The sequence below is a fragment of the Corvus moneduloides genome, chromosome 1, assembly GCF_009650955.1.
Source record: "Corvus moneduloides isolate bCorMon1 chromosome 1, bCorMon1.pri, whole genome shotgun sequence".
Lineage (NCBI taxonomy): Eukaryota > Metazoa > Chordata > Aves > Passeriformes > Corvidae > Corvus > Corvus moneduloides.
Genome location: NC_045476.1, coordinates 4,892,776 through 5,020,464, shown reverse-complemented (window position 1 = coordinate 5,020,464; position 127,689 = coordinate 4,892,776). Strand labels below are relative to the sequence as shown.

At 43.9% G+C, this 127,689-nt stretch overlaps 4 protein-coding genes and 1 long non-coding RNA gene across 6 annotated transcripts; 3 read left to right on the top strand and 2 right to left on the bottom strand.

Moving 5' to 3' along the window:
* Nucleotides 1-13,714: 13,714 nt before the first annotated feature.
* Nucleotides 13,715-48,448, top strand: WDR48 (WD repeat domain 48). Its single transcript, XM_032098369.1, has 19 exons — nucleotides 13,715-13,819; nucleotides 21,915-22,055; nucleotides 22,370-22,448; nucleotides 22,731-22,813; nucleotides 22,932-23,061; nucleotides 26,598-26,686; nucleotides 27,559-27,660; nucleotides 28,016-28,240; nucleotides 29,596-29,670; nucleotides 30,011-30,113; nucleotides 30,415-30,512; nucleotides 39,423-39,530; nucleotides 39,916-40,012; nucleotides 40,518-40,613; nucleotides 42,677-42,782; nucleotides 44,208-44,295; nucleotides 44,838-44,914; nucleotides 45,628-45,820; nucleotides 46,425-48,448. Exons 1-19 carry the CDS (start codon nucleotides 13,772-13,774, stop codon nucleotides 46,518-46,520), a joined length of 2,034 nt encoding a protein of 677 aa, XP_031954260.1. The 5' UTR covers nucleotides 13,715-13,771; the 3' UTR covers nucleotides 46,521-48,448.
* A 3,149-nt stretch (nucleotides 48,449-51,597) lies between these two features.
* GORASP1 (golgi reassembly stacking protein 1) lies at nucleotides 51,598-61,641 on the bottom strand. The gene is made up of 9 exons (XM_032098381.1): nucleotides 61,494-61,641; nucleotides 59,462-59,542; nucleotides 58,242-58,445; nucleotides 57,511-57,597; nucleotides 57,043-57,173; nucleotides 56,361-56,502; nucleotides 55,715-55,859; nucleotides 55,265-55,420; nucleotides 51,598-53,706 (listed from the first exon to the last, which is right to left on the bottom strand). The coding sequence occupies exons 1-9, from the start codon at nucleotides 61,554-61,556 to the stop codon at nucleotides 53,423-53,425; spliced, it is 1,293 nt and encodes a 430-aa protein (XP_031954272.1). The 5' UTR covers nucleotides 61,557-61,641; the 3' UTR covers nucleotides 51,598-53,422.
* Nucleotides 61,555-87,507, top strand: LOC116443808 (elastase-1-like). The gene is made up of 7 exons (XM_032108421.1): nucleotides 61,555-61,855; nucleotides 83,538-83,641; nucleotides 83,795-83,904; nucleotides 85,107-85,238; nucleotides 85,896-86,032; nucleotides 86,154-86,299; nucleotides 87,297-87,507. Exons 1-7 carry the CDS (start codon nucleotides 61,555-61,557, stop codon nucleotides 87,471-87,473), a joined length of 1,107 nt encoding a protein of 368 aa, XP_031964312.1. The 3' UTR covers nucleotides 87,474-87,507.
* An 8,524-nt stretch (nucleotides 87,508-96,031) lies between these two features.
* CSRNP1 (cysteine and serine rich nuclear protein 1) lies at nucleotides 96,032-111,437 on the bottom strand. Its single transcript, XM_032098356.1, has 5 exons — nucleotides 111,349-111,437; nucleotides 104,282-104,477; nucleotides 101,695-101,954; nucleotides 100,918-101,214; nucleotides 96,032-99,902 (listed from the first exon to the last, which is right to left on the bottom strand). The coding sequence occupies exons 2-5, from the start codon at nucleotides 104,451-104,453 to the stop codon at nucleotides 98,919-98,921; spliced, it is 1,713 nt and encodes a 570-aa protein (XP_031954247.1). The 5' UTR covers nucleotides 104,454-104,477; nucleotides 111,349-111,437; the 3' UTR covers nucleotides 96,032-98,918.
* A 374-nt stretch (nucleotides 111,438-111,811) lies between these two features.
* Nucleotides 111,812-121,016, top strand: LOC116439168. Of its 2 annotated transcripts, none has more exons than XR_004238088.1 (3): nucleotides 111,812-111,903; nucleotides 113,485-113,639; nucleotides 120,641-121,016. It is a non-coding gene; the product is annotated as an uncharacterized LOC116439168 (long non-coding RNA). The 2 variants fall into 2 exon arrangements; XR_004238089.1 differs by having other exon boundaries at nucleotides 113,485-113,664.
* The last annotated feature ends 6,673 nt before the right edge of the window (nucleotides 121,017-127,689 follow it).

The window sequence follows — 127,689 nt, the reverse complement described above, 5'->3', positions numbered from 1 at the left end:
ATAAAGTAAAACCATCTAGAAGCACATTGATTTAGAAAAAGAGTAATGGAAAACAAACACAATAAAGATCAACTACTGAATCTGGATCTACCCTCTGCAATTCAGGTTACAGAAAAGATACTTTTTTCCTTTGCCTTTCCAGCTTGGAAGCGTCAAAATCACATCTCTGTCAGAACCCTGACAATCATCTAATTGTTTCTTACTGAAGATGAAAGTATCAGCAGCCTTGCACCTCAGTTACTGTTCCTCTGTACTTCCTGAAAACAGAATCTAGTTCCACATGTCCCATCTCTAAGGCTCAGCAGCTCCATCCCCTCCACTGTGCAAGGCCAACACTGAATTCAGCTCAAGGCTGTGTCCAGTTGCATTTTCATTTATTCTACTTGAGGCTTAAAACCCTGACAAAGGGGAAGGGTGGCAATGAGATGCACTGAGGTGACTGAAGGCAAATCCCTGTAAGCATTCAGTTACTAATGCCTGAATTTACCACACTACTGTAGATGACAGCAATTTACAGGACATCAGTTCTCATCCACAGAAGATGAAGAAAACTTTGACGCATTACAGGAGGATTTGTCCTTTGTGCCTCATTTCAAAACTGATTACTCCCATTTAATAAACACTTTTGGTCACAGCCAAGTCTTTAAGACAGTCTGCATTTTTGATTGCTGAGGTCCAGGCTGTGCTACTTCTTTTTCTGAGCTCACATGTGGACTATGTTAGAGAATCAATACTCTCTTGTAATTACAGCTCTCTTCTTTAGATGTAGATATATTTATTTAAAAAGAATATGCAAGCAAGAATGATTATGCAATGATTTTGTTGGGATTTATCGAACTCAGGAGGGTTTCTTTTTCCTCCTCTGGGAGTTTCCAAGCATGTTCAGATCGGATCAGGAACCACAACTCAGAGATCAGAATTTACCATGGTAACAAAATGGAAGTATATAACCAAAGAACTCTTACTTAGCCAAACCACACAGACCCATTTCCAATTGAAAGCTCAAAAGATAAATTGAAAATCAAGATGTTATTTTTTTTTCAATTTTTAATAATTCTAAGAAGGTCAATTTTATCTTCAAAGCAGTTTTAAGGACAACAGAGAAACTCAGCATTTAGGGAACTACGACGACTGAAATGAAGCAGAGGAAATGGTTTTAGCAAATACAAACACCATTTTAGTACTAAGGGTTTCAGAGCTGAATTTAAAAAAAAAAGAATCTGACAAAAGCAGTGATCAAGAGCAAAAAGATGCAACACATTCCCTTCAGCAACTGTGACCAGAAGTCATAATAAGAAAAATATTCATGGACATTCATGAGAAGATTTCTTCAGCAGACCCCTACCAGAAACATACCTGTGCTCACATGGAACACCAGACTTCTTCCCCTTTGATAAACTGCCAAGTATTTATAGATTGTGACTCAGGTTAGGAAAAAGGAAGCTAAGAAGATTTGACTGAAAAATTCTTCTGATACAAAGGACTAAAATTATATTAAAAAGACAGAGTGACTACTTGGAATTCCTGAAGCTCAGCTAAACTCAACCACCACTTCATATACTGCTGAATTAGCTGAATGTTCAAGGCAAGACACTGAGGTAAAGTGTTACCCTTAGAAATCATTTCAATTTTTGATGGGACACAGAAGTTTCCCCAGTAACCAATTTGGGAGGGAAGATACAGAACAAGTTTTCTTAGAAGTAGCCTAAGCACGAGACTTTTTCTAGAACCTGACAGAACAAACTTGGGTGTGTAACTACAAGTTAGTGCAAAGAAATTGTATGTCAATACGTACTATGTCAATACGCTGCTGAGACAGATGCAAGGCTACAGTTCAGATCTGTTAATTTCCAGTGCAGCACACGAAAGAAATTTGCATTTAAACTCAATTAAGAGTTGAACAGGTTTTCATATCTCTGGTCCTGTAGTAGAGACCAGTCCATCAATATCAGATACAAATGCCCTGGTACCTTCAGTTACTAAAGTACCGCATTCTACAGGATCAAGGATACATAAACACATCTTAAAATTCAACTTTTTATTTTAAATTAAAGTGGGAATGACTTCATTTTCTCATCTTGAGAGAACTGCATTCAGTGTACAAAGCTAGGCATTGTTTGAGGTTAGTCTTGCTGGCTTAAGGGTACTGTGAAAATGGCACAAAATATTTTTATGTCAAAACCCAAGGAATTCCAGATATACTGATGAAATTTACTGAACAAATGATGTGTAAAGTACTAGAAAGGGATGAACGACGAGTCTTTAAGTAAAATAGGCACTGGGAACTGCTAAAGTACAATTTGCTACTAAAATTTCTTAAGACAAAGGGTTTTCAGACAATTTTCTAGAACTGCCAAAAATGAGTGTATTAATGCAATGTTTCAGAGACATGGATTACAAAATGCTTGCTGGGGTAGTGACTAATCACTAGAGATGATAACTAACAAATTTAGACTTTTAGATTGAAAAACAAAATACCAATTCAAGCCTTATACACAACTCATTGATTTGTCTCCCTTTGTGTGAATTTCAGAACTCTTTTCAGAACCCTAAAAGCACAGAGGTCCTTTTAAATGCAGCGACGTAATAGCCACCAAACTATTGACCGTAACTTATCCAACAATCCACAAAAGTAGAATTGAAACTGATAAAACTGCTTGGTAAAATACTATCAAAGTCAGTAAGGGGCAGTTATGAGAAGTTTCTCAAAATAGGAAGACTAGTAGGAACATAAATATAAAAATGTCCTTATCTGTGTTTCAATCTAGTTTTAGCATGGATTATAACCAATTCTGAGTCCCAAATTACTTCTATCAACACCCTTGTCAAGGGCCACCCACTGATATTTCCTGTGACCACCTGGATCTGGAAAAAATAAAGGGTAAACTAACTGTTAGTTTTGTTTTAGTGTGCATTTAGTATATTCTTTCACATGGGAATAAAGAATAAAGATGTGTTCACCTCTTCACCTGAAATAAGAAAAAAAAAAGAGAAAGCAGCTCACAGCAACACATTATGAAACAGGACAGGAATTCTCTCTTTTCTGTTCTGTACCTTGCCAAAAGCTTCTGCTATCACCTATTCAGTTTCAATAAGCAGAAAAAAAATTTCTGTTTCTGATCACCATTTTCTTCTATTTAACTGCCAGTGATGGTGAACAGATCTAACAGATTTAAGTCCTTAGTAAAATCCAACTTGGACATTTTAGAGGACTACTGCTGTTTCTTAAATACAAGGCCAGCACTTTGTCCCCCACTCTCCACTTCTCACTCATCACCCCATTCCAAGGAAAAGTTTTGTGTTTGGATGGGTTGGATAAATATCTAGCAGTGCAGTTTTTCAGGTTGGGGTTTTTTTTGTTTTTCTGTTTTGGTGGTTTTTTGGGGATTTTTTTTGGTGCTGTTTGATTTGATTTTTTAACACATGCAATAGACAAAGTTATTCACAACATCAATATCATATCATATGCTCATTACTTCCAAAAGCAGAAATATATGCAATGGGCTAGACTGTGCATTACTGAAGCATCCTGGAAAAAAAAATCACTCACCAGCTTTGTTGTGAGAAAAACATTCCAGATTTGTGTTGCTAAAGAAATTTCAGTATGCCAAGTTCAGTGTAACTAAGATTAGGCAGTACTACAGCCAATTTGATGAATACTATGCATAAGGTGATATAACAAAACAGAGCAGTCAGTAATTAATATGATAATAATTAATATGGCAATAATTAATAGTAAATAATATGACAAATATATCAATGTGCAGTAAAATGTTTTACTGACACATGTAAATCATAGGAAGAGCTACATGTTTACAGCAATATAGTGGTTCTACATTAATGACAGATTTTCTTAAGTAGATGCTCCCTGTACCTAAAATAAACCCACATCTAATACTTAAATACATGTGGGCACATATTTTATATATATAGACATGCACATATATACATTCCCAAATATTTTGATCAAATAGACATAGAATTAAATGAAAATAATCAGCAATTGAATTTTCTCATAGTGTACAAATATTCAGCAAAACCAAAATACTTACAATATCCCCTTCAAAATAAAAAAGCCTTCACACAGATTTCTGAAGGTAATGTTGGCCGGCTTTTATCTCCAAGGGGACAGAAAGTCTTGATTTTCTCACCTTCACCTTTCCATTCCCAACAACATCATTTCTCCCTAGCCAGCTCCCACGCAGAAAGTTTTCTCTTGTACTGGGATGCCTGGGGGAGGGATGGAGGGAGGAGCTTGGTTGCTTTTCTGAAAACAGTAAATGAAATTTTGTGCTCTCATTAACAACACTGGAAGAAAGGGAAAAGTGCTTGGGCAATACTTTTGAAGAATAATCACCTAAAAATCAATCAATTATTTTCTTTCTGCTGAAATCATAGCTACATTTATTAAAAGCAAAGATGGATTTTTGTTCATTTGGAAATATATGTGTGACATGGTAAGAAAGCAAAAGGTCTCCTGTTTCACATTTCATTCCAAGCTCTAAACCATGCAGGCATGCATTAAACATTGGCACAAAATTTGCCTTTCATTAAAAGCTTTTGGTTAGAAATTTGAGTATATATTACTATTTTTCATTCCTAATTTCTACATTTAATATTCCCAGGCTCTGATGTATGTTCATTAGATCTCATACAGACAAAATCTGAAATTCAAATATACTATCTATTATAGACAAGATCAGAGCCCAAAATACATTCAGTAGCACACTATGCCATAACTTCCATTAACACATACAAACCTTATTTGAGCAAAATGAAAATCACAGAATTTATCCTCATATCTGAAATTACTTATATTTATTTTTTTTAAAAGTGATGCATACAGCCTGCTAGTAACAGATATTGGACAGTAACACACACACAATCATGGTAAGCCCTAATGCTAAGTACAGCTCTTCCTCTTAATTACATCAACAGAACCCATTACTGTCTAAAATAATTTTTTTCTTTATTAAGTAGAACACAAATCTTTCCTATCATCTTTCCTGATGATAAGAGAGTTACTCTGGGTTTTGCTGGCAGAATTCTACCGAAGCAACTATGCTGTCCTTAAAAGCCAGGCAGCACTAATGCACACAAAGAAACAAACAGTGATTAAACATTTTTCTGGATAGGTACATCTCAAGATGTTTTTAAAAGAAATAAAACTCTAAGTGTTCTGTGGTGCAAGCAGCAACAAGTCATTTTAAGTTCAGTGTAAGTTATTTTGCTAGAAAGCAAGATTATGTTCTCAAGACAAGTTCAATTAAGAGAGCAGAATTTTAAAGATCACTCAACCATCACTCTGTAAAGGCACTGCTACATTTACAATCCTGTACCAGCTAATACCACTAAATGCAATAAAGACCCCTACCTGCATGTATTTATTCTGCTGTATCTTCTCCATCCATTTGTCCCTGTGAAAAATGGGGCACAGGGGATAAACACAGACCGCAACACAGCGAAAAGAATTGCACTCCTTCCGTACACTGTAATATTTAATATCCAAAAAGCAAGAGCTCAGAGAACAAGATTTTTTATCTCCAGCAGTTTAGGACTTGCAGCTAACCACAAAACACTTAGACAAGTTATTTTTCTCGTGCTACAGTGGAAAATTTCCTTTCTCCCATTAGGAAGGCAGTTTCTTACAGTGGGGAGAGGGCAGAAAACCAGCCTCAGAGTAATGACACAGTTTTCCTCCCATTTTCATTCATTATTCCTGTGGAAATAGGAGGAGGAAAATGGAGGAAATAAAAAAGCTGAAGTTTAACAACAAAAAGATAATGTTCATTATATAAATTACTAGAATTAAATTCATTATAGAAATTACTGTTTATTTATTCACCATGCTCTTGACATGGCTCTGTTTCCTCCACTAACTGAAAAGTACAGCACTTTTATTTTTCCTTTTTATTGCCAGAGCACAAGACAAACATTTCTTGTTGGTAGCACTAGCACACCACCATTAGTTTAATGACTAAGAGGGTACAGATGTCAAGAGCTGAAAAAACCAGATTTTTGCATAATTAAATGTACCTTGTAACTGTGCCATAACTCTAAACATTAGTTACTGCTTTAAATTACAGATCAGAAATGCAGTCATTAAAGATATCAAGGCACCTGACAATTCATGCACACTGCATGACCCTCTTATCCTCAGATTCTATCCAGCCGCCTCTTCCACTAGCTTCCACCTACTGAGAAATGCTCTGTGGTACAATCCCAGAAATCTCCTGTTCAGTGGGATAACGGACACACCACCCATGCCTCTGTCTCAGAGGGAGGAGGGTTCATGCAAGGTCTCTCTTCCTATTTTTCCATTTATAGGAATGAGACAGCTATTTCACATATATATAACAAATTCAGCATGATTTACCTCCTTTTCCTGTCTGAGACTTCCCCTCAATAATTCGTTGACCACGGAACCCCTGCTGTGAGACATCTGAAATTAAGATCATCAAAAATCTCCTTTTCACTACATTCCCCTTCAAGATGCATCTGTATTATTAAGATACTATGTCTCAAACTGGCTAAAATTACAAGCAGGACACAAGATCCCAGATGGACACAAGAGGGAATGGAACAAGAATTTCAAACAAATAAGTCATTGTCATCAGTTGATGTATCTGTAAATCTAATCCTGCAATTTGCACACTGACCTCTTCAATAGTCTCTTCATGTATGTTTCATACAAGCACAGAAAGTTTTGAGTAAAGAAGTGTTTTACAGAGACAATAAATACATTTATCAGAAATTTAATGGGAAAAAATCAACATTACTTTACTCAGAGGCTACAAACATCCAGTAACTTTGACCATAACAGTTGGAAAGAAAATTAGTTGAGCCTGAGAAAGATATTTCATATTTTCAAGAAATGGATCCTACAAAACAAGATTATATAATCCATAACTAGATTGTGTCATTCACTGACAAAGAATGCTGTTGCATTTGATATAAAGTATCTTTTTGAGTGTTTTAATTTAGGTCAAGATTCTCACAGAGACAAATCACAACTGTTAATTACAGAGTTTATGGTTATCGTTCACCGTCCATTAGCCAGCACCAACCACAAGTGAGTCTGAGACAAACACGGCGAGGCCAATGATCCTCCATTAGAACCAGCAAATGCAAACCACAGTTCACACTGAAAATCCCACAAAACACAGAAAATTCAGCTGTGCACATAACAGCAAAGAGGTATGAACACAGACACCAAAATACTCTCCTAAAAGCAAAGTCTCAGACCCTGGAGAGCAAGGAATGGAAATCATGTCAGAGGGACCACAGAGAGATTTTGAGTTTTGTTAAAGATAGCTGCACCACAGAAACAGAGGTCATCTCTTTTGGGCATAATAAAAATAAAAACAAATCATAATCATAGCAAAAAGCTGTTATGAACAGAAATCAGCTGTTATTTTTGCTTCCTTAGAAGATGCAATGAAAAAAGTTTTCCAAGCAACTTTAAAATCAGAAAGTTCCATTAATGAGGAGGAGCTGTTTAGATGTTGTAAACCTGCACAAGTGATTGCATGACAGACAGAATTTCTCAACAGAAAATCATAAAGACTTGCAGATGAATGAGACCTTTAATACTGGATGGCTCTTCAAGCTGAAGTTAAAACTAGCCAAATGTAGACCAATAAAATGGCACAAGTATTTAACAGGATGGATAATTTTGTACCAAAAAAACTTGCAAACACCTGTGGCCTTCTCAAATACTCAAAATAATTGCTGTCTGATCACAGTTGACCTTTGATTTTGCATCCCCACCTTGCTTTATGTACAGATGTGCACAAGGAATTCAGAGCAGATTTTCAGAGGGCAATGATTTATTATAACAGATCTGGAGCTGTGCAGCAGTTGCTAACTCTGATGCTAACAGCTCATAAATGATGTTTCTTACAAATTTATGTTAAAAAGGTACTTCACTGCTCAGCAATAAAATTTCATACTCCTTGGTAATTCAAGGATTTGTATTGGAGACACTTGAAATGAAAACTATTTGCAGAGATTTCTGTTTACTGAGGCTGCAACTTCAGAGAATTTGCAATTGTCCTTCCTGTCTGTAACCTAAACTGGCATACAGGGAGTGCAGTGCCCACAATTTGGGAAGCACTATAACCTCTGGAATATCACATTAAGAGTGATCTCTAAGTAATGCACACACATTTATTACAGTGCAAACTCAAATGCATCCTTCGTGGGCTGAACTAATGCAGCTGCTGGCCAGAAGCTTCAAGATTCCCCTTAATTTTGAGGGTGACTAATATCAACTCCTAGATGAGATTCCAGGAATGCCTTATAAAATATCATAACCCTGGAACGAGAACAAAAATAATAAGGGACATCAGGCAAAAAAAAAAAAAAAAAAAAAAGGTAAGAAAATACAGAAATACATCTGCTTTGTTACACTTGGAACACAGATTAACTAAATATTACATATACAGTAAAACCAGAAGCAGCACACAGAGAAAGTAATATAGAAAAATCTCCAAAGGCGTGATTCCAGAAAAAATGAGGGGCTTTGGCAAATTAACTGTGAGATAAACAAAAGGAGCAACTCAATCTCTCTTAGAAAATAATCTAACAGTGTAAAGTACATGCTGTATTTATCAAGACAATAATGTGCATGATTGCCATTTCCCTTTTTTCATGCTGCACAATGAAGTAAGAAATCGACAGACATGAAATTTGGTATTTGGTAAATAGCTAATTGACTTTACAGAACGACAGGAAATAGCTTTTATGGTAAGTTCACATTAAACACATTGTTACACAAAGTAGCTTTCTGCCTAATGACCTAATGCACACTGAAGAAGTCTGAAAATTATCTCAGTGCCTTAAGTTCAAGTTATTCCATCTGTTTCTTCTCAGTGTTCTGAAAAACAGTATTAGTATTTTTTGAAGCATTTTACATTTCTCCAGAGTAAGATGCTAAGAGCAAAATACTGCTGTTACAATCTCTGAAAGATTTGCAGCACTTCTGATGCAGTCTCATTAACACAGTTTATGAAGTCTCACCTCTTATTGCATGGCCCCAAACACAACCATGAAATGAAAATGCAAGAGCCCTAGCAAAGGTTGATGTATTTGGTTTCACACCTATTTCTTACTTTACCTCCCTGAAAGATTAAAGTCTAAACTTCAACATGTCAAGAATGCGACTCATAAAAATCTATGTAAAAGCAAACAGCTTAACAAATTAAAAACAAAGAAACCATAGAATTATAGAACAGTTTGGGTTGGAAGGCACCTTAGAAATCATCTAGTTTCAGTGCTCTCCTATGGGCACGTCATCCAGGGCCCCATCTAACCTGGCCTTGAACACTTCCAGGCTTCCACAGCTCCTCTGAGCAACCTGTGTGAGTGTTTCACCACCTTCACAAGGAAGAATTTATTCCTAGTACCTAATCTAAATTTGCTCTCTTTCAGTCTGAAGCCATTCCCCCTTGTCATCCCTTTTCCTGTCACTACATGTGACAGGAATTTCTGTACTTGTAATTACTCTCTCCATCTTTCTTGTAGGCTCCCCGCTGGCGGGGGAGTGAACGAGTGGCTCTGAGGGGCTTGGCTGTTGGCTGGGGTGAAATCACAACAATTACTCATTTACCAAACAATCCACTCACTGAATCCATCACTCTCCTGTTCAGAGAGAAGGATGCTGTGGGAGACCACGTTAAGGGCTTTACAGAAATGACATCCAGAGCCCTTCCCTTGTCCACTAATGTGGTCACTCCATCACAGAAAGCCACTGGGATGGTCAGGCAGGACTTGTCCTTGGTGAAGCCGTGCTGACTTTCCTGCATCACCTCCCTGCTGTCCGTGTGCCTCAGCACAGCTTCTCAGAGGATCTGTTCTGTGATCTTCCCAGGCACAGCGGGACGGCTGACAGGGTGGGAGCTTCCAGGGGCCTCCTTTGTACCCTCTTTAAAGATGGGCACAAAATGTTTCCTTTTTCCCAGTTAGCTGGGACTTCACCTGCCTGCTAGGACATTTCAAATACCATGGAGAGAGGCCTGGCAACTACATCAGACAAATCCCTCAGGGCTTTGGGGTGCATCTCATCAGGTCCCATAGACTTATGTACATTCAGGTGTCGTGAATCTGATTGTTACTTACACTGGGAAGCATTCGTTACAGCAGTGGGAAGTGTGTGATTTAAGACAAATGTGAAATGTGTTTAATGTTTTGGTTTTTTTTCAAATATAAGGTGAAAGCTTGTTTTGTTCAGTTTAGTCATGTGCTGGCTTCAGGCTAATGGTAATTGTTGAAGTGTTTCAGATGCTGTCATGCACAAAGTATGGAGTTTTATTGGATTCTGCGTTGGAGAAGAATGAGGCAGTGAGAAGTTCTCTCTGTAAATACTGAGCAAAGTGCCTGACTACATTTCAGTATGCATTAGTCCATTAAGAAGTTGATGACTTCTCCTAACACAGTCATTTTCATGCATACACTTAAGTGATTTATTGTCTTGTCTTAGAGGTATTGAAATTCGGGTATTAGTATTGTGTTAGTCTTTGATAAAATGAAATAATTTCATTCTTAAACCCCAGCCATCATATCATTATCCATAATCAGCAATGGATTATTCATTTAATAAAGACAATATTGTCTTTAAGAGCAGTCAGCATCTTTTGCACATTTGATTTGAAATTGACTTTGCTTATAAACAGAGAACCTTTGCTTTTTACATTTCTATGCCATTTAAAAACGTGGTTTCCTCTTTTTTTTTTACGTTATGCATCAAAGAACTTTTAGTGGATTGTGGCTGCTATTAATGTATACAATGCAGTGTTTGTTCAACCTGTCAGATCAACAGGTCATTAATTTAAGGTGAAAAAAAAGTACAGTGATCCCTTTGTATCACAGAACCATTGTGGTCAGAAGAGATCTCTGGAGATTGCCTGGTCCAACAAAGATCACATTTACTGAGGGCTGCTGAAAACATGAGTATCATAACAGGGATCATTTTCTGGTTTCTGTGTGTATGTTTATCAAGCCTGAACTAAAGGCAGTATTAGAGAAAAGAAACATGGTAGGTAAGGTTTTCTTTGTTATGCAGGAAACGTTCCAGCCTTTCATCATGTTTGTGTCATTTCCTAGTAGGAAAGTGGTAAGATGAGCTAGTCTATAATATTAGCTGTTTGCTTTAGGTTTTGGAAGAGAAAGAATATGATGTTTATATGAGTCTAGGGATTATTTTTCAATTTCCACGAAGATCTGATCTTCTTAGGCTAGATTGTGAATTTCTAAGAACACTGCAGTGAGCAAACTGCTGCTGAGCCAAAAAGGAAGTGGTGGAGAACCAAACAAGTCTCAGGAGTGAAGCCAGGATGTTGAGATAAGGAGAGAAGGAAGAATGGAAATGCCCAGAATGTAAGCATTGAGCGAATGAACATCATAATAAGTAAGACCATAAAGATTATATTTTCTTAATAATAGTAACTTCTAGATTGCTGAGGGGTTTCCCAGCTTCCTCTGTGTGCTGCTGCATTCTCTCTCGTGAGGCTTAGCAGTCGCAGAATTAAAATAAAATGTTAAAAGCTATTAGAAATACACTGTAAGAATGATTTGGAGCCTGAGAAGTATGATTTTATCCAGTGGAGAGAAGATGGAAGGAAACACAACAGCACAACAAATAGTTAAGAAGAAATGTGGAACAAACTCATCTTCATGTCCACGGGGAGTGAAACAAGAAGTAACAGGCTGAGACTGCAGCTCAGAAAATTCAGATGAAGCACAAGAGAAACCTTTTTTGGCAGTGAGAACAGTGAAGCAGTAGAATATGTTGGAGATGAAGGTTTTGGAATCACCATCTGTTGCAGCTAGGGACAAAACAGATATCTCCAGGAATTACATCAGTAGAGTTCATGCTGTTTTGGGATAAATTAACTAATTGGTTTTAGGACATCACTTCCAACCCCATTTTTAAAAGACATAATTATACAACTACAAGAAGAAAATGTTTTGCATAAAGAAAGGCCTCTCTAATCCTCCAGGAAAAGCAGTAATAGGTTCTCTACTTGGGATAAGAGCTACATAAATTCAAGAAATAGACATGCATTTTAAGATCACATAATCACTGAAAAAATTCCCAAAGGACATGGTAGATTCTACATAGCTTGAAAACAAAAGCATTGTAGGCTGTATATAATTTATGGGCATGACTCAGATGCAACTGTTTGAAATTACTGTATTTAGGCTGTGCTTTATGGGATGTGAAACTTGGTGATCTAAAAGCCAATTTAAATGTTTTGTATGACTAAAATCTCCTGAGCTATCATATTCTACGTCTGCATAAGCAAGGTATTCACGTAATACAACCCAGTGTTTTAGACTCCATCATGTCCAAAATCTGCTGTAAAAGCCACAAAAATACATTCATAAAACAATGTACAATGAGCCCAGTCCTTGCAGTGGTTCTGTGGAAGTGGTGTGTGTCTGTAACTGCAACTCTTGCTTCTGGGTTAAAGGAGAGAAATTATTATTGCAGCATTAATTTTGTCTTAAATTTTCTTAATCTAACCAGTAAATCCTGGATGGCAGTTCAGATATTAGTAAGAAATTCTTCACTGTGAGGGTGGTGAGGCACTGGCAGTTGCCCAGAGAAGCTGTGGCTGTCCATCCTTAGAAGTGCCAAGGCCAGGTTGGACAGGGCTTGGAGCAACCTGGGACAGTGGAAGGTGTCCCTGCCCGTGGCAGGAGACTGAAACTGAATGAGCTTCAAGGTCTTTTCCAACCCAAACCATTCGATGATTCTGTGAAACACTGCAGTTGAGGAAGGACTTTGGCCAAGGCAGGTCTCATTTCACAACCATACCCTCCATTTGCAATTGCAATGAGGGCACTCTGCATTCTGCACTGCTAGAAAAAGTGATCTGTATCAAAAGAAGCAAAGTTTAAATCAGCAGAATTAATAAATATCCTTATCTTCTACTTAGCCTTGCAGCCAGCATTGAACAATAGGAATACCTGAATGCGTTGTTTCGTCCTTAACCCTTTACATGTTATCTCTCACAGTATTCTTTTTTCACTAATTAACTACTAGCACCTTTACTGTTCTGCCACAAGGAAGTAACCAGTGTAACAAAAACGTGTGCTAACAACAAGAGTTCTGCACACAACTTCATACAGCTCTTCACCCAGAAGATACAGGAGATACAAAAAATCCTGAATTAGAAGGGATCCTCAAGGATTATTAAGTCCAGCTTTTAAGAAAATGCCCCATACGGGGATCAAACCCACAACCTTAGAGTAACCAGCACGACGCTCTAACCAACATCCCTACTTCTTATTTGACAGGAGAGCCGCACTGTCCGTCCCACACAGAGGAACTTCTGGCTACTATTAATGAAGTACAAAACTACTGATAAAAGACCGTCTGATTATTACCGACAGCTGAAACCGCTGATTTTGTTTATTCGAGTGGACCCTTTCTATTTCAACGTAAGCTTTTTGCTGCCACTCGGAACGAAGCTAAGCGGGACGAACACACTGCAGGAGCATCGGGAGCTGGACGGGGACAACGCAGGAGCAGCAGGGCCTGGGAGGGGACAGACCCGACCCGCCCTGAGGCACGGCTCAGGCGAGGCCTCAAGAGGCGGCAACATGGCGGGCGCCGCGTCAGGGCGGGAACGCGGGGCACGCCCCCCTCGGCCACGCCCCCTCGGCCACGCCCCCTCCTGCTGCTCGCGTATAAAAGCCTCGCGCGGGCCGGGTGAGGGGGCTGGTACTTCCGGTCGGACATGACGCCACAGTGTCAACATGCAAGATGGCGGCGCATCACCGGCAGAACACGGCGGGGCGGCGGAAAGTGCAGGTGAGGGCACAGCGGGGCCAGGACGGCTCAAGGGGAGCCCGGAGCTTCGCGGGCCACGCCAGCGGCTGCGGGGTGTCAGGTCTTGGGGGTTTCTACGGCAGCGCTGTCGCCCACTCTCCCACAACAGCGTTGCGGTGAGGGGAGGCGCCGCCGCACGCCCCCAGGGTCTCTCCCCCGCCTCTGCTGGCCGCTGTGGCGGGGGCGAGCGGCCGCCTGAGGCACCGGGGGGGATGAACTGCTGCTCGCTGCCGAACGCGGTCGAGTTCTGCAGCCCGCAGAAGGCAGAGATGAAGCAGCTCAGATCAAAAGCGGCAGAGCACGGGGGGAGGTAAATTGAGACCGAAAGAGCGGTGCCCCCGGATCTGCTTTGGTGTAACGTGAATTCCCAGCAGCGGCAGAGCTGCAGGGTCCTGCCGCCGCTGTCTCGGCTGTGTCCGGTGCCAGAGTAGGTTTAGATTAGATTTTGGGAAGAAGTTCTTTACTGCGAGCGTGGTGAGACGCTGGAGTAGTTTGTCCAGTGAAGCTGTGGGTGCCCCTTCCGTGGAATTTTTCTAGGCCGGGTTGGACGGGGCTCTGAGCAACCTGGTCCAGTGGAAGGTGTCCCTGCCCGTGGCAGGGAGTTGGAACTGGGTGATCTTCAAGGTCCCTTCCAACCCAAACCATTCCATGACTTTGTGATCTGGTTCACATCCTATTTCTGCTTAGTCTGTGTAAAACACTCTGGCCCTTTGCACACACGAGCAAGGACCAGGGTTTTTTCTTCTCAAATTTCTGAAGTATTCCTTCCCTGCTCCAGGCAGCATTTGTTGAAGGAAACCCATGGCACAGGCAGTCAGAATGTCTACAGGGTGTAGACATTCTCAGCACACTTGAGGAAGAATTAAATCCTGTGGTTCAGGCTCACGTATAGCTACGAGTAGATTTTGTAGCCGTGGCGGACACTGAAATTATCGAAGTGTGTATAAAAAGTCAAGGCTCTTTAACAGTAAAAGTCATGAAAATGGTTTTATTTTATGGTCCCCAACACTTTTGTTCTTGTTTGTGATACTGCCAGCCCTTTAAATGTTTTTACAGCTTTCACGATGGAAGAGACTTAATGCTTTATCAATGTGCAAAGCTGCCTAGTGGCAAGTGCAAGTTTGAGCTGTACATATCTAGTGTGATCAAATGACATATTGATTAGGCTTGAAATAGCATTAGGAGCTTTCAAAACAGAGGTGGGTTTGGCTTTTGGACACATCATTTATCACACAGAGGAAATGTACATCTCTTCAGAGCATTTAGTGTTCTCTGTGGTTAAGGGAAGCACTCTCAATTCTATATAAAGAATTCCCTTACCTTGCCAGAAAAAAAACTGGATATGCTTTAAAATACAAAGAATCTAGAGTATAATATCCCTTTGACTTAATTGCCTGTGCTATAGACGAGTTTTTGCAGGTTACACCCCTAAGGAGGGGGATTTTATTATATCTTGATATTTGTTTGATGTACTCCTATTTATGAAGTAGTATTTCCCTGACAACAGCATGCATCAAAGAGCTCATTGTTATCTTTTCTTACTACTACATTTGTTCTCCAGGCATTGCTTAGCTCAAAAGCTTGTTTTTACAGGTGGTTTTGTGCTGGTTTACGATGTTTTGTCTGCTCTTATTGTTCTGTGTGGTATTTTTTCACTTCACATACTAATGACACTGGATGTACATGACACTGATCTGTGTCTCAGCAGTGCATTGTAAGTTTAGATCTAGATTGGTTGTGTTTCCCAGAGAAGCTTCTCATCCCTGGAAGTGGTCAAGACCAATTTGGACAGGGCTAGGAGCAACCTGGGATAGTGGAAGGTGTCCCTGCCTGTGGCAGGGAGTGGAATGAGATGATCTGTAAGGTGCCTTCCAACCCAAACAATTCCATGATGAACATTTATAAAGCTTGGCTAGAAGCTGGATTCTTTTCTTGATTCTTACTATTTCACCTGCTTGGCTAGTGTCAGGAAATGAATTTTAAGTGGCTGTTTTATCCATCAGCTGCTAATGGAATGATAAAACCACTCATGATTTATTTTACTCCCCAATGGCTGAGCATTAGGGTGCTTCTACATAAAGTTTTTGAGATAGAGTTGGAGAAATTTGTTCACAACCTATGAGGCTGGAAGAAGAGGCTTTTACAAAAGACGCCTCTCAAGCATGGAGGAACTTGGTTCCTTACGTGGTAGGAGAGCTGGTTGAAGTTTATGGAAATCAGAACTATTATTAGCTTGGATGCACCTGTTTTACTGGTAAGCAAAGCCATCCAAAATAGTCAGTTTAGGGTGCTTCTGCATATAATTGTAGTTTCTAAGGGTTTAATCAGAGTGGATGTTTTAGGCCTCAAAGTAAATTCCATGCATAGAAAAAGGAAAGAAGTTTAACTCTTTAAATGGGAGTCAGGCATTTGTTAAGCTTAGCCCTGCCTTTTCTGAAGGATGCAGGAGCAAGGCTGTGTGATTTGGGAAGGGAAGGAGGATGCTGAGATGTGTCAGACACTGCTGTTGTCTGTGTGCTGTAGCTTTCAGATGTTGTCCTGGGAATTAAGTCAAGGGGAAGCCACTTTTCAGCAGGTGCCTTGAAGTAGTTGCCCTGGAGGGGTAGCATTGTAGCTGCTCTCCCAAACTTGCTTCGACCAGAATAAATTTACCCCTGCACTCAAAACCTGTTGACAACACATGTGAATTTTGCCATATAAGGATCAGCACCCTTATGATTGCATGAATTTTAAGGACTTTTTGTCTTTAAGTCTTGTACAGAATAAGAAAATCTTATTCTCCATCCCTGGAAGTGTTCAAGGACAGGCTGGATGGAGGCTTGAGCAACCTGGTCTAGTGGAAGGCGTCCCTGCCTGTGGCAGGGGTTGAAATGACATGGTCTTTAAGGTCCTTTCCAACCCAATCCACTATGATCTTTTTGAACTGAATTTTTCATATTTGTGCACTAATACTGCAGCTTACTAGATTTTATCTGTTATTTTTATATTTTTTACTTAATAAATGTAAAAATTATAGTTACAAATATATTTATTTAATATATAATGCTTAAGCAAACAAATAGCCAGTATGTTGATTCCATCATAAAAGGATAAAAATGAGCTTCTTAATGCCTTCCATTACTTTTATTCTAGAGCCTGGAGACCTGGATAAAAATTCAAATAGTCACCTTAATTAAAAGCCATATTTTTAGGGATGCATATGCTCCACCAAGATAGTAAAGCAATTTGTTTTGTTTTACTAGGTGCTTTACCGCTGCATATCTCATTCTTGATGCAATTCAGATCTCATGGAACCCTTCCATGATTTTGAGAAATACCTTTTTTTTTTTTAATTGCTCACTTAGAAACAAGGAATAAGTGTCCTTGGAGCTCAGCTGGTTCCTATTTCCTCCACATGGTTTGGTGGAATGTTTTAAAAGCAGATTTTACCCACTATGAAGATAAAATCTGTTATAAGTCATGTAATGTAGCAAGGGTAACATGAGCCCACATCATCTGATGCACTCATCCATGCAGGAAACACACTGTAAGTCCTGCAAGAAATTCACTTGGCTTTCTGTGCCAAAATGTATTTGTTGGCAGTAGCTTTATCTCTGGAGCTCTTAGGTAGTCATTAAAATGGTTAATCCTGATCCACTTAGTGTACTGAATCCCATAAACTCTTTATAATGAGTGGATGTTTGGGATGTTTGTGCACGGATGCTGTGGAAGATTCTTACTCATTATGGGGGTTTCTAAAAGCTGCAGCAGCATCGATGTGAAAGCCTTTGGTTGGTAGTAAAATCTTACATATCCCACAAACCCTGCCCCTCCCAGACCATGGTGGCAATAAAGCCATGCTGATCTATATCCCAGCCATTATCATGTCTGTGGTTTGCCCCTGGCTCTGTGTGCTCTGATGGAAAGGGCACAGCAGGGATGTGCTCCAGCCTGTCCTGTGTGGAGCAAATGCCACTGAGAACTCAGAGCTCTCACTTCCTGGGGGATCACCCTTTCCAGACAGAATCTGGTACTTTATCTGTAGTGAGAAAATCTGTGTGCTTCAAGAGCAGAGGTGAATTTTATCACAGCAGTTTCTCCTCAACCAAAACTTTACTGCATTTGTATTATTTAGATAAGTTTGTGTACACACATGCTTGAATATGTACTTTGTTTTTGTATTTGTTTCATATACATACTAAATCTACTAATATTTCCTAATTCTATGCTAAGTGACACTCAAAAACCCAACCAACCAAAAAAGCACTTTCTCACCATTTTTCCCCCCAAATAAGAACATAATGGAGAACCACATATGGATGATCAGCAATCTTCTGTTCTTATTAGTGAATGTTTTGATTTTGTGGGCTTGGCTGCGTGTCCACCATTGTTATACAAGTGTCAGCTCTTTTAGTCAAGTTGCTCTTATTGATGTATTTTAAGTACCCCATGCATTTCAACAGCCTTTCAACAGGTTTTGTGGAGCCCTTAATTTTCCCCTCTATGCTAATATTGAATTAATGCATTTAAGTACAAGCCTGGATGCTTCTCATGTTATACCTCCCATTCCAAAGGGTTCCATGTGGTGTGCATCAAATGTCTCATGGGGTTATTTTTAGTTCAGCCATGTGTGCTGTGTGTTTTGTTCTTGTTGTTTTGTTAATATACAAGACATTTATTTCAGCCTCAATGACTGGTTAGCAGGAGTGGACCATTTAACACTTTATTTGGATGAGAAAATACATTTATTAAGTGTTTTAAGGGTAAGCAACTGGCAGTTACTTGGATATCCATAGGTTTCCAAAATGAGCTGGAGAGCACATTTTTTGTTGTAATCCTTTTCAGCTCATACTGTTTTCAGGACAAATGGTTTGCCTTGTCCTTAGCCAACTGCTCAAATTGCAGTGTTCATTTGAAATGTTGGTGTGGTGTCCCATCAACTTGCTGACCATAGAATAATTTTCTCTCATTTTAATTTTCTCTTTGTCCTCATAGTATTAGAAATTTAAAAAATAAAAAATTAAAGAGACCATGCTTAATTTGGATTAGAATTACTTTTATGATTGAAAAATACCTGTCATTGTTTCTTGCCATGGAAGAAGTTATCATTACCTAATAAAATAGATATTTATTTTTCTTCTTACCAATACTACTTCAGTTTTTAAGACAGTTTATCAGTACGAGTATACTATTCCTTCTGTGGACAGTAAATAATACTTTGTAAAATTATAAGTCTGAGGAGAGACTAATGTAACTGGTTGAATTCTGTGACCAGTAGCAGTCACTACTAGGGAATTTTGTGTCAAGCTCTTTTTGTTGTTTTGCCATATTTTTTTTTCCATCAAATATCTCTTGTATTTACTCCCAAGATTTTAATCTTGTTTAATTCAGTTGTTACAGCAAAGTTATTTTCTCAAGTTTCTCACAGGGAGAAAGAAGAATGATGTTGGGTTTCCTGCTCAACTGCTGCTGAGATCCAGCTCAGATCTACCATGGAACAATAACCCTGAAACAATATAACCTCTCTCTTTGTCCCAGTTATTTTAAAATAAAAACAATACTTGCCAAGAGATGTTTGACTAAATTAATGTGGAAGTCATTAAAGAGAATAAAGGGCAAATTAACTTTGAATATTTCAATACTGGTGGTAGTGAGAACTGGTTGTCAGTCTCTCTTATGTCTTTGTGTGAGGGAAAAACAGCATTTGGTTGAGTTGACTTTAATTCCATCAAGATTAATGCAGAAATATGACTCAGTTTCCAAAGTCCTGTGAAAGTTTTAATCATATATGAAAAGTACCTTATTTACTAAAGTAAGCCATCATTTGGGGTTTTTTTTGCATTTTTAAATATTTATGTCTGTGTTTTTCTTTAGCTCTGTTAAATTAGAAAGAGTAACATTGTTGTGTGCAAAAAGCATAAGTGTTACCGTGCTTAGGTGACTAACATAGTTTGACAATCTAACTTAGGAGTGGAATGAAGAGCTCTTAAATTATACCTGAAAATATAACAAATATGGGAGGTGACTGGCAGAGGAGGAACAAATCCAAAAATTGCAGATTTCTCAAAGAATATCCTGCTAGCAGTTGGGAAAACAAGAGGTGAAGGGCTGTGCTGATCTTGAGCCTGATACTGTGTCAGGAGAATATTGTTCTCTATAATAAGTAACATCGCATTTGATCTACTGACCTCTGTGTTTGTGTCTTAGCTGCTCACATTTAGTTTTTTTAACTGAGTGTTTTCATTGGCTTTATTCAAAGAGTTTGACAGCAGCATGAATTTGATGGCCATCCCTTTGCCTTGTGTTTGTATCATGTTAAACTGTGACTTTGACTCTAACATTATTTCGTGCATATATTCTGTGCGGGTCTTTCAGCAATATAGACATGATATGATTAAGCCCAGGTAAGGAGTGGTACATAACATCTTGCTCCCTACATCTCACAAAAAAATAATACCTCAAGTACTTGAAGTGTTTTAACATAACATTTCTGCGTGGTTGATGGTGCCTTCTTTCAGCAGTGTCTCTGGAGCTGTGTGTAGGTGGAAACTTGAGCATGGAGAGCAAGAACGTTATGGATGAGTCTGGAATGGGTGAGAGAAGCTGAAAGTATCAGTAGTGAGGGCATGATCTAAAACTGTGAGGATGAGCTGTGATACTAAAAGGGCTGAGAGTGGCTGAGAGGGTCTTTAAGAGCATTGGGACATAACATTAATGTAGTGAAGGACTTGTGGAATGGTAAATGGAGAATGTTGAGGCAGAAGGATTCAGGAAGCTCTTAATTTTCATCATCCAGTGTTGGTCTGTAGAGCTGCTCCAGCTCTTTCTCAAACAAAGAATAGCACTGGACACGTGTTTTCTGGAAGCATTAGTTCTCTGGCTGTACTGCCAGGGGATGGGATAATTCAGTGGAGGTGTTGCCCACATTCACCAAATGGACCTGTCAGTTCTCATGGTATGGAATCCGAGCTGCTGTAAAATATTTCTTCAGTGATAAGGACCACTCAACATCTTCCTTTGTTGGTTTTATTTTGTGTCACTGAGATCTGATCTGGAAAACGTTTTCTTTATACTACTTTAACACAGTTACTGAAGTGACAAACTGCTTTCAGATCTCTAGCCCAGGAATACTCCTTATAAGCATTCTCAAAACACTGGCACTTGTGTATCCAAATTATTCCTGCTTTGAGCAGATTTGATTATACCAAGCATGAAATTTTACCTTGTTCTGATTATATTTTACAGAATCTGGGAAGATGCATAACTGGCATTTTCCCCTCCTTTTCCTTCAGTGTGAGGGCTTTCCTCATAGTAGTGTGTAAGCCCTGTGTAAATGCAGGGATCAGGAAAATGAGTGCAGTAGCTCTGAAGAAACTGTAGTGTCTTAGAATTGTATTTACTGAATACTAATAATGGAGACTGCTGTGGCCTTTCAGGATCTCTTGAAATTTCCTTTTAGTTTTTCTGAACAAATCCATGAAATAACCTTTACACACAGTACTGTCAAACATGGAGGGAAGAAACTAATGGAATAATTTACCTGAAAGAGCAGTAAGAGTTTGAGTTTCTTATTATTTTGGCAGGTAGGTAGTTCTTTAAAAATTGGTTTAAAAATAATAGTGACACCTGAAATAGCTTGAATTTGTGTCTGCAGTCTTTCAGTGCTTTGTAAGCCATGGTGACCATATCCTCTCCTTTGTGAGGCTGGGAAATACTGGCATCCCAGGTAAAGAAACTGTGGAACCCACTTGGGAAGTGAGACACAGACTCAGTGTGTTGTCTGAGATCACCCAGAATATACACACACAGCAGGGAACTGAGCTGAGGATTCTCTGGGTCTAACTTAGCTTAAGTTGTAATGATTAAAACACTCTTTTGGGCTCCAGTTCTATCACTGCTGAGTCTTCTCTGTGGCTCTTCCCCATTTTTGGGGCCAAATGACTTTGGTGCTGGTAACTCTCAAACTGACAGACAATGCTTGTAAAACTCTTCATATTTTTTTACTCAAGAACCTCACAAAGATGAAATTAGATGTTCAGGTTTTATGACCAGGTCAGTATCTTAATACCATAATTGGATTTGTGCAAATGTGTTTTAGGTCTCCTATGTGATTAGAGATGAAGTGGAGAAGTACAACCGCAACGGGGTAAATGCGCTTCAGCTGGACCCAGCATTAAACAGACTCTTCACGGCAGGCCGGGACTCCATCATAAGGATATGGAGTGTCAATCAGCACAAGGTCAGTCAGGAGGGGGTTCCTGTGTCTAAACCTACTTTTTCCAAATTATCCTGCTGGTAAGCTGCCTCCAGGGCTGTATGTGATGGTTTTTAACAGCTGCCAATTACTGTGATCACAAAATCATTTTGATAATTGCTCATACTGTGGTATCTTACATAACTGTATAGTTCTATCACAAAAAGGTTCTGAAATAGTGATTTCAAACAATTAGGGAACTTTGGATCCATATGCAGATTGAAGATAATATCACGACAGGGTCTGATAGTCACAATCTTCTCCATTGGTGATGAGCTTATTTTTTTCTTAATTTGCAGCAAGACCCTTATATAGCATCTATGGAACATCACACAGATTGGGTAAATGACATTGTGCTCTGCTGCAATGGCAAAACATGTAAGTACTTAAAAGTTTCAGAACTACAGTATTCAGAAACTGTATACAAGTAAATTATCTGCTGCTTTAATTATTTTCCATCTTTTCTTAGCATGTAAAATTAATTTGTGATGTATATTGTAAATTTTTTTAAATTATGTGAGCAGCTGTTTTAATGAAAATTGAAATGTGTATATAAATGATTGTTTTAATCTTTTTGAAAAGCAAATTAGAGTAGTTACGAATATGCCCTAAAGTAATATATAAGCCATTAAAATTTAGTCTTTATTCTTTCCAATTTAGTGATATCTGCTTCTTCAGATACTACTGTTAAAGTGTGGAATGCACATAAGGGATTTTGCATGTCAACACTAAGGACGCATAAGGTGAAAAATATTATCTGTAAATACTGTGTGTGATCACTGCCATTCTTACAATTATTGAGATGTAGACTTCAAAAGGATAACATTGTTGATTCATATTGTTACTTTCATTTTATCGTAGGACTATGTGAAAGCCTTAGCATATGCAAAAGATAAGGAGCTGGTAGCATCTGCTGGGCTGGACAGACAAATATTCCTCTGGGATGTAAATACTCTCACAGCACTGACTGCCTCAAATAACACTGTCACAAGTAGGTACCTGGGCTGGGGAGGCAAATGCAATGCATTTTATTGAGTAGGGCGATCTGTGAGATGAATTTAAAACTGTGGGTGCTGTTTCTATCTGTACATAAAAAATGGGCAAGAAATTTGAAGGTGGGTTTTGTATGCAATCAGTCCATTTGTTGTGTTATGTAATAGCTGGAAATCTAGAGCAGCCAACAGTCATGGCATTTAGAATGGAGGACAAGTCTCTTTGAACTGTTTCTCCTGAACTGTGACATGCTGGTTTCTCTGCAACTTGATAGAGCTTTAACTTGAGAAGCTTTTAGCTTCTCAACCAACCTTTTATATGAATGTTCCTTAGTTTATTTGCTCCTATATTTTTCTATGTATTATAATTTGGGATTTCTTTTTGCTTGTATAGATGCTGAAAAAACAGGCAGTACAGCTCCTTGATACATTTATCCAATCTGTCAGAAGAATAGTTTCTATATAAACTGGACTAAAAACCATACAGAGTAACACAAAGCACTGACTAGATACAAGGATGACATACTGGTGAGATTTAACTCACTGGAGATTAAAAGGCAAGGGCAAACTGTAGATTCTCCTCATCAGGGTTAATTCTCAATGTCACCATCATCTTTTAGAAAGTCACCTCTCCTCCTTCTCTCTCCCAGAACGGCATTACATAAATTGTGAGATCTTTCTTTATACAGCAATTCCAACACTGCCTTTTTCAGAATGGTCAGGGTAGAGCTGGTTAAGTTTCTCTTCTGGGAAGTGTCACTAGCCATGAGGTTCAGTTGGATTTGAGTGAATAGCATAGATCTGGGTCATGGCGTCCTGGTTTGTATTTGCTATTTTACAGTATTTTTTTTTTGAAAAAGAGGGTCTAGTGTGACCACAGTGTACTTTGCTGCTTGGTTAGGTAGGTTGGAAAAATTGTGTTTACAGTGACAGACCTCTTTCATTTTACACTTTGGTAGGTGTTTAAACAATAGCAGATTCTCATACGCATTGGGAAAGAGCAGAACTATCTTGCACACTACCACATCTTAATTTTTTAAATAAGACTAGTTGCTTCATCAGTCATAGGTTAGGAATGACTCAAGGAAAATCTGCAAAACTAAAATTTGGAATTGGCACAACATATTCCTAAGACATTTCAAGAATATGTGATTCTATAAATAAGAGGCAGGCATGTAGTTGTGTTGGTGTGACTTTTTTTACTTACTGTGTTGGGCTGATTTTGAAAGGTGTGATTAATTTTAAAGATTTGGTAGCTTCTAAAACCAAAGGTGCATCTGCTGGGCAGAACTGTCAGTTTTCCATTTGTTGTCTGAAGAACTTTTTAATTCAAGTATAGCCTTGTGCTGACATGTCTGAGTAGCTGTTGGAAGAGAGATGGCTTTAGTGAGCTGTGTTGCACTGCAGAATGGTATTGGAATGGCACATGACTAAAGTGATTTACCTTATCTTTCCCAGAAGTATAAAATCCTTCTATTTCTTTCTTATTTTCACTGAAAGTAGAATTATTTTATAGCCAAACTTTGCTGATAACTGTCAGCTTTGCTGTCTTCTACTTGAACAAAGAGTTTTTGAAGGAAGAACTTATTTGTGAGCTCACAGGAAAACTCAGTAGTGGGATAATAAAAAAACATAAAAACATTTATTGTACGCTGTAACAGTGATACAGAGCTTAAATTATTCAAGTGAATCAGAAATGGGAGATGGGGAGTACTGAGGAGCTGATGCTTGTTTTGAACCCAAGATCAAATGGGAGTGGAGACATTACCTCTAAGGTGACGGGGAGAAATTTGCATTTCTAGGGTAGGAACACAAATATTTCATAAGGGGCAGGAAGAGGAAGCAGAGGTGTTTTTTCTTTCATTTTAGTGCTCCCCAGTAATAGTGTTTCTGTTGGAAAGAACACGGTGTATGTCCTCACAGAACCTGTTTTCCTGAGTCCTTTCAAGCAGTATGGATTTTTTCAGATTACAAATGAAAATTGTTCTTGTGCATTAGTTTCCTATCTGATTACCTGGAAGCAGTGTACACAAGCCAGCATTAAGAGGGAAGCCCATTTTTAAAGAGTGTCTCAGTCAGCAGAGCTATAATTCAAATTAAGTGGAGAGATTTAGCTTTTGAGAGGTAGTCCCTTCCAGAAGAGGATGGAGCTGAGCTTTGCTTTTGTTCTGGCATAAATTTTGCTTCTGTACATTTGAGATTTTCCTATTCCTGCTATCCAGCTTTTGATAACTCTGTATATTATCCTTTCCTAATTTATTATGATTGTTGAACAGTGTGCTAACCTTCAAGAGTTTTCAGTTCTGTGTTTTGCTTTTAGCTGTTCTCTGGGGACAGTGGAAGACTCACTTTATTTTAGCTCCAAATAATAGATTTCATTTGACAGCATTTGGATGCTATAACCAGTGGCTAAGAGGACCCTGAAGTAAAGCTGCATCATTCTTCATAGTCATAGAATATCCTGAATTGTAAGGGACCCTCAAGGATCTTTGAGTTCAATTCCTGACCCTGCATGGGACAATCCCAAAAATCCCACCCTATGCCTGTGAGCGTTGTCCAAACGCTCCTGGGGCACTGGCAGCCTTGGGGCAGTGACTGTTCCCTGGGGAGCCTTTTCAGTACCCAACCACCTTCTGGGGAAAAAAATTCTTCATAATATCCAGCCTAAACCTCCCCTGACACAGGTTCTTCTGCTGTGACAAAATCTGATACTACATTATGATATTAGGTTACAAAGCCTGTGTTGGAAACTCAGCTCCATCATATAAATAAATCATTGTGTGAAGTTTCACGTTTTTGCTGGCCATGCAGTTTGTTGCTATTCTTAGCCTTCTTGGCATACTGATGGTATGGATTTGAGGCTTGATGAAATGCCTGATTGTGCTCTCTAAATAGATGATTTTCATTTGCTGTGTCTGTGCTTTTCCCAGTTGAGGGACTGGTACTTTAATCTCCAAAAGTGGGTTAGGCTGGATGGTGTAGAATTCCTCAGCTCTGATGGTAGGTGTGATGCTAAGGAGCTGCCATATGGTTTTCATAAATGCAGAGGTAGCATCCATACTCATCACATTTCAGTGCTGCAGTGTAACTTCTCTGCATCTCTGCTGAACTAGGAGAGGAGCCTTTAATACAAAATGTAGAATTTTACTGATACTTGGCTTGGAAAAAAATCTCTGCCTTTAAATCCAAATGCTGTGTATTACAAGCTCACAAAGTGTCATACTCCAATAAAATAGTTGACCAAGAGTAGCTTGATGGCCCTGGCACAGAACTGTGGTGCCAAAAGGGTGCCAAGATAGTAATGACCATAAATCTGAGGGGTTATTTTGTTTTTATGCAGTAGTAGATGAAGAATTGGAATGGGGTTTTTCTAGCATTAGTCTGACATTGTCTTTCTTAAAGCAGCTCTATATACAGGGCAGAGAAGCACTATTTTCATGGGTCAAAGGGTATTAAAATACCCATTTTGAGTGAATAAGTATGTTTTTCAAATGACAGCGTTAAAATTGAAAATGTGAATTTTATTTTGAAATAGCTTCTTCCCTGAGTGGGAACAAAGACTCAATCTACAGCCTTGCAATGAATCAAATGGGAACAGTTATTGTATCAGGGTCCACTGAAAAGGTAAGCAAAATTCGGTAAGGTTCATTTCACTTCAGTTTGATTTCAGTACAAAGAGACAATTTGATTCATTTTCAATGTCATGTCTGTAGCAGCTTTTGTGTTTTCAGTACTGAGAGCAGACGCTTCTCTTAAGTGGGAGTGCCAAGTGTAGGATACAAACCCTGCCTCAGGCTGAAGATGTGATGTATCCATAGAGCTTTAATACATAGGGGAGACAATCAGATCATCTTGTGTAACCCTCTTTGTCAGAGATTGTTACATTTCCCCACAAGAGCTCTGATTTTGAGGGCACATGACTCAGATGATTATCAAGACTGAAGCAGTTGCTTCAGGTAGGAGAGAAGGTGCCAGCAATTTGTGAGATCCCTGCAGGAAGTGGGAAATGAAGTGAGCTAATGAAGCTCAAGTGTTCCCAAAAGACAGCCCTTGCTCTTTGTTGTAAAGGAAGGTGAAACAGGCTTAAGTCTCTGTGTTGTTTTCTTTTACCTAATCTAACCTTGGGAGAATTTTATTTCCAAGACAATATAAAAATGAAAATAGGATACACCAGTGAAGCATCTTAGAGGATTCTCAGAATTGCTTTTTTTTGCCTGCATCTGGAAACACTGTCCTGTTTCCAGTCACTTCCACTCTTTAATTTTTTTTAGACAGAAGAAACCAGAACAAATTAAATTAAAATCAAGAGAATCTGATTATTAGAGCTGCATAAGATATAGTTGTGTCTGTCTTGTTCTGACATATATTTTCTGTGATGGATGTCCATGTGTTCAAAATAAGGGTTGATTCATTTGGAAAGGCTTAATTACTGCAGGGGTAGCAAACTGGTGGGAAGAATGGTGTTAATGCCAGTTATCCAATGTCTATTTCCATAGGTTCTAAGAGTGTGGGATCCAAGGACTTGTGCAAAACTAATGAAACTCAAAGGGCACACAGACAATGTCAAAGCTTTGTTGTTGAACAGAGATGGCACCCAGGTATGTGCTTTAACCTGAGACGAAGGCATTTTACAGAGAGCAGAAATATCATTAGTCCATATCAATGTAATTTAATGTCATAGGTTACAGAAGGTAGCTTAACAAGTATTACAGATATTTAGTGGTTAAGGCAGTGAGGCTGGATGGGTGAAAGTTGTTTTTATTACAGATTCATTTAGGTATGGAGTGGGTTGTTTACATAAAATACTGGAAATTGTGACTAGAGTTGTTACCTGTTTAGCACCATCTTAATGGAAAAATATAACCATATGAATTATAAAAGCTTTTTATGGGGAAAAAATATTTTCAAAGACTTAAATGCCTGCTTAATTGAAGTGTGCTCGTTGTTGCTTAGTGTCTTTCAGGCAGCTCTGACGGGACTATTCGCCTGTGGTCCCTTGGGCAGCAGAGATGCATAGCCACATACCGAGTCCACGATGAAGGTGTTTGGGCTCTGCAGGTCAATGAAGCCTTCACTCATGTTTATTCAGGAGGAAGAGACAGGAAGATTTATTGTACAGATCTACGAAATCCTGATATCCGTGTGCTGATCTGTGAAGAAAAGGCACCAGTTCTTAAGGTAATTGAGTTTAATTCAGAGAATTGCAGAGTGTTTGGGTTAGAAGTGATGTCTGAAGCTCATCTGGTTCACTCCCTCTCCCCTGCTCAAGAGCCAGTTGCCTGGAACCACATCAAGATGGCTTTTGAGTATCTCCAAGAATGGAGAATTCACAACCTTGCTGGGCATCCTGTGCCAATGTTCTGTCATCCTCACAGTATAAAAGGGTGTTTGTATGTTGTCTCATGAAACAGTGGCTTGAGGTATAAATTGATTAAAGAATTCACATTGGCTAACAAGTGTTTATTATACCACATCTTCAGCAGATTGGCTTAGTCTCCTAAATTACACCTAAAGTTGAATTGTCTGAAGAAGATGGATGCCTGGCAGCTACTTAAAATATGCAAATTCAAATATTACTGAAATTAAATATGCTTCAGACATGAGAAGTTGGGTTTACCAGGCTTTAGTACAGTTTTAAGAAGCCTGAGCTGGCATTGCCATGGTTTTGTACAAAAATTGGTTTTTCTTAGCAGCAGCATATGTGCACAGGACTGTGTTAGGATCTGTTACATACTCATGGGAACCAGGAGTAAAGTTGATTATAGGTTTTTTTGAATGCCTAAACATGATGTTTGCCTGCACAAGTCTGAATCTTTCAAAGAGACTGTTTTTTGAATTTTTTTGCTGTCTGTAACTTTAGTGACATGACCTTTGGAACCTGCAGGTTTATAAGGAGTGTTCAATTGAAACCAATACCAATAGATATAAACAGCCTGGCTTCCTTGTGAGTGAACTCTAGCTTAGTGTGTTAAGAAAAAATCCTGTATATGTTAATTTAGTTATGGAAAAGTCAGAATATGAGAAATTTCAGTTCAAAATGGAAAATGAAAGCACTGGTCAGCTGTACAGAGGTCAGAAGGGGCCTCTAATCTTGGCTACAGTGATTCATTAATCTGAGAAATGTAATGGCAGACCCAAGTATATAAAGTTCTGCTATTTTTTCCATTAGTACAGAACTTCTCACATTCTCATTTTAACCATATGAATTGTCTGAATACAAAGTAACTGAGAAAATACTGTACTTACCAAACTGTCCATTAGACAAGATTGCATCGTGCTGGAAACAACTTTAACTACTGTGTGTTAATACACATTGCATCTACTATTACCCATGTCTACAATTCATTTGTTGAATATTTGTAATAATTCCTCTTGATTTTCAGAAGTTTCATCTTTTAAACTTTGTATTTCTGCAGTAAACTGAAAGTAGTGCTGTTCCTAAGACAGTTTCAATTATGGGAGCAGATCTTTGCAAGACAATTATCAAAGGGAAAATAAGTCAAGCATGACTAAAAGTTTGTTTCATTATTTAGATGGAACTTGATAGATCGGCTGATCCTCCTCCAGCACTTTGGGTTGCAACAACTAAATCCTCTGTGAATAAATGGGTAAGTGATATATTTCACAGTTTGTGAGTTCAGTTGAGTATGGAACTTGCAGTCTTGGTTTGGGAACTGTTGGGCTGTTGCTTTCAATTTGACTGGGATGTGCTGTGATCTGTAAGCTTTCTTTAAATCGTAAAATACTAATATTGAAATTGATCAAAAGGTATTAAGCTTTGAATTACTTTCATTGCTCTCTATTTATGGTACTTTTAGGAATAAATTATCTTTCTTGAAACTGGATTGTTAACATCGGAATAGCAGCATGAACTGGCAGTTGTTACTCACAGATAAAAGCAGAGTTTATAGCTGATTATGAATGTGACTGTTTTCCTTCTTTCTTTAGACTTTGAAAGGAATCCACAATTTTAGAGCATCAGGAGATTATGATAATGATTGTACCAATCCCATACCACCCCTGTGTACACAGCCTGACCAAGTTATAAAAGGTAAACAACTGTTTTTCAGAAGACCTTGTAAAATCTGTTATCATTAGGACAAGTGATAGAGCTTTAAGATTGACTCCGGTTTTTAAAAACTTGATGCTATGATTTCAAGCAGAACAATGTGGTTATTGTCTATCCAGTGTTGGTTACAGTTAACATTGTGTTTAAACCTTGGTGACATCCAAGCCTTACACAAAAAAACTGAAACCAAAGAACAGCGTATATCATGCTATGCAATTTAATCTAATGTGATATTAGGAAAAAATAATGACAGTACTAACCTTAATTCTTGGTTTTTTGCCAGGGGGTGCTAGTATTATTCAATGCCACATTCTTAATGACAAGAGACACATATTAACCAAAGATACAAATAATAATGTGGCATACTGGGATGTCTTGAAGGTAAGGATGTAATTTCAGATTTTCTACTGTTGGATGATTAATTATTTTGTGCCACTTTTTTAATGTATGTATTTTTAGTGTTGGAGATTTCTTTGGTAGAAAGTCAATCATCTTTCTGTCTCAGGACATCATGGAAAGTTTGCCTTTTGAAAAAGGAGGGGGCATTTCTGAGCTTTTTTGTAGCTGTCCCTGACGTGAGGCTGATACCTGCATTCACCTGAATCCAATCCAGTATTGACATGTTTCTGTTTTGATGGGGCTTTGTTTCAAAGAGGGCTTGTGTCAGCTGGTAAGGCAGGAATGGCAGGAAGGTGAACAGAAGGAAGCCTGGCTCCTGCCTTGTGTTGCCTAGGGAGACTTGGTGTGACGTTTTAAGGTGCTTTACCTAATGATTGGTCAGAGGAGAGGGGAAAGAGTGCAGAAAGGAAGGACTCAAATCCCACACCAGTGGGATTTAGTCTCTGGCAAAAGCCTGTTTAAATTCTAAATATTTTCTTCATCTTGAACTATGCAGTGCACCAGCCAAGATCAATAAGGAGGTAAAGCATGCTCAGGCAACTTACTGAGTTGTTGACTGAAGCAGAAAAGAAATTAGGTTGGAAGATATAGATTTATACTAAAAATTATCTAGATTATTTTTTTGAAAAAGTTAATAGCTTTTCTTTATTTTAGTGTGTATGTAAGTGTGCAGTGTTAGATCTCAGGACCAAAGTCAAATGCTGATGTTAATTTTTACTTTCATTCAGGTTTTTTTTTCTTAGTAAGGCTGTGAGAAAGGTCACTTAATGTGTTTAAATACATTATCACTGTAGAGATGGGATTATTGGCCAGTTCAGAGTGTTGCCTTCCATGTAGGATCCTTGCACTCAGAAGCTGAGACTCTTTATTGAGGATGCTGGAAGAAAAGAGGGAGATTTTCCTACCTGTAGCTGCACCCTTCAGTCTTTGCTTCCTGTAACTTTTCCTGGATTTTGAGGGAATAAATTCCAAGGTTGCAATCCTTAGTGTTTGCTTAAAACAAGTGTTCCAGGTTGACTTGGCAAGTGGATTATAATAATTTGGATTTTAACAGAATTACTTTAGGAGCACTTAAAATAAAATATGAACATTTTATTAAAAATTTTACTGACATTTTTATATGAAATAAAACAGAAATTAAGCATCTGCACAGAAATTCACTTACAGCTGTTCCCATTGCAGTAGTTGAGCTGAATTTGTTGCTTGATGTGCAGCAAATACTGGTGTTTGATGGAGAGTACTGAAATATTGCTACTGATGGGGAGAGGAATGACAGAGGGTATTAGAAGACAGCAGTCTACTCAGTGATAGGGAAAATATTTTCTAGTAATCTGAAGTAATATTTCCAAACCTCTCTGCTGGCTTGATGCCACTACTTCAGAGATAAAAAAAGAAAAAAAAAATTGCTTACCATATAAACTATCGTTCAATTTTTTGAGAAAGATTTAACCTTTGACTTGTATGGTTTTGGACTGCAGTGCTCAGGGAGGGATCATAAGTGTTGTCTCGGTTTTGAAAGACAGGTGTCTGCTAAGGAAGGCAGAGGCCCCCCTTGAAGTGGCAGATATAACCCCTTTTCCCTCCAAGTTATTATATTTTGAAATCAAGAGCCTTTAGGCGAAGATGTGGGAAATAGGAATAACAGTTCTTTACTATATATATATATATGTATATAACCAGTCAAACAAAACAACAACAACTATGGCAGTAACAGCAATCACAAACCCAGTGCCAGCCTTCTCGGCTGTCGGGCCCTTTCCCCTCGGGTGCAGTTCCGCTCGCAGCCGGCAGGGGCGCTGGCGGCTCCCGGTGAGCAGGGCAGGTGCGATGGTTCCCCCGCGGCTGCAGGGGGCGCTCCGGAGCGAGCTCGGGAAACCCGCGGCTCTGGTGCCCTGGGATCCCGGGAAGGGATGGAACAAAGGCTTCACAAACCGCTGGGCAGTTGATCCCGGGCTCTCAGGGACAGCAGGCTGGAACGGCAGGGACGAACGCAAATCCCGGGTGGCAGACGAGATGTATCCAGATGGGAAAAACCCACGGAGGCCCAGGCAGGCAGGGCGAGCAGGGCTACAGCGTAGCGAAAGCTCGAAGCAGCAGCGGAGCAGGGCAGCCACAGCTCGGTCTCCAGCAGGGCAGGGAAAGCGGCTTTTGGGGTCCCGGCGTTGTTTCCAGCAGGAAGAAAGAACGGCCAAAAAAGAAAGAAGCAGCAGCTCCTTTCTCTGCAGCTTCTCTCCCCGGACGCTCAGAGCGAACTGACCCCACACCCAGGTATAGACAAAGGAGTAGCCAGGTCCGCCCCACTCCCCTTTTGTCTTTCTTAAGTACAGCTATTTGTCCCCTAGCAACATGCATATGGGAGAAAATTCCTTTAACAGAGAAAAAACAGACTAAACTAAAACCCCAACATTATCCACCCCGAATTTTTTCCCATACTAACATGTTACATGAAACTTAACTTTTTTAACCATATAAGTCTATGCATTACCCAAATTATATACAAATATACATGCTGGTACTGATACAAGTACAGAGCCATGGGTAGTTCACCCTAAAACAAGGTCCCCTTGAGGTAAGCATCGGGTCTCTCCATCCTTTTGCATCACCCACCAGGTGCAACCTGGTCCCTGAGCAAAAACAACCCCACGGATGGGTTTGTCTTTGCTCAAGGCAGACTTTACCCAAACAGTTTTTCCAAGCATACCTCTCATGTGCACCACTGGAACCTTATCCCCGTCTGTTGTTTGTAGGGGTTCAGATTGGGCAGGGCCTGCTCGGCTGGTGGAACCTCGAGTGTTAACTAACCAGGTGGCTCTTGCTAAATGCATCTCCCAGTTTTTGAAAGTCCCCCCACCCAGTGCCTTCAAGGTGGTTTTAAGCAGTCCATTACACCGCTCAACCTTCCCAGCTGCTGGTGCATGGTAAGGGATGTGGTACACCCACTCTATGCCATGTTCTCTAGCCCAGGTGTTTATAAGGCTGTTCTTGAAATGAGTCCCATTGTCAGACTCGATTCTCTCAGGGGTGCCATGCCTCCAAAGGACTTGCTTTTCCAGGCCCAGGATGGTGTTCCGGGCAGTAGCGTGAGGCACAGGGTAGGTCTCCAGCCACCCAGTGGTGGCTTCTACCATTGTGAGCACATAGCGCTTGCCTTGGCGGGTTTGAGGCAGTGTGATGTAATCAATCTGCCAGGCCTCCCCATACTTGTATTTGGACCATCGCCCGCCATACCACAGAGGCTTCACCCGCTTGGCCTGCTTGATCGCAGCGCATGTCTCACAATCATGGATCACCTGGGAGATACTGTCCATGGTTAGATCCACCCCTCGGTCTCGTGCCCACTTATAGGTGGCATCTCTGCCCTGATGACCTGAGGCATCATGGGCCCATCGAGCTAGGAACAGTTCTCCTTTATGTTGCCAATCCAAGTCTATCTGGGACACCTCTATTTTCGCAGCCTGATCTACCTGTTTGTTGTTACGATGTTCTTCATTAGCCCGGCTCTTGGGGATGTGAGCATCTACATGACGGACCTTCACGGATAGCTTCTCTACCCGAGTGGCAATGTCTTTCCACTCTTCAGCAGCCCAGATTGGTTTTCCTCTGCGCTGCCAGTTTGCCTTATTCCACCTTTCCAGCCAACCCCACAGAGCATTGGCTACCATCCATGAATCAGTGTAGAGGTAGAGCTTTGGCCACTTCTCTCTTTCAGCTATGTCCAGAGCTAATTGGACAGCTTTGAGCTCAGCAAATTGGCTCGATCCACCTTCTCCTTCAGTAGCCTGTGCAACTTGTCGTGTGGGGCTCCATACAGCGGCTTTCCATTTCCGGCTAGCGCCTACAATTCGGCAGGAACCATCGGTGAAGAGGGCGTATTGTCTTTCACTCTCTGGTAGCTCGTTATATGGTGGGGCTTCTTCGGCACGTGTCACCTGCTCCTCTTCTTCTTCAGAAGATAACCCAAAAGTCTCACCTTCCGGCCAGTTCGTAATTATTTCCAAGATCCCAGGGCGACTTGGGTTTCCAATTCGGGCGCGCTGCGTGATGAGGGCAATCCATTTGCTCCAAGTAGCGTCGGTGGCGTGATGCGTGGAGGGAATCTTTCCTTTGAACATCCACCCCAGCACCGGTAGTCGGGGTGCCAGGAGGAGTTGTGCCTCTGTGCCGATTACTTCTGAGGCAGCCTGGACTCCTTCATAAGCTGCCAGGATTTCCTTCTCTGTGGGAGTGTAGTTGGCTTCAGACCCTCTGTAGCTTCGGCTCCAGAATCCCAGTGGTCGGCCCCGAGTCTCACCAGGCACCTTCTGCCAGAGGCTCCAGGATAGACCCTTGTTCCCGGCTGCAGAGTAGAGCACGTTCTTCACCTCTGGTCCTGTCCTGACTGGGCCAAGGGCTACGGCGTGAGCAATTTCCTGTTTGATCTGGGCGAAGGCCTGCTGCTGTTCAGGGCCCCAGTGGAAATCATTCTTCTTGCGGGTAACCAGGTAGAGAGGACTCACGATCTGGCTGTACTCGGGAATGTGCATCCTCCAGAAACCTATAGCACCTAGGAAAGCTTGTGTTTCCTTCTTGTTGGTCGGCGGAGACATTGCTGTGATCTTATTGATGACCTCAATGGGAATCTGACGTCGTCCATCTTGCCACTTTACTCCCAGGAACTGGATCTCTCGGGCAGGTCCCTTGACCTTGCTCTTCTTGATGGCAAAACCAGCTTGCAGGAGAATTTGAATTATTCTCTCTCCTTTCTCAAACACTTCGGTTGCGGTGTTCCCCCACACAATGATGTCATCAATGTACTGCAGATGTTCTGGAGCCTCACCCTTTTCTAGTGCAGTCTGGATCAGTCCATGACAGATGGTGGGACTGTGCTTCCACCCCTGGGGCAGTCGATTCCAGGTGTACTGCACGCCCCTCCAGGTGAAGGCAAACTGAGGCCTGCACTCTGCTGCCAGAGGAATGGAGAAGAATGCATTGGCAATGTCAATAGTGGCGTACCACTTTGCTGCTTTGGACTCCAGCTCGTACTGGAGCTCCAACATGTCTGGCACGGCAGCGCTCAACGGTGGAGTCACTTCATTCAGGGCACGATAGTCCACAGTCAATCTCCATTCCCCGTCAGACTTGCGCACAGGCCAGATGGGGCTGTTGAAGGGTGAGTGGGTCTTGCTGACCACCCCTTGACTCTCCAGCTCGCGGATCATCTTGTGGATGGGGATCACAGCATCTCGATTTGTCCGATACTGCCGGCGGTGCACTGTCGAGGTGGCAATTGGCACTCGTTGCTCTTCCACTTTCAGGAGCCCAACTGCAGAAGGATTCTCAGATAGTCCAGGCAAGGTGTTCAATTGCCTAATGCCCTCTGCCTCCACAGCAGCAATCCCAAATGCCCATCTGAGTCCTTTTGGATCTTTGTAGTAGCCATTCCGGAGGAAGTCTATGCCCAGAATACACGGGGCCTCTGGGCCGGTCACAATCGGATGCTTTTGCCACTCCTTCCCAGTCAGGCTCACCTCAGCTTCCAAAAGGGTCAACTGCTGTGATCCCCCAGTCACCCCAGCGATGGATACAGGTTCTGCCCCCACATGTCCCGATGGCATTAAAGTACACTGTGCCCCAGTATCAACCAATGCATCATATTTTTGTGGCTCTGATGTGCCAGGCCATCGGATCCACACCGTCCAGAAAACTCGGTTCTCCCGTGCCTCTTCCTGGCTAGAGGCAGGGCCCCTCTAGCCCTGGTTATCATTCTTTCCCTGGGTGTACATGCTCGAGGTACCTTCAAGGGGATCCGACATATCATCCTCCCTTCTGTAATGCCTGGCAGCTCGGTCACGGGAGGCTGGGGCTACTTTCACCTTAGCGGAACCCCCTCGGTTAGTGCCTCCCTCCTTGAGTTCACGCACCCGCGCTGCCAGGGCAGAGGTGGGTTTCCCATCCCACCTTCTCATGTCTTCCCCATGCTCACACAGGAAAAACCACAGCTCAGCTCGTGGGGTGTACCCTCTCTCTCTAGCAGGGGGACGACGGGCTCTGACTTGGGGGCCTGTGACTCGCACTGGTGCCACGCTGACCCTCCTCATCTCCTCCCTCATCTCCTCCATCTTCTCCTTCATCTCCTCTTTGAGGTCCTGGACCACAGCAGAGACATGAGCTTTTAGCGGGCCATTGATCATGCTGTCATAATGCCTGAGCCTGTTGGCAACAGAGCCCACTGTTTCTCGGGTATTGTCAGCATCAATCGTTGCAATGAAGGTGGTGTATTGTGATGGCCCTAGCCTTGCCAGGTTCCACATCATCTGTCCTGTGCACCTGACCTTATCGGGGTCATTATCATGCTGTCCATCCTTCCCAAAGAGTACCTCTAATATTGCCACCTCTCTTAGCTGTTGGATCCCTTGCTCGAGTGTCTTCCACTGCATTCTATGATGATACTCCTGCATTCTTTCTTTGTGAATGAACCTTTCTCTCACACTCATTAAGAGCCGCTCCCAAAGAGAGAGAGGCCCTGGCTCCCTCACAAATATCTGGTCCACACCTGGGTCCTGGGTCAACGATCCCAGATACCTTGCCTCACCACTATCCAGTTGCACACTTGTGCCCATAAGGTCCCAAACCCGAAGCAGCCAGGTGGTATAAGGCTCACGCCCCCTTCGCACAATGTCGTTTCGCATAGCACGGAGACTGTCGTGCGACAGGGACTCAGTGATGACTTCTGGCTCTGGCTCTCCTGCTGGTTGTGAGGGCCCTGGTTGCCCATCATCATTAACTGGTCGTACTGATTTGGTCTTATACTTCCTCCTTTGCACAGGGGCGACTGCTGCTGGCTGTGGTTGTCCTTGTGGTTCAGCTGAAGCCTGGATGGTTGTAACATCCGTGGGTTCCGCTGCTGCACCATCGGACTCACCCTCTTTGGGGCAGGGAGAGGGTTTTTCACTAGCTGAGGAGGTGTATTCCCTTAGCAATTGGCATATCTCCTGGCGCACCTGGCCCATCTCCTGGCACATCTCCTTGCGCACCTGGCCCATCTCCTGGCATATCTCCTGGCGCACCTGACCCATCTCCTGGCATATCCCCTGGCGCACCTGACCCATCTCTTGGCACATCTCCTGCATCCCTTTTGCCAGTACCCCCACCCAGTTTGGGTAGTCCATTTCTGAGGTGGACTGTTGGGCAGTATCAGTCTGTGGGGCGGGATCTCTAGTGTCTGGGGCTGTGGCAGGCTCTGGCTCTGGGGTAGGATCTCTAGTGTCTGGGGCCGTGTCAGGCTCTGGGGCAGGATCAGGCTCTGGGGTAGGAACTCTACTCTCTGGGGCCATGTCAGGCTCTGGGGCAGGATCAGGCTCTGGGGTAGGATCTCTAGTCTCTGGGGCTGGTGTCCGGGTAGATATCCAAGCCAATCTCAACTTATCCTTGAATGCTAAATAGAGTAGGCCTATCAGCAGCAGATGGTTAGTATTCAGAGGGAATTTAAACCCTTCGAAAATTGATGGGGTGGGCCCAAAGAACTGGTTGAGGGGTTGGGAGAAAACTTCTCCTGGTGTCATTTCCTCACAGAAGGTACCATTGTTAACATAACCCCAAAAACATGTGCTCAGTGTGTGATAGCTGTTTATCCATGTGCCCACATTCCGGAGGAAGTTAAAAACCCATGAATTCCTCACCTTCTCGACCCATAACGCAAGCTGGATAACAGCAATGGTAGCCTTAGTCAGAGGACCCATATTCAAGTAAGGAGCTGCAAAGGGGAAGAATATAGCCACGGCCACATGCCACCCGAACCAGGGTAAACTAGACCACATAGTGCTGCCTAACAAGGTTCCAATATCCAGCACACAAAATAAAGTTATCGAGGAACTGTTATTCCTTTTTCACCTCTATCTCTTAATGCCCTTAGGCCCCACGTTGGGCGCCAAGATCTGTCTCGGTTTTGAAAGACAGGTGTCTGCTAAGGAAGGCAGAGGCCCCCCTTGAAGTGGCAGATATAACCCCTTTTCCCTCCAAGTTATTATATTTTGAAATCAAGAGCCTTTAGGCGAAGATGTGGGAAATAGGAATAACAGTTCTTTACTATATATATATATGTATATAACCAGTCAAACAAAACAACAACAACTATGGCAGTAACAGCAATCACAAACCCAGTGCCAGCCTTCTCGGCTGTCGGGCCCTTTCCCCTCGGGTGCAGTTCCGCTCGCAGCCGGCAGGGGCGCTGGCGGCTCCCGGTGAGCAGGGCAGGTGCGATGGTTCCCCCGCGGCTGCAGGGGGCGCTCCGGAGCGAGCTCGGGAAACCCGCGGCTCTGGTGCCCTGGGATCCCGGGAAGGGATGGAACAAAGGCTTCACAAACCGCTGGGCAGTTGATCCCGGGCTCTCAGGGACAGCAGGCTGGAACGGCAGGGACGAACGCAAATCCCGGGTGGCAGACGAGATGTATCCAGATGGGAAAAACCCACGGAGGCCCAGGCAGGCAGGGCGAGCAGGGCTACAGCGTAGCGAAAGCTCGAAGCAGCAGCGGAGCAGGGCAGCCACAGCTCGGTCTCCAGCAGGGCAGGGAAAGCGGCTTTTGGGGTCCCGGCGTTGTTTCCAGCAGGAAGAAAGAACGGCCAAAAAAGAAAGAAGCAGCAGCTCCTTTCTCTGCAGCTTCTCTCCCCGGACGCTCAGAGCGAACTGACCCCACACCCAGGTATAGACAAAGGAGTAGCCAGGTCCGCCCCACTCCCCTTTTGTCTTTCTTAAGTACAGCTATTTGTCCCCTAGCAACATGCATATGGGAGAAAATTCCTTTAACAGAGAAAAAACAGACTAAACTAAAACCCCAACAAGTGTATATGAAAATCAAGTAAAAGACTTGAGGTGTTGATATGACTCAGTACTTGTACATTTCTTCTGGTGTACAGGCATGTAAAGTTGAAGACCTTGGGAAAGTAGATTTTGAAGAAGAAATTAAGAAGAGATTTAAAATGGTCTATGTGCCAAACTGGTTCTCAGTGGACTTGAAAACCGGGGTGAGATACCACTCCTAAATCTGTTGTTTTAATGTCATATTTCATATTTTTTCATATATTGTTTGTTCAAAAAGGTTTTAGTTTGTTAACTTTAGAAGAACACCCATTGCTTGTCTGATGGGTTAAATTTGTTTTTAAGTAAACCAGCAAATTTTACCTCTGTTTGTAATAATCTGAATAACAGATTTTTTTAATTAATTTTTTGCTTGTGGTATAGTCCACCAATTCCAATTATGAATTAATACAGTTTGGTAAACAAAATGTGCTGTCATGCATTTAGAAATTTTTTAGTTTGTATTCCCAGATAAGTATGGGAAAAATTAGAAATTTATAGATTTGTTTAATCCAAAACAACTATTAATTCCTCGTGGTCTTTTGCCAACAGATGTTGACAATTACTTTGGATGAAAGTGACTGCTTTGCAGCCTGGGTTTCAGCAAAGGATGCTGGATTTAGCAGTCCAGATGGTTCTGATCCAAAATGTAAGTTTTAACTAATATCAGTGTTTTATTTTAACAAAAAAAGCAGAATAAATTCCAGTATATATGTTTTGAAGCATTCCAGTGCCACGTATGTCAGTATCTGGTTGGATTTTGGGGCTTATTTTCTTAATACTAAATTCTGTAGCAAATTCTCCAAAGACAATATTCCCTTTTTTTCTGAAACACTCATGTTCAGGTTTTACATTTAATTTTGTTTTAAACCTTCAAAGGAGCAAAAGGGAAAAAGTAATTATAACTTATTGTAAAGAATGTTAAAGCACGTGAGTGATCCAACAGCAGGGATTCTAAAATCAGCTTTTCCTGAAAGACTGTAACATGCAGCTCTCAGCTTGTGACAAGCAGATTTCTGTGCCCATAAATAGTTTGCTTTGGGAACAGAACTGCTCAAACTCTTGGGGAATTTTCAGCTGTGGATCAAATGGAGATTATTTTGTTGCCCATGTTTTTTGTGTAACTGAAGTTCTGCCTCACTATGTCTTGACAGTAAACCTTGGAGGGCTTCTGCTGCAAGCACTTCTGGAGTATTGGCCTAGAACACACATCAATCCAGTGGATGAAGAAGAAAATGAGATAAACCATGGTTAATACTTTAATATTTTCCTTTTTTAGTATTTGTCCACACATTGTTTGTTTATGTATCTGTTTCTTAAATAGATAACATGATTTGCTGTCTTACACCTATCTGTCTATGCATTATAGACATAACATTTTTTAGCACTTCTAAATTTGCTTTACACCAGAAAGTGTGTTGTACTTCTGAAAATATCAGCAAAAATCTTAAGTCTGTCGGTAAAAAAAGTGGGTGAATAAATGATTCTGAAGTTACAAAAACTTGATGAAAAACAGTTACTGGCAAACTGAAGCTTGAGTTGGAAAAGAAACTCTAGATAATGACAGTAAAGAACAATAATTCAATTATCTAACATTAGGAAGTATTCTCTTGACATAATTCCAGTTTTCTTCTAGGTATTGTGAACAAAATAAAACAAAAGCTTTATTGTAAAAAATACATTCTATGTAACAATACATTGAGTAGCTCTGTAGAAAACACCTTAGAATGCCTTTTTTAGGTAAGAATGCTGAGTCTGATCAGGCATTGGATGAAAACCACAGCCATGTGAAATGTAGGAAAGTGGCTGAATTTGGCAAAATAAGAGACTGTAACTCCTGAGCTGGAAATCCATTCAACCCAGGTCAGAGTTGACTGAAAAGTCTCATATTTGGTGATTAAGAAATTACTTTCTATAGATAGATGATGCAATTAAGAAAACTGTACGTTCAGCATATCTTGCTGACTTGTGATGAGACTGTGCCAAGAATTAGATGCTTGCTTCTTTCAAAACTGGTCCCCATGGAGGGTTAGAGCACTTGGCAGACTCTTCTGGATTCAGCTGCTGATTCTCAGACTAAGTTTGCAGCTTAGAGCCAGACAAGGTATGAGAAGTGTCACCCACAGGCTTTTGTGGTGTTGGATTATTGATGCTGCACTGCTTATTCCTGTGTAGAGTTGTGGATCGGTGGAATGTTTGGAGTACTCACAACAGAAACAGTTTTAATTGCCCTTCCAAAAGAAAAAAAATTTAGGGAACTGGCACTGAGCAGTGACTTAGGAAGGTGAAGTGTATGTGTTGGACACTGGTGTTTTTGTAGAGGTACAAATTTAAGTAAACACGAAATATGTGCACTGTTGTTCCTCTCAATTGTTCAGAGAACTGTTATGAAGAAATCTTTCAAACAATAGGATTTTTCACTTGCTGTAACTTCAGTATCATGTTTACCTGTTCCAATATAGATTTTTGGTTTTGGTTTCTTTGCTTATTACAATTTCTGACCTTTCTTTGACTGCATGTGTTTCTGGTTAGAAAGCTGAGGAACCATTCATCTCATGAGTCTGTGCCATTTAAATTTCTTAATGTCGCTTGAATTCAACATCTCTTCAAATACAGTAATGAGATGCTACAGTGTAATGAAGATGATTTTTCCCAAGTGCAAGTCAGGCATCCAAATTCTTCTGCATTGTTTCAAGCTACCTACTGATTAGAAGCTGCACTGTTCAAGAGGTGCATAAATAATGCTGATTTTTCTTAATCTTGTCCTATCAACCTGATATGGAATCAGGTTCTTCAGTGTTTGAAGACCATGCTGCTGTAGCTAGCTATAATAAATGGAATTTATAACCCAGGAGCTTCAAGGCACTGAGTCTGAGCATTCCTGGTACACTGTTTTGACATCTGGCAAATCCAGGTAGAAGAGCAGTGCAAACACCCTTCAGAGTTCTGTACTGTCACTGTAGAGGGAAGAACAGTCTTGTCTCAGCAGAGTCTCCTTAGTTGATTTCTAATATTAGTATTGTTCAGTTTGACAAAAGAAATGGAAAAAACCTCATCATCGGGTTTTGGGCTCCTGAGCTCTATTCTCCTCAAAGGCTTTTGAAATAGGCTTTTCACAAACCTTTATTGGTCTTGTTACTCTCTAGTGTTTCTTTTTATATGCTTGCTCTGTCTTGGAAATAGGGCTTTTCTTGTTTTTTATGAAGCTTATGATCTTAATTTACTGGATACATTTGCTCTAGGTGGAATGTGTGCCCAATTTTAAGGCCTAGTGCAGTCTCACTGCTGTTTTATGTGGGTTTTTTTCCTACAGTTAATGGGGAGCAGGAGAACAGAGTCCAGAAAGGAAATGGATACTTCCAAGTGCCACCACATACACCAGTTATTTTTGGTGAGGCTGGAGGACGCACTTTGTTCAGGTATAAAAACTGACAAACATAAATCCAGTGGCTGAGCAATCCCTTTCTTAGTGCAAGCAGGAATGCTATAAAAATGTTATTTGGATCTGTTCTGTACATTCAAGACATGCCCTCAACAGGCAAAATAAGCAGGTGTTGATAATTTGGCATTATCCAACTGAGCCTATGAGTATGAACATCAACAAGGTGTGGGGTTTTAAAGCAGTAGGAGCTGTGTGTATAGTCCTTAATTGTGTGTGATATTTTTGGGTGCCTTCTTTCTGCAAATTGATAAACTAGGATGTGCTTTAGAATGAAGTTTTACTGCTTTGGATTCTTATGGAACTTTTCCTATGAGTGTATTATGCTGATCTTTGAGTATTAGTTACTCAGGAGCTGTTACTCACTGGAGAGTTGGCTTCTGCTCCCAAAATTATAGTTGATGGTCCAGTAGAATGCTCCTTCCTGCCAGAGATTAGGACTCAGGTTCTGCATTGCAATGGGTGTGTACTGATGACACTTCTTTTCATTCTACATTGAAAAACCTAGCTATGGTATGTGATACATCAGAGACACTTTAATAGTGCTGCAGAACAAGTGCTGAGCTTGCAAACCCTGTGAATTGTTTGATATTTACTGAGATAGTGGATGTTAAATTTATGGGGTGGGGAATGTTTGATTTGTTGGTTTTGTTTCCCAGGCTGAACAGGTCCCAGAATGATGTAACTTTCAGTCCATAAACTGGTCAGTAAAACAGGGAAACCATTTTCAGCTTGGAAAACTGACTTTTTAACCTGCAGTATCAATGTATTTGCATTGTACCTGGGCCTTAGTATCTGCCTCCATTCTGTACTGGATCTTACCTGCTACACAGCTGCTCCTCAAGAGAACACTGAAAAGACCCCATTGAAAGGAGCAAGCCATGCTTATGGGACCTAAAAGGTGGATTTCAGGACTCTGACAAAATACCTTACTGCAATTTGTAAAATTAAATGTGGCTTTTTTGCATCATGGCGTGTGCCCATTTCCTAAAATTGGTTTTATTCTTTCCTTTTAGTGAGAGCTTAGCAGATGCTTTACATGCAGAGCTTGTTTTTCCCAAGGAGAAGAGAATGGCTTTATGCCAGGTGCCTTTCCCCTTCTCCTGACAGTTCTGTACTTCAACACACAAACATAACACAATCCAGAGCAAAGTACTTTCCCAAATTTTCTGTGTCATAGCCATAGTCTCCTAAGATCCTACTCCCTGTTTCTGCTCTGGGATCTGTCTTCCTACAGCTCCTTCTGGTTTTTACAGAAAGTAAGTGATCTCTTCCCTAGTAAGTTCATGGTGCTAACACAGTTCAAGCTGCCTGCCCATTAAAAGGGCCGGACCTCTCCTGAAAGCTTTTTAATGCAAATGACAATAATTGTTGTTACAATAAAGGTAATTTCTGTGTGTCTCAGGTTGTTGTGTCGGGATTCAGGAGGTGAAACCGAATCCATGCTTCTCAATGAAACGGTGCCACAATGGGTAATTGACATCACTGTGGATGTAAGTTTTGGGTGCCTAAGTTTGGCCTTTTTTTAGTTTTTTAGGATGTACTACAATTAACTTTGCAGTATCTGAAATGACATTTTAAATTTTTGCACTGTTTGTATTTAAAATAAGTGGTCTCAAGGTCTGTAATCAAGACCCTTCAAGATGCACCGTTTTTTGATGTGTCCAGTTAAGGTATTTTTGCTTCATTTCTTTTGACACACTGTCTTAGATAAAGAATTCAAAGTCCTGTGCGTAATTGGTATCCTTTTCAAGTGAGGAACAGAGAATACACTTCATATTGCTGCTGTCTTTTGATACTAATTGCCTTTGAAATAAATGATAATTTATATTCAAAAGCTAGATGATCTGTGCATCATCTAAATTGAAGTGTCTCAGGAGTATGAGTAATTTGGCTGTGGTGGGGATGTTGATTAAGAATCTCTCATGGGTTTTGATAATTAGGAGCTGAATATACTTCACATAGCAGCTGCTGCAAATAGGAGCTGATAACAGTTCATCCTAAATTAACATTTCTGAAACTTGTTTCCTTCTAGAAAAATATGCCCAAGTTCAATAAGATTCCCTTCTACCTCCAACCTCATTCATCGTCAGGGGCAAAAACTCTAAAAAAGTAAGTAATGTAAATACGACTATCAATATTGAATATCAAAATTGTAGAAAAAAACCTGCAAGCTCAGGGAAAAAAAACACCAAACCAATTCACTGATTTCCCAGAGAATTGTTTTGTGCTTGAATTTCTAGAAGTTCTTAGTCATTTAACAGCATTGCTCTAAAGCACTAAGTTATATCAGAATATTTGAGAGAACTGTAGATTTGTTTCGGGTTCAACAGACAGTTGTTCAAGTTTATGCTAAGAAATGTCTTAAGAACTAACTACTGAAATGAGTATGTGTTTTGTGGTATTTAATCAGAAAACAGATGAATTTATAGATGGTTACTCTGTTCAGAACCACAGCTTTGTTTCCTGTTGCTAACAGATGAATAACTGCTTTTTGAAAGGAAAAGGGACAAAAGCTGACAGTAGGAAATGCTAACTAGTACTACCAGTCACATGAGCTGGAACTGGGAGCTGTGTAGGTTAGAAATCAATGCAGATTTTTATCTGGTCTTTTGCATATCTTAACCCCTTCTCTGAGTTTTTTGCTGTATGACTCTGGATAAATTGCTGTTATGATCATGGTATTCTGGATGATCTTGATAATTACTATTAGACAATATAAAGATGATGTGTGTAGTTTCATAGCTTGCTACACTAAGGTATTATGAAGGTAAGAAGTAGAGTTTCTCAAGTTTTTTCCTGACAAACTTCTCTAACTCCTATAGAGACCGACTGTCAGCCAGTGACATGCTTCAGGTGAGAAAAGTGATGGAACACGTGTATGAGAAAATCATCAACTTGGATAACGAGTCTCAGACAACGAGCTCCTCCAACAATGAGAAAGCAGGAGAACAAGAAAAGGAGGAGGACATTGCTGTGCTAGCGGAGGAGAAGATTGAACTTCTGTGCCAGGACCAGGTGAGTTCCCTGTGATCAAAACCATGGGGTGGCAGTGAATTGGTTGTGAATTTTTGAATACTGAATTTAAAAAATGCTATAGAATTACTTAGTTTTAAAGGTAACAGATAATGTTTTGACATCATGTTAACTTAGTGCTGACACGAGTTTCAGACAGTTGCATATAGGCCGGTGAAAGATTTTCCATAGTAAACCTGTTTAATTTGGTCTGACTTGTGACTTTTACAGGATTACTTACTCATACTCACAAATGAACTTATTACAATTGCATGGAGTTGTATTTTTAGTGTTTCTGGAATGGTTTGAATTCTGCATTTTTAGCAGTTTTTAAAATTGGTCCAAAACCACTAATTGCCTAATAAGTGCATGAAGATGAAGTACTGAGGAGGTGGTTGTAGTCTGAAGTTAGATGTTACACTGCTAAAATCTCTCAGTAATGCATCAGGTTCAGTTGCTAATTGAAGAATCTGAGCCTTTGCATGGTTCATCTTGGTATCAGTTCACCCCTAGGACTGTGAAAACTGGAGTGTTTGGTTTGGGTGTTTTTAGAATTTCTGCAAGTGTAGCAGACCTGTGGAGTAAAAGATGACTGTTTGCTGTGCAGGTTTTGGACCCCAACATGGACCTTCGAACTGTAAAGCACTTCATCTGGAAGAGTGGCGGGGACCTGACACTTCACTACCGCCAGAAATCAACGTGAGGGCAGCGCAGACCCAGAGGGGTCATTATTTACTTGACCATACTGTGCTGGTTCCAAGAGTAGTTCTAGAGAAACCCACTGAACCCCTAAGGTAGATGAGACTTCTAATGCCTCAGTATGGACGGGAAGTAAACATTTAATTGAAGTGACTAATAGACCTGTAATATAGAGGAAAAAAAAATCTATATGACTTAAACTAAAGTCTGTCCTAGTCTCAGTCAATGAGATGGGAGGTCCCTGAGTGGTTCGTGTTGTGTGAGGTGTACAGAGAGTGGATGATAACCCAGTGCAGACTTTTGCTTCTTCCTTTTTGTTTTTGGTTTTTTTCCAGAACATAATCCCCTCATCTTGCTCATGCTCGGTATCAAACTGATTTGTCCATATTAGTCACTGTTCACAATGTAATTAAGAACTGCACACAAGGTATTTTTAATACATTCCATTCATAAAGTTCCAGCAATGATTCCTCATGGGTTACTTAAGCATTTCTACCACTAAAAGAAATTTGGGAAAGAAAACACCAGAAAATAGGTATTGCATACTTGAATGAATGGGCCCATTTAATTGCAAGCCAAGGGTTAACATGAGAGTTGTTTTAATTGCTTTAGAGAGCTGTTGACATGCAAATAAGAACACTAGAAAAATATCAGAGCAGGGTGAGTCCAGTGATGCTGTGCATCATAATAGAGTGAACGTGCTTTGCAGCAACTTAGATATTTTTTTCTAAATATATATAACTACTGCCTGCACTGTCCTAGGTGTTCTAAAGACACACTAGTCTAATTTTTAGTAACTGTGCTCCAAAAGTATGTGACATTTTGTTAAAACTTCAAACCATTCTGAATATAACTTCAGATGTTTAATGTTAAACTTTAGAAACTTCTCAGCAGATTTCATATTCATGAGATAAAAATACTGATTCTTCTTTTCCAAGGTTTTATATGCAGTTGTTCTTTTGTTAGAGACTTAGGCAGATCTTGTTTTCACTGCTGTTTCTAAAAATCTGTGACTGTCATAGGCTCATGGTAATCTTTTATAGAAGTTTAACTTATTGGGGGGAGGGAGGGTAAGGGCCTTTCAGCTTTTTGTGAGAAAATGTGGGGATATCCCAGAAAACCATTTGTAGCCAGAGCAAATTACAAATCCTCTTAGAGAAATGGTGTAGAAATGACTCTTGTCTGAAGCAGAAGCACAAGTGCCTTCAAGGGGCAGTATATTATTGGAGTTTCTTCAGGAGACACATGCTCTTGCCCTTCCTGTATCTTGTGATCAAGATTTAGGTTGAGGCCTAAGGGAAGTCCCAATAAATTATATTACTGGGATTGTATTGGTCAGACAAAAAGTAAAATATTTTTCATCATGTTTTATTTGAAAAAATAGTCAAAATATAGTCAAATAGTCAAAGTAGTCATTCCCTTCTGCACTTTTAACCCAACAAAACAAGCTCATTGCTTAGACAAAACCATGGTTCAGAATTAAGCTAGCATGTCTTTTCCCCTGTCTTTTGAGAGTCAGTTTCAGTTCTTTATCCCCATTTCTGTGTATGCTTAGTTTGACACACTTGTGCTTTAACTGCACATTTTTAGTGCTATTTGTGAATTAAATGGTTAAACAGAACTGTAACTTTTGTTGGTAAATTGTCCTGACTTGTATTTATTAATAGCAAGGGTCTTTGTCTGTTCCAGTAGGCACTGTTTGGGTTATGTTTTGTTTCCTGGTTGTCTTCCTGTCCTATTGTATACATTGGAGTTGCTCACAGTAATTTTTTGTTTGAAATCAGCCAAGGTTGTAATTTTCCTTCTGCTTTTTCTTTCTAACCATCCCAAAACACAGTAACAGGAAAGTTTTTAATGGAAGAGTCTGCAATGCCAGAAGGGTAAATGATGTTTCACAGTTGTATAGAATAAAAGGCTTTAGTTAAAATGTTTTCAAGTTGTTTTGTGTACTAGATCAATTGTGCAATTTTGGAGCTTGGATGGTTGCTGTTGAATGTAACAAAGGGCTTCAAGTGTTTTGAAGCCTCAAGTAATGCAATAGCTGAAGAAATGGCAGTGCCTTAGCAGAATCCTGTGAAGATAACCTTGTAATGGGGTTGGATATAAGAATTTCTGAGGTGAGCAGACTTTCAGGTGTGAGCTCTGAGTCCTGTTGAGGGGAGACTATCACACAGGCATTGCTGCTTTTGTACATTTGAAGGTATTTTGTGCTAACCAGTGACTTGTGTCAGTTGCTGCTGAGCTGTCTGGCTGTGAAAAGGTCGTAAGAGGTACATGGGAAACCAGGCTGGGTTTCCTGATGCTGAAAATGCCAGAGCAAGAATGCTCAGAGCTTTTTCTGTGGGAATTGTCAACTGAGCTGCTCTCTGAGGACACAATTTAGTGCCCAAATGTGCTCCTAGAGATTCCCAGCTCTGACTTAGATGGAGTATAAAGTGAGAGAAGGGTTTTCTTGCTACTACCTTTTAAATTCTGTCACCTTTTCTGAGGTTGTACTGTCTGTAAGAGTCCTGAAGGCAGGTGGAGGGCATTGAATTAATGAGGGGCACAGCTCCTGGGACAGTTTCAGTTTTCCAGAATCATAGGAAAGGCTGAGGATTTGTAGAAGTTATTTAATTTCCAAGTTCATAATGGGAAGGAGTTGTGAATCTAGTGTTTAGTAATGCAGCCTGTCTCCCAGAAAAGCATTTAAATTGTGTATGACAGGTGATTTTTTATTCTCTTTGCATGGGGTGGGGCTGAGAACAGGAGAGCTCGGCTCAGTACTTGTAGCTGAACTGCAAGTATCATTTTAGGATGAGAAGAACTGCTTGAAGGATTTAGCAGTAACTTTAAGAAACACTGACAAAATATTCAAAATAAGCCCTAGGCAGAGAGGTTGTGGACTCCCCATCCCTGGAAGTGTTCAAGGCCAGGCTGGATGGGGCTCTGAGCAACCTGCTCCAGTGGAAAGTGTCCCTGCCCATGGCAGGGGGTTGGGACTGGATGAGCTTTATTGTAGAATCATAAATGGTTTGGGTTGGAAGGGACCTTAATGTAGGTCTACCTCTTGGTCTTGGGATTTATTAGTTGGATTGTCCAAGTATTCCCCAGGAGAGCGGCAGCCAGGGACTGGCAGGGCATTTACTGGTATAGAGACATTACACCAAGGTATTATTTTTCCTTTTACAGAGGTCCTGTTTGTTTCTAACTTTAACTTTATCCCTAGAAATGTATTTAACTGGACATTCAGAATCAATCTTTAAGCACATGATCTCACACTGTGGATATGCTGCTGACTCCTGAACAGAGCCAGGTAGAGTCACCTCCCAGCTGTTGGGAGCACACGCACACTTAAATATCAAGAAAGTGGTTGACTGAAATAGCTTCCTGTACTATGGTGGAGGTTTTCCTGTACAGAGCTGTGCAAACCCCATGCAGAGCAGAGGTGCTGATTAGAGACTGGGTGGGACATGCCTGATCTCACTCAAAGATACCATGACACTATTCTAACCATCTTTTTCAGGGCATTCTGAATGCTTAGTTACATTACATACTGCAGCTTAGAAATATAACTTAAAGCAGTTGAAATTCTGTTACAGCAGAAGCAATGCCAATTAGTGTTTGCTTAAGGCAAAAGCCAAGAAGGAGGTTGTGTGGGCAGCAGTGGCAGTGCCCAGGAAATGGAACATATTTACACAGTCAAATCAATGCAGTGAGTAACCTGTAGCTGCTTTCTTTAAAGAGCCTATTCTCGTGTAACTGCTTGGAGATGAAAATGCTTGCCCAGTTTTGGGGGAAGATGGAGAGTGCATGTGGAAGTACACAAGCCCACCAGGATGTGAGTGGTGTGATCTCTGCTCAGCATTGCAGAGATCCATTTTCCTGCAGCATTTCTGAGTTACAGCTCAGAGAAGTTCAGCCAAGAGTGACAGCATGGATAAGCAGCCTCTGCACAGAGCGTAGAGCAGTACAGCAGGAGGTTCAGTAGATTGTCAAGCCTGCTGTGAAAGTTTAAGAGGGAAAATTAAGTCATCACTGCCTGAATTTGGTGTTTTAATAGTTCTTACCAGTAGGTGTTCAACTTAAAGACAATAAATACATCCTTTTACTCATTTAAGTTCAGCCAGAATTATTTCAGCATCCAAATTGCTGTTAATAATGAGATTTGCATGTTTATCTCTAGGCTGGTTATTTCCTCATCACAATCTTGGGGGTTTACAATCATTCCTAGTACAGGGTTATGCTGTATGCAAAGTTCCCATGGATCAAGTTAGCCTCACTTGGGGCAGGGCTTGGCCAGGTTTCTGTGGCCCTTGTTGAGCAGAGGTTTGATTACCCGGGTGGGAGGAGGTTCTGTGGCTCCAAAGGCCCCTCCTGGCTCAGCCCCATCAGCCCTGGGTGCTGTGGCACTGGCAGGCGTACAGCTCAGCAGAGATGGGCTTTGCTTAATCCTCACTCTAATACTTGAGCTGCTGGGAGCCTCTGTGGGTTTAACGTCTGCCAGACCTGTGTCCTCAGGCTCAGCTGTTAATTTGAGGGAGCAGCTCAGGTCTGGAAGCTCATCCTGTTGTGTCTGGCCATACAAAGCACCCTGGTGCTATAATGTCCAAGGTGACCTCCCCCTCCCTTTGTTTTACCCTTCTGCTGGTGTCCAGATAATCCTCCTTATCTCTGTGGAAGAGCTGCTGCTGTCGGGTTTAGGGATGCCCTCAAAGTTTAGAGAGTGAGAAAGGTCATATCCAGCTCCTGTTTACCTGGAAACAGATGTTTGGGACAGCACTGGGCTGAGTGGCTGTTTGGTTTTGGCTCTGAATCCAGCCACCCTCAGGTGCTTCTCCTCCTTCTTTTAGGTTTTGAAACTAAAATTCCCATCACTCACAAGAGTGGGCTTTCTGGGCTGCAGCTGTGAGGGAGTATCCAAATTGGCAAGAGAAAAGAAATTTGACCAGGAGGTCTAACTCTTCACCTCATTTAGCATTTGAATGATCAGGTTTCAGGTTTGGAGAACGAAACATCCTCCTGCTCAAGGTTTAACTCCTTGGTTTTCCAAACCCCTTCCCAGAGCCAGTTAACACACAGAGGCTGTGCACAGACTGAAGTAAGTTTAAGCCATTTATTATGGTGACATTTGAAATCTAGCATGAGTTTTGACATTCCCTGCTCTTAGATTTCTAACGGCTGTTTGGAGTACAGAGTCACTTAAATGAGCTATTACCCTCTCAAAGCCATTTTTGAGAAAGGTGTAAGACTAGAAACAGTCCTAAATAAACAATATGAATAAAAAACCACCTAGGTGTCTTCAGGCATCAGGCTCCAAGATCAAACGAACCTAGGACTAGTTTAAATTACATTTAATTTTAGTGTTTGGCTGTTCACCCTTGTAACAGTCAGCTGGGGGAACAAAAGAGGAAATTTATTTTAGCAATACAGGAAATAAAATTGGGTCACAATTAACAGACCCTTTAGCAGACTAGAATCCACTGTCAATTCTACTGCCTTTAGTTAGAGCTTAATACATTCTCTGAAGCAACAGGTACTTCGACATTCCTGTTCAGAACTACTGTACTTGCAGTATTTCAGACTAACAACAGATCAAGGACACATTTTTTGTCAGGGTGGACTGATCTGAGGCCCTCGTGTGCTGTAACTTTGCTTGCACCCTTTGGCTGAAGCTGAGCTGTCACAGGCAAATCTGGGGGATCTGGAGTCCCATCCCTGCATCGGTACCAGATTTCAGGCCAGGCAGCTGTCACTGATCTGCACAGTGCAGAAACAGAGCAGGAGCCACGGCAGGGAAAAGGCAATCAGGCAATATTGTGCTAAACGCCCCCCAGCCTTGTACCCCCATCTCTTAATTTACTACAGATTTTCACCACAGTAGCTGAATTACTCCCTATCATCAGCTTTGAAGTTCCATGCTAAATCACTGCCCTGAAGGTTATAAAACCACCCATGTCTTCCATTGTTCATGTTTGCCGTTACATTCAGAAGTGATTTGGAGACAAGTGCAAACAAAAAAAGCTGCAACAGCCAATTTTTGATGCTGCACAACAGCCCCATGTCTTAAACTTACAGTGATTTGTATAAAAATAGTCATGAGTAAATAGAAAAGCACAAGCAAAGGAAAGCTATTTCTCAGTCACTACAACAGCCAAGACGTTCAGTCTTCACCAAGAAGGTTCATCACCCCTACGTTAAAATCATCTTCAATTTGTTTCAAGTAACCATCATCATTCCCTCCCCCCTCATTGTTTATTTAACTGCAAGGCCACCACCCCGGTCCACTTCAAGAGCAGTGAATGACAGGACCCACCACCATGGCTTTGTCCCATTTGGGGCTGCAACTTCCAACCCCTGCTGGAATAGGTGTGGAGGAGGTACACGAGTAACTTACACAGAAGGGACTTAAACCAAGACAGTCTGCAGAGTAGTAAATAGGAATAAAATTAGTATCTTAGTGTTAAGAAATGCCTTGCAAGTCACAAGAACAGTCTAACCAAGGTGTACCATTAGAAAAGCTTTCTAACAAATCCAAACTATAATTTTTTTTTTAATGCCATCAAACACACTGATAAAAATCATCACTGAGTGTCACTGTTTAGGCACAGTGCCTTCGTAAATACATTCAGGAGCACTTGTAGGCAAATGTGAATTCCAGAACTTGATGTTCTGCCAGCGTCCACCTTGTTTCTGCATCAATTTTTCCCTTGAGCTGGTAACTTTGGACAGCATTCAAAATTCTGAACATAGATCCATTAAACAGTGATTGGAAAAGACAACAGGATATGTACTTCATGTGATTTCTTTTCTAGTATTGTCTACACTAACAAAATAGACTAACTGTAATTCTTTCAAGATCAGAAAAATATTCCAAGCTGTAGCAGTGCAGCATTCAGCAGTCTGTAAACAGCAGCAGGGTCCATTTCACGCGGGATCTTGCACAGCTGCTTCTGCTTTCTGCTCACTTGCTGCTTCATCCTCTGGTGTCTCTGGAGCAGTGGTTAATGAGCTCTCAGTGCTGTTCACAAGCAGCTTGGATTCCTGGTTATCAGCATCAGTTCCTAGTGTTGCTTTTGAAGAAATGTCATGAGGAAGATCAAGAGAAGGTAAAGATGGAATTGAAGGCAGGAGGTCATCCAGTGTGGGCTGCTTGCCTGATCCTTCAGGATATGGGGTTACACCTTCAATGTCCAATGTTGATGCATTTTCTGGGAAATGGTGATAAGTTTGTAAAAAAAAGTTACCAGGCTAACAGACAGTGCCTCTGGTTACCCTACATTTAGAAAAATCAGCATGATTGAGACTCCTCCTACAGGACATGAACAGATTCACAACTGTCAAACACCTGGGCTGTTCACTCAGCTCTCCCCAAATCCAGAAAATCTGATGCTGCACAGAGGTTTTAAAAGAACACAAACCATTTGCTCTGCTGTGTTCTTGCCCCTTTTGTTATTTTGTGTTGCAACTTTACAGTCATCCCACCTTTTAGAAGGGAAATGTGTACATCACGTGAAAGTATTTTTTACTTTTTTTAAATAGAAGAATGTATTGGGTTTGCAGGGCCAGGCTTTGGTAGTGGGGGGCTCCAGGGGTGGCTCCAGTGAGGAGCTGCCAGAAGCTTCCCGTGGAGCCAAGGCCAGAGAGCTTCATGGCCGAACCCATCAGTGTCTGTGGCAGCACCTCTGGGATAATGTAGTTAAGAAGGGGGGGAAATGGGACTGCAAAACAGCAGCCAGAGGGAGGAATGAGAATATGCAAGAAGAAAAACTCTGCATAGCCCACAGTCAGTGCAGAAGGAGGGGCAGGAAGCACCCCAGGCATCAGAGCAGATTCCCCTACAGCCCAGGGAGAGGCAGCTGTGCCCCTGCAGCCCAGGGGGGAGCCCATGCTGGAGCAGGGGATGCCCAAAGGTGGCTGTGACCTCATGGGAAGCCTGTTCTGGAGCAGGCTCCTGGCAGGACCTGTGGCCTCATGTGGGACCCAGTCTGTTCCTGAAGGACTGAGCTGGTGGAAGGCACCCGTGCTGGAGCAGGGGCAGAGTGTGAGGAGTGCCCGTCCTTAGGAGGAGGGAACAGCAGAGATGTGGGATGAGCTGACTGCAGCCCCCATTCCCAATACCCCTGTGCCTCTGCCAGGAGGAGATGGAAAACTTTGAGTAAAGCGGAGCCTGGGAAGAAGGGAAGGGTGGGGCAGAAGGTGTTTTTAAGATTTCAGACTATTTCTCATTATCCTGCTCTAGTTTGAATGGTAATAAATTAAATTTCCCCAAGTTGAGTTTGTTCTGCCTGTGACAATAACTGGTGAGGGATCTCTTCCTGCCCTTATCTTGACCCATGAGCCTTTGCTGGATTTTCTCTTCCCTGCCCAGCTGAGGAGGGGAGTGACAGATTGACTTGCAGAGCATCTGGTGTCCAGCCAGGGTCAGCCCACCATAAAAAGGCACTATTGAGATGACTGCAATTTTGTTTTCCTTTTACAACTGTGAATTTACACTGATTTTAGAAATACCTGCTTTTAGGGTCAGTTTAACCTGGATCAATCAGCATTTTCATTTAAAGAGTCCCACATTCTATAAACTTAAGGAAAAGCGCATTAGATTTTTCCACTTCTAAACCGGATTTCTGCTACTTTTTCCATCTCACTTTTGCCATTCTTTCTGATTTCTATTAAAATTTGCCTATTTCCAAGAAGTGGGATGATGTTAAGCAAGCATGAGTTGGTGCCATTCCAGAAATAAGATCTAAAGGAAATCTTGAGTGCACTTACCAAAATAAGCAGAGGCTTCACTATTTGACATTAATGTTTCAGGGCCTACAGATGCAGCTGCTGCTGGCACATTGAAGGAGGCAGATGGTGACAGGCTGGACACTTCTGTTAAGCTTGTGAGCTCAGAAACTGAAATTCCAGACATATCTAGAAATCCTGGAAGAGAAAGCAAATGTCAGTTAGATACAACCCAAAATTCTAGATTCAAAAGGACATGTAATATCCAGACTGAAGTCAGTGAAGTCCCCTTCCCACTAAATGCAAATAAATTTAATTTATGTGGTACCCAAATTCTCCAGCTCTGAAATCCAGGGAAGTCAAAAACTTCAAGGAAAACTACCACTAAGTGCTCACAGTCCTGAATTTAAATCTCCAGCTCGTTTAAGACCATATTAGTTTCTTTAGATGTCCTCTAAAGAATTTGTGAAAAAAGCACCTAAGAAAACATACCTGGATCCATAACTCTCTGGAGAGGGGGAGGAGGAGAAAGGGAGCTTTCTGGTGAATAACCACTTATTTCTTGATCTGTGGCATGATCCAAGTTCGTAACTGTTTCAGAGCTGTCATTCTGAGAGGTAGCTGCCAATAACGGAGTCTGGAATAAGATAGTAAGAAGGAAAAACATCTTTTTACATCAGAAGTTTCACCTGAAGCCAACCTTCCCAAGAAAGCATCCTGCCTGTCTCCATATAAACCAGTTCAGATAGAAGCTGTGATGTTGAAAGTCAAACACCAATTAGGACATGTTCCAGTTCAGCCCTTTAAAGCCAGTCTGTTCTCAGAACTTGGTTCTTGGAGGTGTATCTTTCTCCTAGAGAGGTAGGTGTTCTAACATGATCCTCATTGACTGGCACAGCTGTAGGATGCAAGACTTGAAAATAGGGAGAGAATATCTGGCAAAAACTTTCATCAGCCACCACTGGTGATCTGGTACCTGCTCAGCAGCATCAGCTCTCATTTTCCCTTTACCCAACTCCATTTCATTCAAGCAAAATTGAATGCTGTATTAAAATACACTCTTACCAATGTCCCAAAAAGCAGAAAATTTTGAAACTCTAGAGAACATGGCAGAGATAGGAATTTACTTCTTTCCTACCTCTGTGTAACCATTAGTGGATGGCACAGGAGTTCCAGCTTCTGGCGAGGGTGAAGGTGATTTGCTTTCTGGCTTTTTCTTTGATGTTATGGACTGTGTTGGAATTCTGTGCAAATAGCCATATCCAATACCACATCCTAAACTGTACAAGAGAAGTAAAATGACATAAAAAAGGTGCTCTTAACAAAGCTAATATTTTTAATTTTGACTCTTTTAAAGAAGAAGAGTTTGAGTCTTTTATCTATAGCAGGAAATACCTACCTGCAAGAATTTCCACTTAGAGCACTGAAGGAACACTCTGCCATCAACTTTTAGACATGCACAGCTTAGCTTTCAGTGAATTATTTTATATCTTTACAAAATATTTAACCTGACCTGATGTGGGTTTTGTTCTTGCTTTAGCTGAATATTTTGACTATGAGAATGCAGATAATGAATCTGCTAATGGGGAGCTCAACATAGGGGTTTTGCCATTTGATTCAACTCGAAAAGGATTAGATCCAGAATGTGCCCAATTCCTAGTTCTAAGCTAATTTTTTTTATGGAAAGATTAACAGTTTTATGTGACAAGTGTGAGGAAACAAGGCTTAAATCAGAAACACCAATAATTGATAGCAGTAATACTCTTAACAGGAGTTTATTTACAGCAAGTGTGTAACCTGTCATCGACAGAGATCAGTACCTTCCTTCTCCACCCCAAGCTCCATTGGGAGTCACAACTACCTCTCGGATGGAATCTGCTTCAGTGTTATAAACCATCAGCTTCAGTGGCTTCCCCTCATGGGATTCAATCAGGGAAAAGAAATCCTCTGACTATGAAAAAAATAAAAGAAAGTAGTAGTTAATAAACCCAAATGTGCAAGTCAACATTTTACATAGTTATTTACTCAATGTGAGATATTAAACACCCAGAGACAGAAAAATCACCAATGTAGTTTGATCTTTAGTGGCAACTTCTTTTTATTGTCACACTAAAAAGAAAGATAATGTTTACCTTAACAATAAAGCTTCTGTCATAAAATCAACCTTCCAAAATCCCCCAACACCATCCCCATACATTTGATTAGATTTATAAAAAAACAAATCCTACAACATACACTTGGCAGGCACAAAGATAATCACTCCCCACTGGAAGGAACATGCACCCTACCTCCTGGAGAATCTGATCAGATCCAACAACGTAGTCAGTGTATGGCTGGAGACCAGCCAGAGCTGCAGGAGATGAAGGCTCAACGTCCTGTGAAAGAATGACACGAGTCATCTGCACCCACAGCAGGATAAACTACCAAGATCCAAAAGAAAAGCTAACTTCCAGAGCAAAGAAGGAAAGAACATTTTGTTAATGGGATAAAAAAGTTCTTGAATAGTCTACATCTGTGTGTGATATCCTGTAAAACATGCTGAGTAAGAAAGATGAGGATGCTACCAATTTAAAATAACATCCTCTGAAGATGTTGAGAAATTGCATCTACTTAAACAACCAGAAACATAAACATTCTTTCTTATTCAGTTCTACTCTGTCAGCTATTTTGTGATGCTTTTTGTAACATTAGTATTAATTTAATGAAGTTTAGCCAATACAGAGACACCAATCAGGCCGGAATCTTTTTGCTTTTGCCATTGATTCTTCAACATAAAACAAAAAAACCCTTCCCACCTACACTGTTTGGTCCAGTTGGGATGGAGTTATTTTTGTCACTGTCACTGGCAACACTAACACCACCCACTCCTACTCAAATAGCTCAGACAAACCTTCAGGACTGTGTTCCCTTCCTGTGTGTGACTGCAGCACTGTACTTTACATAACAGCTACTGCTAAACATCACAGTGTAAAACAAGGTTACATGAACAATAACGAGCCACCCAAGAACTCCTCCTCACCAGAACATGCCAGACGTGTTCATTGGCTCCCTGGAAGCTGCAGAACCTCACACTGGCTCCAAGGAGGCCTTGTCCTCCCCACATGTTACTCGGGATCACCTCCACCTCTCGTATTTTCATTGTTTTGATGTTATACACTTCCAGCTTCACTGCTTTCTCAGCATTTGCCTTCAGCAGGTCTTTCAACATATTGTTTTCCTTGTTCTGTAGAGCAGAGATATAGGACTAGCATTATTTCCAATTGCACCTGTAACATGTCACATCTGTGGCAGAATTTGAATAAAAAGAACCAAAACCATCAGTGTTTAGGCTCTGTGGTTCACAAACACAGTTCCATTTTCTTTTACTAGAAAGCAGTTAGTTCTGTCAACACACGTCCCTTTCCATAAATACTTCCTATTATTTCATTTCATCACTGGCATTCCTGTCCTTCACAACTACTATTAAATAATACCAGCAGTATCAGATGCCAACTGTGTAGTCTAACCATGAGCAGCAACGTTTCACTTCATGTCTCTGAGCCCCATCCCTCTTCAACAGCCCTTCAAAGTCACTGCAAACTGACTGTGAAATAATATCTTTATTTCTGTCATGTTAGAAGATTAAATGATCTTCCCCCAAATCTGCCCTTACAATGACCACTTCCAAAAAAGATATCTCCACTCATAAAACCAAGACAAACTTAATGAATTCAGCTGGTATGTGGTTAGGGTGGAGCATACCAGGCAAAGCTTTGAGCCTTTTAAATGAAGAAACAAAACCCCAGCCAAAACCAAAAAAAAACCCCATCAAACCAAAACTCAACTCTCCTCTCCTAACCCAACACACAGGAACTGTGTTCTTGGTCTCAAAAGTATGATTCTTTTTCATGTTTTATCAAATGTTGAAACAAGCTTGTTTAAACAAATGTTGAGCTCTGATTATTGACTCACCAGTTCAGTATTCACCTTGTGGTAGAAAATATCTATGAATAAGCAATAAAAAACACTGTGCTGACCTGTTAAGAAGTTAAGGTGAGTAAAGGCATAAACAAAACCTTTTCCTCAAATTTGGATCTAACCAAAGAGACTTTGAACACCTGCAAGTTTTACTCTACTTTTAATGTCCAGTGTGAAAAGTTTCTCTACCTGTGACAGTTTTGGGTTTTACCTTTCATCGCTACCACGCCCACATTTCATGTAGGGTAGAAAAAAACAACATTGAAATCATTTGAGACTTACAAGCCTCGTGTGTCCTATGGCAATGATGAAATCAAAGAAAGGTTCCAGTCCTCCTTGTTGGGCTGGGGAGTTTTCTTGAACCTGCAGAACATACATTTTATCGTTATTCTACATTGATCTCCAGTTACGTAAGTGAAAGTGTTAATCTTTCCACTTGATTCAATATTTACTTTTGAGCTGAGCCAGAGATAAGGCACCAAATGACTGCCCTCAAGAAGCAGTCCATAATTAGGACCTCACTTTTATAAAGCTATGAACAACAGATGTCCAAATCAAGCTGTAAAAAGCAGGTTTTGAACCCCATATCAGACACAAATGTTGTGATTCAGAGTTCACAGCCTGGAATTATTAAATACTGAATGCTTTGGAGAAAGGCTTGGTTTTCAACGTGCTGCTTCAGGATTTTCTTCCTTGATTCTAACAACCTGAGCACAGTGAGAGCCCCCACTTGCATCAGAGCCATTTTTCCATGAACACAACTGACAGATGGGTTCCCACCTTTCGAGTCCATTGGAACAGGAACACTTACACAAGAGCACTACAAACACACGCCTGCTCACAAGTTCAGGTCAAGAAAACTGCCACCACTTACAAAAGATTCCTAAGAAATCAGAGTTGGGACATCTCAATTTCATTATAACCAAAGTTGTCGTAGGAGATATGTCATAGAGAATACTCATTAAAACACATTCATACCAGGAAAACCCCCACCAAAAGTTCACAGATTACATGAGAGTCCACCCACTTCAAGGTAAACCGACAAAGCAAGATGGTATTAGGGAATCACTGCAAACCTACTGACAGTATGCTCTTAACTTCACTTTTTGTTAACTCAGCAGCCCTTAACCTTGGATATATTTGACTCCTGAGGGCTCCCTCAGAATTTAAGCACAAAATTACAACCCATGCTTCACCTAAAGGAAGTTCATTGATACATCTTATATTTGGTCTGGTGTTACCAAAATGCTAGATATGTAATTTTACTTTTTTTTAATAGATAAAGTTGTATTGGTGCTTTTGCTGGCAGAATTGTCTATAAAAGTTATATATTTAATAGCATAGCTACTTCAGCAAAACCTTCTAAAGCAAAAATAAGAATAAAAATCATGCTTTATTATTAAACAGTCAAGACTGAGCACTGTAACCACAGCTGGAGTAGAAGTATTAACTTTTATCACAACCCTGAACTGCATCAAAAGCAAACAGGCAGCTTTGTACTGATGCTGAGAAACACAAAATGCAGATGAAGTGGAAAGCAGCACGTGGCAGTAAAGCTCCCATTCTTATTCCAGGGAGGGAAAATAGCCACGAAAGAAACGATAACTCATGCAACAGCTGTTATCAGCAACAGCTCTGCCTATCCTTAAACTTCCAGATATGCATTTACACCACTGTACGTGCAGGGAATCTGCTAAAGAGAGCAGTTACAACAAACTTGCATCTACATCTGGGAGAGGCAGCCACGGAGGAAAACACCGCTGGAGCGGGAATTAACCCCCTAACAAGATGCTGTGAAGATCAACAGAGAAGGGCGTAGGGAAAGGAAGGGAGCAGGGAGGGAAGAAAGGGAATAGGTAGAGGGAAGAACAGGGAGAGAAGGAGAAGAGCAGAAAGAGAGAACAGGGAGAGATGGAGGGGAGCAGAAAGAGAAGGGGCACCGGGAGGCGAGCAGGGAGAAAAGGAGGGGAGCAGGGAGGGAAGAAGGGCTGTTCTACTCTTAAACTACTTCCAGTTCCCCGAGAGCAGCCCTACAGGCTCCCCCGGGCTGTTCGGCACTCAAGTCCCGGCCTCGAGCCCGCTGCAGCCGCCGGGATGGGCACCCGCTGGTACCGGGAGCGGCGCGGCCGCCCCGCCCCTGCCGGCGTGGCAGCTCCGGGAAGGAGCCAACAGGTGGGAGCCAGGGCGGCCCAGCCAGCGCGGGCGGGATGCGGGAGCGAAACCCCGCCGGACCCGCCTCAGCGCCCGCCACCCCTCGCCGCCCTCCCGCCTCCCTCTCTCCCTCTCCCCGCGGGCCCGGTGCCGGCCGCCTCACCCCGTGCACGTGGAAGCCCTCGGCGCCGCCGCCGGGGCCCTCGGAGCTGGATCCCAGCCCCATGGCGGCCGCCCCGCCACCGCCCCGCCGGGACCCGAGCGGACCCGGCCCTCAGGCGGCGCCGGCCCCGAGCATCGCCCTCACGCCGCTCCCGCAGGCCCGAGCAGCGGAGCGCCGAGCGCAGCGCCGGGACACAGCGGAGCGATGTGGGAGCGCGGCTCGGCTCCGCGTCCTGGCGCGTGACCGGCGGGGAACGCCCCCTAGCGACGGGGGCGGGGCGGGAGAAGCGAGGCGTTGCTGCGGGGGGCGGGGAGGGGGCGGGGTCAGCGCTGAGGGGGCGGGGTCGGTGCTGAGGGGGCGTGGTCAGTGCTGAGGGGCGTGGTCAGTGCTGAGGGGTGTGGTCAGTGCTGAGGGGTGGGGTCAGTGCTGAGGGGTGGGGTCAGTGCTGAGGGGCGTGGTCAGTGCTGAGGGGCGTGGTCAGTGCTGAGGGGTGGGGTCAGTGCTGAGGGGTGGGGTCAGTGCTGAGGGGGCGTGGTCAGTGCTGAGGGGGCGTGGTCAGTGCTGAGGGGCGTGGTCAGTGCTGAGGGGTGTGGTCAGTGCTGAGGGGGCGGGGTCAGGAGCGAGGGGCGGGGCCAGCGCTGAATCCCCGAAATTCGCTGAACCACGGGATTGTTCAGGGTGGAAAAAAGCTCTGGGCTCACTGCATCCAACCTCTCAACGGGCCCCACCGTGGCGACAGACCATGGCACTGAGTGCCTGTCGCTGTTGGGGCAGTCACGACACACACGGACAGTGCCTCTTTCAAGGGCCAAAAAGCCCTTTATTAAACAAAGCAGCCTCTTTTATACGCCTTTTGTATGTTATCATTCGTGTTACAGATTCGCTGGCTGCTACACTACTACAGTAGACTCATTGGCTGTTATTAACTACAGCATATTACCATTGGCTACCTGTGGCATAAGCGTTCAAGCATTCAGAAAAATAACGGGTGCGGATATGTTGCTGTTTTCTCCTTCTATTGTTTAAATGTCATGCTTCTGTTAGTACTACATTCTCACGGGTAAAAACTAACTGTTTTTCTTCTCATGGACTTTTCTTACAGTCCTTCTCTAGCCGAAGTAACAGGCCTGAGCCATAGTTTTACAAAGACAGCAAGGCTTTCATTTTATAAGGTTTTACTTAAATGCCACATGTGCCACATCCAGTCTTCCCTCAGACGCCTCCAGGGATGGTGGCTCCACCACCTCCCTGGGCAGCCCATTACAATATCTAATCACCCTTTCAGTGAAGAAATTCCTCCTTATGTCTAACCTAAAACTCCCTGGGTACAGCTTAAGACTATGGAAAAAAACCCAAAACCTGTCCACTACTGTTCTCATTTTAACAGCCTTTAACAATTATTCCCCTGATAGTATAATCCAGAAAGAGATTATTGCTATTTTTTTTACCAATATTGTGTTTCTGTTCCTCTCTGTAGGCAGAGAATTGTGCTCAAGAGCAGTATTTCTACCAGCTGAGACAATTTTTAGCATTAATAGCTGAAGAAGCAAATCAATAGTCCAATGTTGCTGTTTTCCAAGGTGTAGGTGATCACTACGAAGATGTGGTATTTCATGTCTGCCCCATTGTGTTCTACTTAAGATGGATCTTTCTGATTCTGCCTTAACTCATGAAGGGAAAAGTTCTGAAAGTTTTTAAAGTAGCAGAATTAATTTGAAACGTTACTATATTAATATCGTTAAAATGCTAGTTATATTTTCTGCATGAGCATTTTCATTTCCATATAGAAGTATTGGTTTCATTAAAACTCCGTGGCAGTACTGCTCTCACTTCCAAGATCTCATTTTTCCAAAGGATCCATCCACATAATCTCTCTGGTTCAAGTCCGATGTGTAAAAAGAGAAGAGAAAAAAAAAGCTGCTTTTTTCATCCTCTGCCTTTGCTTCCAAGTGAAATTCTTGCATTCCCTGTCACTTCAGCAGCTATTTATGCTTGAAAATCCACAGACATTGGTTCATATTTATCCAAAGAAAGCATGGGATAGTCTCAGAAGCATTTTTAAGTAACTTTTCCCTGGAGTTGTCTCTAAGCTGTGACTGCAGATCCGTGCATCACATTCATTGAGCAGATGGGAAGTAAAAGTATTCAGAAAAAAAAATAAAATTATGCCTAGCATTCATCTGTGGGGTTTTTTGCTGTGTATATTTGGGAACCTCATCTCATAGTTGTGTTTTTTATGAAACTGCTTTTCTTCAGAATGTTTTTTGTAACAGGTGAGCCAATGAGGAGCTGCAGTGCTGGCCGTGTAATTGTATTTCTACAAACAATAGAAATGAGAAACCTTTCTTCAGACGTACCAAAAGTAGATGCCAGAGAAGAGAGTCTGATGCCAGTACTAAATTAGGAAATACAAGACCATAACAACAAAAAAAAGGAAAATCTAGAGGAATTTTTCGCATTTGTGTTTATCACAGAAGGCAGTGAAGAGGTTTCCATTCCCAAACCTTTCTTTGCATTCTCTTATGTTAAGGTGGAGGTGAAAGAGCCCATGAACAGAGAAAACAAAGAGTCAATTTGCAGGAATAGGTGGTACTTGCCCCATCTTTCTGGAGGAGCAGGGGAAGGAGCTGGCACACCACAAGCACATGTTTTGTACCGTTTGCTCAAAGCACTTTGGCTGCAGGGGACTGGGAAGTGCCAAACACAATTTTTAAAAAGGAATTCTAGCAGAGATCTGAAGGGGAGGTCTGTAAGCCTTAATAAAGTAATAGAAACTACAGTAAATAACAGTTTTAGTGGGTACCTGAGTATTACATCCCTGGGAAGAGCCAACATGGCTCTGACAAAGGGCTGTCCTGTGGAAATACACAGAAAAGAGTGATCTGCTTGCTTGGATTTCACAACTCCCTCATCAAAGCATTATCAAGGTTTTTCTAAGGAAACTAAGCAGCAATGCTTTGAGTTATATTTATTTCAATGAGTGGCTAAAATAGAAGAAATAGATAATGGGAGTGAATGATCACTGAAAGATCATCCAAAGAGCTATCAAAAAAAACAAACGTTGGTTTGCCTCATAATCTAAAAGCCTGGAAAGAGAGATATGCAGTGAGATGACAAAAGGTGTAAAAATATAGATAAGGTGGTCTTTTTTTTAACTTATGCTTTCACATTTTGCTTGTCACAAGTTTCAGCAGTCTGAAACTTGGTGATCCCTTAGTCCAGTGTTTCATCCATCTCTGCAGGTTAAATTAGGAGTTGTAGAATAAAAGAAATCTAGGAGAGATTTGGTAAATGTAGGCATGTTTTAATTACTATTTTATCTAATTTACTAAAGAAACCGGTACCAAAAGTAGTGCTGCTGTCAATAAATTACTGAAAAAAAATCTAGTCCGCCCTGGGCCACTTTTTTGCAGCAGTTTTGTTTGGAAAAATACTTTAGCTCATATTTATTCAACACTTGAGCAGCACTCCCATATTAAATTTGTCAGCTTACCCAGAGCCCAGAGACTCCAATAAATTATTAAAGAGCAGCATTGTGTAGCAGGATTTGTAGTGACACATTGTGTCTTCTCACAGAGAGAAATCAAGCTTTATTTTCATGTAGCTCCCTTGAGGATGATTCTGTGCTGCACAGAGATTTGCTTTAAATGGTTGCATGGGTGCTTCGGGAGCATCAGCACAAAACTGTTTCAGACACTAAAAAAGAAAGTTATTTATTCGATTAGAGGCGATAAATTTTAGGAAAACAAAGGTCTGTCAGTGGAGAATTATATATATAGTGTGTGTATGAATATATATGTTATATAGTCAATGCGACATTTTGCAAAAATATTTAATTTTTTTAAAATATACTTTCTGAAAGAGAAAACTTAGTGCTCTGCTTTCCAATCTGGCAAATGTTGAGTAATTTTGGTTTCAGCACCACAGTCCGAGGAGCCCTGCATGTCTGTTTCAAGCATTGGAAGGGTTTCACTTCGTTTGAATGTTGTTGCTGTTACATCACTTTTCAAAATTTTACACATTTAGCACATTTTTGGTTTAGTCTTTAGAATCTGAATATTTTAGTTTTTGGATTGTGATGCTGGTTTAGAGCTGGAAAATCAAAGAAACCAGAAAAATACATGGATAATTAATTATATTATGCAAGAATGTTTTTACAGCTAATGGATAAAAATTATGAAGGACTCAACAGAAGGCTGGAAACATCTCCTGGATCTTAGAGGGAGTGTATCAATGGTAGTTCATCCATAGCAAGGCAGAAGGCCTCGCTATTTAAAAAGTAAAATGAGATCATTAGACTTTTAGCCAAATATGAATAAGTATAAATATGTAAAAACTAATGCATACTGTACCTAAGTTTATAATTATCTAGATTACATTTCTTGTTTACTATAAAATCTGGAATAATTCATTGTTTTGTTTGGTTTTTTTTAGTGAATACTTCTATATTATTCAAAAACTTTTTCACATGAGGAAGAATGTTTATTTGTTTCTACGGAGGGAAAATAAAATAATCTTTGGGGTTAACACTGTTTTATTGTGTCTACTTTGATTTGGTTGTAACTTTGGAATTGCTTTGATGTAATTATATGCCAGAGGCAAGGAGACTGGAATCAAAGAGCTTTCTGAACAGGTCTTACTGACTGTTCCATTAAGAGGCAAATCCCAACCTAGTGACAAAAAGATACGAGGACTTTAGGAAGATTTTCCAGCCTCTTCTCCCTGTGGGTTGTTTTTTTTTTTTCTGTGATTATTATTTCCTCATTAGTCGTGTTGTACAGGAAACAGTCTGCATTTAAAAGTTTAAGTTTCTGCATTTAAAAGAGTTTCTGAAAATGGGCAAAGGAGATTTTTTGGTCCCATGTGGCACTAAACAAAGGTGGCATCTTCATGTCATCAAAACTGGTAAATCCATAAATGGTGGATGAAAACTGTTGTCAAATTTCTGAGCAAACTCTTATTGAAATTTTACTTTTTAAAATTTTATTATGTTAATTGTGTATTAGACAGTGGAAATAGGATTGAATTAGTGTTAATAAATAGCTAGGATTAATATTTTAGGTATTCTCCAAAACAGTTTGTCAACAGAGGATTTTCCTGTTATAGTAAAGTCAGTCCATGATAAAAACCAGCAAACTGGTAATGCAAGGTTAAAACCATAACAACTGGTAGGTCATCAGAAATTTATTGTGGTTGTTACAGGGCTTTAAGCCACTACAAATACTGCAGTGTTATGACATTTCCACACAATGATATCTGCATCAGGTCTTTGCTTTTGCAGATACCGAATTTTGAAGAAAATGTCATTTATCATTCATGGCAATGGAACTAAAACAATGTAATCCAGAACTGGCAGATCCTGCAGAGAACTGAACACTTTAAATGCTTATTTTTCAACGCTCTTTGTGTGCTTAGCAATTTCAGCTTGACTGTACCATTATTTTCTCAAATATCAGTCTTTTCTAAACGTTCCTCTGTAAATGTAAGATGTGTGCTGACTGCTCTACATTTAGATATGTAGATACAGTATAAAAAGCTGCAGCTGAGTTAGTTGTAGGTTTCTTTTTTCAGTCGGTGGAGAAAGTTTCAGGCAATTCTTGGCTGTAGCTGTTTTTAAAGACTTCTCAAGGCTGTTGTACAAGTAATTTTTCAGTATAGCAGAAGGACTGTGTAGCATGAATAAAGATCTTTGGCCTCTTTCAGAACTGTTTTACTGTAGAACTCACCAGAAATTAAGGAATAAAGGTATAACCATTCAAAATCTCAAAGGATTAATGTTTTCAAATATTGACTGTCTAAAATCAGCAAGCTTCAGAAGTAAGCTTGCAATGCAGAGGAAATTCTGTGAATGAATTTAATTAGTTAAGAATGATGAAAAATATTAACAGAATATTAGTTCTTCCCTCATTATCAATGCAAAATATTTGTGTAGTAATAGGCCTATAATAAATTTCAAGATTATCAAAGAAGCTGACCCTAAACAATGTTTTGGTCAAAATAATTGGGAGTAGGAACTAAACATTACTGAGGACAATAATGTTTACAGAAAGTGGTTATTCAAAATCAAAAGGAAGAGCATCTCGTAGATCAAACCAGTTTAAATTACATTTTCTTAAGGAAATTCATTTCATCTTCCACTTGTGCAGATGATGTGCAGGACCTTTATCATGTGAACAATTGAATTTAATCCTGAACAATTATGTATCCGACAGGATTATCCACTTCACTGGCAAATATTAATAAATCTGTCACGATCTTCAGTCATATTTATTTATACCTCTTGGAAGGCAGGCACAGGATGCTCATGAATGGGAATTCTAACAGTGATTAGACAACATTTTCATATTTGCATCATACATAAACAATTTAAATGATCATCATATTGTTAACAGTATCACCCTTCAGAAGTTGTAAAGCATGGAATCTTTTAACCTTGGAGAAGCATAAAGAAAGATAATTCTACATTTAAGAGTTGCCAGGCAGGGGCAAAGATTCAGCTGTATCCAGTTTTGTTGATTTTGTTGTACTAGTGTGTTTCAAGCCTCCCTCTTGTACTCACAAAAGAGAATTTCTATTTCTTATAAATAAGATATTGATGGTAAAGGAAGTTGGTGCTTCCAAATCTATGGAGTGCAGCTACATTCAGTACAGCTGTATGGAGCATAATATGAGTTTTAACAGCCTGATTTTATTTATTACTAAGCTTTGCAGAAACTACACAGCTCATTCTTTTGTCTCCTTTACTGTACCACTGTTCCAGTGCTATCAGACCTGCTCGGGTTGGTAGGCAAAGGTATTTCCTGTGCAAACGGAGCTCTTGGAAATGTTCCAGCATTTAAGCAGCACTGCTGGATGCAGGAACAGCTCAGCTGGGTTAGTAGCAGTCAGTAATGCAGCCATCAGCACACTGGAATAACTGGGATTTTGGGATAAGTCACCTCAGAGCTTTGGGAGTGAAGGGGTCTCCCATGGAATGGTTGAAGTTGGAAGAGACCTCGGAGGTCACCTGGTCCAAGCTGCCTGGAGCCAACTCTCCAGGGCAGAGTCAGCCTGCCAGCCCAGTGAGGATGTGTCAGGCACTCTTCCCTAGAAAGGCACTTCAAAGGCTTCGTGAGACCGTGCTCAAGTGGCTGAGTCACTCCCAGGGGACTTTTAAAGAGTCTGAGCTGATTAACTCTTCAGGCTCCAGCCCCTTTATGATGATTGTAGCTTTGCTGGACTTGTTCCAGTAGATGAGTATTTTTCCTTGCACTGGGGAGCCCAGAACTGGGCGCAGTTCTGCAGGAATTCTGTCCAACAGCTGCTGAACACAGAGTGGGAATTTCTTCCCCTGACCTGCTGGCTATGCTCCAGCTGATCCAGCCCAACACATGGTTGGTTTTATTTGCTACAGGGGCTCATTGACTCATGTCCAATTAGTTGTTCACCAGGACTCCCAGATCCTCTTCTGCAGAGCTGCTTTCCAGCCAGTCATTGACTTCAGTCCTCTGGTTTGGACCAGAAAAAGTGATCACAAGGTTCCCTTCCAAAGGACACACAGACACACATGAAACTGCTCTGAAAAACTTTCAGAAATTGTTGTGATGGTTACTTCATTTTCTTGCACTCTTCATCATTGCTGCAGGTTTTTGAAACACAGCAGAGGACACAAAACCCTGATCCTTTGAAGGAGCCAAGACCAATTTCTTCCCGGCAGAATTTGGCAGCAGTGATTAATGTCCAGCACCATCAGCACCAGGACCATGTACGAGCTGCTGAAAGCTATAAAGATGCATTAACCTCTACTCCAACAGATCATAAAGAAAGTATTTTTTAAAATCTCAGTCGGCATCTCCCTATACAAGGTGAGAGAAATTTTTCTTTTGGTGTCACATCCTCAAAAATATAGAAAAGGAAATATTGCTTAATTTTTCAAAACCATGGAATTATCATGGTGGAATTTTAAAATAGTATTTCTGACATTGAAATGGAATAACAACCAAAAAGGAACACGAACATAAAAAGGAAATCCAGCCACGTTAGCAATTTTTGTACTTATGTATCCATTAAATAAATTGCATCAAATTGAAAAATATTTTAAAATTCATATGTAGTACAGTAAATCATCAGAAGAGAGCATCATATTACAAATATAAAAATAAGGTCAAACTCAACAAAAAGGAAAATTGCTCAGGTATAGTTTTCTACTCACAGTTAAAGCCAGTTCTTAAAGCCCATGAATTATTGGTTTGGAAAAACTCTCATTTACGTTTGTGAATGTTTGATTCTCAGGGCCATTAACTGGCAGAAAATTGCATTGAATTAAGTATGAATTCCATCTACTCTTTTCCTGAGAATTAATGATATGCAACATATCACAAGCTTTAATGTCTTGCAGCTTCATTTAAATAGAACAGCCATTAACATTTTGCAGGATTGCTCTGATTTTCAAAGAGAGGCCATCTCCTTGTTATTTGTACTTGACTTCCTCCGTGTTTCCTCTACTTGTTTATTCATGATAGAAATTATGTTAGGCCTGTCACTTCAGATAATTAATGATGCACAGGAAAAATCAGTAAAGAATACCCTTGGCTGATTATTCATAATTACTCAGATACTGCAATAGTTGCGCTAATGGGGAAATCTATCTTTGATTTAATTATAAAACTAGATTGAAATTGTTTTGGGAAAAAAATTGATCTACTCTGTTTCTTTTATGATAGAACTCAGTAGAAGGAAAATAAGAGGCTCTTGATACTTACTACAATTGTTATCTAAATACTTCATTTTTAATTACTTGTTATTTTCTCAGACAATAATGAAGTTGGCTTATTTTAATTTGGGTGATTGATTGTCAAGATGCAATAACTGTTTCTCCAGTCTACACACCAGCACACTGTTTTTACATAAAAGCAGTAAGCAGGAAATTGCTCCATGAGTTAGGTTGGCATCACTAAATTTTTTTCCAGAGAAAGTCAGAGAAAAGGAGTAAAGGAATGAAATTATGAAAATGAGAGATCGGTATCCCCTAAATACTGTCTCTGTTGGACAGAAAAAATACTTATTCAATACGCACACCTGAAAATAGAAGAAATGTTTGGGTTTTGTGGGTAATTGTTACCAAAGTGGTGACACTGATCCATCCATCCTTTCTTGTGTGACATCTAATGATAGGTTTGGAACTCTTCCTAAACAGGGGAAATGTTCTACATGCTTTTGGGGATGGTAATACTAGTTCTTTTGTTATCTATTCTGATAGTATTTAAAGTAAGCAAATTTGGAATATTGTTTAATGCCAGTTCATGTGTAGGGCTTTTTATTTGTGCATCTCCTTTTATTTTCACAAGTTTTTGTCTTCTAGATGAGGAGCGATCTCATGTTCAGGAGACAAAAATATGAACAGGCAATAAACCTGTTGGGGTTTTGGGAGGTCCCCCTCTGTTTTCTCTTTTCTCTCGAGGAATTTTTCCCATATATGTTGCTGAGGCAACAAATTGCTGGGTGCTTGGGAGAAACAAAAGACCTGGCCATAGATGGAGGGGTCCAACGGGCTGCTCTCTTTCACCTGGGCTTGTGGGGTGTTGTTCTCGGCGTTCTGACGGAGAGAGAGGCTGCCATCGTGGTGGAGGGAATTCGTCAGCACTGCAGGCGTCTGCTTTCGGCTGCCTTCCTTCTACCGTGAGTGGAGCCTGCTCACTGGAGCAGCTGTTGCACCAGGACCCTAACACCCCATCTCACTAAAAGAGGAACCTTTTCACCATCTGCTGGGGTGCCTCAGGGAGAAACCCCGGGATTCCCAAGCCCGCCTTTCCCTGCCCCGCTGGGAGCTGGGCTGCAGCCACCCTGCCTCTGCTGTTGCTTGGAGCCTTCGCTGCTCTGTAGCCCCGCTCACCCTGCCTGCGCAGACCTCTGGGGGTTCCCGCTGCAGCTCTGGAGTTCGATACATCTCATCTGCCAGCCGGGATTTGTGCTCGTCCCTGCCGTTCCAGCCTGCGGTTCCCGAGGGTCCGGCCAGACACCGGGATCGGCTGCCCAGGGGTTTGTGAAGTCTTTGTTCCATCCCTTCCCGGGATCCCAGGGCACCGGTGCCGCGTGCTCCCCGAGCTCGCTCCGGAGCGCCCCCTGCAGCCGCGGGGGAACCATCGCACCTGCCCTGCTCACCGGGAGCCGCCAGCGCCCCTGCCGGCTGCGAGCGGAACTGCACCCGAGGGGAAAGGGCCTGACAGCCGAGAAGGCTGGGACTGGGTTTGTGATTGTTTGCTGTTACTGCCAGAGTTATTGCTGTTTGTTTGCCTTGTTATACACATAGAGATATATAATAGTAAAGAACTGTTATTCCTATTTTCCACATCTTTGCCTTAAAGCCCCTTGATTTCAAAATTACAATAATTCAGAGGGAAGGGGGTTGCATTTTTCATTTCAAGGGAGGCTCCTGCCTTCCTTGGCAGACACCTGTCTTTCAAACCAAGACAAAACCTTTACCAGAATGTTGTAGAAAAATCATAGGTATATAATGTTAAATAAGCTTAAAAATTTTGATTTCATTCAGATTTCCATCCCAAGTTTTAAAAAAACAACTCGTGAAAATATGAAAACTCTGTTTTCTTAATTTCACCTACAAAATTTTCCCCTTCTGGGTAAAATCCAGGATTTCACAGGAGTGTCTGTAGTGTGACATGGAGAATTAATAGATCCGACAGGTTTGAAAGAGCTTTCTGATTCTGGAACATGGAGACGTCAGCAGCATCTGAATTCCTCTTGGCTCTGTGACTTTGCCATTATTTCTTTTAAAAATCTGACCCTTTTCCCAAGAGATAAACAGCATTGCTGTATCTGATTAATTACAGGCACAAACCAAAACAAAATTAAGTGTGCATGATTTAAGTCAATATTTAAATTTTTCCAGATCTGATATCATCTGAGTTATTGTAAGGTAGAGATAAAATGTACTTTAATGCTTTATCATTTTTAGTTAACTTTTCAGCCCTGGAAATATTAAAATTGCTGATAAGTAGTAAGCTTAATAAAACTAGAAAAAAAATATTTAAAATTTTAAAATAAATTCTTTGGAATGTTGAAGAAAAGATAAATTTTGTAATCTGGCTATAACTACTTCAAGGGACTCTACTGCTGGTCAGGCATACAAGGGAATATTTGTGGATTTGGGATTTTCAGAGCAACACCTCTGTGCAGTTTATGTGGCTGCTCTAAGGCTCAGTTTGTAACCCAGATTGTTTGTAGCTGGAGTCTCTTCCCATCTTTAGTGATTGTAGGGATGTTTGCTCAGGGTGGGTTTCTACAGGCCTGGGATGTATGAGAGTGGATGGCACAGATCTTCCATCCTGCATGGGACTGTGCCTGCAGCACTGGATGAAAAGCACAGTAAAATGGTCATTATTTAGATGTGCAATTTTTTTACTTCCGAGCATTGGTGTCCAGCTACAAATCCAGCTACCCCTCAAGAACTTGCTGTACTGAGATGGGAAAGTCCTGCTCCTCCTCCAGTCTTAATTCTTGCCGCAGGGTCTCACCTGCCTCTTTAATTCTGCACCTGATTCAGCTGTCTGAAACAACAGGAAAACGACCAGCAAAAATAGGAATACATTTTCCCTGGCTTAGTGTATCAAACCATTTCACCCCATGAGAGGAAAGGTTCCAGAGCTCAAGGCAAGTGAGGGATCTGTTGCCAGGAATAGAATGATAACAAGTCACTTCTTTTTGCAGCAACAAGCTGTTAGAGCAGTTCAGCCATGCCTGTAACATTACCCCTGGCACAGCTGATCATCGCTTCTGAGCTGTGTGAGTGCCTGTAACTGGAGAGCCACAAGTCAGTGCCCTAATGCTCCGCGCTCCTCTGCTAGATAAATTATCCTCCCCAGCTGCTCGAAGGGATTGTTCCTTCCGGAGCACGGTTGTTGAAGGAAATGCTGCTCTTTATCAACACTGCTCTTGATTTTATTTGTCATCATCACCGTAGTGCAGGTGTCTCTTTGTGAATGGTGTCAAGCAGCTCAGTTAACACCTGGCGCGACTCATCGATTCTCTTGCTCAACAAAGGGAGCTTTGTGCCTTTAGCAGAACTCAGGGGTTTGCCGCGATTTCAGGGTGAGTGGGAGCATCAGCTTGGAGATTTAACGGAGAAGTTTAGAGAAATGCAGTCATTTATGTCCCAGGGAGAGATTTGAACTGGCAGCTTTCCAGCAACGCATGCCTTTGACAGAGTTTAAATTTATTTAGTGCCTGGCAGAAGTACTTCATTAATTGTAGCAGCACTCCTTGTCTAAGCATATAATCAGAAACAAGGCACTTAAGCTGTCATGATTCAATGCAAGAGTCGCGGTACTTGGGGAAAAGTAAACAAACTCATTTTCCTCCGAGGCTGACCTCTTCCTTGGCAGAGTTTATGTGCTTGGTGCCTGATTTGTCTCTTTTTAAAGTGGTTGATTTTGCATTAATCTGTGCATCAGAACTGGCAAACACATGATCTGTAAAACTGCAAGAACTGTGAAGCTATAAATGGCATATGAAGGATGGCATATGTATGAAAAAACCTGTACATTCATCAGTATATTATAAAAAGTTAGACATCTATCTGAAAGAAAACCATCCACTTATTGTTTATAAAATTATATGCAGATATATGCTTACTGCAAATATTTCAGAATTCTCTTTTTTGCAAAGCAACTTTTCTATTTCATGGTGCTTTATATAGGTAAATATGGAAACTTCACATTGAGAATATTGGTCAGCCTCTGCTTTTTTCAAATAGGCACATGGACAATTTAGTCAAACTCTGGGATAATTTGGGAAAACTGGAAAGAACAGAAAGCTATGAAGAGTATGATTCAGATTCATCCAGATCCTCTGGGGCTTTGGCTCTTCATGTGGCACAGGACCACAGTTCGCTGACAGATCGTTTGTAACTTCTGGAAGTGATTTTTCTGCTCTGGTGAACTCAACCACCCCTTCCATTGTTTGGGATAAGACCACATTCCCAAGCTTTGTCTCTATCAAATCCAAGACTTGTACATGCAGGGCTGTCTATAAGGAACGTTGGCTGCTATCCTCAGGTTTTCCTGTGCATTTTCATTTAACTGTGAAGTACAGAACTCATTTGTGCGGTCCTTTTTCAGTGCTTGAGCCAAGTTCTGACCCTTTGAAAAGGACTAATTTGTTTCACCGCTTCCAAGAAGCTATCCTGTTAATCTCCAGGGAGAACACAATGTGCCACCACATCCTCAACTCCTTTAAAGCTCACAATGTTCTCCTTGCTTCAGTCACCGTGAGCCATTCAAGAACAGCATGAACCTTTTAGAAGCTGGCAGTACGGGCAGTACCCTGTGCTTTGTCCTTGAGTACCTTGCCATGGCCTTTAGCACCAGAACATGCATTTTCAGTTCTTTTTCCAGGTGTCAAAGCAATCTTTTCTTTCCTTTCCATTCCCACCTCTCTGCATCAGCACGTGTTCAGTGCAAAGCTGTCAGCTCTGTCAGTCCAGACCCATAAGTGTTCAGAATCCTACCCTGGAGCTGCACAATTCAGTTCTCCTGCAGTCCTTTGCCTTGGATTTATCACGGCAGGAAGGAGATTCCAATCAGGACTTGCCACAGCTGCAGGTGAACATCTTACCCTAAAATATCAAAACCCATCTAAAAATATATAAGTGCAGAATTCCTAACAGCTTTTTGCTACTATTAAAGAATAAAGGGGGCTGGGAGACCACTGAGGATTTGAGGAACTTGGACACTGATTCAAAAACTGCTGTTAAAGTTTGCCATTGGAAATCCCCACTAGGATATTGGTTTACTGCCTTCTGATCTCAGTCAGGTTGAATTATGTTGTTTACCATGGATCAGAACCATGACCATGAGTAGAGAGCTCTGTTGCTCAACTGCTTTGCAGCATCCAGACTTTTTTAAAAGGTGATATTGCTCATCATACACTTTGAGGGTCAAAAGATTAACTGCAACACTGCATCAACATCAGCCTTATAAAGGAGGAATCTGAACAGGGTTTCAGCTGATGAAAAAAATAATTCTGACTCTATTAGTAACCAAATGGGCGCCACACATTATTTATTCCTGAGTCCAGCTGGCAAGACACATCTCACATCCATGTGGTTAAACTCTTTTTTCTCTAAACATGAGTGTGTGCAACCCAGTTGCCCACTGGAATCATTCCTGGCCCATATTATGCACTAAAATTAGACCAAGTATTGTCTGGGATTGTGGTGGCTGACATGGGGCAAAACCACACCAGGAATTGTGCAAATAGTTTCACAACATAGGCAGCAAAAAGAAATGCCAAGCCCTTGGCTCTGGTAAAGTTTAGTTCTTGGTGTAGAAAGAGATCTGGGTCTGAAGAGATGTGTGGAAAAGTTCCCTTTGAGCCAACTAAACCTCTGGATTAAACCTTTGGTTTTGGATTGGTGATGTTGAAGATGCAGAGCTTGGAGTTGGTCAGTGTAGCAGCTCTCCTGAGCACTTCATCAGTTCATCAGCTTGAATATCCTTCTTTGTACAAAGTCCTGGGGTTTTATTTCTCCATGGCAAATGTGGAGAAAGGGTGTATCAGAATGCCTTTCATCTTACCTTTGCTACTCGAGTTAACAGTCATGTTTGCCTCTTTGTCTGGTTGGAAGGTTCATCTCAGTGATCTGAAAGCTCAAAGTTTGTCATGTTTGGGAATATCACAAGGACCTACATGGAGAAAATCCTTCAACCCTACACAATAACAGGTAATCCCACTGCTGTGACATCAACAGATAAGGTACTGCAAAGGTTCCCATCTTCTTTGCCAGCAAGCACTTACCATCAAGTTAAACAGCAAGGAGCTCATTTTCCAAGAGTTCCAAGTGAAAAGTGCTGATTTAAAGTGCTGGCCATGAAATGGGGAGTGGAGGAAGAAGGGATGGCGAGCTGCATCCTAAACAACATAGCTCAAGCAGGACCAAGTGCAAGGACCTGAGCAGCTGTCCCAGGGTACAGACCCAGATGAGGCTTCTCAGGTGCTTTTCCTCCTCATTTAGCATTTCCTCCAATGGAGCAGTTTCAACAGGCAGCTGAGCACCAAGGGCTGGGAAGGCAGGGCTGCAGCACCTGCTGGTGCACTCACAACCCTTGCCAAATGGGGTTTGCCAGCAGGGATTCATCTGGTCCTAGCCTGGCTGAGGACCTACTGGTTTGGGGGTACCCAGTGAGTCCAAGAGGCCTGGCCTTCCTTCCAGCCCTTGTACTTGTTTCAGGCCAGGCTTGCCATCCCTGGCCCTGCCATCCCTGTTCAGTGTGCTGGTGTTGGTTTTTCTGCTGGATTAGACCACAGCTGCAATTTCCTAGCAAGGGAAATCCTGATCCTCAGCCAAAAATAACTTCAGTAGGTATCCAGGTACAGGTGTTCCTCTGCTGCTGTCTTCTCGGGGGCTCTTGTTGGTTTGGCTGGAACGTGTGGCACTGCAAACACAGTTAAACTGCAGCTAAACTACACCAACCAGAGGAAACTGAGCCACATCCACACGTGGAGGCACTCAGCCTTTTTCTGCTCTTTATGCTGAACTTCCTGAAACTGGCTGAAATTTTGTTCTTTCAGATATGTTTTTGTGTGTATGTTCCTACATCCATGCTTTGAGGCCATGAGTTGGGTTTTATATTCCAGAAATTCTGATGTTGAGAAAAACAGGTATGGCAGGGTGTGTGCCTTTCTTTTTACACCAGCATGAGCGATGTCAGAAAGAAGAGAGGAGGGAAGATAAGAGAAAGGTGCCTTGATGTTATTCCCTAAGCATACAACTGAGATAAAAATTTGTCAGTCTTGAGTGCATGAATATACATGGAGGAAAAGCACAAATATACATACTGACAACCCACTTAGATACAGAATATTAATTTCTTTCTTTTTTTTAACATCTTTTCACTTTAAAAAATACAGGAAAACGCAGCACTTCTAAAAACCTCCATGCTGCAAGACCAGGATGGCACCATCTACAGAGCAGATGTGCAGGTTGTAGCAGTTTAAGGTGATGAATTTCCAGTCTGGGGCACAGTGTGATTTATGAGATAATTAGAAAACCAAATGCGTAACCACCCTGTTTACACGTGTGGCAGTCAGGATTTATAGACAAAAGCTGCATTTTGCTTTGTATTAGTCACTATTTGAGAAACTGGGAAATGCCATTGAGAATTTAACACTGCAGTAATTGAGATAAATAGAATGAAGAGGGGCAACAGGCTGTAAGAACAGCAGAAAAGTTATTAAAGGAGTTTTGTTCTTGTTTGCAAGAGGGCCCAAATCATCTAAAGACATTACAGGAATATTATGTAATGGCTACTACAGACAGAAAAGATGTAGAAAAAGCTCTCAGTCTACTTGTAGAAATTGAAAAAAACATTACTTAAAATAGTCTTTAGATCTTTTCATGCACATTCCTTTCTGTTACAAATTACACATAAGCTCCTGATTTGCTTTTCCACTTTTTTCTTCACAGTGAATAGCATTTGCTTTTTCACTTTAAATGAAAAGCACTGAAATTAAATTAATAAGCATATTAAAATACTATATATGAATGTTTTTACTATTTTTTCCATGTTGAGTAAGGACTCGGAGGCAGAATGTAAGCTGTTTATCTTGTACTTTTTCCTCTTTACTTAAAGTCAAAGTGAACCTTTCCAGTAAGCACAGTGGGCAAGATTCTGATGTCATTAATACTAAAGTTTTCCTTTCGTTTCAGTGGAGTTAGGAGTGTTTATAATGTTCCACAGAGTACTTTTTCTAAAGCATGCAATTTATTTTCTTATAGAAAAACCACACACATAACTCTTAAGAGTTATGGGACTGAAATCTATGGATTTCAGTAAACTGCTTTCTAGTGCAATGGTTACTTAAATACTGAAACAGGAGGTTGAGTTATGGACTGAAGGTTCTGCAGAATTTGGAGCACGGTCAAGTTACTCTGCTGTTAGAAGTAAATAAATAAGACATTATTTCTCAAGACTTTTCTTTCAGTTCTGTGTGGTGCTTAAACAATATGAATTACTGATATTTTGCTTCTCTCTTTAGATTTTTCAATGTAATCAAATCAATATTGGGAAATAACAGTGCGAAATTGCAGCTAACTGGGCACTTTGGTCTGACCCAACAAAACATTTCATTACGAGCTGCAAATGAACACTTAATGATTTTAATGGGGCTTTATGAATGCTCAAAATTAATCATCAATCATTAAACATATTAAAGCAGGTAGCAAGTTTTGCTGCTTAAAGGAGCCCTTTGACCTTGGTTTGATGAGCAGTGTTTTGGATAATTAAGAGTCTAACCATCCAAATTCTTCATACTGCACTGAGTAAACATTGTCACACTGACAGCACCCAACTGTAAAATGTTATTCCTGAAAATTTTATCACTGCCTGTACCAGGGGAGATGGTTTTCTTTTTGTATCCTCTGTGCTCAGACAAGCTGAAAAGCTTCTACAGGGAGTTTAATGACAAGAACTTTTGATTCATCTATTCCATCTAGTTTGTCAATAATATGTTGCCCTAATATAAAGTTTTAATATAGAGATTTAATATTTAATACATAAATTCATTTATATTATGAGATTCTGTCTGTAGGAATTCAGGTGCAAGCTGTGCCACTGCCTCACTACCCTCACAGGGAAGAATTTCTTCCTAAATATCTAATCTAAACCTGCCCTCTGTCAGTTTGAAGCCATTTCCGCTTGTCCCACCACTCCATGTCCTTGTCAGAAGTCCCTCTCCAGCTCTCCTGTAGCTCCTTTAGGTGCTGGAAGGTGCTCTAGGCTGCTATTTCCTTGGAAGGAAAGCATTCAAATTATTTTGACAGCGCCCCAAGTCCGTGTGATACTTAAAACAGAATGCCAAGGCCAGAATTCAAGTCAAACCATTAGCAAAAGTAAACTGGGTGTTGTCAGCTGCTGTTGCTGATAAAAAAGTGGGGTGTTGGTTGTTGTTACTCATCTCCCCGTTCACTGAGCCTTATGCACTGGTTTACTCTCTGAGTAGAACATGTGCCAAAGATGGTCTTGAATCCATCACCTCCCAGATGGTGCAGAAAGGTTTTAAATAAAACCAGTAGCTCTGTCATGTTGGGGAAGATGAAACAGGAAATCCTTATAAATATGATTGCCTGACAAAAGATTTTGGGAATATGAAAACTATAAGCAACATCGAAATGAAAGCCACCTTTTGAGATACCAAGTCTTAGTTACTGAACAACTGGAAAACAATGGTATGGCCGACTGAAGGTAATCCCCTCTTGATTGAACAATACCCTCTGCTTGCAGGCAGGTCCAAGGGTCAGAGCAGACCCTACTAGCTCAGCAGAAGGGGTCCAAAGAGTAGTTTTTAGAAGTTAAGATGTAACACTCTATGGTAATATAAGAACTCTTATAGGCTGTATGTAAATGCTATAGGATTTGTATCTTGTATTAGATTGGTTAGTGACAATTAGAATATTCAGTACAGAAGATGATTTATTGTATTGTAACCAGGACTTCAGACACTCTTACTACACTCTCACTTCTTCACTCTCATTCCTCTCGCTCTCTCTCTCTGTTTACTTACCCGCTTACTCTCTTGCTCTCCTGGGCCTGCTCCGAGCTGAGTCTGGCAGCTCTGAGCAGTGCCCCTGTACCCACGCCCTTTGCAATAAACCGCATGTTCCAAGATCTGACTTCAGAGATCTCTCGTCTCCGTCCGTCCCAACCGTCCAACCACTGACACACCAAAGCTCCCGCACTGTCATATGCAGTAGTCTATGTTGGGAACATTATATAAGGCCTGACATCTCCAGCAACCCCCAGGACCTGGGATTTCTCCTGCCCAGCTGCTGGAACCCAGCCTGGCATGCCCTCAGCCTGTGGGATCTCTTACTTACCTCCTAGTCAGAGAATCATGGAATCATTAAGGTTGGAAAAGACCTTTAAGATCATCAAGTCCATCCACTTGTCTTGCATATCCCCCTTGAAGACCTCAAATCCTCAAGTTCACCTTTTTTTCCCCTTCTTATCAGTAGCACCTTCCCAATTAGCTCCCTCCAAAGCTCAGTTCTGGTCTGGAGATTTTGTTCTTCATCCCCACCCTGTTTATCCCTTGTGTCCCTGTGTTTTGTTTATCCCTTTCCCTTTTACTTGTTATCCCCTGGGTACTAAAAAAGCCCTTGATCTTGTAACTTTAGCGAGTCATGTTCTCGTGTTCCATGTGCCTCTGACAGTCTGTATATCAAACTTGTTTTAAAAATTGCTCTCAGACTAGAGTTTCTGTGTGCATTAGAACTTCCCTGCACCTCAGCTGCCCTATAAATTTATCAGGCAGCATTTCTCATGAATGTGTACGTCCCAGTGTGTGCTAAACTGGGATGCTGTTCAGCCCATTTCCCTTTCCATCAGACATCACCATGTGAAACATCAGTAAATGTGGATTAAGTGTCTGTATTTCCTGAGACCAACTTTAAGTCTGATAAACATTTTTACCATTAAAGTGAGTATATATACATATGTATGTCTGGAATTCAGCTTGTGCTTTAAGGGCTCCCTGAAAGACAACTTTTTTTCTGTGCTCAGTAACTCTCACTGGATCACATCAAGTCCACCCAAATATCCTTATTTGCTTGTACAGTCGCAGAATCTTTTCCCATCATCCATCCTATCCCACATGCTACCACCCCTTATGCTTCCCATCACTCCTGAAATATTCTACTCATCCAGAAAATTTTTCTGTCATCAAAATATTTAATTCTGCTCCTGTGTGAACAAGGACAAAAGGCTGTATACTAATTAAAGAGTGCTAGATCACTAATTAATGAAACAATGCCAGAAGTCCAATTAACTGAGCAGTGCTAGAGCACCAACTCAGATGTTCTGCTTTTTTTTGGACAGAAAAATGCTCACACACACTCTGGCATAACACTGGTTTGCACCAGCCCATGCTCTTCATAGCAACTTTTACACACGGTTTGGAAAGCCAGTATGGATAAGGATGCATAAGCAACATGGATGAGACCTTTCTGTTTCAGAGATAAAAGAGTTTTACTGTATGGACACAAAAAGGGACCACCTGAGTTGGTTTTGTGGTGTTGGAGTTGGACATGATGATCCTTGTGGGTGCCAAGGGGAAACGCAGACATCCCTCAAGAGCTCTGCACTGAAACAATGCCTGGAGTGGAGGAATTCTGAAAACAGCTGTAATTCATCATCCCCAGTGTAATTTATTTCTCCTCTGGGCATTACAACACAGCCCAGCATCAAAGCCACAGCGATGATAGCATGTGCATGGTGCTGTGGAGGACAGATTACAGACAAACGACTGCTCGAGATAAATGCCTGATGTCCAAAAGGAGAATAAGCCACTGCATTCTTAAACACGGTTGTTTGTAGGGAACATAAAGCCTTTGGAAAAATAAATTAGTGGTGGAAAACGAGTGAGCTGGCCAGGCCTAACTGGGATGATGAGTGCAGTGAAGGTGTGGGAAGAGACTGCTTGGGTAGGAGGCTGCTTTCTGACCTCCTACCAAAACTAACTGGAAGCTAAAAGTGGTCTGTGATGTGAGGGGGAAAATGTGCTCAATGACTAAAAGAGGGTCTCAGTGCTGAAATACCACACTGAACTTTTTATGGCTCCCACTAAAATAAAAATGATTTGTGAAAGAGGTCTGTAGGGGTTATATGGGAAAGGTCCTTGCTCGTGCATTCCATGGAGAGTGGATCCCATTAACACAACTGGGTGGGTGACCCTTGCTGTCTTCTCCGGTTCATTTCCTTAACTCTCCCTTTTTTTACTTGACAGCTACTCTCTGACTGCAGTTCAAGGTGAGCTTTACTTCCCACCCATTGATGACCTGTGTGTCCCAAGGGGATTTCCCCTGATCATGAACCCAAATCTCTGGGTTTCCATCAGCTGCAGGCATTTCTTGTTTTCTTCCTGTCTGGACACAAAAAGCAGAGCTGTGTTTATATTTATATTTATATTTATATTTATATTTATATTTATATTTATATTTATATTTATCTGAAGAACTTATGCATCTAATATGCTCCCTGATTGCACCTTTAACCATTACATGGATATAAATCATGACGTTCCACCAGCACAAAATATAAGGGACTGCAGTTAATGAGGATATGAAAAAAGCTGTGGTTTTGTTTATCTATTTTACAAAGATCAGTTCATGTCACATGGAGTAGCACAAAGCTGGACTGACACATAAATCTCTTACAAGGGACTAATACAACACGTGCACCCACAATTGCTGGTCTGAAGCATTGGCCTCTCCAGCCTGGATCTGCCCTACCTTGTTTTTACTTGATCTGAAAGAACTCCAAATTTCTCAGAATTTTTCTGCCTCGTGGCTCTGGGGGAACCATACAATGTGGAGGTGTTTGTGTAGCCTTGGCTCCACATTGAGCAGTTGGGTTTTTTTCCCAAGGCAACATTTTTTATCAGTTTAATAAGTTATGGGTATAGATAAGCTGTATTGATCCCAAATTTAGACACAGCTGCTTAGCAGATATTTTAGTATAAAAAGACGTTTTCCTGGAACAGTGTGACCATTTCATTAAAGATGTTTCAGCTTCTGGTTCTTCTCGGCTGCCTGGGTAAGTAGCAATTTATTTGAGCTGGGGAAGGGTGAACCTCTCAGCCTCTAAGTGGTAAAGATTAGATTTTTTTTTTCTCTGCAGTTTCTGTGCTAGGGCAAAACCTAATGTGGAAGGGTTTTCCTCTATTATGGAAGCATTATCTCCATGGGAAAGGTTTGGGAGTTCTCTGAGGGAGCAAAAACCTGCAACCTGAAAGAAAGAGGATGTAGGTTGGTGCATCAGGGTGGGGTTGGAGTATGGAAAACAACTCAATTTATATCAGAGCTCTATATCTTGAAGCCTGTTTATGGTCTTTTTCACTCATGGAGGCTTCAAGAAGCCTCCAGGATGGAGAGTGACCACAGTGTCACCACGTGCAAACGTCAACCACTCCATCTTTCAGACCCGGCTGGCTGTGGTGACTATTTCTCTTTAGGAATCCACACAACAAACTGCTCTCCTTCCTTATTTGTGTTAGGGGCAATCTCTGGGACTCCCCTGAGGGATGCTCTTCAGAAAGATGCACTGGCAGAGCGAATAATTGGAGGCCATGAAGCCCAACCAAACAGCTGGAAGTGGCAGGTAAAGCTGGTGTCTTATATTTGAAAAAAAGCCTTAAATTTGAAAAAAAAAACCAGTGAGAAAATAACAGCTTCCACTGTCCAAAGCCACACACACTGTTTGTGCAGAGGCATGGCATGGCTTGGGTGTAAAATATGTTGTTTTTTGATCCAGGTGTCACTTCAGATTTCCTACCCCGAGGACATGGGATACTACGGCCACATTTGTGGTGGAACCCTTATCAGCAGCAAATGGGTCATGACTGCAGCCCACTGTGTCAGCATGTGAGTAGGATAAAAAGTGTTAAAACTCCTGTTCTGCTCCTCATTCTTGCTGCAGATGGGAGCCAAACCCTTTTCCTCCTCAGAGCTCCCCAGTTGTGCCCTGCCTTACACAGCTGGACGTCTCCCTGCTCACTTAATCAGGGGCGCTGGAAAACTCTGCTTTAGCCTTGATTTTACATATTAATGGCTAACTTCCTGGGAGTGGAAATCAAGCTGATTGCTGATTTGCATAAGAGGAGGTGCATTTGCATGAGTGTGAGCATTGCTCATGGGTTTGCATCCTGAGGGCCTGCAGAGAGATGGGAAGATGGAACAAAAGGGGTGTTTGCTTGCTCTCAGGCCGTGCTGTACAAGTCTGACATGCACGCCTCCAACAATGCCGTGGGACACCAGAAAGCCAACAGTCCCCTTTAATTGCTCCTGCCTTTAGTGATTGCACTTACAAAGTGTGACCAGCTGGTCCTTCACACTGCTCCAGAAAGGTGCAGAGATGCAAAATGAATCTTCTTGTTCAAGACCAAGCTCAGCATTGTGGTAGCTGATGCTTCACCTTCAGTTTCTTCATCAGCAAACTGCAGACAGCATGTGCCTGATTTGTAAAACCACTTAGAATCATAATTTAGGTTAGAAAAGGCCACTAACTAAAGGCCACTAACTAAAAGGCCACTAAAAGTCCAGCCATTAACCCAACTCTGCCAAGCCCATCATTAAACCTTGTGGACAAGTGCCACACCTGCACATCCCTCCAGGGATTTAAAACCACTCCACCACTGCCCCGGGCAGCCTGTTCCAGTACCTGACCACCCTTTCTGTGAAGAAATTTTTCCCAATATCTATTGGACATTTCCTCTCATTTTGTACTTTTTACGTGGGAGAAGAGACAGACTCCCACCTTGCCAGAACCCTCTTTTCAGGTAGTTGCAGGGAGCAACAAGGTCCCCTCTGAGCCTCCTTTTTCCCAGGCTAAACACCCCCAGCTCCCTCAGCCGCTCCTCATCATACTTGTGCTCCTTCACCAGCTTCCCTGCCCTTCTCCAGACCCACTCACAGCAGATTTGGCTACAGTCTATTGGAAATCCTCTGATGGAAGGTGCTTTGGAAATGATGACACTGGTAGAAGGTCTGGGTGGTGCAGGACTTGCACTGCAAACCACTCAGTGGGGAGTAGATTTTGCATCACTTACTCTGTGATTCCTTTGCAGGCCCCCAGATGTATCCTACCGGGTGGCTCTGGGCGAGCACAACCTCATGCAGGTGGATGGCACTGAGTACTACATTGATGTGGATGCAATCTTCACTCATGAGGGCTGGAATCCCTATGCCATTGCCAACGGGTAATTATTTTTAATGACATCGGGTGTTTGAATGACACTGAGCTTCCTGTCCCACTAGGGTTTATATGCATGTTCAGTCCAGCTCCCAGTGAGGCTGGATTTGTGGGAAGCACTGGGAGATGCTGCAAAGGAGATTCCCCAAATGGCTTCCTCTCTTGGAGGTGTTCCATGGTGTCCACATGGATGATCTCAGTCCTGTTTTGCCCAAGGTGGGGAAAAGATGGGCCTGTTTTACCCATCTATGGGAAAAACAGATGAATCCAGGATGTACAGAAGATTAGTGGACTTGCCATAAATCACAGCACTGTGTGCATCTGATGAAGGAAAGCCAACAAGAAAATGCTGAAGGACTGTCTCAAACCCCCCTCAGAGACATGCCTGTCCACCCAGGGTCCACCAAAATTCACCTCAAACCTATAGGAGACTTTTGGGGACTGTTATCCCCTTATCAGGCTGTACCATGGCCTCTTCTTTCTTAATTGCTTTTATTTTCCTGTCACCTGTGATAGCTGTAAGGAATAATTAATTATGTTTGCAAGGTGCTTGTCTGTTGTGCAGAGGCTAGAGCCCTGAGTGCTGAAATTGGACTGAGGATGTCTGATTCATGCCTCATCCAGGATTTTCAGTGAGGAATCTTTCACCTGTGGCCTGTTTCAGCTACGACATTGCCCTCCTGCGCCTCAAATCTCATGCCTATGACAATGGATTCGTTGAGATTGGAACACTTCCGCCTAATGGACAAATTTTGCCCAATGACTATCCCTGCTATATTACCGGCTGGGGAGTGATCAGTGGTGAGTAAGGGGGAAGGAGGAGTGTCCAGGGGGACCACCATTCAGATAAAGCCTCTTTCCTCAACCCCTGAAGCTGCTGGGCTAAGATGTCACCCTTTCTCGTGTCCCCTTTTCTGTGTAGTGAATGGTGACAGCCCGGACAGGCTGCAGGAGGTGGTGGTGCCCGTGGTGGACCACGAGATCTGCTCCCAGCCAGACTGGTGGGGATCCCAGGCAAAGGAGACCATGATCTGTGCGGGTGGAGACGGCGTGAGGGCAGGATGCAGCGTAAGAGCTCTTATAATCTTATAATCAGAGGGTTTTCAAGCTGCCCTCTTTCTTTTTTCTTTCTCTTTCACCTTGCTGTGCCTTCAGTTCTGGTTTTGCCATTTCTCCACCTGCAAGAGCTCTCCTGCAAACCCTGGCCCCTTGGCCGCTTTCTGCTGAGTATCTTCTGAACCAGGCCTTCTCCACATTCCTCCATCTCCCCAGAGATCAGAGAACAGAGAGAAAAACATGCAGATCCTCAGGGTGCGCTTCTCCCCTCTGATTTGGGAGAGTAGATTGGCCCTGTCTTTCAGCAGCATGTCCCAAGTGATCCTGGGGACAAGGCAGTCACCTCTGCCCTGACCCAAAGGATGAAGCTGCGGGGAAGTTTGTCCACTCTTCCAATGCTGTTGTGTTGTTGCACCCTGGGCCAGGCAGTGCTACCCCCTGCTTGTAACCCTTCTCCTTCCCATCCACTCTGTTTACAGCTGAGGTTGCTGCAATTTTGGGCTACGTCCAACAGCTCCCTCTGGCCCAGGTTAGGTGGAAAAAGATGATGTTGTGAGATTCCCATTATCCCAGGGGATCCAGGTGGCCTCAGCATCAAGGCAAGGAGGTTTGGCATGTGAAGTCAAGAAATACTTGCTACCTCTCCCTGTATTCCTTTCACTGTAAGGAAAGGTGGTGGCTTCTGATAAAAGCAGCCATGCAGAGCCCTTAAAATATTGTGGGAAAATGCATAATGTGTGATTATGTAAATATAGGAATATAATATAGAAATATATAGAAATAAAACAGGTTGTACAATTATACATAGTACAGTTGTAGGTATGGGATAATTTTAGGTCTGTAGTTATTTAGTGTATATTTTTATGTGGCTTAATTATGTCAGAACCTTATTACAAACCACGTTTTGAGACAAGGAAGAGCCTCATATATTTTAACTCTATTGTGCTCCTTACCCCAGTCATTGCTCAGATAATTTGGCCGAATATTTCGTTTCTTTCCTCCAATCCAGGGGGACTCTGGTGGCCCTCTCAACTGCTACAGGGATGGCCGCTGGGAAATCCACGGGATTGCCAGTTTTGGGTTAGTTCCCTACTGTAACACCTACCATAAGCCCACCGTCTACACACGTGTGTCAGCCTACTTGGACTGGATCCGGAACGTAAGTGTCTTCGTGCCTGTGAGGTAACCTGGTGCATCTCCCCTGAAAGCAAGGGATTGCCAGAGGAATGTTCCATTTATTTTTCATTCAGAGGAGTTTTTTGTTTATTAAACCATTAGGAGTGGAACTGGGAAATCTGGAGGGGTCTAAAATCAGGATATTTGGAGCTACTTTTGGTGTAGTCAAACAGTTCTAAGGAAGGAGCTGCTGCCTTGTAGCTGAAATGCTCTGCCGAGGACCATGGACAAAATTCAAGCCAGGCAGGAGCTGGGCTCCGTGTCCAGAAAATTATCATCACCATTCACCCAGACAAAACCTTGCTTCAGGAAACCACAGGAGGAATTAGCTGGATGGGAAATGCAGCAAACATAAAGCACCTCTAAAAGTGAAAATCCTCCAAATCTGCACTATCCACCCTCAGCTTTACATTTGGGAATGAACAACGAGCCCTTTGCTCCTTAAATAATGACTGGCACTGCCTTTTCCCAGACACAGGGGATGGTTTTGTGGAAAAGCCTCTGTAAATTGTGGGTTCTTCTGGAAGCAAAGGTGGGGAGAGGTATTTTAAATCAGTGTGGGTTAGAGGGAGGGCACTGTGGTCCATAAACCCTTTTGGATGGGAATAGGTTGTTGCATCAGTCCCCTGGCCCAGCTGGGAACAAGCCCTTCTTCAGAGCATTCCCTGGCATGGAGACTTGCCTTATTCTGCTCTCTGCTGAATTAATCTGTTTTTTGCTTTCCAGACTATAGAGAAAAATGGAGATAACTAGAGAAGGATCGCCTGGTGCATGAATATATGAGAGAAAATGGAGTATCTGTGCTCATTAACCCTTCTCTCATCCCTTCTGCACCTCTCTGGGCTATTAACAGCAAGATTTGGCTAATACTGGTGTAATAAAGTCTCAGTGAATGCAGCTAGTGACCTGTTGGTGTGTTTGCTCACACTTAGGCTCTGGGTCAGAACCCTGTCAGCAGGGAAGGAGGCTCAGGGAATGCCCCAGTCTGTGACAGTGCCCTTAACCTGGGGCTGGGCAAGGCTGTCATTTTGGCACCAAACCTGCAGAAAATGGTCATGATGGACTTTTCTCGTTGAGGGGTCCTTAGGGATAGCCCCACCAGAGGCAGAGGTGGTCAGGTCGGTGCTTCCAGGTTGGTGGGAGCAGAGCAATGTGTGATGCTGCTGGGCACAAGTGTAAATGCTCCTTTCCTGATCTATTCTCAAGCAACCAGCAGAGGTTTTGCTCACAGAACTGGGTTCTCTTCATATTCCCAAACAAACAACTTCAATCAATCACTGCTCATGGAGAGAGCATTTGCCTCAAGTGTATTGGCAAGCTCAATCTGTAGAAAGCACAATCCATCCAATTTACTCTTAAATTTACTCTGTACAGGATGATTTTTTTAAATTCATTTTTTAAGACTGAGAACATAGAAAAGGGCATTGCTGGAGGGTGCTTTTCTAGGCAGGAAGCAATAAATTCCATGTAAAACAATCCCCTGTGTGGTTAGGTGTGCAGGGGCCCTTACTCAGCCAGCTGAGCAAGCCTGTCTGCAGTGAATATTTCCAAATATTGTCCACTCCCTATTAGAGACTGGCAGGGCTGGTAAATGGAGGGAAGAAGGAGGAGAAGGAGGTGTATGTGCACAATAAGGCAAGATTTATCTTCTGATCGATTTCAAAACCACCCTTTCCCATCCCTGGAAGAGTTTAAAGCCAGGTTGGATGGGGCTTGGAGGACCCTGGTCTGGTGGAAGGTGTCCCTGCTCATGACAAGGGGGATTGGAACGAGGTGACCTTTAAGGTCTCTTCCAACCCAAACTATTTTGTGATTCTGTGAACTACGAAACCATCCTCTTGGAAAACACAGGAAATCCTACACACCCCCCCCCCCCCTTCCCTTTATCTGTGTATGACATGCACATTTATGGATGAAGGGTTTCGATTTAGCTCTTTAATAATTTTAAAGCACCTATGTCCTATCTCTCCTAAAACCTGCACACACCTAGGGCATAGCACTATTTTAGCAAAATCCTCTCTCTTTGGGGGATGCACAATTCTCCTCTCCAGAAGCCACTAGAGGGCATTTGCCAACCAAGAGAATGTCCCACACGGTTATCACCGACTGCTAAAGGAGTTTTTGTGGGTCAAGACTGATAACGTGCCATGTCTCAGCCTTGCACTCTGCCCTCCGTGTTTGTTTGCAAACCCTCAGATAAGCAATGACACACACTGGAGCTGCTTTTCACCTCTGTTTCCCAGAGCTCTTCTCTGCAAACTGTTAAATCTTCCTTATTATGGCAAACTAAAATGAAACCGGTGGTATTTTCTGTAAGGCTTGTGAAGGAGCAAAGTCCTGGCTGTATTTTTGGCTCTCAACTTTGTTAGGCTGCACTTGGCAGTATCTCCTGGGTTCTCAGCAGTTTGGGAGTTCTCCTCTTCTGACAAAGTAAAAACCCTTCAATCTCAGTTTTTCTACCCCTTAATATTACTGGATGGTTCTTGCTCCTTTTAAGAGCATTTGTGACTTCTGCTGCTATGTCACAGAATCACAGAATGGTTTGGATCGGAAAGAATCTTGAAGTTATCATCTAGTTCCAGCCCCCACTGCCAGGGACAGGGACACTTCTGAAAGAGCCTGGGTGTGGTGTGCTCTGTCCCTGGAATGTCCATTCTAAGAGCACTGAGCAGCCCCGTGTCAGGAGCACACTGGCACCTGAGATCTTGGCTTGACTGTATTCAAGTTTTTCCTTTGCGTTTCAGAAGGAATTGAAAGGACTTTGATCAAAGGCTTTGAGAAATGGCAGTTTTTAAAGGGAGCCTCTCGAACGACTTCCAGAATTACTCAGATGCTGAGAAGTGAAGTGTTGCTGTGCCTGATGCCTGGGGGGGTCTAACCTTGTGTGCTTGCTGTATGGGAGGATTTGGGGATGTCCCAGGGGGTCCCAATTTCTCATCAGCCTCTGTCGCTGGCCAGGGCTGAGAAAAGCTGGGAATCACTGGAGATGTTGCTGCTACTGGGACCACGCCAGGAATTTAGTGATTATGCATGGGCCTTGCCACAACCCAAAACACCACAGCCATGCCCCGTTTGTCCCCTGATGTGACAGCAGTGATGGGCTGTCCCTGCTTCTGCCCACAGTTGTCTCCACAGGGCATCAGGTGCTTGAAACCTCTAGTCACAAGCTGCCCTCAAATCCAGGCTGGACATCACTCCTTTAAATCCTTCCTCCACATAAGCAAGCACTGGACCTGTTCCTATGACAGCCAGGAGGAGAAACCTCAGGCTGTACCCGAAGGAGCAGGAGAATCAGGTGCTGGAGACGTACAGCTCTAATTCAGTGTCATTATCACATCCCTGGTGCCAAGAGCAAGGTTTTCTTTCCACGTTTTGCTGACAGGAACAGCTTGTGCTGCTCAGCCATGATTTATTGTGGAGGATAAGAGGGAGGCAGGAGCTGGCAGCACACGGGCAGGGCATGTGTGCCTCTCCTGTGCCTCATTTCCCTGTCACTATCCAAGTGCCTGGCTAGAGCTGCTTGTTCCTCAGCACTGCTGGGCAAAGCTCTGATCCCAGGAGCCCACCTTGGAAAGCCTGTGGAAAATGCAGCACTCCACAGGATTTACTGTGTGGACATGATAGGTTTAACAGCAATGTAATATCCAGTGGTACTGGGAAAACACGGCTGGGCACAGTGTTATAATGCTCATAGGGAATGTCCACATCCTTTTCCTGCTTCATCCTCACACACTGCGTCGTGAGGATGAAGCTGAACCAAGGAATGAACTAGATTTTGGAAAACTGGTGCTTTCCACGTCCCTGTGGAGAGCAGAAAAAGGAGACAACCATGGCAACAGGAGAAATAGCTCCTGGGGGGCTGGCTCTGCCCGGTGTAGGGTGCTCTGGTGAGGTGTAAGGCTGGCTGCAACACTTTGAGATATTTTGGGAAGTAAGGCTGCAGATGCTGTGAAACAGGGGGTGCACGGGTCAGATATAGGGGTCTGTGCCATTAGGGATGTCTGAGAACATTCCATCCCATTATATCCCATCCCATCCCATCCCATCCTTCTGTGTCAAAGGGGCACAGCTCTCCTGGAGTCCCTTGTCATCTCACCACCCCCATGGGGATGTCTTCATAGCCTTGAGCACCTGAGCTGGCCCAAAATACAACAGAGCTCAGGAGTTCCAAGTCACACAGAGCTAAGCTCAGCAATAGGGCCCTCAGCCACACCATGGCTGCATAGAGATATTCTGGTTACAGACATTTCCTCATCCAAATCCTACCCTGGCACTGCTGTCCTTTATCAGAATAACCCCCAAAATCTCTGCAGTTGAAATTGTACCACTCCTTCACCAATAATTCCTTGCTCACTCACGGGCAGAAATGATGGATATTTGGGAGTGTGGCTGCAAGGGGCTCTGTTGCCTCCTGACAGCCATTCGGCCTTAATTACCAGAAAGCACTTTGGGATGCTTTGACTATGAAAAGCACTTAGGTACCATTAAATTTTCATCTCTATTTACTCCAAAGTAGTAGCCAAGTATTTATTTCCAGGGAAATGTAACAGGTAATAGTTTCCTTTGCAGGGGATCCCAGGGGAGCAGGTTTATTTTGAAGGGAGAACCTTCTGTGTTATTCATCCTGTAGTATCTTACCCCCAGTGTGTGGCTCAAGTGGTCCCCAAGGAATCAGCTGTCAAGGTCATCTCAAGTCTTTCAGCCTCCTCAGCTGGGCTGACCTGAAAGTCTTCACAGTCTCTGAGCTTGTGACAGAATACTTCAGCTCTGCTGGTTGCAGATGTTCCAGTTTTGGTGGGTTTCATGCACCTACTGATGTAATGGAGTCAGGCAAGTCCAGCACAGGCATTTTGTCCTCACTCAGCTTCCCCAGTCGAAATAGAGGTGCATCCATGGTGGGGTTTTGAGCATTTACCTTCTGGAGATGGTTTCATCCAGCTGAGGATGTGTGTGACAGGCCAGTGAAGCCCCAGAACATCCGCATCTCTCCTCCAAACCCCAGTGGGCCATTTAAGCCTTATTTTGTTTTCATTTACTGTGATATCTTTCATATACTGTGAGATACGTGGTGCCTCGGGTCCCACAGAGGAGGACAAGCATTTCCCAGGAGCAACTTGGCCAGCTGAGAGGCTGGGAGAAGGAGGCAGCTGCCCAGTAGATGGCAATACTGCCATTTACTCAGCAGCAGGCTGGGCGGGGTAAAACAAGCTGATGGAGACGTGTGGATTAAGCACCCTGAAAATTCCTAATGGTCGTAGCTGTGAAGGAGACTCACAGAATCATCTCCTGGTCTGGGTTGGAAGGGACCTTAAAGATTATCCAGTTCCCATCCCCTGCCATGTGCAGGGACACTTTCCACTTTCCACTATCCCAGGTTGCTCCAAAACCTGTCCAACCTGGCCTTGGACACTTCCAGGGATGGGGAATCCAGAACTGCTCTGGGCAGCATCTCATCACCGTCACAGGGAAGAATTTCTTTCCGATATCTAATCCAAACCGCCTCTCTTTCAGTTTAAAGCCATTCTCCCTTTTCATTTTAAAGCCATTGCTCCTTGTCCCATCACTCCATGCCTTTGTCCCAAGTTCCTCTCCAGTTCTCTTGTAACACCTTTAGGCTCTGGAAGGGGCTCTGAGGTCTCCCTGGAGCCTTCTCTTCTCCAGGTGAACACCCCCAGCTCTCCCAGCCTGGCTCCAGAGCAGAGGGGCACCAGCCCTCAGAGCATCCTCATGGCCTGCTCTGGACATGCTCTAGCAGCTCCATGTCCAGGGAGCAGCAGTTTATCACAGCCTCTGTGCCAGGAGGAGCTTACGTTTCCCTTGAAATGTGAGGCCAGAGAAGCCCTAGGGGAGTTTCTGGGCTGGCTGGAGATGGTCCCTCTGCAAGGTGCTGCTCTTAAAGCCCTGCCCACTCTGCTTTTACAGGGCTGCGCCTTGGAAGGGGTTAAACCAGCTGCAACCCACAGTTTCCCCCGTCCTTGGCAGGGCTGAAACCAGCCAGCTGTATGCACCCAGACCTGTCCCAGCCCGGTGACACCCAGCTGGCACTCCCGCCCCGCTTGGCACCAGGCAGTGCTGCTCCTTCCCATCCCTGGCAATCGGTGATTCACTGACCCCAGATAAACCCGTCCGTGCACACCCCACCTTGCTTAGGGCTTCACCACCCTCTTGATTTCCATTTATTTTCTTTTTCTTTCCCTGCACGCAGCCACCCCGCCCGCCCTGCTCGCAGCACCCGGAGGCGCAGCATTACTCATCGCCCGCTTTCGGTTCGTTCCGAGGTGCCAGCACGGGTCGGGCTGTGCGTGCAGCCACCAGACTAGAAAGCGTTTTGTCCCCGGGTGGCGGAGCTGCCTCCGGAAAAGGGATGAGTCATTTGGCGACCCGGGGCCGCCGGGGACGGGAACAGGCTGTGACGCCAGGCTCGGTGACTCCAGACCTGGCGCCGTGCGGGAATGAGAGTCCCGAGGACTTTCCTCATCAGGAACAGCTATAAAATGACGGATAGGATGGACTTTAACTCCGTCAGAGGAAAAAAAAAAGAAAAACCAAACAAAAAACCTCAAACCAAACAACACAGGAGATGCAGGGCAAGGTGAGGGCAGGGGTGTTGGCTCTGCAGCACTGAGGGCATTTCCATAGGGCCAGATCCTGCACGCCGAGGGCTTGTGCTTGCCATGGAAGCAGGAGATCTGGGGGGAAATCTCTTTTTTTTTTTTTTGTCGCTTGTGTGGCTGATAGAAGGAAAAGGGCACGTTTGTAAAGCGCGTCTGAGCAGCGGGACACTGCCGTGGGCAAGGGTGTCTCAGGTCTTCTGCAGGGGCAATGAAAGCATTCTCGGTGGTGCATCCGTGCTGGCTTCGAGACCTCTGCCACTCTAACTGGCACTTCCTCTGCCCATCCCCGTGCATTTTCCATGGAATTCAGCAGAAGTTGTCCAGAGCTGAGGTTTTAACTCAGACCTGGAGGTTAACGTGCCTTTCCCAGGGAAAGGGCACTGCAGAATTGTCCATTATTGGCAAGTTCCCATGTGAGTTTTAGTCTGTCACTCGTATGGGATGGGAAAAAAACCCAAGGTCCTGCACCTGGGTCAGGGCAATCCCAATCCCAAGCACAGGTTTGGTGGAGAATGGATCGAGAGCAGCCCTGGGGAGTAGGACTTGGGGGTGTTGATTGATGAAAGGCTGGACACAATCTGGCAACGTGCACTGGCAACCCAGAAAGCCCCAACTGCGTCCTGGGCTGCATCCAAAGCAGTGTGCCTAAAGGAGCTGGAGAGGGACTTTGGACAAGGTCACGGAGTGATAGAACAGGGAGGCTGGCTTTAAACTGACAGACGGCAGGTTTCCATTAGATATTAGGAGGAAATTAATTACTGTGAGGGTTAACCTGGCACAGGTTTCCTAGAGAAGCTGTGAATGCCCCATCCCTGGAAGTGTTCACTGCCATGCTGGATGAGGCTCAGAGCAACCTGGTCTAGTGAAAGGCATTGGGAGAGGGGCTGAAGTAGGTGATCTCAAAATAATCCCTTCCAACCCAAAGCATTCTATGATTCTGTGATTCCCCATGGGGATGCCCATGCCAGAGGCTGGTTGATGGGATGCAGCACCTTGGGGCTGTTCCAGCACTGTCCCTTGCGGGTGATGGGTCTGGTGATGATGCCTCGTGCCAGGGCGTGCCACAACGTCATCACTGTGAGCCAAAATTTCACCAGTGCTGCAGCTGGAGCTGTATGATGGGGACTATTCCTCTCCCAATCAGAAAATAGTTAATTTAAGAGGGAACTATAGACATAAACCCCATAAAAGAAAAAAAAAAACAACAACCCATAACCAAACATCCTTCTGGGTGGGTAAACAGCCTGGGCTTCACCGCGTGTTGCACAGCCTCCATGGATGAGCCTCTTTTCAGTATTTCTGCTTTTACAGCTCAGTAAATAATTTGTAACAAATAGTTCATTCAATTAATTGAGCTTCTCTGCTCTGGGGGCAGATGGCAACCTTTAAAAATGGATTCCCAATGGAAAACTAGACAATGGCATTCTTTGGCCAATTTCCCTTGTTTTCAGGTCAATGGTAGTGGTTATGATTTATGCCTGTGCTGACAGCCACAAACCCATGGGAAAGGTGCACTTTTCCCCATCTAGATTCCTGGGATTTATTAAAATCCTTTTTCCTTTGTACCATGGGCTGCTTCACATCCTCCCCTCGTCTCTCTGTGCTGTTGCCATGACCAGGAGTATTTTCTCTGTTTTTCCCCGGGGGCACAGGACCATGGTGATGCTTCTGTCCAGCTGCATCCTTCCAGGTCCCAGGGGTCTCATGGGGCAATGAGAAATGGTTTGTAACCCATAAGGGAGAGTGGTTTCCAAGGTTTCCCAAGATTTCTCCTTGGTGATGTGGATGCTGCCATGGCTGTTGTCTATTCCATCATCCCTTAGAGACAAGCCGCCACCATCCACAAGCCCAAAAAGTTTGGGAACACCACATCCCATGCACTGATTTTTACTTTATTTAGGGAAAAGAGAAAAGGTTATTGTGTCAGCAAAGGACATGGGAGAAGACACTGCCATATTCAAACAAAATTCTTTTATTGAAAGTGTAATGGAAATTTCTTCATATTGCTTTGATGAAATGAGAGACAGCAGCTGTAGACAAATATGCTTTTTTTTATAAACAAATGCAAATGGATAAGGTAAAAATAAAGCATTTTTTTTAACTTGTACCTTTAAGCAACATAATCACAATATATACACAAAGAAAGCTAAAATAAAGCTGTGTTGAAACCAAAGCGTTTCAACCAATACATTAGATAATTACAGATTGTGTCAATAAATACCCAGTTTTAAAACTGTTTAACAGGCAACTTTTTACACAGATACCGAGAAGAAAAAAAAATTATATATTTACAATTCAGTGCCCTGGGGAAAAAAAAAAAAGAGAAAAAAAATCTTTTTTTTTTCTTTTTGGCACCAACACAAATAAAAAGAATAAATTATTGAAAAAAAAAATCCACAAAGGCAGGAGTCAATCCCAATCATTCATTAAAAAAAAGTGTGTGTATATATATATATATAAAATATAGGCATATATTTTATATATATAAATATACATATGCAGAGAAACTTAGGAATGTTACAAAATATATTAGTGCCAATAAATACAGAATGGTACCAGACTTTCAACTGTCAGTATTTTTTGATGCAGTCTGAAGGATAAGGAACTACCACCTAGGAGATAATTGAAAGAGGGATTTTTCAGTCTGAAGAAACAATGACAACAACAACAAAATAACAATAATAATAATAAAAATAATAATAATAATAACAATAATAATAATAGATATATCCAGGAAATCCTCCATCTGCCAGTAGTATTCCTACAGTCGCCCTCCTGCCCCAGGGGCGATGCCTTGCGGGAGGAAGCGGCGGCGAGCGCGGGCTCAGGACTCACTCGTGGCCGTGGGGGGTCAGCTCCACTTCCAAGTTGACCGGCTCAATACCAGAGAAGATGTACAATTAAATAGCAACAAGAAGGATTTAAAAAACCCCAAGCAACCCATGTTTCGTACGCCAGAAATTTCCTAAATTGCTGGCAGGTTTGCAGTGAGGCACCTGTCGATGAGCAGGTATCCAAGAGCACCATCCCTGTGGTCGGGGATAGAAACAGTTCAGCCAATAGAAAAATCCTCAGATCTGTGTTTTGGGGTTGTTCCCCTTTGTCTGTGTGTCTCTGCACCCCCAGAAGTTCCCTCCAGCTGCTCCCAGGGCAGCAGGGCTGGGACACCAGAACTGTCTCCTCCTCCTGTGCTGGTAATGCCGGGAATCACTCCCATCACCAAATTTTCCAAGGGGGACTTTAAAGCCGGCAGGTTTTGAATCCGTTTAGCTTTTTCCATACCGCTGGTGTAGGCACTTAGTGTATCACTGATGCTCAGATTTTTTGTCCAGTTACATCTCATGGCCAAATAGTGTCATGTTCTCAGACTGACTTAAATAGCAAAAGGCCAAGGCAGCCTCCAGTATCCTTCCTAAAACACGATGATTTATCTCATTTTAAAAACCAAAAGCCTTCAGTTTTTCAGCTTGGTCTTCAGGTGTTGCTGTTTCTTCCCTCAAAAACTGTACTCACAGAATAAATAACCCAATAAAATTCATATCCAACTGTTTTGCTTGAATTACCCGATTCACCTATGTAAAAAAATAGCACAATCAGTGTGACCCACTAGATTCTGGGGAGTCCTAAGGAGCACTTGCTGAGGAGCTTGAGCACAGCGTTGTTGTTTTGGCTTTGCTCTCCCAAAGCCCCTTGCAAGGGCTGCCCAGGTCCTTATGGTTACACCTCCCCACTGCTGCTGACAGTTCCTCTGCATATTCAGGCACCATAACTGATGGGGAAAGATCTCATGGCCAAATCCTTACGAAATTAAATAAATTATAAAATAATTTACAAGAAAAGGGGTTGGGTTTTGTTTCGAGCTAGTTCATGTCATTTCTTAAATAGTTGAAGGTTTTGCTTGTTTTGCTCTCCACAGTGGTATTAGGCAGACCAGACACCATTCTCATGTCTGCTACAAGGCCGGGAGAAACCAAGGGATGTTGCATGAACTCTTCCCTCATCCCTCCCCTCCCACCCACTTCTGTTCAGTGTTTTTAGAAATGTAAAGTGAAGACCAAACAGCCAACATTATTCAGACTCAGAAAAACCAGGGTCATCTTCCTCTTGAAGACCTTATTGCCCTTCCAGGTCATCGACAAACCACAGTGCTATTCACGTACTACAGGTAGAAAATAAATAAATACAGATATATTATGCAAAAAAATATGATTGTACACATAATACATCTGAGGTATTACCAATTTAAATAAGGTTTCATGCTAGTTCAAGCTTCAGTGGCTAGTTAAATTCTGGAACTTGCAATAAATAGATGAAGAATGATCATGTATATAGTGTATGGATCTCTTCTGTAAACCTCGTCAGATTTAAACGTAAGAGTGTGTCGGGTCAACTCTTACGCAAACCACAAATTTTCACAATAAATACAGCTTCAAAAAGTTGCCTTAAAAAGTTCCTGCAACACTGAAACGTTTCTAGAAGGGGCTGTATGGACGACTGGCAACGTTAGCGAGGAGTATTTCTCAACAGGTCTTTTCATACAAAACACAAGGAAATTCTCAGGTGAAAGTCTGTTTCCCTCCCTCCCCTCCCCACCCCATCATGAAAGTTTAGAAATTTTTGCACAAACAGCAAGAGAACTGATTGTAGCTGCAGTATGTCAAAACGACCATGTTCTATAAAGACCAAAAATAGTTCATTTGCTTAGAAAGTCTTGGGCTGTTGCTGTTTTTTCCTCCTTATATTTGAGTAGCACACATCATCCTTTCAGTGAAAGTTTGCCTGTCCAACTGTTTCTCTGTTTTCCTGTTGGCACCAGTCCTTGCCCGAGCCATGCAGGTGTTTCACACTTTCACTGTCTCCATCAGCGATGACTTGATGGCATCCTCCAAAAGTTGATTGTCTGTGAAAGGGGCTGGGGTTTCAGGGACGGATTCGGACAAACCAATGAGGGACTCCAAGAAACAGGAGCCCTGATCTCCGGCTTGAGGGAAGCCAGGGAAATTAGGCAACTGAAACTGTAATGCCGAGAAGTTATCCAGGTTCTCGTACTCCTTTAAGGAGTTGTAAAGGGGTCCCAAGTTATAGTCTGAGAAGGACTGGAAGAAATCCAAGGAATCAGAGGAAAGGCTGAGATCGGCATAGCTCTTGGAGCAGGGCTCAGTGGAGGATGAGGCGCAGCAGGACAGCCCCTCGCACCTCACGTGGGCTGCATCCTCCAGCAAACCCCCACTGTCCTGGTTGGCATTCTCATCCAGGCACTCCGAGAGGTGGGACAAGTGGCCAGGGACAGGCTTGGCCTCACTGCCGTGGTCCTCAATGAAGAAGTCGGTGGGGTGGAAGCAGCTGAGGTCATCCTGGCCACGCCCGCTCTCCTCCTCGGCATCCGAGTCGTTGAAGTGGAGGATGCGCGCCAAGCCGTCGTCATCCACGTCTGACTGGGATTTGTCGGAGGGAAGGCTCTCGTAGGGCTCCTCCAGGTCCTCGCTGGGGTGGGAGGAGATGGAGGAGTCTGTCATGTCACTGCTGCAGCTGTTCTCCCCCAGGGCCTCCAGGTCGGGGCTGAACTGGAAGGCAGGTGCCAGCGGCACTGCATGCTCCTCCAAGGAGCCCTTCCCTGCCACGCATCCCAGCGGCGGGAGCCGCTCCCGGAACGGGGGCTCAGCTTCCGCTACCTTCTCGCTGCTCTGCTGCTGCTTCTCCAGCTCCAGCTTCATGATGGTGTGGATAAAATGTGTCTGCACGCGGGCCTGGTTGAACTCGATCCTGCCCTCGGTGTTGCCACAGCCGTCCTTGGTGCAGCCGCAGGGGAAGGAGGTGTGATCCATCTGGCACAGGGAGAAGCAGAGGGGGAGGATTAGGATGGAACCCAGTGGCACAAAACCAAAACTGCCCGTGACTCGTCTGCCCTGAGAAACCAAGTGGCAGCTGAGGGGTTTAAAAGCAGGAAAAAAAAAAAAAACCCAAAAAGAGACACTCTGCTCTTTTGAAGAGGTGTCATAAAAAGTTGGATTTCAGTACAAGTGAAGGAAATTAAAAGATTCCAAAAAAAAGGCAAAATATAATGGTCCAAAAGGAGACATAAAGGGGCAAAAGTGAGTTTTTTCTTTATTGCTGTTTAATGATCTCACTATCTGGTCTGCAGCAGCCACTAGAGGGGGGCTGTGACATACACATGGAGCACCCGTGTGCACCCACCTCCGCCACCCCCAGCCTCCAAACACGGCACCGAGGGAGCGAGCAGCGCCCAGAATAGGCATTGAGGCTCCCCAAATACAGCTGGGCAGGCACTCGCAAAAAATACCCTGAAAAATATAACTCACTAATTGAATACAGAGGGATTATCCCACAGTGCAGGTGGCCTGCACAGCTCGCTGTGGGCTGACGCTCAGCTGACACTCCCACGTTTGCCTGAGCGTGCTGGGATTTGTGACACACACCAAAAGAAAAAAGAATTAAAAATAAAACCTGGAGGAGGGGGAGAAAGCGCAGCCTCGTGTGAGGAGCAAGAAGCTCTTCCTTGAAGACATTCCCACATGGCCCATCTCCAACAGGAGATCAAGCAGGTGTGAGTCTCGTGGGGATGCAGAGCGGGGACATTCTCACTGCAGGCTCTGGCAGCGTGGGAATGGCTGCACGTGTGATTTGGGAAGAGGACAGTTTCGAGCAGAGTCTGCCTTGCAGCCTGAGGGATGCTCCAAGATCTCTCCTCGCCTCCAAGCGCAGGTAGGAGCAGATGGATTTACAGGCTGCCCCAACTTTGTCCAACTTGCTCACACCCCCCTGCTCTAACGCACAGCTGGAGCCGCGGCATCCCCCCGTGCCCAGGGGCGAGGGCAGTACCTGGCATTTAATGCCTGCCAAGCTGCAGCTGCAGGTCTCGGGGTCGCAGACCTCGCGGCAGTCACAGCCGCAGTCCTCCCGCGACAGGCGGATGTTGTGCAGCTCCCGCTTCTCCTCCTTGTCGATCTTCTTCACCCCCACGGCCTTCAGCAGCGCGCGCCTCTTCTTGGCGGGGTAGGGCTGCAGGAAGAAGCCGTCCTCCAGGTCCACGTTGCTGACGTCGATGTCGTCGTCGGAGATGTCCTCGATGGTGAGCTGGTTGGCCTCTTCGGACTCCTTCGTGCCGTTCATGGTTAGCTGAGGGCGAAAAATGGAGAAAGCATTAGGGGCTTGTTTGGGACTCAGAGCCATTGGAACCCCCAGCTCAGGGAAAACAAGAAAGGAATGACCTCCACCCCATGGTGGCCAGCCTCAGGATCAGTATCTAAGTCAGAGCCCACAGAGATGTGACACCTGACTGAAGCTGTGTCCTGGGATATCAAGTATCTAAATGAGAAATGAAAAGACTTCAGGAGATGCCAAGAGGATTCTCAAGTGGATCCCAGAATGGAGAGCTACTACCAAAAGAGTAAAAAACATGTTCAGCATCCTTTCCATCACCTTTCAAAGGTGGAGAGCTAAATGAAGATTCCCCACCAGAGCCTGTGTTTCTTGGAGACCCAAACTGAGAGCCAAGGATTGATGCCCCCAAGTCTCAGAGGCTCTTACTAAAAATTGGCCAATTAACTAACAACATCCACCAGCTCCTCATCAACCCAGCCCCACGCTCCTACTCACTTTCCATTTCAATGCTTCCAACTTCTCCTCTTTTAATTTCTCTTCGAGTTTGCCCCGACGGACGTTTTCCTGCTCCTTTGAAAACTCTGCCAGCGTGAACTGCCGGGAGGAGCTGTGTTTGCTCACCATCCCCAGGGTACAGCCCCCACGGCTAGGCACACTCGTGAAGCCCTGGCAGCGTGGGAAGTAAAACACAGTGACCCGGTCAAACTCCACATTGTTCTTCTTTAGTCGCTTGGATTTCTTCAGGATAGATGTGGCTAAAAAGGGGAGAATTAAAAAAAAAAAAAAAAGAAAAAGAAAGCACGAAGTCAGTGCTGCCATGCTGCAGATGGAATAGAAATAGTACAAACAGGTGGGACTTGCAAGTAAGTCTCTCAACAGGGACACGATGGGACAGGGCTACAACATTGCTTGGTGGTGTTTTAGGAGCTAACACTTCAAAGGTGGGATGAGGATGGAGAGGAAGCTAAGCCAAGCCCCGCTGCATCGGAGTCACCGATGAGATTCACCGTACGTGGCGGCTGCTGCTTCTCCTTCCCGCTTGACTTCCCCCAGGGAACATCCATTTGCTTATTCTTCACGTGTGGCACAGCATAATGAACAAGCAACCAGCCATCCTACACATCTGTCTCTCTAAATCCACTCTGCCCCACGCTCAGGAGCCCCTGGTCTGCTCCCAGGATGCCGGGGCATTGGCATTTCCAGGGCTGCATGGCTCCAGCTTTTGTGGCAGGGCAGAAAACAGCCCCAATGTCTGCTTTTTCTGGTACTTCCTTTCACCATCCACTGGGAGGAACTCTGAATCTATGGTTTAATCTCCAGAGACTCATTTGAGAGCAGCTGCAAAGATGTTAATCTTTGTGCAGGTGATCCCCGGGTAAACATGGCAATACATGACTCTGGTTTATCTTAAAACTGCTGAAACATGCTACACACCATTTACAGCAGAGCCTCTCCAGAGATACCTGGCCTAGCACATCTGCACGTGCAAATGCAGCAGATGGAGGGGGATTAATTAGTCAGGGCAGGTTCAGAGTCAGTGAGTTTCCACGAGTGTGGCTGGCCAAGAAAGGAAAGCGAGGCTCAGCAGCCCTGGGTTGCAGAGCTGCGTGAGTGTGGCAGGAACAAGAGCCAGCTACACCCAAATTTGTGGTGGGGAGGTATGTCAGGTCCCATGCTCTGCTGGTGCATGGGTGCTTCAGCTGCCTCCATGGAAAAAAATAACCCAGAAAGGATGGGTGACTGCTGCAGAGCTGGGATCAAGCCTGGCTCCTCTGGTGGCAGAGCCACAGGCAGCCCTACAGTGGGATCCAAGGAAAGGACTACAAGAACCCAAGGGGCTCAGCTGGTTCGGTGGGCCCCAAGGGCTGTGAAAGTGCAAGACTGGACAGTTAACTGCACCCACATTTCACAGGTCTCACTTGCCAAAATACAGTGTTTCGGTTTCATGTGAAAAAAAAAAAAGGAAAAAAAAGTGTTCACCCAGCTGTGTCAGCAGCTTCTGCTCAATAGCTGGGGGTTCACACTGGGCCCTGCAGTCACTCTGATCATATCTTTGCACTGTGAGTTGCATTTTCACAATAACCTTGACTCAATCTCCTAAAACACGAGCTCTTTATCAGTAGGCAAGTTAACCACCACTATCGTCTATTGGCCGAGCTGCTGCACTTTGGCATTTGCTTCTCTCTCCCTGCACCCCTCCTCCGAAATTGTTTTCCCATTCCTGACCCTTTTCCAATTGAGCCAGAGAATACAAAAAGTTCATTGTTTTGTCACAAAACCTGGGAAGACAAGCAAGAATGAGACTCTTTATTATTACAAGACTTCTAAAGCCTTTTCAGACCGCTGCGTGTTTGTGTATGTCTGCTAAGTGGACCTTAACTGCTATATACAGTGGGTGTTCAGTATAATTTACTAGGTTGGACTATTTCTCCTCCATGAAGATGTTCCTCTATTGTACTTTTTATTTTTCTCTTCACATGGCAGATAAAGGGCTTTACAACACTGCCTTCTGTGTGTTTTCCTAAAAGCTCTCAAAACTTATATTGCTGGGAAAACAAAATAGCTTTTATCTGTACTAGCAGCGGAGGCAATGTCAAACGTGTCATGTTCTTTGGCAAAGTACCAAATTCACGTAGGAAACAAGTTCTGAAATGGTAATTACGCTACTGGTTAATCATTTTTAAAAACCAGCATTACGGGCCTTCGCTGTCTGATTAGTTTTTTTCCTGTGAAACAGCTTGACAGGGAATTGAGGGTTGGTGGGATGGTCCTGCAGCAGGGGCTTGGAGGCACCCACATGCCTCTGCACACCCAAGTCCTTGGGTTTCCATGCCTGGAAACCCAGACTTCAGCAAAAACATTCTAAAGGAATAATAAATACTGGAAGGAAGGGCTGAGGAAGACCACTGTGGGGAGGCTGGATGATTATAAATTGGTGTCATGACAGGTAGCTGGCATCACAGCCACTTCTACCCATAAGGGTGTGCTCCAAGACGGTCTCTGTGTGGTCACGACCCACCAACACCCTATAAATAAACCAAGCAGAGGCATGGCTGATCCTGGGAAAGCCAGAGGTACTCACGGGTGAAGCTGGACGTTAAGGCAGAGCTGGGCTTGGGCTCCCCACGGGAATTCTCCTCATCAGTGTCCCAGCCTGAGGATGCTGAGGAGGAGAGGGGGGAACAGGAGGAGGAGGAGCAGTAGGTGCTGTCATCCCCCAGCTCTTCGTACTTCCTTTTCAATACTCCGCTCATGGTGACGCCGTTTTTGTCATATAACTGGAAAACAAAGGAGAAAAGCAAAATGAAGCCAGGGAAATACTGGCAGTTTCCAGTGATGAGCAGGACAGCTGTAACCCCCAGCAAGGCTTCCCCATCAGATCCACCTGGCCGTGCAGATGTGATCCCCAAAAAGTGCTCCCCTAAAACACCTCCCCTTACTACACTCCCTGTGCACACCTGTGAATTTCTCTCCCATTTGACAACACTGCAGAAAGAAAATGACCATCCCAGACAACAAACTGTCCAGAAACCAATTCAATCAACACAAATGTTATCAAACAGTAAGTATTACATTTTGCTTACTAATTCTTTTATGCTCACTCCTCACCCAGATCGCTTTCTATGCAGTTACAGCTTTAACGTCTTGCTAATTACAAAAATAAGCCGGTTTGCAGAAAACAATCTGTTGGCATGATTTACTTGCTACAGCCCCCCGGGGAAACAGACTTATTAAATGAAGCACTGAAATACAAATATATCAACTGTGAAGAACAGCCCTTCTCCTCACGGTGCCTTTCATAGTCAGTCCCCCATTCAATAAGCTATTCTTGTTTAGGCTGGGTTATGTATCAAGCATAGTAGCAATTAAAAACAACGCAGCTAATTAAAAACAAAGGCGCTCTGTACTTGCCTCGATTCCTAAATTTCCTGCATGCTTTGCCCCTGCTCATCTTAAAGGGAAAAAAATAAAAGAAAAGCCAAAAATAACTGCGTTGCATCTTTTAAACTTCGCTTTTATAAAGTTTGTGCAAATTCAGAGGACAAAAAAAACCCCACAAAAGCTACAGACTTTGCCCACAGTAGGTTTGGACAACAGTCTCAGGCACAGGGTGGGATTCTTGGGGTGGTCCTGTGCAGGGCCAGGAGTTGGGACTTGATGATCTTTGTGGCTCCCTTCAACTTAAGATATTCTATGGTTCTAATGGGTAGCAGCACCCACCCAACCTGGGATGCTCCTGCACTGATGACAGATCATTCCCCCTTTTAGACCCTGACAGCACCACCCCAGCTGCCCCTGCTCCTGCAGAAGCCACTGCCAGCTTATTTTGGAGCCAGTGAGCCATCCCCAGAGCCGAGAGCCAGGCTGCAGCCAGAGGGGTGACTTGCTCTGGCCCCATCCCACCAGGCTGTAAGGCACAACCATGATGGGAGAGATTCAGCCCCAGCCCAGGAATTCCTCCCAGCAAGGAGGGGAGAGCTCCAGCCACCCCATAATACACAAAAGCTAAAGCATCTCTACAATTTGGATAGTGGTGGGACAGTAGACAGCCCTGGAACGGTGACAGTGCAGATACAGGGGTGCCAGACACCCAGTCCACATCCCCTCCCACCACATGAAACTTCTCCACCGGCCAAATTCATTCTTTGCAAACCAAACACTTTCTCACTCCGCTTTGCATGTCTGAAGTTAATTAAAGCCTCTGAAAAAGAAAAAAAAAAAACAACAAAAAACCACTAAACCTGCCATTCTGACAGCCCTGAGGAGGCAGCACAGACACCACACCAGTTTCAGAGCCTCCCCACGATGGGATTTTCAGTGTCCCGACAGCACTGAGCAGTATCACGTTGCAGGACAGGAGCACACACAGTTCCTTCCAAGCCCTGCACCAACCCTCCCTTAATTATGTTTACCACCAGCTTCCCAGGAGACAATAGTCACCCAAAAGGTCAAAAAAGTCCCTGGATGAAGCACTTCCCTGGCCTGAAGAAGTTAATCATTCTCTGCAAGGCTTACTTACAGAGCCAGTATGTCCCCCATGGTCCCCTGAAGCTGGGGAGAAGTGATCCCTCCATCCCTCCTCCTCCTCCTCAGCAGACCTGGAGCTGCAGGTGGTTTTGCCACAGAGGGGTTGTTGTTTTTTTGGCCTTAATCCAAAATAGATGCAGAGAAGGTGGATTTGGCCAGTGTCCAGCCCCAGCAGCACATGTCCTACCCGACACCTGGATTAACCCCTTTCCTGCCTGCTCCACAGCAAAGCTGAGCTCACAGGCAGCCACAAAACAGCAAATAACAAACCTTTGATTTGTATTATTTTTGTGCATGTGCCTCTTGTTCTGTCTCACATTTGCTTTAAGAAACAACCAGGAGCAAAGAAACTCTCCAAATCCACGGCAGGGGTCTGAATCAAAGCCTGGGCTGCAGCCAGAGGTTTGCAGACCCCACTGCCCACCTGGAACAGGCAAAAACTCGGCAAAAAAAATCCCACTTGTGTAGCTTGAAAGAGCATCAGTTCCTGCTGCAGAGAGAATGCTCCAAAGGACAATGAGGGATGACAGTGAGGGATGCTACTATAGCCAAGGGAGGGAGGCACCAGCTCCCCAAAATGCCTGTAGGACACATGTCCAACAGCAAATGCCCTCAGAGATGCGATGCTGACCACATCCAAGTCTCGTGGGAGACACCGGAGGGTGCTGGAGCAGCCAAGGTCATGCTGCTGAGACAGGGTTAACTCCCAGGCCTGGACCAAAGATGCAGCAGCCCTGATGCTCAGGTCACCTGCCAACCCAAGAGCCCATCAGGGGCTGCACCACATCCCCCCAAACCACCCCACAGGGAAAACCAGAGCACTCTCCTCCAGCCAGCGAACCAAGCTACACAAACACCAAGCTGGAGCCAAGGCAAGCTGTGCATAAGATGGTGCAATTCTATTTATTTATTTTTTAAATACTGTCATCAGCCAGGAGGATGAAGGGAGGTGTGTGCAGCTCCCCATCTATGAGAATGAGCCAAATGAATAGGGAAAAACCCCACTTTTGGCATGCTGTCTTCTTCAAGACACCTATTGTTTTGTTGATGCCAAGTAGGTGTTGTGCAAACAGGAATCCCAGCTAATGGGAAAAAGCTGGTGAACCTGCTGCCCACCAGCCAAAATATATTAATTTTCCACTGTTACACCTTCCCCCTCATTGCTGATTTATGGCTGTGATGTTTTCCAAGTCACGTTTTCAAATCCTTCTCAGGAGCGATGTAGTGGAGCTGCACCCATCGATGTAGGCATCTACCCTACCCCAAAAAATCCTCCAGATGGACATGTTACTGTCAAAGCCAGGATGATCCTCTGCTCCCCTCCTCTCCCTGGCACGTGGGGACAGAATTCACACCAGCAATTTGGATGCTGCCTTTAAAGCCATGTCACTGAGGCCACTGGCCACTCAGCCAAAAAAGCCCAGACACAATGAGGATATTTTAATTGCAGTAATTTTGCAAGGGACCTTAAACCCACAGTGGTGTCTTACAAGCAAGTCACAAAAATGTCCACAGCAGCATGGAAAAAATAAATATCTACATCTGAGCTTGCCACTGCAAATCTCTGCAGGTACCACCGAGTGCAGGATTTTACCATCTTCTCCTTCTCTTTTTTACATAACCTGAAATAAAATAATCCTATCTTCCTTTCAGTTGCCAAAAAAGACATTCTGTTCTTGGCTAAAACTTCTTACTCATCTATTTTACTGAAAACAGCTTTTGGAACAAGTACATAATGCAATGGATCAAACCCGCAGGAATTCCTCTCTGGCACCAGAACTCCCACTATCCTGGGAATACTTTCTAACAAATATTTAGCCCAGATGTGCATTCCTTTCTTTCTCTCTCCCTCCTTTTTTTTTTTTTTAAAGCATTAAAGTTTGGGGGGGGGGGGGGGGGCGATGGGGGGCAGTCTAGTTGGGGGGAAGGGAATCAGATCTGCAAAGTCCCATTTCTGGCACCCAGCAAGTCACAGGGCAAAGCCCTAACACACTGGAATGCAAGGAATTAATGTTTTAACTATCCTCCTCTTGGACGACGTCTCAACAGTAAATATTTCGAGTAATTTAGATTTAAGAAGGTTTGGCATTTGTTTAGCCAAGTGCAGAGGAAGGCAACTAAAAGTCCCTACCAGTGTCCAGTCTCCAGGAGACTGCACAAAGAGGCATCATGGCTCTGGGCAGAATTACGAGGAGAAGATGTTTCAGTGTTGTATTTTGGGGCTGTAGATGTGCTTTGAAGTGTCAGGCGATCGCAGCAGTGCAAGCAAAGCAAAGGAAACTCCTCACGGCGAGTCCAGCAGCTGCCTTTTGCTTGTGCCACAATTCCCATGGTATCGCAGGAGAACACCCAGGAGCAAGAATATTTCAAATTTTGGGGTTCTGTCGGTGGAGCATCCTAAAGAATGGAAGGCTCCCAAATCTGTGCATGAGTTATTGAAAGCAAAGTTTCTTTTGCCAACTGACTTGGGGAACATCAAGAAAACAACAATACCTCTGAACCCCCAATACTCAGCACAATGCACTAGAAGTATTTGTTTTCCAGTGACTTTTTGAGCTGGTTTGCTGACTTTAAAGCTCAGCTGCCTGCCTGCAGCAAGACAAAGTGGCCTCATCCCAGGACACCAAGGTGGACTCTTCCCAGCACACCGGGACGAGGGCTCGGGTGCTGGGAGCAAGTTAAGGACTGTGAGTCAGAGCGGCTCCCGCTCCCTCCCCCAGAGCTGCAGTGGCTGTGCAGGTCTAGCAGGAGTAAATATTAGTTTAAAAAACACCACTGCATATTTTAGCCAGGTACGGCTCCGAAGGCAGCTCGTGGAGCAGAGCTGGGGGAGTTGCTGGGGTTGGTGTTTGTTTGCACGCTGCCGTTTATTGTGGGTAAAGAGACCTCGCTGTGAGAATCACCAAAAAGCGCTGCGGAGCTGAGCTTCCCGCTCAGCTATCCCAGAAATCTGATGTCTAACAGCAGTGATGATCCCAGTAACACCTCTGGGTTATTTAATTATAACCACACTATCGGCACTGATTCATTGCTCGATCATTTAACTATTTTAATTCTTTGCATATTTACTTAAGTGGTTTCCCCTGTGCCTCCGTGACAGCCCCCTGATGACAACACTTCCCAATTTCGGGGCTGACTGGAGCCAAGGGGAGCGGGATCATCCCACCAGGACCCTCCAGGGGACAGTCCCACGCGTGTTCCCAGCCACATAAAGCTGTGCTTTCCAGTTCAGACCAGATTATTTTCACCCAGCTGGGTCTAAGGTTTCATAACCTTGCTCTGGTTAAAAATAGCCTCTGCCTACTATGCAACAGCAAAACCCAAAGTACGTCGTGCTGTGGAGTGGGAGCATGAATCAGCCTGTAGCACCACGAGTTTATTCTCCTGTCAGAGACTGAACAGGCAGAACACCTTCCCCGGAAAGAGCAGCAGAAGTGTTTACCCATCTCCTAATATCTGGAAGGCCACAAAGAAAAAAAAAACAACAAAAAAGGCTTGTCAGGTTTTTGTACCAAGCCCTTACTTCTTGCTGACAGCTTGAAAGGTAAGTAAGAAATTTTAGCAAATGCATTAAAGGTTATCTGACACGGCCCAAAATGAAAGGAGGTTCGGATGTACTCAGCGCAGATTGTGCTCTAACAAACAGGAAAACAGCGAAATGTGCTTTGTCTAGGAAAATCCTCTATTTGATCACACCTCATGAATAATTCACACCAGGTTTCCATATTTGTCCTCCTGTAGGTACACGCTGTGCGTTACCTTCCCTGCTATATATACGCACGCATTTCCTGTGCTGAATTATTAAAGGCTTTGCCGGGAGCTGCGGAGTCTCTCCGGGAGGAGAGCAAACCCAACCATCCTGAAAATAACCCCGCCCCCCACCCCACACACACACCTTGACGGGCTGTATCAGCAAACTGCTCAGCAGAGAAAATTAAAATAATTTTCATGAAAAAATAAAGTAATAAACTAAAATAATAATTGGACATCAATTCATGGTAACAAATGACAAGACTTAACCTCGCAGTGCTTGGTTAAGGGTTGGACTCGGGGATCTTAGAGGGTTTTTCCAACCTTAAGGATTTCCTCATTCTGTGACTTCGAGTTTTGTAAACGGCCGTGAGGCTTTTCTCTCCATCCATCCCACCCAGGCGTTGGCATTCCAGGCGTTAGTAAGGCTGAGCTGCTTTAGGAAAGGGCTGTCCCTGTGTGTCAGCCTCTTCCTACAGCGACATTATGTAACTCGGAGGTGACAGACACTTTTGAGGATGCCGGGGGTAGAGGAGGGAGTGGGGGGCGCAGGCAAAAAAAATTATAGAAACCTGAGAGAACTTAGAAGTTGGGGGCGGGGGTATCGTTTTTTATTTTTTCTCCTTTTTTTCAGGTGGGCTGTAAAAGCCGCGATGTTTTATTTCGGGAGGCGGGGGATGTGGGGGGTGCCCCGCTCCGTCTGTCCGCCCGTCGGTCCCTCCGTGCGCCCGTCGGTAGGTGTTGCTGTAGCGACGGGAAAGCATCCCCAGCCGGGCGGATTTGGGGAAGAGCGAGCCGGCAAGGCTCCCCCCGCCCCCCCAACCTTTCTCTCAACATCAAAAAATTGGAACCGCGGCGGTGGGGATGGAGCGGAGCCTGGACTTACCGGGGCGGGGGTGAGAGGGGAACTCTGCGCTACTCCTAATAAATATTATAAAGGTGTTCGGGTCTCTGTACAGCACAGCCGACGGGAAAGTGCGGGGGGGTGTGTCGGGGGCGCAACAAACCCCCACCCGTTCCCCCAAGGAACGCCGTCCCGCTGCCCCGGAGGGTCCCGGAGCTTCCCGGCGGCTCAGCCCCAGCCGCAGCCCCGCCGGGCTCCGCTCGCCCGCGGGCGGGAGCAGCGCGGCCAGACGGCGCCGGGGCGGCGCGACCGCCGGGAACGGGCGGCGGGCACCGGCAGCGACCCCCGGCCGGCGGGACGGCTCCGAGCCGGCTCTCGACAGCCGAACCCCGCGCCGGGCAGGCACCGACCGGACTCCGCAGTCGCAACCCCCGGTGGTGAAACGCGAGCCTCCCGCTCGCCTCCCACGCCGTCTCCCCCGCATCCCCATCCCCATCCCCATCCCGGCTGTCCGCGGCGGTCCCTACCTGCGGCGGCGGCGGTGTCGGCGCGGCGGCTCCGGCTGCAGCGGCGGTGCCTGGCGCGGCGCCTCCCGCTCCGCTGCCGGGGCCGGGCCGGGCTGCGCCGCCCCGCGCTGCCCTTTTCCGTCAGTGGAAAACTCCGGGCTCTGACGCAGGCGGTGACAGGAGCGGGGCCGGCCGGCCCGCCCGGCTTCCTGCCCCCGCCGGGCGGGGCGCTGAGTCAGGAGCGGCGGGAGGCACCGCCCCGCATCGCCCCGCACCGCCCCGCACCGCCCCGCACCGCCCCGTACCGCCCCGCACCGCCCCGCACCGCCCCGCATCGCCCCGCACCGCCCCGCACCGCCCCGCATCGCCCCGCACCGCCCCGCATCGCCCCGCATCGCCCCGCATCGCCCCGCACCGCCCCGCACCGCTCCGCACCACCCCGCACCGCCCCGCATCGCCCCGCACCGCCCCGCACCGCCCCGCACCGCTCCGCACCGCCCCGCACCGCTGCGCGTCCCGCGGGGAGCTGTGTCCCGCCAGAGGCTGAGGAGCCACAGGGACAGGTTGGACCCCAAGGTAGATTTGAGTACCAGCGGGAGCTGAGGACCCCAAAATAGATTTGGGTCCCACGGGGAAGCTGTGTCCCACAAGGGCTTGGGGAGCCACAGGCACAGCGTGGACCCCAAACTGGGTCTGAGTACTGCTTGGGGTTGGGGACCCCAAATGGATTTAGATCCTGGAGAGGGGTGTCTATACTATGAGGGATTGGTACTACTTGGACCTCAAAGTGGCCACGGGGTGCTGGGAACCCCAAAATGGATTTGAGTCCCACAGGGAAGCTGTGTCTCACAAGGAGCTGAGGAACCGCAGGCACAGCATGGACCCCAAACCACATTTGGGCACACAGGAGTCTGTGGACCCTGAAGCTGCTTCAAGGGCTTCAGAGCCCACAAGGGGTTGTGAATCCGCAGGGAAAACTTGGACCCCAAAACAGGTTTGGGCACAACAGGGGCTTTGGGTCTTATTAAGGGTTGAACGCCTACATGGCAAAGGTTGAACCCCAAAATGGATTCAGGAACCACTGGGGGCTGGGGACCCCCAAGTAGGCTTGGAACTGAAAGGGTTTTGGACCTTTCAAAGGGTTAGGGTCCCTGCAAAAGTTTGGGATTTGGGACCCATGGGCACAACTTGGACTCTAGCACGTATTTAAATACCACAGGGGGCTTGGGAACCCGGAGTAGGTGTGAACCCCAAAAGGGGGTTGGGTGCTTCAAGGGGTTTGGAGCCCACGAAGGGTTGGGTACCCACAGGCAAAACCTGGACCCTGACACACATTTGGGTCCCACAGGGGATTTGAGCCATGCAAAGGTTTGGCAACCCATACTGAGGGTTGGACTCTAAACAGATTTGAGTCCCACGGGGAGCTTGGGACCCATGGGTAGGGCTGGGCTCTGAAAGGGATTTGGACCCCACAAATGACTTGGGTCTCTGCCTGGGATTTGGGACCCACAGGCACAACTTGAACCCCAGCATGGATATGGCTGTTTCAAGGGGCTGGGGACTCACAGGCAAAACTCAGACCTCAAAACAGATTTTGGGCATCACAAGGGCTTTGAACCCCACAGTGGTTTGGGACCCACAGGCAAGTCTTGGATCCCAGAACAGATTTGGACACCACAGGTAATTTGGGACCCATGAGCAAGGCTTGGAGCCTGGAACAAATTTGAGCCTCACAGGATGGTTGGTCCCACAGGGATTAGGGGTCCCACAAGCAGGATGTGGCCCCCACAAGGAATTTGAGCCCTATACTGTGCTTGAGTTCCACAGGAGAAGCTTGGCCTCCACTATGGGTTGAGGTCCAAAAGCAGGGCTTTGCCCACAAGCAAGAATTGGCCCCAGAAAGTGCTTTGGTCCCTGGTGGTTGGGATGCAGACCTGGGAGTCATGTTGGATTTGCCTTGCCTAAGAAGGTGGATGAGACTGGGTTGGGGTGTGTGGGATTATTCCCGTGCTCCATTGTGGGCTCCTTGGCTCCCAGAGGCTGCCCACACAGTGCTGCAAGCCAGAGTGCTGACGCTTCTTTCCAGGAACATTATTTTACTTGTAAACCTCTTGGGATGCTTTTCATGGTCTTTTTCATTATTTTTTTGTGACACAGGTGTCTCATGGGAAGTGGTGCTATCAGGATTTTCTGGCCTTGCCCCTGTGTGTGTCAGTGATTCCTGTGGGCATGACATCCCTACTGGTCACCCCAACAACAACACTGCAAGGGCGAGGGTGAGCTGAGAACATCCTCAAGCTGATTTTCCTGCTGTACGTGGTTGATTCTTCTCTCCAGGTGCTTCACCCCTCTACCTGGCTCACTCACCCTGTGTCTCTCTCCTGAGCCCATGAAACAACAGCTGGGTACAGAGGCACGGGAGGGATGAGCTCAGCTTTTTCTTCAAATATGGAAATGTCAGGGAGGTAATCCATAATTCAAGGTGGTGCCCTGATGACGGGTGGGTCCTGTCTTTGAGGCACAAGGGCCTTCCTGAATATCCCAGCGTGCAGCCCTCGATCGCTGAAGGAGCGGTTTCCCTGAGGTTTCACTTACCATGTTTGGACATGGCCATGATTAATATTTCCTAACAGGAAGAAGTCATGCGTGCAGGCTTTCCTCTTTGGGGTTTGGGTCGAGGGTGGCCAAGTTCAGGTTGTACACTGGCTCCTCACTTCCTCTGCCTCACAGGCTACACCCTCCCCGCCAGCCCCGCAGTCCCCCTGGGCTGAGCCCAAAATGGGTCCTGGCACCAGGGAGGTGTCACCACACAGCCCCTGGGGGTCCAGAGAGCTTCGATGGGACTAGAACAGGCTACAATATCACCTGCCTCTACACGGTGTCTGTGGGACGAAGGGGGGGTCATTTGCTGCCCTCCCCGAGCTGAGTTTGGCAATGAAACCCAGGGTATGGGGGAAAGGGGATATCCTGGAACACAGCCGGAAAGGCTGCCAGCAACCCCCAGGTTACTCATTTTCTCTTTTGCTTCTAATAGTTTTGATGAAAGTAAAGCCACTATGAGATATGAGTCCCACACAGGGCAGAAATTATTTAGTGATTCAGTCAGGCGATGAACAATTCTGCCTCCACACTGCCCATAGTTGTGTGTGTGTGAAAGAGAGGGGGGAGTTGAAACAAAACTTATTTTTAAAGCGGCAATTTTTAATTATTTTTTTAAAATCAACCTAGAAGCACTACTACCTCAATAACTGGAAGCTTACACAAGAGGATAAATAGCCATCAACCAATCTAAGATGTTTTCCTGTGTAGGTTAAAAGAAGTATCTCAGTTTGACTCAACATGTATTTTGCTATTTCTTCTCTGAGCCTCATTCCTCCAACAAATTAATTCATGAGAAAGAGAGAAAAAAAAAAAAAGAGAAAAAAAATTTCTGTTTCTCTTTACCCTGAGCCAGGTTGGCAAGGTTTTTAACGCAGCTTTTTCACCTCTCGAGGAGCATCCTCTCCCTGCAAAGCCGGAGCAGCTCGCAGCCCCTGCGCCCAGGAAAGCCCTCTCTGCTTTGGCAAGGCTGCTGGCAGCAGCGGCCCGGAGCTGCCTTCCCTGGCTGGGCGCCACGCGAGCGCTGCTCCGGCGGGAGGAAATTCCCTGCTGACCGGCCGCAGCAGGGATAAGTGCCCTGGCACGGAGCAGCGGCCGCAGAGCTAGCGCAGGGAGCGGGGAGCCCAGCGGGAAAGGACCGGGGGAGGATTCGGCGCAATACACGAGCAGCGAGATAAGAGGTGTGAGTTGGACAAGCTCGGGATGTCAAGCTCCTCGCTGCTGGTTTCATGCTCGCCCTGCAGCGGGAGAAGCACTTTCCCTGGGGTTAAAAGCCTCTTGGTGCTTAAGGATGCATAAATCAGGAATATCTGGGCTTGGAGATAGGAATTTTTTTTCCTAGTTTTATGTCACATCCCTGCTGCAGTTCTAAAAAGGCTTATCAGCTGTATCTGGCTGTGGTTGTGTTGCTGGGTAATGTAACAGCCCATCTCAGACTGACAACTCAGGGACATGGGAAAAGAAACCATGGCTAAACCAACCCAGCTTGAGCAGTCAGATGTCCAGCACCACCCCCTTTGTCCCCAGCTCACTGTCTGACCCTGGTCCTCATTGATTTTAGACCAACACAGCTCCACCATCTTCTGCAAAGTTGCTCCTGTTTTGACCTGATGCTCTAAGACAGTCACATCTATAGGATTTAAAGCCCTGTGTGCCATGGTGTTATGGACCTGCTGGGTAATTATTGATACATTTACCAAAATGTGCTTTCTTCATGCTGTCAGTCCTTGGTAGAGATCGGGACAGGGTAATTCAGTGCCCTCCTACATCCACAGGCACCCTGTGAGCTTGAGAGAGATGCAGAATGTGACCTGTTTGCTGGTGAGCGCTGATATAATTGTTAGATTCCCAACAAACACACAAAAACTGTCACCCTGAGCGAATAAGCGTTAATTTAAAACGCAGGCATGAAATGGGAATTGGGAAAGCGCCGCATCGCTTCAGCCGCTCGCTAGCGATGGTTAGCGGGCAAGGAAAACAAGTATGACAAAACCCCACGTTATGCAGACAGCTGGATTCAAGTGGGGCACCTGTGTCCTCAATTAACCCAGCTCCCAGTTAACTTTGGTGCCATCAGAAAGCCTCACACCAGGGTTTGGAGGTGGGAAGCACAGGAGTGCTGCATTTTTCGCTCCTTGACATTTCGTGAGTCGTCTGTTTTAGCGCTGAAACGTCTCAAGTGATGGGACCGCTGCAATTTCTCTTTCAAGGGTATCACTCTCACACAATAATTAAATCTCTGGCTTTCAAGCATAATTGCCAATGACAGTGCCTCCAAAATTGCTTCTTTATGCTCGACTGTATGTTCTGTCTCCTGGCAGAAAGGGCTTCTGTAAAAATAAGCCAGGGAAGAGTTGTGAGTGACAGCAAAGACAAAAGGAAGCAACACAAACTCCATCCTTTTCCCCCCAAAGGACAACAGCTGTCCCTAAACATGGAGGTGGCCAAAACCTGCACAATCCTGGATGCCTAACAGGCCCAGGAGGAAATAGTAGCTCACAGCACAGCTCCATCATTACCAGGCCTGTTGGAAAACTGCAGTTTTTCAGCACTAGGACCTGTCTCCTGCTCCAGGTTGGTAATTGGTGGTGTTGGCCATGAGCCAGGCAGCACTCACAGCTCTGTCTTGAGAGGACAAAAACCTCCATTACTTTATGCTCTCTAATTCTCCCAAGGTGTGCTGCTGTCTATCAATGGAGTCGCCATGAGGTAATAGAAATTACAAACCTCCCCAGACTTATTTGTCTGAAAGCGTTTCTTGTAAAAATACTTATATGAGTCTCCAGAACCGTGGCACATGAGAATGGCAGAGAAGAGAAAGTTCGCAAATTAAATTGCAACAAAAGGCTCTTTATCGTAAACTATGGGGGAGACTGGGTGAGAGGGTTATTTCACTTCTGTTGGGCTGGCTGGTGACAGCAGTTAGAGAGAAAAAGTGGGGTTTTTTTGTTTTTTTGTCACTTTGCAGTGAAGCTGCTCTAGACCCTGAGCTGGGTAGGATGATGGGATTGGCCAGACACTGCTGGGCATTCATTTCCTGCGCTTGCCAGTGTCTCCCTGTGAGCTTTGGTAAGCCCCTGCCCTGTCACTTTGGTGGCTCACAATGGCAACATCGCAACTCCAGTCTCGCTGTGTCTGGCTTTTGCCTGCAAGGCCCCACCAGCCGCTGCCCTCCTTGCAAGAAGCACCCTAAACCTTCGTCACACCCCGTTCTTAACCAGCAAAAACCATCTGGAGCAGACATATTTGCAGTGATGTGACAGACAAGCTCTGGAGGAAATACCCGAGCTGTCTGAAAAAGTTACTCCCCCCCTGCCTCCAGCAAAGGCTGATGAGTTGAATCCGGGATCTCGGCATGATCCTATTTTGATGCAAAGTCGGAGCAAATGGGCTGGACTGTGAATGGGAGCATCTGGGGTGCTGCACACCTGCCCCCATGAGTGCTGGGGTGAAACCTCCAGCACAGGAGAGGGCTGCAGTGGCTCCTTAAGAGTAAAGAGTTTCAGAGCAGAGAAGTCAGGATCCAAATCCATTAGAAATAACAGTATGACTAAAGCTCAATTTTCTCCTCTAACAAAGGTTTTCACAAGCCCACAGTATGGGGCATTGCTGCTCCTGAGCAGCTCTTAGGATGCTTGAGCTGGACTGAAACATGAGTAAAATACATGTGAAAATTATGTATACACAGGTAGGTGTGTGTGCATCTCTTTATATTTTACTTGATTGACAGAAATCACAGCCAATCTCCCAGCTAAAAAATGCTTCTCCTGTGTCACCAAGGGCTGGAGCAGCATTTGGTGGCCACAGTGGCTACAGGTGATGCTTCAGTGCTTTCTCCTCAGTGCCAGACCTCTAGATGATGGTGCTTGTTTAAAAATGGAAGCTATCAAAAGGGCACCAGGGCCACATTTGTGTGCTGGTTTTATCTGTGAGCTGTCATTATCCTTCTGACACTTGCAGGACACCCAGGGTCACCGGGTTTTAGAGTCAGATCCTGGTAGCATGAAAAACTTACCCTGAAAAGGGCAACTGTGTGGAATTAGGTACAGAGAGCTAATTATTATTTGTCTTTGCATGTTCTGTATGGGTTTGGTGGCAGGTCATGCTCCCAAAGTCCTTGTGGTCAGTGTTGGGACTTCTGAGCCAAATTCTCATCTGCTGTAAAGCTCTTTAACTCTCATCAAGGCCACTGACAGAGCTGCCATGTCCAGGGGTATTGGTGTTCCCAGTGTAACTGGGCCTCATTGTTCCCGGGGAAGAAGATCCTGATTCTTACCCCCCAGTTTTACCAGTGGGAAACTGAGGCAGAAGGGGGGGCACAGGCCTGAGGTTTTGAGGCTGAGCCTAAACCAGTTCTTGCCAAGCTGCCCTGATATCAGTGCAGGGGAAAAGCTCCAGAAACAGAGACTCTGGATTACCCCATGCAGCAGCTCAGGGGTTTCTGTAGGAATCCTAAACCCTCTGTGCAGGCACCTACTGAACACAGGTACTCGGGCAGGACAAGCACTGCCCTGCGAGGTGGAAGCTGCAAGGGAAAACCCCCACTGAATAGTTTACGGCAAAATATTGAGCCCTTGGTAATTTCATTGCCAGCCAAAACAGATGACCTTCAAAACCTGGAGGCCTGACCTCAGAGGACCTGGGAGCATCCACCTGTCCTCCCATCTGCAGCCGGGAGCCACTTGCATCAGTTTTGCTTAAGTAATCTGTGACTGATCTGGCTTTTTCCTCCTCAGCTTCCCTGCCAACGCTGGCCCCCGGCACCCTGCACTTGCCTCGAGATGCTGTTCAGCTCTGGCTCCTCTTCACGGAGCAGCGGCTGCTGTGCTCTGAAAGGTTACACAGCCCTCAGCTGTCTGCTGCTGAGTCTGCAGGAGGAGATTCCTGCTGTGCCCCCACCATCTCAGCACCCCCTGACCTCATGTGGGGTGTGACGGGCAGAAACTGGGGCACAGGGAGACCTCCTGCCTTGCTGGGGCTGCTCTGTCAGAGCCACTGCACTCCTTGCTATGAATTAAAACCCACAAAAGGGGTGGCAGACATCATGGGGGTAGTGGTAGTGTGACTCAAGTCTTCTCTGGGAGGCAATGCTGGGCTGAGCTCCTGCATGAGGGGGCATCTCACTTTTTTGGGACACTCTGTCAGGGGTATGTAAATCTCCTAAATCTGCAGTGCTAACAGTCCTGGAGGACAAAACCTCCTGGCTCACACAGTGCCCCATTAACGCTGCAAAGGTCTTAGGGAGCCAGACAGCCCCACAACATAGCCTGCCCCCAGTGCAGCAGGGTGGGTGATTTGGGGTTTGATGCATCTCACCCCACATGAAGGTTATTCTCCCCAATCATCCTGTAAAACTGAGAACCTGCATTTGTGCTTCTATCCCTCAACTTTCCCCAAAGAGTAGAAATGAAGATGTAAGTTATACACACTTACAGATACACTTATTAACATAATGTGTACATTGCGGTGACATCTGTGGTTGGTAGAAACCTCTGTAAGACAACAGGATAAATTATTGACACCTCACTTAACAAGAGGCAGAGGGAGAAATGGAGATGAACACTGCTCTTTTGAGGCCGAAATACCCACAAACTCGTAGGAAATAGGAGCAGCTTGGCCAGTCCAGCTTAAACCCAACCATGCTGCAACTCAGAGGGGATTACAGAGGGGAAATAAACCTGAGTCCATTTGGTTTCCATTCTGGTTTTTGAGTTCCTAAACATTTGCACATACAGGATTTTCTTCCAAACTGTGGCAGCTGCAAAAACGAGTTCTCTCCTCCAAGCAAGAGCCAAGATTGCCACGTAATGACCTGACCCCATGAGACAGACTGCTGAGAAAAGGACCAAAACTGTGGCAGTTTCCCTGCATGGGCAATGTGCACATGCGTGCCCAGACGTGGGATTTAGGGGAAGGCTTTGGTAAACCAGCATTGGCTACATGCAGTCTGGAGTGCAATGAAAAGAGCAGCCTTTTTCTTTCATAAAACACTATTTATTTTATTTTGGAAATGAATCCACTCAAGGCAACAGAAAGAAAAAGATTTCAAGAATAGTATAAAAGTGGAGGTCAAGTTTAATTCAGAAAGTTAATGTTGCAGGGGGCCTGAAGTAGGTTTTCAGGGCTCAGCTTCTCTCCACAGGTGTGATTTTCTGTTCGTCCATGGTCCTGAGGAGTCCATGGACCTGAGGAATCTCTGCCCTGCCTGGGGTGCAGTCAAGGTTGTATCATGCACTCTGGAGAACACCACAGCTTCAACTCCACAGAGGAACACTGCAGGGGAGAAATAGTTCTTGAAGTCAAGCATTATAATTTACTAACAGGTTTATTAAAATCTTATTAGAAGATTATTTTTTAAAGTCCGTTTTACACAGCTGTTGTCCTTCTGCTGCTGTCTAATCCTGGAAAATCTCGGTGAATGAGTCATTTGCACTTACTATCTATTACACCCTCTTATTATAAGCCTGAGCGTGTTTGCATTTGCTTCAAATAATATCACTAGAGCCACAATGGTGCCATAAAATCTTCCACATCTCCACTTTTGGAGTCTCTTTTGCTGTTGGAACAGAGGTACAACACCCGAAGGTTTCATGGGGTGGTTCTGGGGCTCAGAAGGACTCAGGGAGCATTTCATCTGGAAATAACCTATAACTTAATTCCCCCAGTCCTGATCTTTAAGAAGAGGTTTTTAATGTCTGCCTTTTGTGTTTGGTAGGTCAGAGACACATTGTGGAGGATCAAGGATCTGCAAAGGACATTCCTGCTTCCTGAAGACAACCTCAAGCACCGAATATTTGTGCCTCACGACAAGGAGGACATCTGGCAGTTGTGCCTCAGGGATATCCGAAGGCCACAATGGGGTTTTTTGCTTGGTTTTGATATCTGAAGGCTGTTGAGCATTAAATGTGGCCTTCAGGATGGGACCCTGCATCGCTGCTTTGTTTGGCTCCTGGACATGATGCTCCTACTTCCATGACCATTAAAAAGAGGATAAAGGAGAGCCCAATATAAGAACATCAATTTATGGAGTGGTGCTGGTTAGCAGAACGTGCAAACACTGTCATAATAATAAAACATAATATTGGTGGGTACAGAGTGTGGTTTGGTCACAGCTTTTGTTCCCAGCTGTGCCCTCTCCCTTTACCAGTTGTGAGTCTCACCATCACTTTGTGATGCAGCCCCAAAAATTCCTAAACATTCCCTCAGTCCATTCTCATCCTCCTCTTACCCACCCAGGAGGACTCAGAGGGAACAGGGACATGGGTGGAAGCTGCCCTGTCGTGAGATGGGCTCTTCCAGCCTGTGCAAACTCTGTTCTCCTGACATCCCAGAGTGACCCTTTCCTCTGGGTCATTTGGCCAGAAGTCAAGGGAACAGTATTGCTCCGAATGTAACTACAGGAGGGAAAAAAAAAAAAAATCATATTCAAGGTTTAAAATCACTTGCTGCAGGGGTTGTTTCCATTGGCAGAGTCACCAGAACCAGCACAAATGATTCAAAACATTTTGTTAAATGAAATTCTCAGATGATGTCAGAGCTGAGGCTGCTTTAGCAAAACCAAAAGAGAAGGAAGGTTGAAACCAAAAAGAAGAAAAAAAAAAAATTATACCATTTGATAGAGAGGGATTAGGAGCTTAAAGTTATTTTTATAGGCTATCCAAATATTTGAAAATTTGGAAGTTCATAGTTCCAGTGCTTTAGCTCAGCTCTAGTCCTGCCAGCCCCTTAGTGCGAGTCACACAATGCAGCCAGCTGGGCTGGACTCACTAAACTCACAAAGCCTATTTTCTGTTATCCAGCCCTGACTCCCATATCCTACAGGCTCACCAACAAATCCCACCACCTTTGCCTGCCTCAGTTTCCCTCTGTCAAATACAGAGATTTCTATTCTCTGCTATAAAGTGCTTTGAGATTTGGCACCAAGAAAATCAGGGAAGCATCTCCTCCTGTGTGGGTCCTGACAAAGGAGCAGACTGATCACTCAAACACAAACAGCAGCTCTTTGTGGGGCTCTTTTTTTTCGTACACCACCCGTTTCTGTTGGACACAGAAAACCGAGGATGAGGCTGCTGAGATGCTGTTTTCTTTCATGCCTGGCACCTGCCTGCTTCTCCAGGGCCATGCAAAATAATCACGTCTTTGTCACAGCTCGGCTAACCCACTTCATCTTTATTGATTAATAGGTCATAATCCTATTTTAGTGAAAACATAACCATGCCCATGGCCAGAGGATTCAGGTATCGCCGACGTGGAGATTACAACCTCTCAGTCTGCACACAGAGAGTGAGACGGACCGTCAGAACAAGAGCACTTGTTAAGAGGAAAATCAATAATGAGCTATTTGGGGAGGGAAAAAAAACAAATCCCCACCACCACAAATGCATTAAACATAGGCTGCAGTGCTCCAGCTTTGTATAAGCCCAAATTAAACGTGACCATAATAAACTGTTTACTTTCTTTGGGTTTACCCAGTAGAAAGGAGATTCCAGTTTGCCATAACGCCTGTGACAGTGCAATGTTGGGTGTAGTTTGTGGGGATATGGTTGCTGTTAGTAAGTTTTGCTGGAAAATACTTCAGCCTTTTCCCCTCCTTCCTTTGGAATTGTAGCTAATTGTAAAGTGTTGGAGCTGTAGCCTTGATTAGTTACATCCTCACTGAGGAGTTGGTTGCTCAGGAGAGTTTGGAGATGTGGAGATGGGGTGTCCTGCTTTTCTCTTCCCTTCCTTTCCCCCGTTTCACGTTGTTAAAATCCCACGCTGAGACTGAGGGGATTTGTGCCAATCTTAGTGTCTTTGATGCCCAGGCAGTGTTTACCTTCTCATCCCCCACCATTTGCCAGCTTCCCAGAGACTGCTTGTTATTGCATGAACACCCAGCCTGGAGCATCAAGGAGGGATCAAAATCCTGTCCTTTGCAGGCAGCCCACAATGCACAGAGTGCTGGTTTCACCCCCGGCTTTCAGGCAATGCTGTTGCTCTTCAGTTTCCTGGCAAGGGTGTGTTTGAGAACGGGTGACCCCACAGCTTTTCTCCCTCTCTGGAGCCAGAGAGACACAGATTTAACAGTAAATAATGAAAAAGAACTAGATTTCCTTTGTTATGCAGCTCATTGAATGAGGTTTCCCACATCTGTAGAAGTCACCACATCTTTTATGAGATTTGACTGTCAGCAAGATGTTATGAATCCCAGATGTTAAAATATGGATTTATTTATAACTCAGAGCCTATAATAGAGCACTCAAAAAGATTATATCCAGCCCCCCTCCTCAAAAGATCTTCCTGAAATAAAAGCCTTAGCTTTTATTATTTTTAAATTATTATTGCCATATGATTTATCTTGGATATTACCTCATTAAATGTCCTTTAATTACTGGGGCTTTAGGGCTGGTGTGCATTTGGCTTCGGGGAGCATTGGGTAAGGAGAGCTCAGCACCAGTTCTCCCATCCTGAGTGGGATTGTTGCTGCTTGGAGGCTGGAGGGCAGCGTGGGCAGAGGGGTGGCATGGGGAAAATTCAGCTCCAGGAGTTCCTTGGCAAAGAGCAAGGGAGGCCCAGCCAGCTCCGGGCACCTGCCAAACTTGGAGCTGGAGGTGTTTGGTATCCATTGCAGCCCCAAGGAAATGCTCTGGTCAGTAAAAAAGCAGTTCCTCACAGCTGGTGACCATTACGCCGAACACAGCGTAGGACATGCCACAGCTGCTATTCTGCCGGAAGATGGAAATGTTTTTGGAACCGCTTTCGGAGCATTTGTTCCACTAATGCTCTCTCCCTCCCTCCTCCTACCCCTCGCTTTTCAAATTGCTGCAAGGAAAACCTGCAAGTGGAAGAGGAGGGGCCCTCCATGGGCACAGGCTACACTGAGGGTTGGGGTGCAAATATTCCTCTGGATTAATTCTCCAGCAACATCTCTGGGCCCCAAAGGGAGCTTGCGCTGCTGGGAGCTGTGCACTTGCACACAGCAAGAGACACTCTGCCACATCTGTCTCATGCTGCAAGCAAAGAGGGCAGGTCTGAAGGGAAGTCAAAAAGCCTCATCCTGCACAAGAGGAACAGAAAGTCAGTGATTTTCCCCCAGTGCACACAAGATGCTGGTGGCAGCCTCAGGAATCATGGAACAAGTGTTTGAAGCAGTGGTGGCTGAGAGCAGCCTTCCTTCCCATCCTCCCTGCTCCCTCCTTCCTATCCTGCCTGCTCCCTGACAACTCCCCTGCCATGGCAGCCCCAGCTCCCTTCTTGTTCAATAACCCAGATTTTGGAAACCCATTCTTCCATTCCCTTCCCTTTCATTTTTGAAGCTAGATCATCTCCTGGGGCCGGCTAGGAGAGTGAACCCAGTTCAGAGATGGCAGAGAGGGTCTGGCCAGGTGTGACCATCCCATGAACCCCTTGGTTGCCACCACTGCAGCCTTTAAGGATCAAACCCATTGTCCACACTGCAAAGGTGTTCCAGCTCTTAGATCACGTCCAGCCCTTTCTAGCTTGCAAGCGATGGGCTGGAGCAAGGCTGGTGCCTGGAATCCCAAGACCTCCAGGCTAAGGGCCAGCTGGACAGGCAGGAAGCACACAGCCCATGAGCCCTGCTGAGCTTAGCTTTGCTCTCGTGCCTCACCAGGTCCATGTTTCCCTATAGAGGTAGTGGCTCTCTTCGCTCCTGGGCTGGGGCAGTTTGGTGTTTTAAAGGCAAGGTGGGAAGGAGGATGCCTTGAAATCATACTTGGGGGTGGGCCTTTTTCACTCTGGGATCTGCAGAGCTGGAAACCTGTGCCTTATCTGCACCACACCAGCGATGAGCAGAGGGAAAGGCGGGAAATTGGCTGTCAGTGCTGACACTACACAAATCTCACAGCGCTGTGAGGAGGAGCAGCAAGTGGGTAACAGGGAGAAACTACCTGGGCTTGGCACTCCCTGGCTCCTGGGATATGGTACAGAGAGGATCAGAGCTCTGGTGTAAATCAGCACTGCTCCTGAAGAGAAAAATCTTTGGCGTGAGCTTACGGGACACTCACCAGCTTGTAAATATTTTTCTGGCATATCAAGTTGTGTGTCATGGGATTTAAAACCTTCATCACCCGAACGTTTCCCATCCCGCAGAGAGCTCTGATATGAATATGATATGCACTTGAGAAGGTCTGCCAGCAGTGTGATGTTACAAAACTTGTGAAATGCCTCACCTAACCACAATATTATGCGTTTTCCAAGCCACATACCTATCTATTACAAGGTCTTTCAGATGGAGCTATAGACAGCCTGTGGGTCATGAGATCCTGACCTTGGTGTGTTTTTACTCCCTTCTTCTCATGAATTAACTCCTGAACTATTGACTCTCTGTTGAATGGATAGCAGAGTTCAGCCACATTTTACATACAGGCTGCTTTTCCATCCTGTATCTCAACAACTGCAAACCCCAAGGACGAGTAAATACTTCAACCTCAGCCATAAAATTGATGTGTTGCAAAATGAACAAAATGGGTTTAGTAACTTACAAGGAAGATACCATCAAGTTCATAATGAGCCAGAACTGAGTTTTCCTGTCCCTCTCCTCAGCAGTGAGGCTGAGAGCTGGGAGCAGATCATCCCCTTGCAGATACTCAGTTAATGCCTTATATCTTCTTCACTGAAAGCAAAATCCACCTCTGGTTGTGTCAGATCTCAGCCTCTTAAGCCCATCTGAAAGGAAAAGATTGACTTAAGAATCACAAGATTCAAGGAAAATATCCAACTTAGTTCTCTTCTTGCCTCCTGGTTTTTGAGTCTGCAGGCAACTCCCTGGTAGGTTAAGGAGCTTTCCTCCGCGTTCAGAAAGGCCAAAAAATCATCAATAAAACATAAAGTTCCCAAGACCTTGTGAAGCACAAAAAAAAGCAGTAAAAGAGCAGATATCATCCAAATTGCCAGTACCTCGTTAACACATCAACAGCCACATTCCGCAGCTGCAGCAGGGTGCAAATGGGCAGGGTAAATGGGGCTACAGCTGCAGGTTGAACCCCTACTTTGTCATTAAATAAGGGGCCCTAAAACCTAGCGTATAAGACTGGCGTCACTAGAAGCCATGCAAGCTATTTCTACACTGCATATCCTACTAGACAGAACCTTTAAAAAGTCAAAAATTAAAACTTAAAAATAAAAGGTTCTGTTTTCTTAGAGGTCAGATGGAAAACATTGTCAATTTCTTCTGTTTCCAAACCCTGAGTCCTCACACGCTGGCACCAACTGTTGGTTTCTCTCTTGTTTCTTTTGCCTCTGTTTCACGAGTTCTTTTACTCAGAGTTTGCATTAAAAGGCAGAAGATGCTGAGTTGTTCTTCTAATTTGATGTTTATTATTTTCTTATCTTTGGTACAGCTGCACGGGATGTGCTTCTTAGTTAACAAGGTGGAAAATGGCCCCGAGTTCTAACTTCCAAGGCCATTTAAAGTCCAATCTATCCAATTAGGGAATGCCAACTAGTTTATTTTTACTTATAACCCAGTAACTATTCATTTATTATCTGCATTGTGGGTTTTTTGAACCAATACCAAACCACACAGATTCGTGAAGAAGAAGGAGAAAAGAAGAAGAACAAACCCACACCCAAAATCCTCCATTTTGTTACTAAATCCCATAAACCTGATTTTTCTACATCTCTACATATTCCACCCAGCGATATAACTTTTAATTACACAGCAACAATCTCAGTGTTATCCCATAATTTGGGAAACATTTCCCAAGGCCTCAGGTCAAATGCAGTGTGCTTTTGAAAATCATTGCCTGTCAACACTGAAAGATTGAAATTATCTGAACCCAGGATTCCAACAAAACATAGCTTAGGGTCTGGTAAAGAAATTCTCCTTATTATCTGGAAGTTGCTTCACTAAGTATTGAAATAGCTTCATGTATTCCCAAGGCTTCCTAGCCAGCCTGGCTTTGAAAAACACCCCTCTGTGCTCCTCTGGCATCAGAGATGAAAAGTTTGAAGCTTTTAATGCTGAGTCTTCATGTCTAACTGACAATGAAAACACAACATCTGTCTCCCCACTCCAAAATACAATAGATGCAGTGGTGGCATATTAATAAATATTCTCAATAAAAAATACCATGAAGAAATAGTAGGGTGAGCTTCAGGGCAGAATGTTTCCATCATCTTGGCAGGGCAAAGTCACTGATATGCACCCCCAGATTAAGCTGAAAAGGGGAGCAGAATGGGACTGAACCCACCTGGTGCAACCCAGGGGAGGCAGGGAGCTGGAGAGATGTGTAGGATGGCTTTGTCTGCCATCCCAGGTGATCTCCATCAGGTATAAACAGGGCAATAACACTCCTCTGTCCCAGAGATGGCTTTTCAGGAGAGGCTGGTGATAGATGAACTCATGTCACATCCAGGCTGCCTACACGTGTTGTCACTGGGGCACCTTCTCTGCAGACATCAAAGGGGCTCCTGCTAGCCCAGGCTGGCAGACTGGTTCCTGCTTCCTCCCAGGCCTCCTGGAGGGAGGTGATGGCAGCACTTGAATGAGGCTTGGCAGTAGGTGGTCTGAATGCTCTGGTACCTCCCCAGAGCCTGGGATCAAACACCCTCCCAAGAGCACCAAGAAGTTGCTCATTCCCTGGCATCGCTTTTGGCCCATGCTCAGGCTCCCATGTGGGCACAGTTCAGGGCATTGCAAGGGCCAGGAGGTGGGACCTCATAAGCAAGACCACTCTGTGGGATGTTTTGAAGGGTCGGGGAGGAGGTGACTCTGGATATGAACCGTGTTCTTATATTTATCTCTAAGGCCAGGTGGGTCTG

What these genes read in the sequence shown, in the direction of transcription:
- WDR48 (XM_032098369.1), top strand. Translation starts at nt 13,772, where the DNA reads ATGGCGGCGCATCACCGGCAGAACACGGCGGGGCGGCGGAAAGTGCAG. An exon ending in AATCCTCTGTGAATAAATGG is followed by an intron (nt 29,671 to 30,010) that starts GTAAGTGATATA and finishes TTCTTTCTTTAG; the next exon opens with ACTTTGAAAGGAATCCACAA. An exon ending in TAATTGACATCACTGTGGAT is followed by an intron (nt 44,296 to 44,837) that starts GTAAGTTTTGGG and finishes GTTTCCTTCTAG; the next exon opens with AAAAATATGCCCAAGTTCAA.
- LOC116443808 (XM_032108421.1), top strand. Translation starts at nt 61,555, where the DNA reads ATGGCGGCCGCCCCGCCACCGCCCCGCCGGGACCCGAGCGGACCCGGC. An exon ending in CGGCTGGGGAGTGATCAGTG is followed by an intron (nt 86,033 to 86,153) that starts GTGAGTAAGGGG and finishes TTTTCTGTGTAG; the next exon opens with TGAATGGTGACAGCCCGGAC. An exon ending in GCGTGAGGGCAGGATGCAGC is followed by an intron (nt 86,300 to 87,296) that starts GTAAGAGCTCTT and finishes CCTCCAATCCAG; the next exon opens with GGGGACTCTGGTGGCCCTCT.
- GORASP1 (XM_032098381.1), bottom strand. Translation starts at nt 61,556, where the DNA reads ATGGGGCTGGGATCCAGCTCCGAGGGCCCCGGCGGCGGCGCCGAGGGC. An exon ending in CCATAGGACACACGAGGCTT is followed by an intron (nt 58,446 to 59,461) that starts GTAAGTCTCAAA and finishes TCTGCTCTACAG; the next exon opens with AACAAGGAAAACAATATGTT. An exon ending in CTGATCAGATTCTCCAGGAG is followed by an intron (nt 57,174 to 57,510) that starts GTAGGGTGCATG and finishes TTTTTTTCATAG; the next exon opens with TCAGAGGATTTCTTTTCCCT.
- CSRNP1 (XM_032098356.1), bottom strand. Translation starts at nt 104,453, where the DNA reads ATGAGCGGAGTATTGAAAAGGAAGTACGAAGAGCTGGGGGATGACAGC. An exon ending in TGGAAGCATTGAAATGGAAA is followed by an intron (nt 101,215 to 101,694) that starts GTGAGTAGGAGC and finishes TTTCGCCCTCAG; the next exon opens with CTAACCATGAACGGCACGAA. An exon ending in TGGCAGGCATTAAATGCCAG is followed by an intron (nt 99,903 to 100,917) that starts GTACTGCCCTCG and finishes TCCCTGTGCCAG; the next exon opens with ATGGATCACACCTCCTTCCC.